Source organism: Miniopterus natalensis, chromosome 6 (genome assembly GCF_054644295.1).
Source record: "Miniopterus natalensis isolate mMinNat1 chromosome 6, mMinNat1.hap1, whole genome shotgun sequence".
Classification (NCBI taxonomy): domain Eukaryota; kingdom Metazoa; phylum Chordata; class Mammalia; order Chiroptera; family Miniopteridae; genus Miniopterus; species Miniopterus natalensis.
Genome location: NC_142086.1, coordinates 82480983 through 82602878, shown reverse-complemented (window position 1 = coordinate 82602878; position 121896 = coordinate 82480983). Strand labels below are relative to the sequence as shown.

Sequence of the window (121896 nt, the reverse complement as noted above, 5' to 3'; positions counted from 1 at the left end):
GGAGCCCCTCGAGAACTCGGCTGCGGCGCAGAGCCTACCGGGAGTAACGCTCTCCGGTCTCTCCCAATAGGAGCTCGGAGCGACCTCACCGCGTCCTCGGGGCCAATGAGAGCGAGCCTTCCGTGTTGCTGGGCGGGCCCGGGAATCCCAGCCCCTCCCGCGACCCTGTGCGCACGCGCGCTCCCCTCCCGCCCTTCCCGTCGCGCACGCGCGCTCCGTGTAGGGCCCTCCGAGCTGTCGGGGGCGCGCGGGGCGGCGGCGCTTGAGGAGCCGCCTGTGATCGTGCCCGCGCTCGCGCCGGTGCGGAGACGCTGGGGCCGCGCCCCTACCCTGCAGCCTCTGCTACCCGCCTGACCGATGCGCGTCGCTGGGCTGAGAAGAGCGACGTAGCCGCCGTCCGCGCAGCTTCTCGGACCCGGCCCCGACCTGACCCCGGACCCGTCAGGGCTCTAGCCGACCTGGCAGTCGCGGGGTGCGGCCGGAGAAAGCGAGGGGGCCATGGCCGACCGCGGGTGCCCGCTGCAGCCGGTGCCACTGCCCGCCGAGGTGCGGGAGAGCCTGGCCGAGCTGGAGCTGGAGCTGTCGGAAGGTGAGCAGCCCGGCCGCGGGGCTCCGCCCGGCTCTCATCCCGGACCCGGGACCCCCGCCATGCTTCTCACACCCGGGAACCCTGCCCCGCCCCTCACCCGGGACCCCGCACCCCTGTTCAGCCCCGCCCCTTACCCGGGCCCCCGGGGCCCCCGCCATGCTTCTCACACCCGGGACCTCCGCCTCGCCGGCCGTCACGGAGCTTGCCTGGTCCCTCACACCGGGCCCCTTGGACCCCCGTGCCCCTCCCGGCTTCTCGCAGTCGGAGCCCGGACTTTTGGTTGCCGGGCGGGTTGACTGGTGGGTTTGACCTCGGGCGCGTGAACCTGGACGGGAGTGACTGTTTTGTTTCAGCTTAGGCGGTGGCTGTCCCAGCCCGAGGCCGCAGGTCTGGCCTTCCCGATCGTGGCTCTACCCAGGCAGCTGCCGCCCACCTGGGTGCGGACCTGTGAGCCCATCTCCGCCGGTGTGCCTCAGTTTCCTCCCTTGTAAAACCTTGTTAAAACAGCATCTTCCCTTTCTGGAGGCACGTATAACGAGGTTGTTAGCCTCTTTACGGAATTTTTAAAAATTAAAAAAAAAAAAGTTCAATAAATGGTTCTTTGCTTGTTAGAAAATATTCGAGTGATTCCGCTTCAGTGGCGGTGGGTGGCATTACCCATCTGGAGGTTATTACTCCCCAAACCTGTGTCCTAATGTTCTGTTCGATGTCATTGCTCAAAGAGAAAGTCCTTGCGTAGCATCAAGAAAAGCATCTAATGTCTAACTTTGTTTTTGAAACTTAAATGCATTTTCAACTTTCAGAATTCATGTTTTCAAAGTCTTAATGTCCTTACTTTAGGCTTCAGGTTGATGTTTTGCAGTGTTTGGAGTAGTGAATTCTTACTACCATCTAATAAAATATGCACTGGCTTGTACTAACCCATTTAATCCTTGCCAAACTTAGGGAGGTAGTTTCTGTTGTTATCTTTGTTTCACAGATAATACAACATCTACTTGCAATTGTTTTGAATTCAACATGCAAATTTTTTTAAAGTTCTGAGATATTTGACACTTAAAAAAAAAAACACGAAATGCAATAAGAAATGGGTTGATTTTGAATTCTTGGTGATTAGATGCTCTTGCGAAGCCTGGAAAACTCCCAGTAGAAATGGTTCTGACTGGAACCACTGTCTTGAATTCGTTGTAGCTTTTCATCCAGGGAAAATCATGTCAGTGCAGTTTAAATTTTATGCATTTGAAATATGTTTTTGCTGATTGCTCCTAATTTCTGCACCAGAGTATTCGTTATCCCCTGAATTTATTTTTTCGTGGTTGTGTATTTGAGTAGTTTCTAGGAGTTGACAGTTAGGTAAGATTAGATCTTTCCTCAAAGAACTTCATAATTTGTATGACAGAACACACATAAAGTACTTTAGTGAAAGAAATGACTCTTGTCTATTGGATCTATTTATACTTCTGTCATTTCATACATATATGGAGGATTTACATTAAGCAAAGGATGTAATATTATATATAAGTGGAGAGGAACCTGGAAATGTAGCTTAAGCTGGGAAAGGAGGTGAGCAACATATCAAAGGGAAGGGACAGCAGAGTGAAGCTGCAGCCAACGGGACAGGAGCCCGGGCTTCTGTCCCAGCTCTTTGACTGGCCTGACACCTTTCTTTTGGCCCAAATAGGTCAGTGATTACTTGAGTACAGTCATGCTTGGCCATACTCCCAGGTGCTTCCACACCTTTGATGCTGGCTTCTTTAGTTTGTGTGTGATTGTTGTTGACATGGGGGCCTCCCTATTGTACTTAGAGATGCTTTGCGATAGGGACTGTGTCTTAGGCAGATTTTTGGCATCTTCACACAGTGTTTGGTAAGTGTCCCTGAATCTCGACTGAATTATAACATCTCTTAACGTGGATTTGATCAGCTGTAGAAGGAGGGGAACACCTGCCTTATTGATGTCCTACAGTTCTTGTGAAGATTTAGTCAGATAGTTTATGTGGAAGTACTTTGAAACTGGTAAGGTTTTATTTATATAATTAAAGGAAGGTATTATTAATGAAGCACAGTCCTAAAGCAACTAAAGTTAGTTTCGTTATCATTATTTTGATGTTTTGATCAAGTAGAAGTAAAAAGTAGGATTCACTTTGTCCTGTGCCCCCCCAATTTTGGGGGGAGACAAACTTGTAATTCAGAATAAAGTAATTCAAATAAGATGACTTCATAGTACTCACATTTGTCTGAATGAGACATTGCTTAAAAGTTAGAGTTGACACTGCTAGGTAGGTTGGAGAGAAGAGAATACTTAACAGACAAAACGCTGCCTACCTGGAAGCTGGTAGTGAGTGATAGGTACTGAACAATCTGGACAATCCTGCACAACTTCCCCTCAACCTATACACCAACAGTGACTAGTTGAAAGTATGCTCCTGCCTTAATTATAACTCATATGTGTCCTTGTTCTCCAATATCTTCACTGGGTTCTTGTCACCCACCGTTGTAATTGGGGAAGGTCCTGGTCCTAGAATGTACTGATTTCTACCCATAGGGCAGGTTTGCTGACTTTTTGTTATGCATACTAAAGAGGGAAATAAAGCACAGATGTGGTCTTACTCCCTAACCTTCCAAGAAGGGTGGTTCACCCTTCTTGATTTAGGGGTCTCCCTCAAATTAAGATGAGAATTAAGGGTGGAGCTGCACAGAACCCTTCTCTTCTCAGACCCCCCTCCCCCCCCATGAACACACTCAAGAATTCACACATGTAGCTCTTCAAAGCATATTAGAATGTCCTTGGATGAAAATGAGGTTATTAGAGGTATAACCTGACATTTTTAAAAAAAAAGAATTACCAAACACTGTGCTTTCCTATTATTGTATCAAATTACCTTAGATATACCACAACTGATTTTGGTACTATACAGTGTCTTGGGGCTATTGCTCCTGAACTGCTTTAAAAATGTGGACAATAGTGTAAGATTTGTTTTTTGTTTTAGTGGCCTGCTGTGGTTTAGAGAGGAAATCCCTACACAATAGGCTACATTTATCCCACTCCTGTTTCTTTATTCTGGTTAATAGATCTGTTCCCTAGCTTTAACTTTAGTTTTTTGTTTTCCTGCATTCTGATAATACAGGAGTCCCAGCCGTGATGGTGTCAAAGGAAATAGGGAAAAGCTCCGTGTGTGGGTGTAGAGGAAAGGACTTCTTTCACAAAGACTTTTTTTCCTATTTAAATGTTTTTACTTTCTAAAATTTGTGATATAATTATTAGTTTTCAAAATGACAGACTGATAACTGCCTTCACATCAATAAACTTCTGTTGTGCTTCCTAAATATTTTGTGGTAAATTAAAGTTCTCATTCATCTAAACTCTCATCTATGTCAAAGCCCAGCCCAAATGCCTTCTTATTTTGAGCCTTTCCTGATCATCTCTCATGTGGCTACTTTCTTGAAATTTCTCACCACACTGGCCCCCTCTTTTGGAGTTTTTGCCACTTTCTGTTTTTTGCATTTGTTATTTATATAGTATATTCATTCAGTAATGATTGCAAGCCTACTGGGTGCTAGGTAATGTTTTGTCCATCAAAGGTCTGGTTTAGATCTGTTACTCCATTGATCATAAGGCTTTACAAAATGTTGTATTAAAAAAGTAATTCAGATACACACTGCAGAGAAATGAAACAGTTCTAAGGAAAGATAGGGTCCAGTGGGTCTCTGTTCTACCCCTGGCTTCTCCGTAGAGGTGGCGGCTTCTGGTATTTATTTCTTGTGTTTCTTTGCAGAAGTAATCTGCCAGTGGTTCCCAAACTGTGGTTCATAGACTTCTGTGGGTCCCCGATACCTCTTCTGGGGCCTATGAGGGAAAACTATTTTCATAATAATTCTAAGATGTCATTTCTGTTTCTCCTGTGTTTATACTGATGGTGCAAAAGCAATGATGGGTAAAACTGCTGGTACCTTAGCATGAATTGAGGCAGGGGCCCCAATTGCATTCTTCACCACTTCACACTTGCAGTAAAAAAAGGGGGTAGTTTCACTTAAACATGTCCTACGTTGGTGAAGCAGTAAAAATTAATTTTTTAAAATTTTGGCCCTTGAGTACTCATCTCTCTAATCATCTGCATGAGGAAATAGGAGAATTCCTGCCACAAGTAGAGGTATAGGACCTCTGAGGAACAGCAAGTGTGCTGTTTGAGTTGAAAAGTGAACTAGTCACTTCTGTTGTGGAATGCCATTTTTAGTTGAAAAAATGAGTGGCAGACAAACTACAATTATTCATACTTGGGTATTTGGTGGACATTTTCTGGAAAATAAATGGAGAACAACTGTCAGAATTTATCGCCAATGATAATATTTGTGCTTTCAAGCAAAAATTTAAAAATTTAAAACTTTTATCTGCTACCATGAGCATGACAGCTTCCCAGTACTTACTGACTTTTTGATGCGATCAATGGCAATATTAATGAATGTGTTTTTTATATTATATAATGAAATGTGTCAGCATTTGAAAGATCTGCATAATTCTGTGAAGCACTATTTTCCAAATGATCAATGCATCATGTTACAAATTCTTACATGGGTAAAAAGATCCATTCAAAAGATAGACCAATGAATTGTAATGTAACAGTATGAAAAGTACATTGCTGTGGTTTTGGACTCTACCCTGCAGCTATTCTTTAAGAAACTACTACTTTGAAAAACAACAGACTACCACTTGCCTAATGTTGGTGCCATATCGAAGAAGAATGTCTGCAATGATCCGACATTGAAATACTCCTTTTCCAACACATGCCTCTGTGAGGCTGAATTTGCTTCATAAACTTTAACCAAAGCCACATATTGCAACAGATCAAATGCTGAAGCAGATAAGAGAATGTAATTATCTTCTGTGAAGCCAGATATCAACTCGACTTGTAAAAGTTAAACAATACTGTTGGGGGAAGCACGAACAGCACCAGGTGTTATACCTATGGAGTCAGACCGGACCTGAGTTCAGCAGCCTCTGTACTTGAGTTCTGGCTAGGAAAGAATGCAGAACCAAGACTCAAACTATAAGAGAACCCTTATTTGGAAAGTCACAGAAGTAAAAGTAATTCATAGAAGAAATGGGCTTAGGAAACAAGTTATAGTAAAAGAAGGGCCCTTAGAAGTGAGGAAGGTAAAGGTGACACACCTGGGGGGAGGGGGAAGGGGAATGGAAAGGCACCAGTGTGCTCTGGAGGGAGAGCAAAGGGTTTTAACGGTGGAAATTTTAGGGGAGGTTCCAGGGGAAGATCTTACTAGAATATTCATCAGCTTTCCAGGTGTTTCCACTGATTGGTCAGGGCCAGGGAGGGGGGTCATTATTCAGTACAGCTGGTCCTGAGGTCAGCCGTGGAGTGGTGTTGCATGTCTGGTTTTGCTGCTTTTCTGGGTCTGGAGCTGAAATGCAACTGAGGCCTAGATGTTATCTCTAGGGAGGAAAGGTCAAGGGGTCCAAACCCCATGATCAGCAATGTGCTAGGGGAGATAAGGTCACCCTGGGGACGAGGTCCCACCCTACAATTGTCCTTTGCTGGGCACCCAGGACTTTCTGCCCTGGTGACCTGTACCTGGCCCATCATCTTTGTTCTGCTCATGTCTGTCTAACTGCCTACCACATCCCCTCTTCAAGGATCTTGGTTCTGAATTCATTCAGAGAAAAGGGGCTCAGGGTCTCTTCTGTGCCTGCTTCCTGCTGAAGAGGGGCAAAGTTTTCCTTCAGAGCGAAGAGATCCTTGCTCTCTGTCAGAGGGACAGTGAGGCCCGGGCATGGAAGGAGGTGGTAATGGTGCCTGGAGGTGATATTCTCTGAGTACGAGTAGGGCTTGTAACCTGGTGGAGACAAATTGTGTTACAAATCTTAGTATTACTGAGGCAAAAGCTATAATGACAAGAATGGTCCAGTGGAAGGAAGAAATGTTTTGATTCTCACTGATTCCAAGTCAAAAGATAGGGAAAAAATGAAACATTAGTTTGGAGGCTATAGCTAAATATTTAAGAAAACTAGATAAATTCAGGATCCAGTTCAATTCATAGGTGAAAAATAAATCTTTGAAGACAATTAATTGAATTAAAGTCTAATATTCACAACTGTGTATTAAAGAATCTGCTGAAACAAAATTTTTCACTAAACAGGCCTGCATCCACCTAATAAAGAAATCGAATCAATAATTAATTACCTTTTAAAACAGAAAGCACCAGGCCCAGATGGATTCACAGGTTAAATCTACTAAGCGTTTAAGGAAGAAATTATACCAGTTCTCTACAGTCTCTTTCATAGGACAGAAGCAGAGGGAATGTCTTCTCACTCACTCTAAGGCCTGCATTCCCCTAATACCAAAATCAGACAAAGACATAAGAAAACTACAAGCCAATATCTCTCATGAACATAGATGCAGAAATCCTCAACAAAATACCAGAAATCAGATCCAACAATGTATAAAAAGAGTTATACATTATGACCAAGCGGGATAGATCCCAGGTATGCAAGTGTGGTTCACGTTTGCAAATCAGTTGGCATCTCTCACATCCGGCTAAAAATGAAAAATCACACGAACAGGTTAATAGATGTAAAAAAGCATTTGACAAAATCCCCCACCCATTTACGGTAAAAACGCAGCAAACTAGGAATTGATAAGAACTCCTCAACTTGATAAAGAATATCTACAAAAAATTCACACCATACTTAATGGTGAGAAACTCAAAGATTTCCCAGTAAGATCAGATATAAGGCAAGGATGTCTCCCTCACCTCTCCTTTTCAACATTGGAATGGGAGTTTTAGCTAATGAAATAAGAAAATAAAAGGTATATTAGATTGGGAAGGAGGAAATAAAACTGTCTTTGTTGGCAGATAACATGATCATATATGTAGAAAATCCTAAAGAACTGACCAAAAAATAAACAAAACCAAACTCCTGGAACTAATAATTATAGCAAGGTTGCAGGATACAAGGTTAAAGTACAAAAATCAATCACTTTTCTATTTACAATGAACAAGTAGAATTTGAAATAAAAAACATAATACTATTTGTTAGTACCCCCCCAAATTAAATACTTAGGTATAAATCAAACAAAATATGTATAAGATCCATATGAGGAAAACTACAAAACACTGATGAAAGAAATCAAAGAACTAAATAAATGTGGAGGTATTCTGTAGTCATGGATACGAAGACTAAATATTGTCAAGATGTTACTTCTTCCCAACTTTATAGATTTAATGCAATCCCAATCAAAATCTCAGCTAGTTATTTTGTGGATAGTTACAAACTGATTTTAAAATTTACTGGGAGAGGCAAAAGAAGCGGAATAGCCAATACAATATTGAAGAAGAAAAAGTTGGGGGACTGACACTATCCAACTTCAAGTCTTACTATAAAGTTATAGTAATCAAGACAACATGGCCCTGGACAGTGTGGCTCAGTTGGCTGGAGTGTCATCCAGTACACCAAAAGGTGGTGGGTTCAATTTCTGGTCAGAGCCCATACCCAAGTTTCAGGTTCAATCCCTGGGATCCCTGGTTGGCACACATGCGGGAGGTAACCCGTTGATGTTTCTCTCACATCAGTGATTCTCCCCCCCTTCTCCCTCTCTCTCCCCCTTCCTCTCACTAAATGTAAAAAAAAAGAAAAAAAAAGTTTATTCTTAAAAGAAAAAGAATATGTTATTGGCAAGAGAATAGATAGATGAGTGGGGCAGAATGAAGAACATAAACAGACCCACATAAATATAGTAACTAATCTTTAACAAAGGAGTAAAAGCAATACAGTGAAGCAAAGATGGTCTTTTCAACAAATGGGTGTTGGAACAACCGACATCTACATAAAAAAAAAAAATGACCTAGATACATACCTTGCACCCTTCACAAAAGTTAACTCAAAATGAATCGCAAGCCTAAAGGTAAAAAATCCTAGAAGGTAACATAGGAGAAAACCTATATGATGTTAGGTTTGGCGATGATTTTTTAGATACAACACTAAAGGCATGATCCATGAAAGAATTGATAAGTTGGACTTCGTTAAAATTAAAAACTTCTGCTCTGTGAAAGACAGTGTCAAGAGAATGAGAAGACAAGCCACTGACAAAATATTTGCAAAAGACACATCTGAAAAGGACTGTTACCCAAAATATAGAAAGAACTCTTAAAATTCCACAATAAGAAAACAACAACCTGATTAAAAAATGGGCCAAAGACCTTAACAGACACCTCACCAAAGAAGATATACAGATTTTCCATAAGCATATGAAAAGATTTTGTATATCATATATTATCAAGAAAATTAAAGTAACAGTGAGTTACCACTACTCACCTACTAGAATACTCAAAATCTAGAACACTGACAACACCAAATGTTTGCATGGATGTGGAGCAACAGGAATTCTTGAGTCGTTGTTGGGAAAGCAAAATGGTGCAGTCACATTGCAAGACAGTTTGGAGGTTTCTTATGAAACTAAACATACTCTTACCATTCAATCCAGCAGTCATGCTCCTTGGTATTTACCCAAAGGAGCTGAAAATGTGTGTCCACACAAAAACCTGTACACAGATGTTTATAGGACCTTTATTCAGAATTGCCAAAACTTTTAAGCTACCAAGAGGTCCTTCAGTAGTTGAGAAATAAATTGGTCCATTCATGCAACGGAATATTATTTAGCACTAAAAAGAATTGAATTATCAAAAGAACACATGGAAGAACCTCAAATACACATTACTAAATGAAAGAAGTCAATCTGAAAAGAAGTTTTTCCAACTATATGACCTGGAAAACCATGGATACTGTAAAAAAAAAAAATGGTTGCCAGGGATTGGAGCCTGTGGGAAGGGTTAAATAGGCAGAGCACAGAGGACTTGTAGCACAGTGAGATTCTGTGTGATATCATAATGATGGTTACATCTCATTATACATTTGTCTAAACCCATAGAATGTACATCAAGAGTGAACCGTATGGCCTGGCCACGCGTGGCTCAGCGGTTGAGCGTCGACCTAGGATCCAGGCGATCGGGGTTCGGTTCCCGGTCAGGGCACATGCCCAGGTTGTGGGCTCGATCAGTGACTCATCATTGATGTTTCTATCTATCTATCTCTCTCTCCCTCTCCTTTCCTCTCTCTGAAATCAATAAAGATATATTTAAAAAAAAAAGAAAGAAAAAAAAAGAGTGAACCGTATGGACTTTGGGTGATTATGATGTGTCAGTGTAGTTCATCAGTAGTAAAAATGTACCACTCTAGTGGGGAATGTTGATGATGGGGGAGACTACACATCTTTGGGGGTAGGGAATACATATGGGAACTCTCTGTACCTTGCCCTCAATTTTGCTGTGAATCTTAAACCTCTCTAAAAAAAAAATGAAGTCTTAATTTTAAAAAGTAAAATAAAGCAAAAGAAAAAAACACCTTCTGGAAAATCTATAAGCCCAGATGGTTTCACTGACAAATTTTATCAAACATTTTAAAAAGGAATAAAGCCAATTTTATATAGTCTTTCATATATATATTTTTAACTTTTAGATTAATTTTAGTCTCAAAGTTGCAAAAATAGTACATAGAATTCATTTAGTTTCTTGCAATAGCATCTTATATAACCATAGTACATTATCAAACCATCTTCCATTTTTATTAATTACAAAGGATTATATGCTTATTGTGCTAAAACGTTTAAAGAGTTTAAAAGTGTTTGAAGTAAAAAATGAAGTCTGTCTCACATCCACCCAAAGTCAGATAAATAAATCACTCTTTGGGATAACCTCTGTTAGTGATTTCCTTGGCATCCCTCCAGAATATTTTCTGCATACACAGAGATATACACACCTATATGTACGTAAATATAGTTTTGTTTATATTTACAAGTTAGATCATTTTGTATATGCATTGTTTTTCAACTTGCTGTTTTACTCAATAGGTTATCATAAATCCATGTGATACCCACATCCCTGCCACTCAATAATGGTATTTTTTTAGGGCCAACAGTATTCTGTAGTAATTGGGGATGGCAGCATCTTTACTTCTTCCTTTTTTTTTTGGTGGACAAAGGTTGTCTCCTATTATTTGCTATTATTTGCTATCACTGCCTTGTTTCTGTGACCTTGAGGAGTTCTTGAGTGCTTTCAAGAGTAGGTTTTTAGAAATGATGTTACTGAGTTAGGGACTTGGGTGATATTATAGTCGTCCCTTGGTATCTGTGGGGTACTGGTTCCAGGACCTTTGATATACCAAAATACACAGATGCTCAAGTCCCTTTTATAAAATGGTGCAGTATTTGCATATAATGTACACACATTCTCCTATATGCTTGCAATCATCTCTAGATTATGTATAATACCCAATACGATGTAAATGCTGTGTAAATACTTGTTACGTTGTATTGTTTAGGGAATAATGACAAGGTAAAAAAGTGTATATGTTCAATACAGATACAGCCATCATAGGCCTAACTACATAGCAGTGCACATTGGCAACCACATGACTTTTTTCTGAATATTTTCAATCAGCCGTTGCTTGGATCCGTGGCTGTGGAACCCATGAATATGGAAAGCTGACTTATATTTGGGATTTTGCATTTGTAATCCAGAGTGAGTTTGGTTTGTGACAGTGGAGGTCAACCTGAGCCACACATCGTACTCCTACCTAGAGCAGTGATTTTCAACTGTTTTCATCTCGTATCACACAAACTAATTACTAAAATCCTGCAGCACACCGAAAAATATGGTTTTGCCGATCTAACAAAAAAGGTATAATTTTTAAAAATATTTTTTAATTCATTTTTTAGAGAGAGAGAAAGGGATAGGGGGAGAGAGAGAAAAAAAACACTGAAGTAAAAGCAAAACATTGATTGGCTGCCTCCTGCACCCCGCCCCCCCTACTGGGGATCGAGCCAGCAACCTTTTGTGCATGCACAGGATGACGCCCAACCAACTGAGCCACACCGGCCAGGGCAAAAAGGTATAATTTTGATTCATTCATTTCAGATGTCTATTGTTGTGTTGGCTGTTGTCATTTTTTTATTTTGACAATCTAAGGGAAAAGAGGTAATGCCCCTGACTAAATAGGTATTGCACTTAAAAAAAATTCTTGCAGCACACCAGTTGAAAATTGCTGACCTAGAGGGCTAGTAAGAACACCTGCTATCCCTCAGACCACCAGAGACGCTAGTTGTGAGGATGGGCGCTGGCGTTTTTCCAAAGTCCCCCCAGGTGCCTGGGTGCTATGGCTATTATGTCAGGGTTACTCCAGTTTGGTGCAGTGTATTGGGGAGCTTGCCTCAGCTGTTTGTCTTTTTAGTGTTTACTGAACTTGAGGTCAGAAAACTTGGATTTAGGTCCCTTTTCTAATAGCTTATTAGTCATGTACCACTTAACAATGGGGACCCATTCTGATAAATGTGTTGTTAGATGATTTTGTCCTTTTGTGATCATCACATAGTACACTTACACATGCCTAGATGGTATACCCTACCACACCTAGGCTGTGTGGTACAGCTTGTTGCTCCTAGGCCATAGGCCTGTACAGCCTGTTACTATACAAAACATGAGATTAAATCAGACACGAGAGAAATGATGCAATTAAAAGATGGTAAATATGAGATGTATGAGACTGCTGCTGGTGTAACATTGCTACTGTTTTACAGCAGACTTTTTCTTTGTAACTAGAAGTAGTACACTCTTAATGATAAAAAGTATAGTATAGTAAACACATAAACCAGTAACATAGTTGTTTATTATCACATATTATGTACTGTACATAATTGTGTACACTGTACTTTTATAGGACTGGCAGTGCAGGTTTATTTACACACCAGCATCACCATAAACGCTTTGCCCTACAACGTTATGTCACTAGGCAATAGGAATCTTTCAGTTCCATTATAATCTTATGGGACTGCCATCCTGTGTTTTGTCCATCAGTGACTGAAACATCATTTTGCAGCTATGACTGTAGTCTTGTGTCTCGATTCTGTTTTGGAATTCTACTTTGCTCTTTGTGGGGATGTAAACTTTGCATTCAATGGCATATTGAGTTAGGGTCTAAGTTTATATGTGAAAATATAGTAACTGGTTACATATGAAAATGTGTAATTCACAAGTTTTTGACAAACAAGGTCATAGAACTACCACCATAATCAAAACAGCAGCTTCATTATCCCCCCCCAAATTCCCTAATCCCCCTTTGTAATCACCCTTTCCTTCACTCCCATCCCTTGGCAGCCACATTGTTCTCTGTCTTTATAGTTTTATCTTTTCCAGAATGTTATGTAAATGGCATTTTGAGCCTGGCTTCTTTCATTTAGCAATATACATATAAAAGCTATCTAAATTGTTCTATATATCAATAGTTTGTTCCTTTTTATTGTTGAATAGTATTTGTGCAGATGTGTCATAGTTTGTTTATCTAATCACCAGTTGGAGGACATTAGTGTTTCCAGTTTTTCTATTATGAATTAATCTTTAATTAAAGAATTTTAGAACTTTAGAAGAAATATAATTCTCTTTTATCATTTAGGTGACATCACGCAAAAAGGATATGAAAAGAAAAGGGCAAAGCTGCTTGCACGTTATATACCACTTATTCAAGGTAAGGTCAGCACACTCAAGTGTTTTGTAACAATTATATTGTCCCATAAAAGTTGATTTTAGAGCTAACATTGATATGTTTCCTATTTTTCCTGTGTTTCCTATTAAGAAGGACTGGGCACATAATGTGTCTAATTTTAAATAATAAAATCCAAAGGCATAGACTATAATTTACAGCTCTGGTTTGGTACAGATCTTACTTCTAAATAGAACTTATTTTAATGAATATAGAACATGATTATCTTTATTATTATAGTAAGGAACATTTTTTTACTTAAGTTTGAAACAAAGATTGTAAAGATGTAAGTTATTCTCAACTGAGATTGACCTGTAGAGTCAGCACATTCATCATTTCAACAGAATTTTGTGCCTGTGTGTGTGTGTAATTTAACAAGCTAAATGTGTGTAATTTAAAAGGCCAAAGAGTTCAAGATATGCTCAAAAAAGAAGAATGAGGTGGGAAGATTTTCCCTACCAGGGTATGAAGAATGAATGTCAAGCTGTCATCAGTAAAACAGCATGACTTGGCACAAGGGTGGACAGCTAGATGAGCAGAGCAGAACATGGAGCCCAGGCATAGATGTGAATGTGGTGGAAACCTGACTTATGGTAAAGACAGCATTGCAGGTCATGGTGCTGGCCCAGTTCCTTACCCACATGTGAGACATAACATTGGACACAAAAATCAGTTCTAGTGTATGATAGTCCTAAATATGAAATGCAAATACTATAGCACCTTTAGGAGGTTATATAGGAGCTAGGAAGGATTTCTTTAAGCCACTAAAGACACCAAAAAGCAGCAACCATGAAGGAAAAGATTAGTAAATTGGACTCTGTTAAAGCTAAGAATTTTATTTTATCAAAAGTTGCCATGAAGAGATTACAGACAAGCCATCGAGTGGGAGAAGAGAATTGTAACACAAATAATTAAAAGCAGCACCACCCAATAGAACTTTCTGGGGTAATGGAAGTGTTCTGAGGCTATAGTGTCCATTGTACTGAATACTAGCCACATAGAGCTTTGAGCACTTGAAATATGGCTAGTAGTGGGAGACTGAATTTTTTATTTAATTTTAATTAATTTAAAAAATAGCCAGAAAGTTCTCCAACATGATTAAAATAGGAAAAGCCCAGTTGAAAAATGGGCTGAAGACTTGAGTGAGCATTTCGTAAGAGGAAACCCTAATGGCCAGCAAGCAAACAAAAGGTCCTCAACCTTAGCAGTAATCAGAGAAATGCAGATTAAAGCTTAATCTACCTTGGATTGTAGTAAAGGATTCAGATGGTGGGGTATGAACAGCTGGTATTACCTGGTAAAGTTGAAGAGGTCATAGGTAATCAGCAGTTCTCCCTCAGGTACACAAGTGCCCTTGAGAAACTTCAGATGTTTGCACTTGTGTTTGCTTGTGCACAAGAGTGTGTATTGTATCCTTCAAATGCTAATAACGCGAACAGCAACCAACAGAATTCATATCGGGGAAAGCTGAAGACCTACATATATTAGCAAGGATGAAGCTCATAAACATACAGGAAGTGAAAGAAACAATTGCAAAGGAATATAAGCAGTATAAGTTAATAACATGCCAAACAGCACTATTTAGGAACCTTTATATAGTTGGTAAAGAAAGACAAAGAAGTGGTTTTATCTATGTATTTATTTATTTATTTATTTATTTATTTATTTATTTATTTATTTATTTATTTTCCTCACCTGAGGAGTGAGGATATTTTTTCCATTGATTTTTAGAGGGAGAGGGAGGAGGAGAGAGAAAGAAAGAGAAAATCTATGCAAAAGACACATAGATTTCCTGCCTCCGACACCCCTCCGCCCCTAACCTGGGCTGGGATCGAATCTACAACCCAGTTACATGCTCTTGACCGGGAATCAAACCTGAGACCCTCTGGTGCACAGGCTGATGCTCTAACCACTGAGCAACACCGGCCAGGGCACAAGGAAGTGGTTTTCATTGAAGCCAGCATGCTGTTTCATCATGGAGTGAGACTAGAGGGACCACAGGGGATGCTGAGGCACTTGAGTGTTTATTTCTTAACCAGTACCGTCGCTACATTGATTGTTCCCTTATAATAATTCTTAAACTGAAAACATGCTTTATGCCGCCTGTATCAGAGTGATATATTTACAGCCAACAAAAAAAGAATAGTGAGGAGCCTCTTTATGTTCTGACACTCATTCCTCCAGAATAAAACAAAAACAACTTCTGAGTGAAATCGGAATTTAAGGAAGTGATGGAAACATCTGACAGTCTATTTGCAAACATTGACAGCCGCCATCACTTTATGTGATCCCATACTGCAGCATTTCCATCCCATGCAGGGTGAGACAGGAGTGTTCGCTGTGCCCATTCTTAGGCCACTTTGTTTGGTGGCCACTGCCAGTATGGTGTGATGAGAAACAAAGCAGTATAAACATTTTCACTTACAAATGGTGTTATTTTATACCTTGAAAACCCAGGTGACTGCTTATTAACTATTAGCATTAGTAAGAGTTTTTGGTGCTATAAGATAAATATGCAAGAATCTATAGCTTTTCTCTGGCAGGATTTCTGTTAATGTAAAAACATTTATAATGGCAATAAACTTTTAATTGCTTATTAATACATTTAGTAAGGAAGCCCTAATCTATATTAGGGTCATAAAATTTATTTGAAAGAAATAACCAAAACCCTAAAATAGAAGAAATACTAATTTCCTAAGTGGAAAAACTTAATATTATAAAATGAGCAGTTTCAAAAGGTATGCGTGAACATAATATAGGCCAGTCTGAATGCCAGTGGTTGATTTTCCCCCCCCAAAACTGGGATTGGAAATAATAACCCATTTGAAGGAGGAAAGTTCTGAGAGTAGCCAGTACATTTTTGAGAAAGAATGCTAGTGAGAAAGAACTGGCCCTAAGATGATAAACCTGACTGTGTACACTTAGTAGTCACAACAAGGGGGTCTTGGTGTAGGGGGTAAAAGAAAATCAGTGGAAGAGAAAGGGGTCTAGCAGTGACTCAGGAGCATTGAAAGAGGGGAAGCAACAGGCTGGGATCCTTTTCCTCTCCACTGTTAGTGAACATAGACTTCAGAAGGATTACAGCTCTAAACATGTCTGTAATTATGAGATTCTATAAAATTCAGGAGAATATTTGAATGACCCTTGAGCAGAGGTTACAAGATAGGAGACCTAGAAGTTAGGAAGGAAAAGAAAAACTGGTATGATTGGTTCTCTAGAAATGAGAATTTTTCAGAATTCTCACCAGCCAGGCTGTGGCTCTGGGAAGTGCACTCAGTGCAGGGTAGTGTCCCCAGCAGACCAGGGCTTCCTGTAGTTCTTTTGGGGGGCTTATTAGCTAGGTGAAATGAATAGAAATTCAGACAAGAGGAAATACGGATGGGCAATAAACATTATGTTCAACTCCAGTAGTAGATAGGGAAATGCAAATTAAAGTGAACCGTTTTTCTCTTACCAGCTTGGCAAAATTCTAAAACTTTATAACATCCATTGCTGATAAAGATGTGGGGAAGTGGTACTTTCATACATTGCTTGTAAGAGTGTGAATTGCTGTAACCTTTTTGGAAAGTTACCTCTTGATATCTATTAAAATTAAAAATATGCTTACTCTTTTATCCAGTAATTTTACAGTGGGTTTTATGACTTTGTTGAATGAGTGAATCAATCTCAAAGAATCAGAGCACCCATATATTGGAATGTAAGTGAAGGGATGTTCATTTGCATGTACATCAGTTTGCAACATGCCTATTTATAATCCACAGTGCATAAGGTTCTGTGCATTCTCAACTCCATTATGAATGTAAAGTGGACTGGTGGAGAAAGAGAAGAAAGAGGCATAGATGATAACAATGACAACAGACCACAGTGCTCAGACTCAGGCCCAACTGCCTCAGCCCACAATACCTGCTCGCTGTCTCCACACTCAACACGCTTGTGGCTCTCCACATTCGTAGCCAGGCCCATAGCTCTCATGTCCACTGCCCCTGACTACACAGGCCCTCAGGACACAGGGCAATGAGTAAAGGAATGGGGTCACAAGATAAAAAGCGAGTAGCAATACTGATTAGTATTGCTATGGATGCATTTGTATATGTATGTATATATGTGTGCATGAATGGTCAAATTCTGAAGAGCTGAACATTGATTTCCAGAGGGGTTCCCATTCTCTAGTGCTAATAACTGACCACCCTAAAATGTAGCACTTAAAACAACAGTGACAGCCTCTTTCTGTTCACAAATCTGTAGTTTGGATGGGCTGGAAGGCAGCTGCACCCTGTCCACAGAGCCAGAGCCGGTGTCCTGGGGGGCTTCTCAGTCACAGCTGTGGTGTTAGTGCTGGGAGACTTAGGGAGCCAAGCACAGGGTTTCTGTGCTGCTTCTGCCCCCCTCTGTTCTCTCATCTGTGCTCTCAATGTGTTATCACTGAGAGGGCACATTGACACAGGTAGCAGTTATGTTGCCTTTCATGACTGGCCTCAAAAGTCATATAGCATCACTCCTGCTACACTGTGTCCGTTGAGCAATCACTGACTACCGGAGTCCAAGGCATGTGCCTCTTTTCTGGGAGCAGTAAGGACCAGAGGGGTCAGTGGGGCTGAAGTCATGCTGGCCATTTTTATGAGACATTTGAACCAAAGGCTAAATTTAGCTGATTATTTTAATGACTCACAACTGACAGTTTTGCTTTGTGCTGTTCTCAAATGTCGGCAAATGAGGACTCAGACAACACCAGGGGTTTTGTTTAATGACCCTGCACGCTTGTACCCCATTCCTTTACTCCTTGCCCTGTGTCCTGAGGGCCTGTGTAGTCAGGGGCAGTGGACATGAGAGCTATGGGCCTGGCTATGAATGTGGAGAGCCACAAGCGTGTTGAGTGTGGAGACAGCGAGCAGGTATTGTGGGCTGAGGCAGTTGGGCCTGAGTCTGAGCATTGTGGTCTGTTGTCATTGTTATCATCTATGCCTCTTTCTTCTCTTTCTCCACCAGTCCACTTCTTTTCTGCCTGTGTCTAAGGACAACTGATTACACCCTCATGATTGCTTAGTGGGCTGTTTCTCACTGAGTGTGCTGATACAATGGGCAGTGCCAGGAAAACTGACTCAGGAAATGTTTATGGTGTAGAAATACGCTTTCAAAGGACCTTCTGTAGAGAGTCTGCCTGAGCAGCTGCATGTGTGGTGCTTATGGGGCTCAGGATTGGGCTATGTGATGGTCACCTTTCTTGCGAATGGTGGATGATGACACAGGGCTGGGCTGGGAACTGTGGGGAGAGAGCTGGACGTGGACATTCATGGCTTCCCCTTGACCTCCCAACTTGGGTCTTCGGGGTGTGCAAGGTCCAGCACAGGGTGCGTGTGCTTAGATCATTGTTTTTGGTACAGTTCGTGTTGTTTAAAATGGATTTTTCCACAATTGGAAAAACAGATGGTTGACACAAGACATACCTATAAAATTGTGTTTCAGGAGTGGACCCATCCCTCCAAGTAGAGTCTAGGACCCCTGGGCCCTCACAAACCACGGCTGCGGCACCCAAGCAGCAGAAGCCGCGGCCCACCAACTCGCGGGATGAGCGCTTCCGGTCAGGTAAGGAACAGAGGCAAAAGTCTTTGGGTTATTTTTTTCTTGCTAAAAATGTCTGCTGAAGAAATTTTCACTTGAATGATAATTTACCACATCATATTTTTCTAGAAAAAAATTTAATCTTCATATAACCACAGTATGTTTTAGTGTAGACAGTAAGTAGTGTGAGTGCTTGCTTCTTAGGGGATGTTTATAAAACTTACACATTTAAAATAGTTCTTTAAACGTTTTGTCCATTTTTCTATTTAGAGCTTTGGGGTTGGTATTCATAGCTTTTGTATATATGGAGCAACTTTACTTACTGTATTTCTTTCTAATTTTGGAGATTTACTTCTACTTAGATTTCTGCCACTTTTCAGTGCTTTTATGAATATTTAAATTTGTCTCTGATATTTTATTGAGTTATCAGAATACCCATTGAAAACATTTATGTCTTCAATTATAGATTACATATCAGTAACTTTTGAGCACTCTGTTTCACCTGTTTAACATTTTCACCATGTGTGATTGTATATTTTCCTTATATTTAAACTCTTTTAATAAGCCTTTTTTATAAAGAAAAACTTTAAATAGAGATAAAGAAATATACATTTTGAAGGATAAAAATCATATGAATAGATACAGAAAAAAACTTGACGAAATCCAGCACCCATTTATGATAGAAAACTGTTAGCAAAGTGGGAATAGAGGGCACATACCTCAACATAATATTGAGGTACAAATTGGAGGAGATACAAATAAATGGAACCATATACAGTGTTCATATATGACAAACTCATAGTCAAAACTAAGTGTTTCCCTTAAGATCAGGAATAAGACAGGGATGTCCACTTTGACCACTCTTATTCAACATAGTTCTGAAAGTCCTAGCCACAGCAATCAGACAAGAAGAAGAAATAAAAGGCACCCAGATTGGAAAAGAATAAGTAAAACTGTCATTATTTGCAGATGACATGATACTGTATATAGAGAACCCTAAATATTTCACCTAAAAATTATTAGAACTAATCAATGAATTCAGTATAGTAGGATACAAAATAAATATCTAGAAATCAGTTGCATTTTTATATACTAAAAATGAACTATCAGAAAGGGGAAAAACAAAACCAAAAGCAGTCCCATTTACAACTGCATCAAAAAAATAAAATACCCAGGAATCAATTTAACCAAAGAGGTAAAGGGGGCTAAAATTATAAGATACTGAAAAAGAAATTGGAGGAGATACAAATAAATGGAACCATATACAGTGTTCATTGATAGGAAGAATTAACATCATTAAAATGTCTATACTACCCAAAGCAATCTATAGATTCAAAGCATTTCCTATCAAAATACAAATCGCGTATTTCACAGATTAGAACAAATAATTCAAAAATTTATATGGAACCACAGAAGACCTCGAATAGCCGCAGCAGTCTTGAGAAAAAAAGAACAGAGTTGGAGGTATCACACTACAGTAATATTGCATGTAAATTTTAATTGAAAAATAAAATTTAAGAATTTAAAAAAAAGAAATGGCCATTTTGTTTTAAGAATATCTAGAAAGAACATTAAGATTTTAAATGTTATATCAACAAGGATGTGTAATGAAGTGATTTCAGAAACTTTTGATCAGATAATTCCTTACCAATTTAATACACATTTAAAAGAACTTTGTCATACTGATAATTGTTTCTTTTCTGATGATATAAATAATACATGTAGTATAAAGTGTTACACCTATTGTAAGGACAATAGTAAAAGGCACCTTAAGTCTCTGAATCCCAAGACAACTGCTTTCAGCATTTCACTGAACACCATCTTCAGCCCTGGAGGCAGATACACGCATACACATGTATGCAGTCCATGAATGGGATCTCATGTAAAGGGTCTTCTTCCCCTTCCTGTCTTCCTGTGTGCCCCCATCCTCCCCACCATCCATTTCTATGTGACTGATGTTAATAAACTTTTCTGTCCTTGTGAACTTTATTCTAGTTCTGATTCTTTATTTACTGAATATAAGAACCTGTACTGTAAATATGGTTTGCTAATATTTTCTCCTAAGCTTTGTCTTGTCTTTGCATTCTCTTAAAGTGGCTTTTGAAGAGCACAAGGTTTTAATATTAATGAAGTTCAACTTATCAGTTATTTTAAGTGGATAGTGCTTTTGATCTTGTATCTAAGAAATCTTTGCGTAACCCAGGGTCATAAAGATTCTTATCTCTGTTTTCTTCTGGAAGTTTTATAATTTTAAGGTTTTACCTTTAGGCCTATGATCCATATTTTAGTTAATTTTCATATGAGTTCAAGGTATGGATCAAAGCTTATTTTTTGCATGTGGCTGTCCAGTTTGTAGAGCATACAGTTTGCTTCTTTGTCTAAAAGCAGTTACACATGCACGAGTGGCTCTCTTTCTGGACTCCTCTGTTCTGTGGATATATTCGTCTTTATGGAAAACCAAGCTCTCAATGATTGTAGCTTAATAATTATTGTTGCAATCAGTAGTGTTAGTTCTCCAAGTTTGTTCCTTTACATTGTTCCCATGTATGTAATGTGTCTTTCTTCCTCTGGATCTTTTAAGATTTTTCTCTTTATCACTGATTTTGAATGATTTGATTATGATGTGTCTTGGTGTAGTTTTCTTTATGTTTCTTGTGCTTTATTAAGCTTCCTATATCTGTTGGTTTATACCGCTATTGTGTTGATATTGTATAGATTTTTAGTTCTGGGTTGTTTTATCTGTTTTTGTTCATTTCTAAGACACTAATCAAGTTTAAAGTGTGTGCTTATAGTCACTGGTGTATCTATTGTAAGGGCTCCTGGATTTGTCTCTCCCTCAAGCACCTTCTTCCACAAGTGTTTAACTTCTATGTCTGGGAATATTTTTATTAGACCCCTGTGTTTCAATGATAATTTGGCTGGATGTAAAATTATAGGTTCAAAACATTTTCTTTGATACTTAGTTACCTTTTTGCAGCTGGTGGTTATTATTGAGTAGTGTCCCTCTATTTTTGATTCCTCATAGCAGTTTACTCTCTCTGGAAGCTTTTAGAATTGTCTTGTTGCCTTTGGTGTTTGTAAATTTTATGTTAATACATCTACGTGTGAATTTTTCATCTTTCTTGATTAGCACTTTATAAGCCATTTCATTGTAAGGTTTTTAAATGTTTTAAAAAACATCTTACTAGAGAAAAAATTTTAATGTATGAAAGTGGTCTCATGCACTTCTTTTTGTCCTTAGTATGTTTCTCTAGAGGAGCAGGTTAAAGTCATTTGGAGTAGTTTATACCAACTACTGGAGACACATTCAAGTTCATTTGTTTCATCTTATTTTCAACTTGGGGGATTTCTTTTTTATTTAGTTTTCATTTATAACTGTGAAAAATATTCACATGGTTCTGAAGTTAAATCTACAAAGGAATATTTAAAGAAATGTAGGACCAACATGTGGGACCCACGAGTAGGCACACTCATTGAACACCATGACACTTAATTTTGTTACTTCATAACCAATATTGTGTAAATATTTTACTGCTTTTTCTATGTAGATGTTCACACTGAAGCCGTGCAAGCAGCTTTGGCCAAATACAAAGAAAGAAAGGTGCCTCTGCCTTCGAAAAGACGCTCTGTTCTCGTGCATTCGTCTGTGGAAACCTGCACCCCACCAGGTACTGATAAAACTGGGTCAGGAATGGCCCACAGGTGTTTCACATCTTGGTGTCATAACTTTGTTTCCCATTGAGTTGGAATATCCTTCTGACCTGTAGTAAATAGTTGAAGAAATTGAGATTAAAAATGTTTGTATATGTGCAGTATTCCTTACCTGAAAATTTGTGGTGTACACAGTATGGCTCTTACCCAAACAGATAATTGCTTCCTACAGGACATTTTGTGTAGGTTTTAGTTTTTTTTACTAAGATGCTATTTATGTCTTTTAAGGAAGGGAAGAACCTAAAATGGATACTTAGTGGAATGCAAGGGTTTCCTGGATTAAAATTTTTTTAATTATTCACTTATTTACTGTGTTGTTACCAGGCCATAAATGGGAGAGTAGAAGACTGTCTAGAGGGTTTTTAAATTTTAATTTGTTGTTGTTTTGTTGTTATTACGATTAGAAATGAAACCTTTAAATGGAATTTCTCTGTGTCAGTGATGTGTGTTAAGCTTCCTATTAATCTATCCCACTGTGTTGGTTTAATGACTTCTGTTGCCTATCTTGTTATATAAGTCAAAAAACTAGCGACTGAGAGTCAAAAACCATATTCACAAGACATTTTAGTGGTTTTGGTAATGCTTTTGTTTTATATATCTTTATTGATTTCAGAGAGAGAGGAAAGGAGAGGGAGAGAGAGAGATAGAAACATTAATGATGAGAGAGTCATTGAGGATTGAGCCTGCAACCTGGGCACGTGCCCTGACCAGGAATCGAACCTCGATCTCCTGGATCCTGCTGAATCACGTCTGGCCGGGCGGTAATGCTTTCTTGATAAAAAAGAAAAGTTTTTATTGTTGAAAAAAAAATCTTAGAAATGGCTGTCAAATTCTGTTTCCTAAATATAATTATAGGTACTACCTGATTTTTTAAGAACTTTAAAATAATTGTGAAACCTATAATAAAATGCACAGTCATGTAGACTTGAATAGAACCTTAGTGACAGTTAATTTTATTGACTGAAGCAGTTGTCTTGGGGAAGGAATTCTTTCCAGAGCTCATTCCTGCTTCCCTTAAGGCTTAAGAGGATGCAGGTGAACAGGGTGAGGCCTGGAGACACAACCCGACATTCCCACAGCCCCAACTCTTCCTCGGGAAGTGAGCTCAACCTTCCCTGCAGGGTGTCCAACCATGTGAAGGTGACGTGGGGCTCAGAGTGGATGTTCCATAGCAACACTCAATGTTCACAGAGCATTTGACACTTGGAATCTCCTTTGATATTTGGGACCCCACCAAGGAATGTGCTGAAGCCATTTAGGAATTGGGCCTGTCTTCACTCCCAGTGTGTGGTGCCCCCAGACTAAGTCCTCTGGGGGAAGCTGGGGTTATGGAGCCAGTTTTCCCGGGTAGGGTCCTTTGGATCTTAGAGTTGGTTGATACAGGCCCTTGTAGATTGAGGGTGACCTTTGAGATGACCCCTTGGCCATGTGTGGGCGCAGCTGTATGGATATACAGAGCAGTGCAGCACAGGCTGGGAGGCCCAACTGCCAGTGTGTTAACCCGCCCTCCTTGGTGACCCATCCCTACATCATGCCTGTCATCGTTATTTTAACCACAGACACGTCCTCTGCCTCAGAAGATGAGGGCTCTTTACGGCGACCCGGGCGACTCACCTCCACTCCGCTCCAGAGCCATTCCAGCGTCGAGCCCTGGCTCGATCGGGTCATTCAGGGCTCGTCCACCTCATCCTCCGCATCTTCCACTTCATCCCACCCGGGAGGGAGACCCGCTGCCGCGCTCGCAGGCCCCACGGCCCACACCCTCATAGGTCAGTAACAGCTGCTGTGGCCCCTCTAGGAAAGGGGTGCCTCTATGCCCATCAAGACCCACCTCTTTTTTATCTGGAAAATGGCTTTTTGGTTACAAAAGTAGTTCTTGATGCTTCTGAGGTTTGGTGATCCCAGATGCTCTGGTATGTGAGCCTTCCCCCTGGACTGAGAGAAGTGTATTGTGTCTCATGATGTGTGCCTCCTCCTGCTTTGGAGGGTGGGCTGGCACAGGTGGCAGGTACAGAGTAGACAGTAAGTTAGATGTGACTGTGGTTGCTCCTGATGGTCACTCTTGGTCTGCAGCCTCAACATTGTCTCCACCTTTGCTCTTCGCTTGTGTGCACAGCTGGGGTCCATCAGTTGTCCAGGTTAAACAACCCCTCAACCTAAATAGGGATTTCAGTTAAAGCTAAGTCATAAAGATGCATAGAACTTTTCCAAATCATCCAATCTTTAAAAAGTATGATCGTAACCCCTCTGTTTTCTAGATGTGGAGGGAGGACAGGAAGTTAGGTTGAAAACCGACCTGAGATTGTGCAGCTGGCTTAACGTTGAAGCCAGGCTGACAGTTTTCTTGATTCCTTTTTATTTTCTTTGCTGTTGGTTGCTGTTCTGCTAACACTGAAACTGTGTACCCATGACAGGCTGGTGTTTTTGGTGGGGTCACAGTGGGTAGGTTCTGGGCTCAGGTGCTGAGCTTCTTCATGTAAAATCTTGGTCATTTGGCTGGACTGAGAGTAAATGGTTGGCTGGGCTGGGAGTAAATTGGATGTTTTAAGTGGCCAACAGCTTTAGTCTTACCGTCCTCTCTCGGCACAGCACTGAGGCTCTTCATTTTAAATTTGTTGCATCAGTGCATGAAGCAGGTTTCTGTTGAGCATGTGTCTTCTACTGCGATGTGAGTCTTAGATGAAAACTCACATCCCGTGCTCTACTTCCAGTGTACGGAGACCACGGGGTGGCAGGGCAGCTGTCAGGACTGTCAGGGCTGCCCCAGGGAGTGTGTTTCAGGAGAAAAGACCCCTTTGGAAAACAGCCCGCCCAGACTGTTTTGGTGGCTTTCCTGGCTGTCCTGCCAATGGCCAGTGGTTACTGTCCATTTTCCTCAAGGAGATTGACAGTGGATAGCTTGAAAAACAGTTTTTGTACTGATATATTGAAAAATTGCCCATAGGTCAGAATGTTTAACCAGACAGCCTTCAACTTTCCAGTGGTTGTGGGTCTTTTAACAAAGCACTTAACTGTAAGTGTGTTTGAGTGAGGTGTTTTCATTCTTGGAGAGGCTCTGACTGTGAAGATTCATGAGGTGGGTGCATCACCTCTCGATGAGCACTCCTGGCCTCTGCTGGTGTGGCTGAGCCTGTCTTTCTTCCACCCCACTCGCTTGAGCTGGCATACACAGTTATTAATTCTAGTAACTTCTAAAATTTTTAACTTGGACTCTGTTTGATACCATACTGTGATTATAACCTTCATATGCTAAATGTTTGCTAGATATAGTTGCTTGAATTTCTAAATGTGAAAATATTTAATTTCTCTTATTATAAAAATCATCCTTTGTTTTAGTGTCTAACACTAAAGAATTCTTCAATTTGGGTTAAGGAAAGAAATACAGAAAGAACAAGAATATTTAGGTAAAACTTTTGAGGTAGCATATGTTAGGTAAAGGTAATTTTAAAAATATATCATTTTTAATTTTGGATTAAGGAAATCAAATACATAAAACATTTGTACACAAATGTAAATACATATATTTAAAAGTAGTACTTTTAGTTATAGTAGTGAATTTTTATTTTTAATGTAGTTTGCTTTTATGCAACTATTTTAAAAAATGCTTTTAGTTAAGGTTACCATTTAATTTTTTTATATATATATCTCTACTGATTTCAGAGAGGGGAAGGGAGCGGGAGAGAGGTAAACAGCCATTGGCTGCCTCCTGCATGCCCCCTGCTGGGGATTGAGCCCACAATCCGGGCATGTGCCCTGACCCGGAATCAAACCACAATCTCCTGGATCCTAGGTCGATGATCAATCGCTGAGCCACGCCCAGTTGGGCCAGTTAAGATTAGCATTTATACTTTTTTCATGAATACTGTTAAAGTCATTTATTCTTTTTGCTAGATTTGGAAAGGTGGGGAGATTTCTTTTCAAACTGAAAGAACTTTATGATAGGCATACTTTAAATTGCTGGTTTTATCAACATCAAGCATTTTTAAAGGTTATGAAAACTAACTAAAGCTAGATTTTTTCCAAATGGCTGTGTAAATAGTGAGTTCGTATTTTGCTTCCATATAATTTCATCTTTCTACATATTTAAAATTTCTCTTCCTAGGTTATGAAATGATAGCTAAATGATCAGAATTTAAAATGTAAAATATTAGTGTGCCATTGTGATGGCAGGAGCATTCATTAGAAGATTAAACAGATTACAGGTTACCACTGACAGGCTAATATTGATCTTACAAGTAGACAAGTATTTGCTCTAGTGTCATGGGAGGGCACAATTTCTGGTAGTTGTGCAGACATGGTGCCTTTCCTAGTGGGAGACTTGACTGTTAACAATAATGCTGTAGCAACTTTCAGTCAGCCAGCATTCTGAACAGATCAATGTGCCATACAATGAAAATTCACCAAAATGTACATTGAGACAATGGGAGGGAGTGACTTTAAACATTTTCTGTAACTAGTTTGTTTGTAAATGAATACTTTTTGTTCTAAGACCTTGGTTGTAGTCTCTTAACAGAGATGTGTTGAACTGGCCATGAGGGTAGTTTTCATCTTTGTAGGTTTTTCTTTGAAGCTTGCGAAGGTCTTCTGTCTTCGGGACAGTTAACATACTCTTTGGGGGTGTGAGGGGTAGTCTATTTTTTTTATAATATAACAAAAAATGGTCCAATAACAATTGATTTAAAATTTGTTTCTGCTTCACTGAGGGAAATTTCTGAGTAAAACCTCATGTGAAAGGCGAGTCCACTTGCACCTGTGTCTGTGCTGTGGTTGGTGGTTCTAGTCTGGATCCCTTTGGGAACTGGACAGCCTTCATGCACACAGGTCTACATGCCATGTCTAGGAGCTGAGAGTTCACAGGGTCCCCATGTGCCTTGGTCGATCAAAAAACCAAAATTAATTGGAATACCATGCTCCTTGCTTGGAGCTCAGCTAGAGAATCATCAGTCAAATGGGGTTTAAACAGCAACTTATTGGTCTTTTGAATTAACAACACTCTTGTTTTGGGTTTGTTTTTCAAAAGCAGATCTGCACTCTGCCCCTCCTGATGTCACCACTGGCCTTGTGGAGTATTCGCACTGTGAGCGTCCACAGTCAGCCTCTATGAGAGGCGTCCCTCGGGGGTGCAGCGGGCGCCTCCTGGACACAGCAGGTGGTGAGCATGTCTTTCTTCCTCCTTTTGAGACGGCCGAGCACAGGTTCTTTTCAGGTACTAAACATCCCTTAGTGTACTCGCTATAGCAAACCTGAACCAGTCAGCAGTTATAACCCTTCAGACCATGTAAACTGAGACCAGTGTGTGCAGTGCATGTTATCACTTAAAGTACCATGTGCAGAAATGATCAAAAATATCTGCGGAATTGGTTCAGTAGACCAAGGAGAGTAGGGAGGAGAAAACCTCCAAATTTAAATTGGACGCAAAAGGAGTTTGGATCTACAATATTGTAGGAAAATGAGAAACATGGAAAGTTTTTATTTGGACATGGTGTGTTCAGCGGAGCAGGTCTTAGTGTGAGTGCAGCCACTCATGCAACACAGCAGTCCCTGCACTCACTGTCCTCTGCAGCCTGTGAAATGGGTACAGTAGCATTTACAGTTCCTGATGTATAGGCCTAGGGCTGTCAGTGCAGTTTCAGTGTCCTGCTTAATACCGTTTCCTTTTGAAACAGTTCTAATATATTTTATCAAAGTCATGTGAAGTTTTCTTTCCAATGTTCTGGATTTGAATTGCAAAAAACTCTAGAGGCTCTCAGATCTAAGTGTTGATTGTGTATTTTGATCTTTCTAACCAGTAGGTCAAATTTTGTCGAAGTCTTTTGGTTTCTTGTTCAAATGCAAAAGGAAAACACTGAGTCAACATGAAGCAGGCTTTCCATTGGTTAGACTTTTATTTGATTTATTACTCTTTATATTTAAAAAAAAATTAAGAGCTTAGTTGAGGTATAATTGACATGTAATCAACTGCACATATTTAAAGTGTGCAATTTTATAAGTTTTAACATATGCGTACAACCGTAAAACCATCCATACAATCAGACAGTGAACGTATCCAGCCCTCATAAAAGTTTTCTTGTGTCCCTTTGTCAGACCTCCTGCCACCCTTTTTTGGCTTCCCCTCAGGCAACCACTGATTTACTTCCTGGCACTGTGGTTAGTTTGCATTTTCTAGAGTTTTATGTAAATAGAATTATATAGTATTTCCTCTTTATTGTCTGGGTTCTGCCACTCTACATACTTATTTTGAGATTCACGGTCTTGCATGTATCAATAGTTCATTCCATTCATTGAGGAGTAGATTTTGTTCTATGTATGCACAACAGTTTGTTTATCTGTTTACCTATCACTATATTTTGGTTATTTCCAGTTTGGGGCTATTCCAAATAGAGCTCCTATGAATATTTTTATGCAGGTCTTTGTGTGGGTGTGTACTTTCATTCCTTTTGGTTCAATACCCTGGAGTGGAATAGCTGGATCATGTAGTAGGTCTTTGTTTAACTCTAAGAAATTGCTGCCTGGCCGGGCGTGGCTCAGCGGTTGAGCATTGACTTAGGATCCAGGCTATCGGGGTTCGATTATGGGTCAGGGCATATGCCTGGGTTGTGGGCTCGATCCCCAGTCGGGGGCGTGTAGGAGGCAGTTGATCAGTGACTCTCATCATTGATGTTTCTATCTCTCTCCCTCTCCTTTCCTCTCTCTGAAATCAATAAAGATATATTTAAAAAAAAAAAATGAAAAAAAAATTGCCACATTGATTCCCCAAGTGTCTGTACCATTTCCTATTCCCACCATTAGTGGTGAGAGTTCTGGTTCCTCCACATCCTTGCCAACAGTTGGTATTGTGGTTTTAAAATTTTAACCATCCTAATAGGTGTATAGAGGTGTCTCATAGTTTGAATTTGCATCTCTCTAGTGATTGATGGATGGTGTTGAGCATCTTCTCATGTGCTTATTTGCCATCTCTATATCTCTTCAGAAGAGTCTGTTAAAATATTTTACTTATTTTTTAAATGTGTTGTTTTTTTTTCTTGTTAAGATTTGAGAGTTCTTTTTGTATTCTAGATACAAGTTCTTTATCAGGTTTATAATTTGTATTTTCTCTCAGTCTGTGGCTTGTGTTTTCATTCTCTTAACTGGGCCTTTCAAAGAGTAGAATTTAAAATTTTGATGATGTCCAGTTTACTACATTTTTCTTTTATGGATCCTATTTTTGTGTCATACTTTTCTAACTCAAGGTCATAAAAGTTTTCTCCTATATTTTCTGCTAGAATTTTATAGCTTTGGCTATAAAATTTATGTTTAGGCGTATGATGCATTTGAGTTAATTTTAGCATAAGTGCAAGGTATGAATCAAACTTCATTCTTTTGTATATGGTTATCCAGCTGTTCCAGCATCATGTATTTTAAAGACCATTCTGTCCCCACCAAGTGTCTTTGGCATCTTTAATGAAAATCAGTAGACCATATACCAGAGGAATCTATTTCTGGGCTCTCTGTGCTATTCAGTTGCTATATTTGTCCATCCTTATATCAGTAGCAACTTGTCATGATTACTGTAGTTTTATAATAAATTTTGAAATCATGTAGTTTGTCTTCAACTTTGCTTTTCAACTTAAAATTTGCTTTGACTATTCCAGCTCCTTTGCATTGTAATATGTATTTTAAAATTAGTTTGTTAATTTTTACCAAAATTCCTGCCAGATTTTGATTGTTATTTTATTGACTCTCTAGACCAATTTGAAAAGAATTGGCATCTTAACAGTATTGTATACTACAGCTGATAAATATAGTATATTTTTCTATTTATTTAGTTGTTATAAAAAATTTTTAGCACTGTTTTATAGTGTTCAGGGCACAAATATTGCACATATTTTGTTAAAATTATCCCAAAATATATTATATTTTTGATGCTGTTGTAAATGGTATTCAGATATTTTTCCAACTGTTTGTTGCTATTCCATAGAAATACAGTTGATTTTTTTTTTAATATTGACCTTATATTAGTTCTAGTAGCTTTTTTGGCCGATTTCTTAAGTTTTACTGCATGCATACATGATTATATTGTCTATAAACACAGTTTTACCTTCCTTTCCAAATTATTTTCTTGTAGGAACATTTATATTTCTGACTGATTGCAGTGTCTAGGACTTCCAGTTTTGTCAATTAGAAATGTTGAGAGGGAGCATAATTTGCCTTATTTCCAATTGTTGGGGGAAAGCATTCACTCTTTTATTTTCAATTGTGATGTTATTTTTGAGTTTTTTAAGGATGCTCTTCATCAGGTTGAGGAAGTTCTCTTTTTTCCCAGTTTCCTGAAAATTTTTATCACAATTCTTGTTAAATGATTTTTTTGACCTGTCAAGCTCATCATACAGTTTTTCTTTTGTAGTTTGTTAAATACAGCTTAGGTGTGCAGTAGGCTGTACCATCTAGGTGTGTGTAGTGTAGTCTGTGATGTTTGCACAATGAAATCACCTGACTACACATTTCTCGGGATGGATCCCTGTTGGTCAGTAATGTGTGACTATAGTTTTGATATTTAGTTTTGACTCCAGACATGTTTTATTATAATCTTATACAGTCTACCTAAATTGAACTTGTATTGATTAGAGTTCAGTTATAATATATAATAAAAATCAAAGCACTGGTTCTCTGAAATAAAGTAGGCAATCACCATTCAATAAACACACTTGATTTATTTTGTATAAAAGGGTTAAGTTTACAACTAAACTTTTATTAAAAGTTGAGCATGAATAAGTACATCATTACACTTAGTATGAAGAAATATACATCTCTGCCACTATACAAGACAACTGTAATTAAAGAGTTCACAGGTTTCACCTTCTCTCTCTCTCTAGGTGTATATGTGTGTGTGTGTGTGTATATATATATATATATATATATATATACACACACACGCACAGGCACACGCACACACATACAGCATTTAGTAGGCTTTTGTCAAAAAGATAATTTCTGACCAGAAGACTTTATATAAGTAACTGAATACTGGATCCTTCTGGTATTCACACCCCACCTTTGAAAAAAGGCAAAGTCTGCTTAAATTGGGCAATTCCTTGTGATTTTAATGTTTTTGCTCCCCGTGATGGGAATAGTGTTTAAAGAAAACCTTCCAACTGCAGAAAGAGCATTAAAAGCCTATTTCATAAATAACTAATATCGCAGTCCAGGTCAGAAACACCTTGGGGAGTGTGATCTGATCCTTCTTAGTTTTGCTTCCATTTTTCAAAAAGGTCCATTCAACTTGTAGTGCTTGTGAAATAGTTGAAAAATAAGTTCCTGTGGATATATTGCTGTGCAAAGAAAAAAAAGTAATAAACACTATTTATTCATCCACAGAGTGCTTTGCTGTCATTTGACATGAACTCAGAAGGGAATTCAGAAGCCTGCAAAGACAAGATGCTGATGTCCCTGTTTATGGTGGTCAGCAGTGTCCTGGATGCCTGGCTCTGGCCGGGTCGCTGGTGGTGCAGGCTGACAATAGTGGGGTGGGAGCCCAGGGTGATCTGCTGGTCCAAGATATAGTCCATAATGTGCTGCAGGATTTCCATCTTGCTCACCTTCTTGTTCTGGGGGATGCTGGGCACCAGGTCCTTCAGCTTGGAGTAGTAATTATTCATGTTGTACGGCAAACTCATTGGATCGTCGACTAGGGTTTTGCTCCAGGAGATGCCCAGGTTGTGGTCCGAAAGGCTGTTTTTCCTTACAGACCTCACAGGACTGAAGGCTTTCATGTTGACCATGAGGAAGGGAGGAGAGACTGGAAGGGAACAGGCTGCCCTAGAGCTCAGGCCACTGCCTCCTGTGGAGCTTCCGGCACTTGGGACCAGGCTCGACTTAAGACGTAGTTTTGAAATTTAGAAGTTTGTAAATGTTCTACATATTTAAAACATAAACTTAAAGTATGGAATGAAGGAGGGAAATCCTAAAATTGAAGTCAAGTGGAAATAAATGAACATGATTATATTTCCAAGAAATACCATAGTCACACTCAAGGTAATCATGGAGAGAGAGCTAATATAGGGAAGTTGTGAACACAATATTGGACGAAGTTGGATGAGAAGCACAGCAAATAAGGCTTGAACTCTTGTTAATAGGTTGTTTTCTTAGTGCTGTGCGTGAAGTAATTTGGAAATTATTCTGTACACTTGATAGTATTGAGCAAAGGTGTTGATGTTGTTGGGAGCAGGGTTCTCACTGTGGAAGAGGGACATCCAAATATGAGTTATAAAAGGCAAGAGAGAACCCTGTGGGGAAGATTGGGATTTGAGGTATTGGTATGGACTTGATTTCTAAGAAGATATGAGTCTGTGTCATTTTATGCTTTTCTGAATACACATGTATATTGTCTGTGTAGGTGCGCATGTATATCTATGAATATATGAGTGTATATATACAGTGTACTTTTTAGCTGCATCTGTTGAAAGAAGCAAGGACACTGCAGTAGCAGTGAGCACACCTGGTGACCAGATTTTGGTCTTGACTCCACTTCCCACTGAGGAGAGCTACACCTGCTTGGAGAAATGTGTGATTCCAGGGCAGAGCAGGGGAGTATAAACAACAGAAACATCTCATGATGGAAAGTAAGGAAGTGCTTAAAGAATGGGGAGGCATGCCACAAATCAACTTGCACAGGCTAAATCTGGGACAATTTGTGCATCAGATAGAACCATGATGATTTATAACAATTGAGAAAATAGCCATCCATGAGTCCTTCCTGATTATAGACAGACTGTTGGATAGTTGATAGATGACAGACAGACAGATGATAGATGACAGACAGATAGGATGCCACGTATTGACTACTCTGACTAAATGAGGTGCTAAAGTTGCAAAATAACTTTGCAACCATTGCAGTAAAAATTGCTTCTGGCAAGAATGATATATGGCTGTGAAATGCAGGGAGAAAGTTTGATGAGGGTCGGGATATACGTTTGCTCTCTCTCTCTTTTTAAAATATATCTTTATTGATTTCAGAGAGAGAAAGGGAGAGGGAGAGAGAGAGAGAGAGAAACATCAATGATGAGAGTCATTGAACAACTGCCTCCTGCAGGCCCCCGACTGGGGGTCAAGCCTGCAACTCAGGCATGTGCCCTGACTGGGAATTGAACCACGATCTCCTGGATCCTAGGTCAGTGCTCAACCGCTGAGCCACTCCCAGCTGGGCATACATTTGCTCTTGAAGTGTCTCTGCACAATGCTTAGTTGCACAGGAAACAACAGTAATGATGTAGTGGAGAAGCCATGCAGCACTTTGGGTGATGAAATCAGCATCCCTACGAGGGTAGATGGGTCTCTCATGTATCTGAAGGTGATATCATGTAGCATTTCAGCCAGGAATGCAGCACCTGAGTTGAATCATGAAAAACATAAAACTCAAATGGAGGTATGTTCTACTTAAGGAAAAGAAAGAACTGTACTCTTTCTTTAATTTTTTTAAACATATTTTTATTGATTTCAGAGAGAGGAAGGGAGAGGGAGAGAGAGAGATAGAAACATCAATGATGAGAGAGTCATTGATCAGCTGCAGCTTGCAACCTGGGCATGTGCCCCGACCAGGAATCGAACCCTGATCACCTGGACCCTAGGTTGATGCTCAACCACTCAGCCATGCCCGGCCGGGCAAGAACTGTACTCTTTCAAAATGTCAGTGTTATAAAGGACAAAAAAAATCCAGATTAGAGGAGACTAAAGAGATGTGACAAATAAATACATTTCTTGGTTCTAGTCTGGCTTCGGTGTTGGAGAAGGGAACATGCTGTAGAAAGACACTGCGGTATCAGCTGCCACACTTGCAGTAGGAGGGTGAGGTGTGCTGGAGCTTGGGTCCTGCTTACTCCTACTCTCAGCTGTCTTTGCATGTTAGTTTTCCTTAGAGCACTCATTGCCACGTCAGGTGTTCTTGTTTATTCGTAGGACACATGTCTTTGCTTGTTTTCATCCAGCAAATGGTGAGCTGATTGAGGGCAGACTGTTATTTATCTCTTTGTTGACGTTACATCTCCCAGAACAGCATTTCTTAATTATTATTGAGGACACTAAAGAGCTTTTAGTTTATGTGGATTGTAGCTCTTGATATTTACCATATTAGAAGTTAAAACTAAAGATTTAAAAAAATATGTATTCATTAAAAAAAAATAAACTCATTAGAGCTTAACACAAATAGCTCATATTTATGAAAAAATTTATAAAATGAAAATTTAGGGGGAAGAATGGGCTTGTTTTGTATTGTTGCCAGTCGGTCTCCTGGCTGGCATAATATTAGCATCTGGTTCTGTGTCTTGTCCCCATTCAGTCTGTTGTGCTATGACATGATATGTGGCCTCTGAGAAACTCCACTATGCTCTTCTGAGAGGAGGAGAGTGAAAAGGGAAATGATATCTTCATATGACTAGGAAAGGACAGTTGGCCCATGAACAACACTGGTGCCGACCCCCACACAGCAGAAAATCAGCGTATAACTTGACCCCCTAAAAACTTAGTTGTCCCTAGGTACTTACAGGGGATTGGTTCCAGAACCTTCCACAAATACCAAAATCCACAATACTCAAGTTCCCCATATAAAGTGGCATAGATCAAATCACAGAGTCAGCCCTTTGCATCCTCAGACTCCCAGCCACAGATCGAAAACAGTACAGGTATTTATTTTTAAAAATTTGCATATAAGTGGATTCGCGCAGTTTAAATCCATGTTGTTCAAGGGTCACCTGTAGTTTGACCTCATGAACCTCCTGAAAGCATCTCAGGCACCGCCAGGGGTCCCTGGACCACTTTGAAAACCACTAGCTTAGAGCAAGTTCTAGTTCCTAAAAGGCGTTCAGTAAGTATTTGTTAATGAATTAATAAATTCCAAAATGGCTGTCTGATGGGGCCAGTGCCTTTTATTCATGTAGTTGGTCACTGGACCTCATTTCCATGTCCTGCTTTCCGGAGAATGTGGCATGTTCTAGCCTCAGCACTCCTCTTCCCATGACAGGTGTGCCTGTAAACAGCAGAGTGTCCTCCAAAATCCAGCAACTTCTGAACACCCTGAAGAGGCCAAAGCGCCCTCCACTGAAGGAATTCTTCGTGGATGATGTCGAGGAGCTGTTGGAAGGTGAGCACCCTCAGACTTGGGCTCATGTGTGTGAATAGGGTGACCATTACATCTGGAGATACAGGCAGATGTACATCCTATGTGGGTTATTACTGTGACATTATAGCACAGTAAAGTGATATTCTCTCTGTAGGGAGCCTCTGTAGTCACCGTGTATGACGGTGAATTAGGTGTCACATGTGACTGCTAGCTTTATTTGAACAGGTGGAAAATGCATTGCTTATAGTTAAGACACTTAACATTTCTTTATGCCTCTGGTCCAGTGGTTAGTACTTCATAAGAATACTCTTAAGATTTCATTTTACTTCCATTATTTAAATTTTAATTTAAACTTTAAATCTGAAATATTCCTCTTCCCATGGTTTTAAAGTATTATATCTTCAGCATAATTTTGGCTCCTTTTCAGAATTTTAGCCTCTTATTTAATGAGTGAGATATATATTTAGAAGAAAGTATATATATATATTAGTTACCAAGAAATAGAAGTATAAATTTCTAGATAAGGAACAGAAATAAAACCCATACAACATATAAGCATGTGAATGTGTTAGAGCCACGGGGGCACATGGCCAGCCCCTCAGCTCCTCACACCTTTTCTGTGCATTGTCACCGCCCCATGGAGGACCAACTCTGGGTGTTTCCTTCATACTTGAGGATTAGACACTGCTTTTAGGGCATTGTTTCCTTTTTTTAATCAGATAATGCATTTCAAATTAAAAGCTCAATTGTATGAATGCTTTTTAGGGCAGTCTTCTTACACTTGGGCAAATTTTGGTTATATATCCAAAAACTTAGTTGTTCCTAGGTGCAACTAAGGGACAACTTATTTTTTCTTTCAACATGGTGATGGTGGTTTTGAGTGCCCAAAGCAAAGTGGTGATTCTACTCACTTTCATTCTTTATAAGCAGGGACTAGTGCCTGCTTCTCAGGTGCTGTCACAGTTGGCCATTCCCGGTGAAAGCCTGGCCATCATTGCCACCACCCTGGGGATTGTCATGTGGTGTTATGGTTACCAGGCTCCACTATTATCCATGATTCAATCGTCATCTGTCCTTTGGTCAGTTGGTCTATGACTATTTTAATGATAAGGAAATCTAACCTTTTTATAATTGATATATTTAAAAAACAATATTATGAAATATAAACGCTTAAAAATAGAATGTGTGCATGATACTATGAAATGTTGATTTTAAAATTTCAATTTTGCTTTTAGTTCAGCAACCAGATCCAAATCAGCCAAAGCCTGAGGGAAGCCAGATGGTAGTGCTGAAAGGGGAACCTCTGGCCGTGGGGACTCCCTTGCCACCATCACTGCTGGCTGCCTTGCAGCGGTGGGGCACAATGCAGCCCAAAGCCCCCTGTCTAACCGCCCTGGACACAACTGGGAAGGCCATCTACACCCTAACCTATGGCAAGTGTCAACAGAAGGCAGTTGGGCTCTGGTTTAACTGTAAAATGCTACTTGTGTCATACTTACAACATAGACATACGCTTGATCAACATGATAGAACAAATTTGCTGAGAAACTAACAACTGTCTAATAAATAGAACATCGCCTCACTCCAGGTGGCCCTCCCAGACCACTGCCTCTTCCTCCCAATAGAGGGGACCATTCACTGACTGATGGTGACCAGCCACTGCTTTGGTTTCAAGTGTTCGCATGTATATATGTATTTCTGAACAATGGAGTTTAGTTTTGTCTAATTTTGAATTTTGTTTAAATGAATCATACAGTATGTATTTTTTGTGTTTGGCATCTTTTGGTTTCATATGGTGTTTTTATGTAATACAGATCATAAGCACGTAACCTGATGCATCATCACAGAGTAAATATACTCAGCACTCAGCTGAGAAGCATTTCCAGGTTCCCAGGTTCCGTGTGTCCCCTCCAGCACTCGTCCTCTCACAGACAGAGGCAGACTGTTGTGCTGACTGCTAACACCTCTGGCTTTACCTGCCTTTGAGTTTTATGTAGATGGGATTACATGAAAGGTGTTCTGGGTGTGCACTCTTTTTGCTCAGCGTTGTTTGTGAGACTCATCCATGATGTGTGTGAAGTGTAATAGTTTGTTCTTATTCATGGATTTTATTCTGTGACTGTGCCAAAACTTGTTTATGCACTCTGCAGTAGATGGACATTTGGGTTGTTTCCACTTGAGGTTATTGTGTATAGTACTGTTATGAACATTCTCCTGTGGGTCTGTTGGTAAACATGTGGAGGTTGGAGCTTGTGCTGGTGTAAACGCAGAGGTAGCATTGTCTAGCTCTAGGTCTTTCTGCCAGGTAGCTTGCCAAGTGGTGGCGGCAGTCTTCACTCCCACCAGCAGTGTGTGCAGTGCCAGGTACTCCACATCCTTTCCAACACTTGACATTATTTATTTCATTTTAGCCTTTCTTGTAAGTGTGTTGTGGTATCAAATTATGGTGCTAATTGCATTTCCCTGTTGACCAATGGTGCTTTCACATGCTTATTGGCTATTTGAATATTCTCTTTTATGAACCATCCAAATCTTTGGCTCATTTTTCTATTCAGTTGCTAATGTTTTCTTCTTTATCCGTTTTAGATACACATCTTTTTAGATTCATGTTTTGCTTAAATCTTCCACTCTTTGTATTGCCTTTCAACACTTTTAATTGTGGTTTTAGGTAAATGAGAAGTACTAACCTAATGAAGCCTAATTTACCTATTTTTTTCCTTTATCATAGTGCTTTTTTTCCTATTTAGGAAGTCTTTGCCAAATCTAAGGTCACAAAGATATTTTCCTACTTTTGCTTCTACAAACTTGTTTTACTTTTTACATTTAGGTATTAAAATACATCTGCAATTTAAAAAAAATATATATATCTTTATTGATTTCAGAGGGAGGAAAGGAGAGGGAGAGAGAGAGAGATAGAAACATCAATGATGAGGGAGTCATTGATTGGCTGCCTCCTGCACACCCTCAACTGGGGGATCAAGCCAGCAACCCGGGCATGTGCCCTGACCGGGAATCGAATCCTGATCGCTTGGATCCTAGGTCGACGCTCAACCGCTGAGCCACATCCGGCCGGGCTCTGCAATTTAATTTATGTGTGTTGTGAGATGGGAGCCATTTTCTTTCCTTTTGAATATCTGTGATCCATTGTTATTTATTGGAAAGCCATTTCTTTCTCCGAGGTATTGCTTTGTTGTGTATCTGGTGGAAAATGCACCTGTGGCTGCGTTTCTGGACTCTGTTCTGTTTAGTCACTGTGCTGTCTGTCTGCACCCCCGGAATCATTATAGTTTTATGAGTCTCAGTGTCTGGCGCAGAAGCCCATTAGCTCTGTGATTGTTCCTTAAGATTTCCTTGACTGTTCTTGGCCCTTTGCATTCCAAGTAAACTTCAGAATCATTGCTTTGAATAGTTTGAGGAGTAGAAACACCTTTCCATTGTTGAATCTTCCAGCACAGAGATATAATAGATCTGTCCTTACATTCATATCCTTTCCACCCTCTGCCAATAATATTTTATAATCTTCTATGGGGAAAATTTGCATGTTTTTTGTAACACTTATTCTTAGGTATTTAGCATGTTTATTTTAATCAACTGCCTCCTGCGCGCCCTGACTGGGGATTGAGCCTGCAACTCAGGCATGTGCCCTGACCGGGAATCGAACCCCGATTGCCTGGATCCTAGGTCAACGCTCAACCGCTGAGCCATGCCCGGCTGGGCAAGAAGGATTTTTAAAATAATTTAAAATAAAATCCTGATGCTTGTTAAATTTATTTTTTTCACCTTCTGTTAATGTGCCAAATTATGTTGATTTTTCTATTAAACCTCTTTGCATTCTTGGGATAAAACTAACTTGGTTTTGACGCATTGTTCTTTTTATATTATAGCTGGATTCAGTTTGGAAATCTTTATGAATTACATTTATTAACATCTTGAATTGACCATTTATATAGACAGAAGCAACAACAGTGGTTTTTGAGTTGAATATTTTTTTATTTCTAGTGTCCCACAATTCACTTATTTCACAATGTTGCGCTTGAGCAGTATTATTTGCAATGAAATTTGAGCATTTATTTAGAGGACATGGCTTCTCAGACTGCATGGGGTTGTGTCACAGGAATTTGAGAGGGACTGAATTAGGATGTTGGTGTTACTTTTTAGGTACACTGAATAGGGTAAATGTTAAGGTTGCCACGGGTGTTGGGGATGGACTCAGGTTTTTCTGTCTTCCTACTCCATTATCATCCGTGTCTCTGCTATGTCCCCATACACTTTCAATCCTCTTTTCTTTTCCTTAATCTCATCTATCATCTTCTTCAAAGAAGCTCTTCTTTGCTGAGCATTCATTAGGGCTGGGTGCTGAATATAGAGACTGTGTGCCAGGAGAGGAAGTGTGTTGAGCAGGACCTCATACGGTTGAAGGCTGGATCCTGAGGGTCCAGATGCACTCCTCCAGCAGCTGGTGGCTCTGGGCAGTTACTTAACATCTCCCTGTCTTGTCTTGCGTGGAGATAAAGATATGACCTACCTCATGAATTGTTGTAAAAGTTACATGAATTATAAGGGATGTAACTGAGACAAAGTTAATGAGATGAAAATGCATTCACAATTCAATGTTGGTTGAAAAAAGCAGGGTGGAGTATGATCTCATTTCTTGAAAATTCCACGTACATGTATATATATGTGTGTGTGTGTGTGCATATGTATATGTATATATATGTATATGTGTGTTATATATACACATATATAACAAAGAATGCTGACTTTTTTCTACTGGCTTTTCTATATTCTAAATTTTCTATAATAAAATCCTGTATTATTTTTGTGTTAAGAAACATACACCTATAAATTGTTTTTAAGAAAAACTATGATGTTTATTACAGCATTGTGCTTGGAAACTACCTGACTTTTCAGTAAATGAGAAATAGTACATTGTGGGGTATTATGATTATTTTATTAAAATGTTAATTATTAGTTTCTTAAATTTTACATTGCTTAGTATTTTTATTTCATTTTAGGCAAACTTTGGAGTCGGAGTTTAAAACTAGCTTATACTCTTCTTAATAAACTGACTAGTAAGAATGAACCACTACTTAAACCTGGAGACAGAGTAAGTAACTAGAATGTAACTTTATTGGAGTGAGCAAAAACAGAGACTCCAGAAATGTTGCATTGAAATCAGTATTCTATCAGCTGGTTAGACTTATACTGTTAATACAAGGGATTTAAAGTCAGCATGAAAAAATATTAAATATGGGAAAAGTTCGTGATGATGTAGATAAAATGTCTTTTTTATTCTTATTGCCTGTCCACTGATTCTTCAACTTCTTTTCTCTTTGACTTCATATATGTTGATTTTAATAAAAATATTAATATCAGACATGAATAGATGTTAAATATCCAAAGCTTAAGTTTTATGAGGAAACAACCTTACTTTGAAATTCTGTGTGCTTCCATATTCCATGTGGCCAGGCCACCCCCTCTTGCCTGCCAGCCCCAATAGCATGCAAAGGAGGCTGGAGGCTTAGTTCCTTGCCCCACACTTCCTCAAATAGTTGGCAGTAGACACATGAGGCTATTTAAATTAACCAAAATTAAATAAAATGAAAAATTTAGTTCCCTAGTCACATGAGCCACATTTCAAGGGCTCAGAAGGCAATGTGGCTAACGGCTACCATATTCTATTGCTCAGAAATAGAACATTTTCATCACTGTAGAAAGTTTTATTGGACAGCATTGCTCTTGGCAAACTGAACCAGACTTGAGGAACCCAGGTATACCAGAAGGTCCAGGATGGAAAACTGGAGAACATGGTAAAAATCAACATACTTACCAGTGAAATCCCCTAGTGAGAAAGGTGACCTAGGGTCAGATCACCCAACAATGAAACTCTAAGTTGATGAGCTGACAGAGTTTTAAGCAACTCTTAGCCTCATTTTTTAAAATATAAAAACCAGATGCCAAGTACATTTAAGGTGGGAAACTTTAATGTGAAAGAAGATAGCCAAAGGGCAAAGAAATTAAAGAAAAAGGAAAGGGGAAGGGAGTAGGAGGAAGAGGAAACAAACTTGGAGGAAAGCTAGATACAGAAAACAAATGATCAGAAAATATTCCTAGAGTCTATGATAAAGAAAAATAAATCGGGAAAAATATGCTAGTAGGAAAGACCAAGAGACGGTTGGTAGGAAGGAAAAATAGTGCAAAAATTAGAATTGATCAAGAAGGCCCAACATCTAACAGCAGTTCCAGAAAGAGAAAGAGAATAGAACATTTTCAGTGATGATGATAATTTAAGACGATGTTCTGGAGCTGGAGAGCAAATGCTTCAAAGTGACAGGACCTGCAGTGAACACAGTAGCCCCACAAATGCATGTGAGCACATAACCATGTTACTGCGAAAGACCGGGATACAGAGTCTACAGGGAAAGCAGAATATATACAGGGGGTCAGCAGTCATACTGGACGAGACCAGTGTGACACTTCAGAAGTTTAGAGGGAATCTGATTTTAACCTATAGTTCTATTCTTAGATATTCAACAAATGTGAGGATGGGGTAACCATTTTCAGACATGCAGGACTCAAAAAAATTGGACTCCCAAGCACTCAGTCTTGGGAAGTTCCTAAAGGATGTGCTTTAGCCGAATGAGTGAGTGGGGCCCAAACAGGAGAGCCACAGGGCAGTCCCCCAGGAGCAGCTTAGCCAGGAGTAGGAGGATCTGGCCCAGGGTAGGTGTGGGGCAGGTCCCCAACTGGCCAAACTTCTGAGTTTACCTGACTGGTTGGTTATTTGGAAAATACTACTGATAGATATTTATATATGCGGTGGGGCATTTAGAACACATTGGCCAGTGCATACGTAAAGAGTAGAGCCAGTAGGAATGCTGGTAGCTGTCACCATCAGAAAGAAAGGAGATGTGTACCTGGCTGTGAACGTGCAAACAGTACAAGAGTGATACTTTATAATGTGTTGTGCTTTAGAGTGAGTCTGAAAGAATCCCTGATTTGTGTTGTGATTTAAAATAAGTCTAAGAATCACTAATTTATTTTTCTTAAAGAAAATTCTTGCAAGGACAAAGATACTTTCTTGACTTGCTAGAGAATCCACTTGATGAATTATGAAAAGGTTGACAAGATCACAGTGAGTTCATTATCAGAGATGAGTAGCAAATTCATCCTCTTGTGATAATACACTTGGTAAAAGCAAACAGACTCAACTCTTTTATAACAGATTCTCTGAAAACATACTTTCTATACCAAACGTCTAGTCACAAGGCTATAAGTCACAGTTCTGGAACAGTCCCTTTTAACATCAGCTTTAGAAGAAGACCTTTGCCCATTTCAACAAACTAACTTGCTGGAAACTTGATTAAGTTTACAGAATAAATATAGATAAAGCTTAAATTTTACCTTACACAGTGGACAGTTATTAGTTATATATTGTTTCTTGTTCAGAGGCCTGTGTTAAAAATCTACTGAAATAATATTTTCACTCACCACTATGGTTTCAAGCACACTTATTACACTACTCTAGGCCATCTAATTTCATAAATAGCTTTTCATGTAACCAGATTATTATAAGAAATGGAAATTGGGGTGAAAGAGGAGGGCTAAATATTTATCTCCAATAATAGGAAATAAAATTAGTACCTAAATATTTTCAAAAGATAAAACAACAGTGTAAGCAAAATATTTGAAAATAGAGTAAATAGCAAAGGAACATGTGAAATATTTTAAAAGTGGTTGTATTGGAGGATGGGGAAGAGCAGAGCATGGGCGGTATTGTTTTTCATTAGTACTTTTTGGGTCATTTTAAATTCTGTATTTAAAAATTTTTGATAAAAATAAAAATGTAAGCTAGATAAAATAGAATATATAATTTAAATAGTAGCAGGTGAGAGGAGGAACTCAGAGGGAGGGAGCAGCTTGTAGGAGGTCTCAACTGAGGAGTAGTACCCACAACCTTTCCCTGTGAATACACTTAAGTTGTTTTTGTTTTGTTTTTTAAAATATATCTTTATTGATTTCAGAGAGAAGAAAGGAGAGGGAGAGAGAGAGATAGAAACATCAATGATGAGAGAGTCATTGATCGGCTGCCTCCTGCACGCCCCTGACTAGGGACTGAGTCCGCAACACGGGCATGTGCCCTGGCCGGGAATCAAACCCCGATCGCCTAGATCCTAGGTCTACGCTCAACCACTGAGCCATGCCTGGCTGGGCTACACTTAAGTTTTGAGTGGAGATCTGTTCAACTAAAACTTTGGTGTTAGAATTTTTTCTTTTGGAAGATATTTTAGATATAACTTGATTTCTCATTTTTTGTGTTGATACAAGTGTTTTTCACTTGGGCTAATTGATGGTGGTGACAGTCCAGTCCTGAGTTGCTGCTGTCCAGATAGATGGTCAGAGTGGATGGGAGCTGTATCCAGATCCCACACCAGAGCTGTGCCAGACTGGACTGTCTTTAAATCCAGAAATATAAACTTATGTTGTTGTATGTGGAGTAAAGACCTCAACCTAAAAACGATTTATTAAAAGTTACATGGTTGAGGAAATTTAAGGACTAAGAATTAACTCCCAGATTATAAAATAATCTAAAATGTCTCAATTCCATCTAATCAGCTGATACTCTGAGATGGAGTCCTTTTCCATTCAATTCCATGGTGGTTCTTTGTGCTGCTGTAGGTGGCGCTGGTGTTTCCGAACAGTGACCCTGTGATGTTCATGGTTGCCTTTTATGGATGTCTCCTGGCAGAGCTGGTTCCTGTCCCCATAGAAGTGCCGTTAACAAGAAAGGTAGCAAACTTGGCCTGGACCATGGGTTCAGGTTCTATGACGTTTTATTCTGAAGTTGACACATCAGTTCTGGGAGCAGTCAGTAGATGCAATTTTGTTTACAAATATATATATATATTTTTTAATGTATCTTGTTGGTGAGAAGGAACACTTAGAACAGCTGTAGATGGAGCTATTATATCACCTGTTTGAAATGATGAGTATTTTTTCCTCTGATAAATAGAATTTGGAGTTTGATAACACTTTGTTAAACTTGTTCTCAAAACCATATGTTTATTGATAATAAGTTTCATTTCTTGATAAATCATTACACTGTACAGTGATTTATTACAGCTCACCTCTCAGTGATGATTTTAAATATGTGGGATGGAAATGTTCTTGTGTTTCTGTTTGCTTACACAGCAGGCAGTTTTTGTTACTGACAGATGATTGCTGTGGGGGTTCTGATGGTCTAGGTAGCTGTTTTATTTTACATACAAATGTCAGTAACCTGACTGTTGAAAAAATTCTCATTTTAGGAGTAGACTAAGCATGTATTTTAGAAAATCAGAGTTTTCTAATGTATCCCAGTACTCAGGCAGTTGCTGACATGAAAATTGTCAGCAACAAATATTCAAGAATCTCAATAGTAAAGTTTGCAAGTAAAACCAGTACATTTCCATAGATAATAAGCAATGACAGATATTTGAATACAGGGGGTTCTTAGGAAAAACCTAGAGATTTGTCAAACTTACAAGAAGAAAATGATAACATTTCACTGAGGGACATATGTAAAAGAGGACTTGACTAAAAGGAAATGTGCATTTCTGTGCGGAAATAATTGGTTTTGTTAAGGTCAGGCCTCCTCAGGTTAACCTTAAATTTCAAGCACAAATCAAGTGGAAATTTCAATGCTATTATTTTTGGAGTTTATTAAAATGCTGCTAAACATCATTTGCAAGAAAACAACTTGAGAAATTAGCCCATTATTTGAACTTTATATTTCACTGTAAAAAATACATCTTTTAAGTTTAAAAACAATTGTATTTTATTTTCACAAAAATACAGTACAGTATAATATATAGCAATATGTAAGAATACAGTATAGTATATAGCAGTGATTTTAAACCTTTTTTGTCTCGTGGCACACAAACTAATTACTAAAAATCATATAAACAATTAGTTTAATTACTAAAATATAAAAAAATACTATTTTTTGCTTATCTGAGAAAAAATTGGTATAGTTTTGATTCAGTCACACCATATGGGTATTGTTGTATTGGTTGTTGTCATTTTCTTTTTGACAATCTAAGGCAAGAGAGGTCAGTGCCCCTAACTAAATAGTCAGGTATTTTATGTTTTAAAATATCTGGTGGCACACCAATTGAAAATCGCTGGTATATAGAATTCAACTGTTCTAGAAGTTTTCCCAGGGGGGTGGGGTGGAAAAAAGTGCTCTACTTTCTTCTGTGCGTGGGCCTGCATGGGAAAGGTCCTGTGCTCCTAACTCCCACCTCACTCTGTCTTGTGCAGGATGCTGGCAGCCAGCAGATTGGGTTTCTGCTGGGCAGCTGTGGTGTTGCCCTGGCCCTGACCACAGATGCTTGTCAGAAAGGCCTGCCCAAGGCACAGACTGGAGAGGTGGCAACTTTTAAAGGTGAGCCCCTAAGGGGAAGGGGAGTCAGTGTTCTGTGTTAAACTGTGTCCTCTAGTAGTTTTTCAGCAGTTAAACTTACAAAGGCTAAAGGGCCTTCAACAAAAGTAAAGTCCTTGATTGAATCTCACTTCTTACCTGGCTCACCCTGCTGTTTAATATGAATTGAGTAAGAATTAAAGGAGACTGAGACGTCTGTTCCTCGGGCACTTAGGAGCTAGAGCTGCATCTTTAATGGCTAAGCCTGAAGTGTGGAGAGCAGAGACCCTCTGACACTCTCCTGTGCCATGTACCCTGGCTGTACCCTCACAGGTTGGCCCCCCCTCACCTGGCTGGTAATTGATGGGAAGCATCTGACTAAGCCCCCCAAGGACTGGCACCCGTTGGCCCAGGACGAAGGAGCCGGGACCGCCTACATTGAGGTGATGACTTCTAAAGCAGGCACCTTGGATTAGGTCTTGTTTTCACATGAGTATGAGCTGCTGAGTTTTTTTAGTTTACAGTCTAAAACTTATGTTTTATCTTCACCCCATTGAAGTGTCATATGGAAACTTTCTCAGATCCTTTTAGTTTCACTGTTACCTAATCTCCCCTCACTGGCTACCCTGGGGGTGCGGACAGTTATGAGGGAGCCTGCATGCACTGTTGCCCTCAGCACCTGCCTAGGGTAAATCCTAACTTCATCCAAGGGTATTACCTCAAGGGTCAGGGCGTAAAGTGCTCTCCAGTCTAATGGGCTGGTTAATGAAGGAGAGAGAGCTGACAGCTTCTCTCTAAAATCCGTCATCCTCCATTCCCTCTGTCGTGGCCTCCAGAAACATCACATAATGGATATTTTTCTTGAAATCTTTCAGTATAAAACCAGCAAAGAAGGCAGCACGGTGGGGATCACAGTGTCCCACTCATCCCTGCTGGCGCAGTGCCGGGCTCTGACCCAGGCGTGTGGCTACTTGGAAGGTAAGGGCATGTGGGGCGGCTCTTCCAGCCGTGCACGAGGTACCTGGGATCTGAAGCTGTGGGTATCAGATCCAGTTCTGAGCAGGACCTACCCTCCAATCTGGGTCGTTCCGGGTGCCAAATGCTTGGGGTTCTCCTCGTGCTGGATGAGTGGGCCCTTTACAGTAAACTCACGTGTATGTTGATTTTCTGGAGTGTGAAGTCCATATCTCACCAGTTCATCAATGCCCAGTTGGCTGGTTCAACTTGCAACAGAGCTGAGGGGCAGTGAATTGACATTTAAAAAGTATGGAACACTGTGTTATTGGGAGTCACTTTCTATTGCTGTTTAATATGCCTGTGGATTGGCCTTAAGCTGTCCTGCATACAGATATACAGTTGGAATCTTATGGTCATAGGTTGTCTCTTGGTAGTGCCACATATACTGTTAAATATCAGAAATTTAACTTAGAGAACTATTATTCCAAAAAATATTAAAATGTATACACGGAAGGTTTTTTTGCATTGCAGTACTTGAACAAAACTAAAAATAAATTGAGTGGTATGTTTAAATATCTAAGATATGGGTGCTTAAATGCAAGGGGTAGTAGAGGGCTGAAGACTTCAGTAGAGATTTGGAAGAGGATTTTAGATATGTTTAAGGGCCTGGATAATTTTTTAAAAATTAGACCTATCAATCAAGTCTTCTTCAGACCCAGCGGTGACCTTACATATGTCACCTATAATTGGCTCCTCAGCTGATCAGGGAGCCTGTACAGCATGCTTATTCAGAACTCAACAGCATCCTGGCACACAGACCCAACTCCCAGTATTCACCTGGGGTGTTTCTCCTGTGGGGCGCACTAGGGCTTGCTGTAGCTTCGGTGAGGGACCAGATTTGCTTGTAGCCCCAGGCTCTGTCCCCTGCCCTCTGTGAGGTCTGGAGCCAGGTCCCTCAGAGGATGCGGCCAGACGCTCTGAGTACAAGGCTGTGCTGGGAAGCCTGGGGACTCCTGTTTGCTCCTGCTTCCTAATATCTACCAGTCATACCCTCTAGAAGAGAAAATGGGCAGGGGAGAATGAGCACCTTTCTGAAGGTTTAAGGGTACATTATGGTGGTTTAAATATGAAATGATGGAAGGTCAGCATGTGCAGTTTCCAGGCTTGTTAGTGTTTGTCACCAGCATGTGACATTTTTTGAAGATGCAGGATAATGGCCTTGGGTGTGAGAAATGGAGGAACTGGATGTAAAGTTGAGAAGTAAGAGCACCCATGACAGTCATCATCCACATTCTAACTGAAATGTTGACAGCCTCACTCAGTCTCTTAATTAGAGACTGGTCCTTTGTTTTCAGATTGGTGATCAGCATAGTTCTCTGTTGTAATCCAAAATTGTATGACTGACTTTATGTTTTTTCGGTAATTTGAATAGGTAACTGAGATGATTGGTTAATTAGTGCATGGTATTTGGAAATGCTGTATGTTTCCTAAAACTCTTATATGTCAATGATGTGCTCATCTCAGAGTTTCTCTAAAAATGCACGTGACTTGTGAAGAGGTTCACTCAGCAGTTTAACCATCTTTGTCCACTTTCAGCTGAAACACTAACAAATGTGCTGGATTTCAAAAGGGATGCTGGTCTGTGGCATGGAGTGTTAACAGTGAGTGTTGATGCTAAATGATTTAATTTTGGAACGAGAGATTTCTAATGTTTCATATCAATACATGACACCAGACCCTACTTTCTAGGTGATGTAATTAATCCTTAGTTCTGCTGATACACCTGACCAGTATATCTGAACTGAAATAGTGTTGTGAGCACTTGTTGTTACCTTTGCCGCTTTCGGCATGGTTTAGTGCTCTGCTGTCTGGAGGAGGAGTGAGGCCTGCCCTGAGCACCCGTGTCTTTCACAGAGTGTTATGAACAAGATGCATGTGATCAGCATCCCGTATGCACTGATGAAGGTGAACCCGCTCTCCTGGATTCAGAAAGTGTGTTTGTATAAAGGTAAGGGAATTAGCATCAATTCTTGATTCATCCTTCATTAAAGAAGTCTGTTTGAATTAATCTTAGGTGAGTAAGGAAAAAATAAAGCCAACATTTAGAGCTGCAGATGTGGGCCTGACTGCCAGCATGTAACATGACCAGGTCTTAGACTCATCTGTGGTGGTCCTGAATCACCAGTGCTGGCTGCAAGCTGTCGTGACCTGCGTGTGCAAGACCTTCCCTGTATGTGCAAGGCCTGGGTGTGCAACCGCAGGCAGAGAACTGTGGTTGCACACTGTTCAGTGACAGCTCTTTTCTGCAAGGACCATAACCCCCTAATTTTATTCTCTTAAAATTTTCCTTACAGTTACATCAATTCTGAGTAGTTGAGATGGTTTTAATTTGAAGCTAGGATTTTTCAAGCCACCAGCAGCAAAGCTGTTTATTCAGATGAAGCTGCCTATGAGCAATGGGGCTGCCTGTGGGGCCTTGCCCCATCCTCTACCTTCAGTCAGTCACCCCTGCAGTCCAGGCATCTCTGTGGCTCTGCTCTGGCAGAGCTTGAGGGCACCTTCACTAGCCTCTGAGCCTGGGCCTACGGTCTTTGGTCACACTGACTAATCCTGGGTACCCTGTTTACTGGTCTACCTGTGCTGACAGTACTGCGAGTTACTGAGTGTGGACATGAGACGTGTGCTCTGACTGGGTATCATCAGGGCAGCCTCGAGGGGGTAGTTGTCTCTATTCATCCTTTTTACTGAGGAAGATTGAAGCCTAGTTTCAGGGTTGGTGGTTGCTGCCCACTAGTATGGCCAGGATTGAGGGCTGAATCTGTCTGCTTATACCCCTTGTATCCTTGAGGCTTCTGCTGGCCGCACAGCTGCATGAGTTAGCAGCTTGGGGAGGGTTGGATGAGACAGAAGAGGCAGATGTGGAAAGAGCAAGATAGAGCTTCTAAGAGAAAATCAAAATTGAACATGGATCTGAGTTTATGTTATCTAAACCAAACCTCAAAGTTGATTTTAAGTAAAACGGGTTACAGTGGGCTAAGCTATGAATGAGACATGGCTGCAGAGAACGTGTGGCCTAAAACACAGAATGTGTGTCTGTGCTCCTGCATGTGCACTGCACCGGGCAGCAAGCACTGCATATGGGTCTGTATGATGTGGGGATGCCACCTTCACATCTGTGTCCCACTACAGCCCAGACAGCGCTGGTAAAATCCCGTGATATGCACTGGTCTCTCCTGGCTCAGCGAGGTCAGCGGGATGTCAGCCTCAGCTCACTGCGCATGCTGATTGTGGCCGACGGCGCTAACCCATGTGAGTAAGCCCCTGACCAGGGCTGGGCCCATGTTGTCCCCAGAACAGTAAAAGTGAGTGTCTTGTAATGGTCTCTAACATGTTACCACTTGCTGGTGACCCATTGGTATATCTCATGCATGTTTTTTGGCTTCTAACTCCTATTGATTTGAAAAGGCATCATGTTTCTATGGAAACAGCCCACTCTCTCCCCATGAGGCTTTGGCTTTCTGTGTTGTGACAGCATCTTACATTATGGTGGTTTAAATATGAAATGATGGAAGGTCAACGTGAGCAGCCTGCAGGCTTATTGCCACAGTGTTTGTCCCCCAGAGCTTGTCTGCCCAGCATTTTGGCCGGGAGCCCCACCCATCAGCCTTGAAGTTACTCTCATGTCTCATTCTGTTTCACGCAGGGTCCATATCTTCCTGTGATGCCTTCCTCAATGTCTTCCAGTCCAGAGGTCTGAGGCCTGAGGTCATCTGTCCTTGCGCATGTTCTTCTGAGGCACTAACGGTTGCCATCCGCAGGTAACTTAATTACTTGTTCTGTCTTGTAGAGACTTAATTCTTACCCTTACTCCTGAATTACCTGCAGTACCAAATGCTTTTAATTTGTTCTGAACAGTAGCCATCATGAAGCAGTGCCCCATCCTGTACCAGTTTCACAAGCTGTTTGCACATTAATGGACGCCCCAGTACCATCCTGGGCTAGAGGTGTGCCCATGGTCCATTTTTCCTGCCTGGGTCATCTGTTGCCTGCCCTGTGGCTCTTGTTGTTAGCTGCCCTGCTGCCATCCTGGAGTAGAGGGCAGTGTTCTCACAGTTGAGGGCATCTTCAACTCCATTGTTAGAAAATTAGTGTCAGTTGTGGTCCTGCATCATTCATGTTCATATGTCCATAAATAGTGTGTGCTTTTATGTGCAAGCATTAAGCAATCCTAAAATGTTAGAAACAACTTAGCATTAAAAATAACATCTTTATCCTTTACAAACTATGAAGTATTTTTTATTCCTTTGTTCTACAGTAATTTCTTTTGCTTGTCTGCGTAGTTTTTTCTTACTGGGAAAAATACTTTTGTTTCTCAGTGTTGCATTTACCAATGCTGCTTGACAAACTTGGTGGGACAGTTATCATATCTCTCGTGCTTGCTATGGTCAGGACTTTGGTGCTGCCTTGCAGTTGGATGCTCTCTAGACTGGACTAGGATTGGGGGAGCTGTAGACATGACTTCGTGTGTGGAGTCTCAGGGCCTCTCCTGCTGGTCCCTGGAGCCGACTGCTCTGGGCTTCCTCACCTTATGTCATTCTGCTTACCTGGCTGCCCAGGGCTCCCAGTGAGTCTCTGAAGACAAGCAGGTGGAAACTGAGTTACCTTTTATGACCTCCCTTGGAAGTCACTTTGCATCACTTCCACCATCATCACAGGCCCACCAGATGAAGGGAGTGTTGAGGTCCCACTGCAGAGGAGAGCGTGGGGTGGAAGGGTGGTGGCATCTTCACAAATGCAGTCTGCCACACTTCAGTCCTACAGCCAGTGTTCTCACAGATGCAGAGCAGGGCCCGGGGCGCAGCAGCATCATCCTGCAGGCAAGGTGGGCCACAGGTCTCATCTCCCAAGAACTCTATACTTTGTCAGTTAATCTAGTTTTGTTTTCTAGGCCACCTGACCTGGGAGGACCTCCTCCAAGAAAAGCTGTGCTCTCAATGAACGGCCTTAGTTATGGTGTGATCAGAGTTGATACTGAAGAAAAGTTGTCAGTCCTTACTGTTCAGGACGTTGGTCAAGTGATGCCTGGAGGTAAGGGGTGCACTTGCAATTAACATGATGAAAAGTCATACCAGCCCCAGGCTTTGTAGGAGTGATCTGGAAGCACACAAGTAAAAGATTTCTTAAAAGGGTTTTTCCATGTAAATTGGGATTTTAATTTATAACATTTTTTCAGTTTTTTTGCTTCCTTTTGTATTTTTAAGTTGAGCTAAAATACAGAGATGTGTTTATGGTCTGTGAACCTGACTTCTAGTTTCAGTATTTGGGGTAATGGTGACAGTAGCTCACACTGCTGCACCAGGCACAGTCTTCATACTTTACACATATCAAGGCATAAATCCCATGGCGCCCATGATGTCCGAATAACTTGATAATTAAATTATTTTAGTAAATCGTGAAAGTACAGGTATGTTAGGAGTAAGACCTTAAATTGAGGTTCACAGAAATTCCTGTGGGCTCCAGAAATGCCATGTGAGTCATCCTGCACATCGGGTCCCATGGGCCTATCTCATGAGTTGTTGGAGCTTCCCTGTCATCCCCATGGCAGTACAGTGACGAGAGGGTAATGGAGCCATCTTCCTGCTGTTCTGCAGGCAAGGCCACATGGAGATGCTGGTGCAAAGTTTCATGTGGAAAAGTATGAGCAGGGCCAGGCCCAGGAGGCCCCCAGTAACAGTTGTGAGTGGGGGAATGCTCTGAGGTCACCCCTCATTGTAGCAACCGTGCAACTTCTTTAGTTCCCCTCCTCTTCATGCTGACCCATCTGTGATTCATGGGCAGCTATCTGACCCACCCTGGTGACTTCTAGAGGCAGGCTTCCACCTCTCAGTTACCTTTATCCCAGTGCTGCTGTGTCTGGGTTCAAGGTTTCAGGGTCTGCAGGCTGTCCAGTGTCCTGGCCCTTTTGTTTTCAGGTCTGCCTCCACAGGTGGCACAGGACATGTGCTGCTGGGGCTTGGTGCCCAGGTGCTCCAGAGGGAGAATCCATAGCAAGGATGTCTGACCCTGCATGTGTGGAGAAGTTGGGACTCTTAAGAACAAGAATGGAAGTTCAAATTTTATTTCTAGCTACACTTTAGCAATATGAAATGTATTCTTTCCATAATTTTACTATAAATATGGATTCATTGGTCCTGTAGTAACTTGAACATGAGGATGAAACATTTTATAAAGAGCAAAGATCAGGAGTTTCACTTATTTTTAGTGGTTATGAGGAGAGCATAGTAACTCTTTAAAAGACTGGTAGAATATAATCTTTGGTTTTTCTGAATGAAAAAATAAGGGACTTTCATAGTAGTGCTCATTTTTTACTAGTAAAACATGGACCAGGATGGACTGTGTGTGCATGGTTTCACCTAGTTTGTGTGAGTGTGCATGGTACTACCCTAGGTGAGTGTGTGTGCACAGTGCTCCCCTAGGTGGGGTCTGTTAGCCAGAACAGTTGAAGACTGGCTTGGTGAGGGCTGGTAGTGTTTGCTTTTAGCAGATGTACAACCTCCACCGTGTTAATCTTACTGGGTTTGCATTGACCATGATATGAAGTGGATTTTGTTCTTTTGTGCCTTTTTGTGATTTAAATTGGTGTGGCTCTCATCATGTGAGTGTCTGTGTGTGAGCTGAGGGCCACCTGCCCAGTGAGATACATGAATGCAGCCTCCTTTAGTGAATGTCCCCAATCTTCTCTCTGCTGAGGCTTTGACTGATTTATGCACAAACGGAATTAAGCGACTGTTGCCCTCCTGTAACTTTACCTTGCTCACATCTTTGGAGATGAGAATACATTGGAAAAAAACTCAATAAGGGGCAAAGGAAGGAAAAGGCCCAGGTGACTGCAGGCTATTTAATTCATACTGAGTGACCAAGTTCTGTTTGATGGACCATTGCATGATCTCGTGTGCGTTCTGCTCTGTTTTTGGAGGCTGTTTCTGGATGTTTGCTCTGTGGCAGGGCTGGGGGTGCCCAGGACCACAGTGACCACACAGGCAAGGTCCCGAGGGACAGACAGTAGGCAGGAGCATCAGGTAGGAGTGCTGCTTAGTGAAAATAGAACAGGGGTGATTGGGCTGTGGGAGGGGCCACACCGAGACCTGCATGACAGGAAGGGCCCCGGTACAAGTGGGGTCCGTCAGGCTCTGGAGCAGAAGCCAGCCTCAGAGCAAACATTCAAGATGGTTGCCTATTGGCAGCCAGGTCAGCGGACATCTCATGTGGGTGCAGGAGAGTCATGCAGAGCCTGTGTGTCTGCTTATCACAGGGAGGACGTGCTAAACGTTCCATCACCTCACCTTAGTGTATATCAGATATAAAGACACGAGCAAACGGAGTGTGTACGATACACATCAGAAAGCTCATTGTAAGAACATACTATACATGTAATTATTTTGTTTCCGTAACTACAGATATGGCAGCAAATAGATCCTTGAGGATGATCCACATCAATGTATTTATGCTTTCGAGGTTTTTTTTCTCTTTTTAGCTAATGTATGTGTTGTGAAGGTAGATGGTGCCCCGTATCTTTGTAAAACCGATGAGGTTGGAGAAATATGTGTTGACTCCAGTGCTACAGGCACGGCGTACTACGGACTACTTGGGATCACAAAGAACGTCTTTGAGGTTTGTGCTTTATGTTGAAGTTAAGTCTCGAGAGCTTCCATGGGGCACAGTGGGTGGTGGGCCAGCCTCCTTGACTCTTGCTCTGCTGGGTCAGCTCTGAGTCAGGCTGCCCTTGCAGCCCAAAATGTCACTGGGAGTTTGGATTGCCCAGGAAAGCCAGTGCTCTGTGTACTGGAGTTCTTGGGGTTTGGGAGAGCCCAGGGAGTGCCCACTTTTCTGGGCCAGGCACTGGGAGCACAGGGATGAAGGGATAAAGCAGGAACACAAGCCTGTGGAGGCCACACTGTGCATGGGGACCCGAGGAGGGCCTCATCAGTCAGCAGAGACTCCAGCCCTGGGGTAGCCTCTTCCCCTCCGGAAACATGGGTGACAGCCCTCCTGAGGAACCACACCCTGGCTGTCAGGGAGTGCGAGTGCTGAGCTCTCCCACCTGCCTGCTGACTCTTGGTTGATTGGTTGATTATCTGTGGACCACAGCTTGACTGTTCCCCTCTCTACTCTGTGCAGACTATCCCGGTCACTGCAGGGGGAACACCCGTCTCCAACAGGCCTTTCACCAGGACTGGGCTGCTGGGCTTCATTGGTCCTGTGAGTAGTCCCATCACCAGAACCTGGGTCCCCCATATTGTCACCATTCAGGAGGGTATGCTGCCAGTATGTAGTGGGCATCTAGAGGCCAGGATGCTATGCCACACCCCACAGCATACAGGACAGTGCCCACCAGAGTACTGTCAGCCCAAAACATCACTGGTGCCAAGTTTAGGAACCCTGCCCATTGTCCTGTAGCACTCAAGAGTTCTTTACAAACTTCACCTACAGCTGTATTCGTACCTCTGACCTTTCTCATGCCAACTCCCTCCCTGGGTGCCCTCCCCCTCCCAGCCCACTGGGCTGTAGTGCTCCTTTGTCCCACAGTTGCTCTGCCCCAAGTTTTGCCTATCACTGTGTGCGTGCTCATGGGGCTCCCATCTCCTTGTAGCAAGGCCTGACCCACAGGACCTGCCTGTGTGTCCTGAGTCCTGACCAGCTTCCTTGCCTTCAGGATAACTTGGTCTTTGTCGTGGGCAAGCTGGATGGGCTGATGGTGGTCGGAGTTCGCAGACACAATGCAGATGACATCGTGGCCACAGCACTGGCTGTGGAGCCTATGAAGTTTGTCTACAGAGGCAGGTGATGCGCTGCGGGTCCCTGTGCTATGGCTTTAGGACCTTTCTCCACTTGAGATTGGAGAAGCCTGTTTGCAGTGGAAGGAAAGTCCAGTGATTTGAACAAACCAACCTAAAAATTCCTGTTCATCTTAGAGAAACCTCACAAAGAAAAGGATGGCACTTGCAGCAAGGACAGCAGAGTTAGTGTCCTTGTGTCCCCAGAGCTCATGCAGTCCTTTAAGACAATGTGATCTGAATGTATAACTGGGCACAGGGACCAGCACCAATACCACAGAGGGAGCCTTGTGCATGACCTCACAGATGTAGATTGAAACATCCAGTACCATGTTCTCTGCAACCAGCAGAGGCCAATTATTTTTCTCCTAAGGTTTAGCAAGACATGCAGAGACCCTGCCTTGTTCCTGGGTTAGAATCAGTCCAACTTTCTGAATGTGTTAGGCAACACTTTAAAGAATCTCATCTCCATTGAGCAAATGAATGGACCTCTTGCCTAGGTCCCAGTGGCTGGGGGCAAGGAAGGGAAACCCCTGTCCAGCTCCTGAGCTCTTTGTCCTGGGGGAAGCAGCTCAGCTGGCTGCATTTTAAAATTTTATTCTCAGGAAGTGCTTTTATTGCTCATACTAGGGTGCCTGTGAGCCTGGCCAGATCCTGCCTTTGAATATACCTTAAAGAAATCATTAGGGAATCCTGCCAAATGGTGAGTCAGCATGGGCTGCTGACCTTCCCCTAGGAGAGGATGATGGGTGTGGGATAACTGCTCAGGAGAGACCAGCAGGGCAGTTCTGTAGGTGCATGCAGTCTAGAGTGTCCCAGGACATCACTACCTGTCCTCACAGTAGAAACCAGGGACACTGTTGGTACAGGTGTCCATGGGGTAATATCAGGGCAGCCCATACTTCTGGGGTGGATTACAGAGACTGCCTCCTTGCATGGCCACCAGAACCTGATGGTACCTAGAAGTAAAGGTCGTCTTCTGAGCAGCTACCTGATGATGTGATACCAGCCTGGGGTGTGGGGCAATTGCTCTGCAAGTGGACAGCATAACCTGCCTGTCCCCATCAGGGAACAGCTTGAGGATCACAACCATCTTTAAATAGAACTATAATTGATTGAGTGTGTGCCACTGGGATATTAATAACATGAAATGAAATTAAGAAACCATAACAATTGTTTACACAAAGAACACAATAGATGGAATAAATAGTAGGATAGATGTAGCTGGAGAAAGAATTGATAAGTTGGAAAGTCAGATTAAGGAACTACTCTAGAGGTAAAGAAATAGTAAGTTTTAAAGAAAAATTAAAAGAGATGGGGAGAGAAGAAGGGCTGGCAATCCAGATATCAGACTTGGGAGAGAAGGAGGGAGTGTGTGCAAAACGGGAAGGTGGAGTTCTCTCAACTTGAGAAGGGTCCACATGGCTGATATGTTTTTTTTTATTGATTTCAGAGAGATAAACATCAAGTATGAGTCATTGATTGGCTGTCTCCGGCACGCCCCCTACTGGGGATCAAGCCTGCAACACAGGCATGTGCCCTGACCAGGAATTGAATGTGATCTCCTGGTTCATGGGTTGACACTCAGCCACTGAGCCATGCCTGTTTTTAAGTTTTTAAAAGGAACTTTTAACTTAGAGTGTATTTATCCAAATTGTCACTTAATTGTGCAGTTGGAATGAAAATATTCATGGGTTTATAAATTTCAGAAGTTTGGTTACCAAAAGATCCTTTTTGTGAAAATACTTACAAATGAGGTACTAAGAAACAAATTCAGGAAATGCTACAAGATATATGAAAGTAAGGAACATTTGCCCTGGCCAGTGTGCTCAGTTGGTTGGAGCGTTGTCCCATACACCAAAAGGTGGCAGGTTTGATTCCTGGTGAGGGCATATGCCCAGGTTGCATGTTTGATCCCTGGTCTGGGAGAGTGCAGGAGGCAACCAATCGATGTTTCTCACATTGGTGTTTCCCCCCCCCTTTTCTCTCTCTAAAATCAATAAAAATAAAAAGTGAGGAAAATTTAACACTGGGTAAAGTTTGTTGTATAAAAGAGTATATGTGTGTGTGTGTGCACACACACGTGCACACATGCATACCAGCCAAAGGAGTTGTCCATAAAGGCCCAGAATTAGATGGTTTGATGGGGGGACCAGCATCTTGTCTTATAGGAAAAAGGTATATCATCTCAAGTCTAAAAGAAGAAAAAGGTGACACAGAGAAAACATGTTGAAATTCTTCAAGTAAGAGGAGAAACAAGTCCAGTAAACACAAGCATATTAATTCAGTGAGAGACAGATTTAATCAGTTGAATGAAAATATAACTCATAGAACTTCTAGACAAAGATTTTTTGCACAAAGAAATGTATTACATTATTAACATTACAATTGAGGAAAAATTTAAACTGTGTACTGGTGGTTTTTCTTGAATGAGTCCTCTCTGTTTTAGTGAGTTTTCAGTCATATTTGAGGAGATTAGTGACTGATTACTTTTTAAATTCTCAACAAGGAGATTAGAGACTGGTTACTTTTTAAAGCCCACTGTTTGACTCTAAGCACCAAGTGAGAAGAGGTGTCTGCGAGAAGAGATATCTGCATCTCCCCTGGCGTCCTTTGCTGGGTGGTCATTTCTGTCTGTCCTCCCCCAGGATTGCTGTGTTCTCCGTGACAGTGCTGCATGATGACCGAATCGTGCTGGTGGCTGAGCAGCGGCCGGACGCCTCTGAGGAGGACAGCTTCCAGTGGATGAGCCGTGTGCTGCAGGTGGGTGTGGGGGCACACTCCTCCTGCCTCTCTGTTGGTGTGTGGTTCCGGTGAGTCCACCTGTCCCAGCACTCCCCATTTCATTCCTTCAGAGCAGGCGGTGAGTCCCTGCTCCTGCATGGTGTTTGAAATACCTTCGCCTTTGTGGAGCCGTGCTGAGCAGACCAGATGTCCATTCGTCCCACCCCTACTCATGGGGATGATTTGTTGAGACTCATGGCTTCCAGAACCCCTTCCTCACCCTGTGCTACCCACACACAGTAGGCACTAAATAAAGATGTGATTTGTGAGGAGGAGGAAACAGCATTTGAGACTATGTAATCTATAGCAAGGGTTACTGTGTCCTTGTTATCTAATAGCAGCCCCATAAAGCTGCTGTCAACTAGAATGGTTTTAAATGAAAATACCGCCTACCCCCAGGGAAGACTGAAAAATGAGCACTTGTCCACCTCTGTACTAGTTATTTTACAACATTTTATTATGAAAATTTTCAAACATACACAGCAAAGTTGAAAGAATTATACCATGAATTTCTAATACCCAGTCTCTAGATTCTATAGTGGTTGCAGGTTGTGACTAACAGTAGTGACACTTGCTTATATCATGCCTGTCCCTCTGCCTGCTCCTCTGGCATGCTGTATTGTCACTTATTACAGCTCCCCTCCCCTCTACATTTGCACATTCATATCTTTTTTTTTCTTTCAAATCAATAATTATAAATTTAGTTAATTTCCTTACATGTTTTACATTGTATGTTTAAACTTATATATTGAATTTTTTAAAATTTATTTTTATTGTTGAAAATATTACAGATGTCTCCTTTTTTCCCCCCATTGACCCCCTCCCCCCTGCTCCTACTCCCTCCCCAGGCCTTCATTGTCTGTCCATGGGTTTTGCATATATGCATATACATTTTCAGAGGGAAGAAGGGGCACATTCATATCTTTGAAATTTGAACTGGAGTTCAACATACTCTTTGGGAGAAGGGAGTAGAATTTACATTCAGTAAATGATGCACAAACCTTAAATGGACCATTCAGTGAGGGTTTTTTAGTCCACTTTATTGAATGTAATTTACATATAGGGTAGGGCAAAAGGAGGTTTACAGTTGTTTGAATGGAAAATAATACAATAATTAATAAATAATACAAAAATAAACTGTTTTGAGTACTCACAACTGTAAATCTACTTTTGCCACACCCTGTATAGAATGAGCCCATTTAAAAATTTTTTATTCATTGATTTTTAGAGAGAGGATGGGAGGGAGAGAGAGAGAAACATTGATTGGTTGTTCCACTTATTTATACATCCATTAGTTGATTGTTGTTATGTGCTCTGACCAGAGATTGAACCTGAAACCTTGGCATATCGGCATGACGCTCTAACTGAGCTACCTGGCCAGGGCCAGAATAAGCCCATTTTTAAATTGCAGGTTGATGACTTCTGTCAAATATGTGCACCCAGGTGACTGCTACTCCATGATAATTAAGATACAGAACACTTCCATTGCTCCGGCAGGTTCTTCATGTCCCTCTGCAGTTAGTCCCCAGCCCTCACCTCCACCCTGACTGCCCAACCCAGAGAACCACCAGTCTCTGTCACTGCAGATGAACTTTTCCTTCCTGCTGTAGACGTGCTCTGTAATTAGGATCACATGGGGTTGCTCCTCGGTCTGTCTCTTCCCTCAGCATAATGTTTCAGAGATTCCGTGTGTTGTAGCGATCAGTTTATTCTTTTTTATTGCTGAGGTGTGTTCCTTCTTATGTTCACATCATCATAGACATTTGGGCTACTTTTTGGCTGTTATGAATAAAGCTGCTTTGGATAATAGTGTACAAATCTTTGGGTGAATTTCAGTTCTGGCCGTTCTTTAGAGATGCTCTCTGGTGACCCAACACCTCCAGGCCTGTTGTGTACAGTTGCATGTAGCCCCACAGCCACCTAAGAAAGGAAACTTGTATGAAAGCAGGTGTAGTCCAAAGGACACTGTCCACATATCAGGGGGCCCTGAGCTTCAGAGTAATTCACAACATTTATTTTTAATAAAAGTTTTAGTGTTTTATTATGGGATATTTCTAATACACCAAACATAAAAAGAAGAGTATAACAACCCTCCATGTTCTTATCATCCTGCATCAACAATTGTCAATCCAGGTCCCATCTGTCCCCCGCCTCCCACCCTCTTCCTCCCTCAGGAGTGTTTCGAAGCAGATCCCAGACTTCACATCATTTTATCTGTAAAGATTTTTGTATTTGTTTCTTTAAAAATAAATCATTATTACATTTTAAAAATTAGCATTTAAAAAAATTTTGTTGAGGTATGTTTGACATAAAACATTAGCCCGAAGTAGACAACATAATGGTTTGATATTTGTCCATATTGTGAAATGACCACCACAGTAAGTCTAGTTGGCATCACCACACAGTTACAGAATTTTTTGTGTGATGAGAACTTTTAAGATCTATTCTCTTAAGCAACTTTCACATACACAGTACATTATTATTAACTGTAGTCACCATGCTGTACATTATATCCCAGGACTTACTCTGTAACTGGAAAAGTCTGTTCCTTTTGACACACTTCATCCATTTCACTCACCCCCCACCTCCTGCCTTTGCCAGCCACCAGTCTGTTCTCTGTATCTGTGAGCTTGGTTTATTTTTATTTTTGTTTCAGATTCTGCATATAAGTGAGATTACACAGTAATCGATCTCACTTGTCTTTCTCCGTCTGACTTCCTCCACCTGACTTGTTTCTCTGAGCATGTTGCCCTCCAGGTCCATCCATTCGTGCTGCTGCAAACGGCAGGGCTTTATCCTTTTTATGCTGAGTAATATTCCCTTGCATATATATTCTGCATTGTCTCCCTGTCTTTTTTAGTCCTCACCTGAGGATATTTTTTCCCATTGCTTTTCAGAGAGAGTGGAAGGGAGGGAGGGACAGAAGGGGAGAGAGATGTGAGAGAGGCACATTCATTGGTTGCCTCCTGCACGTGCCCCAGTTGGGCTGGAGCTCAAACCTGCAACCCAGGTATGTACCCTTGACTGGGAATCAAACCCATGACCCTTTGTTGTGAGGGCCAACGCTTTAACCACTGAGACATGCCGGCTAGTGCTAAGTCTTTTTTAATATATAGACTCCTCCTCTGTAATCATTTTCTTGCAATTTGTTTATTGACAGAAAACCAGGTTGTGTGTCCAGTATGTTTGGCTAGCCTGAATTCTGATGACTGTGCCTCTGTGGTAACATTTAATGTACTCCTCTGTCCCATTGTTCTTGCATGTTGGTATTAGATGTAGAGTTTTGACCAGGCTCAGGCTTGGATTTCTGACGATGATCCTTTGTAGAAGGTGGTACATGATGCCTGGTTGTTAGCACTCCTATACCCAGTGATGTGTTAGGACTTTATAGTGGTGCTTCTTTGATGCTGTCATTCCTTTTTCATCGTTCACTGGAGCACCTTTAGAAGTTTCTTCTACAAAGAGTGCTGTACTATTGAATCCCCTGGGGACTTGGAGGGTGGGTCATGTAGGAAAACAAGGTCAGGGATTGATTTCAGAGTAATGAGCTAGTTTTCTAGAATCCTCTAAAAGTGCCTGCTGGGTTTTGTTTTGTTTATTTGTTTCATTGTGAACTAGTGGATTTAAACATACTGGATGTGTTGCAGATTATTATAGTTATTTTTCAGTGGCCAAATGGAGCCTCTTCAGGTTGGCTTGTGAGGCCTTTTGTAACACCCCTGATTCTTGAGGCCATAGCAGAGAATAGAAAGCTCAGCTGCCTGGGGAAGCGGCACCTTTTCTATCCTAGACCTGTCAGTGCTGGGGCCTCAGCTGCTTCCAGGAGAAATGGAATTTAGGACCACCATCTGGGCACTTGATGTTGCTGGCTTAGTCACTGTTTCTGGGTTTTTTTCAATAAGAGTAGGAAATGATGTCTTTTTGCAAGATTACCTACATTATGAGTTTATGTTGCTAGTTTTAACTCAAATTCAAGACCACAGGATTTTTACTTAACTCATTGATCTCCTTTCTCCCATACTGAATGACTCCAGCAGAATCTCTCCTTTACCTCAAGCCACTCCACACACCCTACAATCACAGAACAGCAGTCTGTGCATTGCCTCTAAAACTGAGATTTCTGAGAGCAGCTGAAGATGTTTTTTCAATTCTTTTTGCCCACAGGGTATATCCCACTAGGGTGGACTAATCAAATCACTGTGTTTAAAGTGACTTTAAATAGACTCTCTCTGTGGGACTGTGCCACCAACCTGATTCCAGTTTGGTTGAGGTCATTTGTTTTATTTTACTTTCAGTTAGGGATTGCTTTTAAATATTTTAAGTTTTGTATGTAAAATATATATGTGATTCCAAAGTCAAATCTGAAAGCAAAGTATATTCAGAGGAGTCCAGCTTCTGCCCCTGCTTGGTCACTCCTCCCACAGGAGAACATTTAACACGTCTTTTATGGGTTTTCTAACTTTCCATTTTTTTATGGAAGCGGTTACAGGTTTAAGAACATGTGTATACAGACACTGTATGTGTGTGTACGTGCACATGTGTGTGTTAAATGATAGAAAGTGTACACATGTCCATCTTGTTTTCTCATTTAACAAAATGTCCTGAGGTCATCTCTCTCCTTGACCTTTGGGTTGTAGTGTCCTCACCCAGCCTTCATCTTCCCAGCAGTCTTCAGCTGGTGAGCATGTGCTCCAACATTGCTAGGCCGTATGTTGGGTCTCAGAAGTCCCTCCTGTCCTGTCCTGTCCTGTGTCTTCCCTTCCAGGCCATTGACAGCATCCACCAGGTGGGCGTGTACTGTCTGGCTCTGGTTCCTGCCAATACCTTGCCCAAGGCTCCTCTTGGAGGGGTTCACGTCTCTGAAGCCAAGCAGCGCTTTCTGGAGGGGATGCTGCACCCGTGCAATGTGCTAATGTGTCCACACACCTGTGTCACCAACCTTCCCAAACCTCGCCAGAAACAGCCAGGTTAGTTGTGCATAGCAGTCTTAAAATGGGTGGCAGCCACAATCGTAGTTAAATGGTACAACCCAGTTAGGGTTAAGAGCCAGAGCAATTGGCACACCACACCAGTCACCAGCTCCTCCCCCTTTGGAACTGAGCCATGTAGGAGAGAATTTTACCACGTTACCAGTATGGTGGCTTCCAGCTGCCTGTTAGAACCCATCTCAGTGGCTCAATTCAAGCCTGGCATCTTAGCTTTGGACAGTGAGGCAGTCACTCCCGGGAAGTAGAAATGCTGCTGAAGAGCAGACTTGGAACTCCAGGGCTTAAAGAGCTTATTTCGGCCGCTGCAGTGTTCATGGCAGGCAGCCACGCCAAGGCCATGGTAGGGCCAGAGTATGTGTGCTTCTTCTCTCAGCCTTGTGACCCGCTATAGCCACAGGTTGATGGGACCTGGGAAGTCTCAACAAATGGTCAATTTTCCTTCCCTGGATTAACCCTTATATACAGTGTTTCACTCTTTTGGTTCTGTGAAGTTTTAGTAGATGCTGGCTTTTCTTTTTATTATTATTGGACACTAAAATATTATGAACTAAAATACATTTAATCAGGAAGCTTTAATTGCCTGTTTTATACATAAAATACAGTAAAACAATGAAATATATTACAAGTTTAGCTGTGGCTGAAGTCAAATCATGTCCCCCAGATAGGTGCAATATGGTAAATTCCTCAATCTGGCATTGCTTATATTTAAGAGATTCTCTTTGTCACTTAGCATAAACCTTGTAGCTGGTTTCCTGAACATCTGTATCATAGTAAAGAGTTGAATACCTAATTCAAATAAACAGTGTTATATGTCAGTAGAAGTCATCAGCTTGTCATTCAGCATCCTCCCATTTTCTAGAGGTTGGACCGGCCTCCATGATTGTTGGGAATCTGGTTGCTGGGAAAAGAATTGCACAGGCCTCTGGGCGGGAGCTGGCTCACCTGGAGGACAGTGACCAGGCCAGAAAGGTAACAGCCAGTGCCTGGGAGGGCGAGGAGGGCACCTCTCGCATGAAGCTGCGGAGGATTGAGTTGGCCTCTTTGCACAGTTCCTGTTCCTGCCCGATGTGCTGCAGTGGCGAGCCCACACCACTCCTGACCACCCGCTGTTTCTGCTGCTGAATGCCAAGGTGAGGCCAACCCAGCTGCCCTGTGGGGGCCAGTGGACCATGCACAGTGTATACCGGGGTACCTGAGGAGCAAACCCTCTGCTCTCCAGTTCAGTGTGACTCAATGATGGCTTTCTAGGGCACAGTGACGAGCACTGCAACCTGTGTCCAGCTGCACAGAAAGGCTGAAAGGGTGGCTGCTGCTCTGACGGAGAAGGCAAGACTGAGCATTGGGGACCATGTGGCTTTGGTCTACCCCCCAGGTAAGCACAACAAGACATCCTAGAACTCACCTGGGTCCCTCCTCCGTACATACCCATATCCCTTGAGTCTGCTCTCATGGGACAGTCCCAGTGGTGCTGGTGTCACAGTCACCATGGACTGTTGCAGGGACTCTGGTAGGCTCCTGGGCTGTAGTCCTGCACCACTGCAACCACACAGTCCAGCTTCTGAGACTTAACCTTGGGTCTTAGTAGTTACACTTAGCTTCCTTACATGTCTGTACCCCTTGTCAATAGTTGTAATCTACTGTGGTTAGACTCAAGATTTTTTTTAGTAGTGTAGCCTTTATTATCCTTTCACCTTTTCACCTGGCTGTTCTTTCCCTGCCTCTCCCCTACATTTTATTATTATAAAGCTAATACCCTTGTCACCACCAGCCAGGTCAAGAAATAGATCTTTGCCGCAAGTCCCTTTGCCTTCCTGTCCCGGCCACAGCTTCCTCCATCCTCCCCAAAGCAGCCTGTACTGACTCCTGCGTTGTCATTCACTCCATTTCTTTATAGTTTGATCCGTAGACATACTTGCTGTTTTTGCCTAGGTACCTAAAGGGAATTTTTCCTTTTATTAAAGGAAAAAGACTACAGGATATAGTCTTTTTAAAAAAAATATGTCTTTATTGATTTCAGAGAGAGGAAGGGAGAGGGAGAGAGAGAGAGAAACATCAGTGATGAGAGAGTCATTGATCATGCATGCCTCCTGCATGCCCCCTGCTGGGGATCGAGCCTGCAGCTTGGGCATGTGCCCTGATTGGGAATCGAACTTCGATCTCCTGGATCATAGGTGGATACTCAACCGCTGAGCCATGCCGGCTGGGCAGGATATACTCTTGATATTAGTTGTTATGGGTCAATATTCTCTTGTATAAGGAAGGTATTTTTAAATAGGCAGCTTCAAATTTTTTTTAATTTCAAGGAAGTTTTCTAGAATCACGTATTTTTCTACTTGTTCTCTTCCCTTGCTTTGATCTTCTGTTCTCTGTTCACGTGCTAGATCTTGGCCTTCATTAGTTTTCATTTTCTGTTGAGATGTTTCTGTTTCTTACTGAATTTCTTTGAGTTTTAACAGTTCCCTCCCTTCCTCTGTTACTGAGACTTTGTCTGTTGTCTTTGTTTGCTCTTGTGCTCCTACTTTTATCTTCATTTTTTGAAATGATTTTTATAATTTCTAGTTCTTTCCTCATTTCTGATTTTTCAAATAATTCTGATTTCTGTTATTTCTTGTGTCATCTTCTTAATGTATTTTAGCACATTTAAAAATAGATGATTACAGTTTTTATCTGCTGTCTATATAACTTTGTGGAAATGTGACCTCATATGGTGGGCAGCTTTCCAAGGTCTCGTGACTCCACTCCCCAAACTTATTGCTGCCTGTCCCCTTCTCTCCTTGACCTTTGTCTTGTCTCTACACTCTGAATAGGTCCTCCCCTTCTAGCAGTGTCTCTGCCTTGGGGGGCCCTGCCTGCTGTTGGGTTGAATTGCAGGGACAGCAGGAGCTATGCTAGCTCACAAAACGAGTTCCTGCTGATACCTCTTTGTGTTCGGTTTGGTGATGTGTTTGTGGCACGTTTGCAGGGTGACCATGCTGGGTGTGAGAACGCTTACATGTGTGTTGGAACTGCTGTGTGCCAGTCCTCAGTGTGGCTCTCACTTAATCCTCCCAGCCGCCTACAGGCACAGAGCAGATGGGTGGTCCAGATGCAACAGTGCTGGTGGGACCAGCCTAGCCCAGTGGGTGGGCTCAGGCCCCTACTAATTATCATGCTGAGCTGCCCCTGACCCCAGTGGTCACATTCCTAGTTATTGGTGGAGCCTTGGGATTTGTAATCTGGTGAAATCCATGAACTGGGTTAAATGTGGCTTATTTATCTTGACTCTGGAATTGAAACAGCGTGAGACTCTGATGTCTTGTAGCCTGTCAGGTGGGGCCTTCTCTGACTTGAGGGCAGCATCTAGAAAGGCCTCTAGGGTGTGGGGACACAGGTGTTCTCAAGTTGGACTGAGTTCAAGAAGAGAAAATCAAATGTGGTACGATTCCCCACAAATGTTAAAGGTGGGGAATTTTTTAAAAAAATTTTTATTATTTTTTTAAATATATCTTTATTGATTTCAGAGAGAGGAAGGGAGAGGGAGAGAGAGATAGAAACATCAATGATGAGAGAGCCATTGATTGGCTGCAGCCCGCAACCCGGACATGTGCCCTGAGCGGGAATCGAACCCCGATCTCCTGGATCCTAGGTCGATGCTCAACCGCTGAGCCACGCCCGGCTGGGAAATTGTGGGGAATTTTAAACATACCGAAAAGATGAAGGAACAGTGTGGTGGTTCTGTTACATCATGTGGTTGGGAATGAGGCGGGACATCATGGCCTGTCCCCAGGGGTGTGGGCCTCCCTGCAGATGTGCATCAAGGAGGTACAGGGGTCCACATGTGCTGCCCCAGCTCCTTCTTATGTCTCCTTGTGGACAGCTTGGCCCTCAAAGGTCCTTGCTGTCCTCGCTTACAGTGATGATGGTCAGAGCTCTCCGTTCTACTAGGCCCAGGCTGCACCCACACTCCTCCCTGGCCTGCAGGATCTGTGGGGAGTCTACTTGCAGTAGGGATAGACTGTCCCTCCCTAACAGTGCTGTGTTCGATAAATGTTTCACTATTGGGGTAGTAGCAATTTTACCAGGTAAAGCAGATTGCATCCCTGTGTCTTTTTCACCATTCTGTGGCCGTAGACAACAATGAACTGCAGTCAACTCCACACTGACCCTTTGACTACATGTTTCCCCAGGGGTGGACCTCATTGCTGCCTTCTACGGCTGCCTCTACTGTGGCTGTGTGCCTGTCACTGTGCGGCCCCCGCATCCCCAGAACCTTGCCACCACTCTTCCCACTGTCAAGATGATTGTGGAGGTGAGTGTGTGCAGTGGCCCCACAGGGAAGACCTCACTGTGGGTCTGAGTGCTGGTCGGACCAAGAGTCTCCTCTCCTCCCAGCATCTGGTTATCTTTTCAGGGCCCCACACAGGGATTTGCTCCTAGACATCATGTCTCACTTGCACCTTTGATCCCTGTGCTCTGCAGGTCAGCAAGTCTGCATGTGTCCTCACTACACAGGCCATCATGCGACTGCTTAAGTCCAAAGAGGCAGCAGCCACTGTAGATGTCAGGACCTGGCCCATCATTCTAGATACAGGTACGTGTCCTCAGCACCGTTGGCGTGCACGCAGGAGGGACAAACCCTCTTTCCTTTCGTTGTTGCAGGGATTGCATTGTTGCCACCAAAAATAAGTTAGGTAAAAGCAGCTGAAGTAAATGGTGAGGAAGCTGTTAAAAGCCTGGTGGCTGGTTTCCAGCGGCCCGTGTTTACCCACTAGAGCTGGACACAGGACAGAGGCATAAATGAAGCCCAGCTGCCATCACGGCAGGGTCTCTACCCCCAGGGGGAAGTGAAGATCCTTGCTCAAGGCCTATGCACCTGTGGCCCACAGCTCATGCTACTGCCTCTCATGCCTACACAGCAGTTGACAGTTGTGGGGACATGGACAGTCCTGCAGTGTGTGTGCACGCACATGCATGCACCAATGCACACCCATCCCTCATCCCTGTCATTGGTGAATGCTATCTCCATGAAATGCTTGTGGGACAACTGAGAAGGGCTGAAAACCCCTGTCCCCCTGCCTTGGCCCATCAGGTCAGCCAAGGGCTTAGAGTGTCGCCTCTGTACCTCATCAAGACACCCCAAATGAGCAGCACCACACAGGCTCCTTTGGTGACTTGAGGTACATAGCCACATGAGTGCCAGGCAATGAGCAGACAGGAGTCCTTCTTACTGCATCACATTTGTCTGCCTTTTTGTTCCAGGGTGTCACCTATGACAGGAGGTCAGGGACTGTGTTGTCTCTGGCCACCTGCCTAACACCTATTGACAGGCATGGGAATGAGTCCAAGGCACTCACACTGGCCAGAGTTTTTGTTGATCCTGGCTCACCCCAGGTTCTGTGAACTGTGCACTCCTCTGGCCTCACCGGTGACCAGAGGACTCCCTTGCTGCTCTCATGGCCCATCTCCTCCCCTCCACATCCACTTCACCCACTGACCCTGTCCCATACCATCAGCACTATCATTGTGATGCTTCCTTGAGGGTTGAAATAAACTTTCCCACTCACATACACAGTCTGCTTTCCTGTAGCCCGACATTTGTTCTGAGTGTGCTCTCTAGGACTCCCTGGTGGAAATGGTGTCTCATTCTTGTGAGAGCCTGAAGAGTGTTAATAGATGTATCCGTTAACAGATGACATACCGAAAAAGAAGGTGGCTCATGTGTTCAGGCCTCCCTCCCCGGACGTGCTGGCATATCTGGACTTCAGCGTGTCTACTACGGGGATCTTAGCAGGTGTGAAGGTGGGTCCTTTGATTTTGATTTTTCTCCTTCTGCTTCAGCCTCAACACAGGGGTGGGTGGAAAGGGTGTTGGGTGTGGGTGTGTACAGGCCCTTCCTCTCACCCAGAGCTGGAAGCAACAGCGTTGTTCCTTAAAGTGTGTGTTTAATACCAGTAAACTCTGAAGTTGAGTTAACCTGAGAGTAATGACATATTTTGATGTTTTATGGCAATGTTTGACCTTTTTGGATTTATGGCTGACTTGCCTTGAGGAGCAGCTGGCTTTGATGAGTCCATATCCTTACCAGGAGCCAGGCGCTTCATTAAAATTCTGTATTATCCTGAAATCTCATGTAGAAGATTTTTAATGTGTCAGTTCTTGGGTATTGTTTGGTTTATGTGGGCTTGTAAGCCAGTCGTCCTTTAAGGAAGTAAATGTGTGTGGCCACGGTGGACGGCAGGCACTGTTGTTAATCCTGTTCTTCCTGCACATCACTGAACAGACCTTGTATTTTACCCCCTAAGATGTCACATGCAGCCACAAGTGCCTTGTGCCGCTCCATAAAGCTGCAGTGTGAGCTGTATCCCTCGAGGCAGATCGCCATCTGCCTTGACCCCTACTGTGGCCTTGGCTTCGCCCTGTGGTGTCTTTGCAGGTGAGTGTGCAGGTAGAGTATGCAGGTGAGTGGAGGTAAAGACTGTAGGTGAGTGTTCAGGTAGAGTGTCTAGGTGATTGCGCAGGTAGAGTATACAAGTAAGTGAACAAGTAAGTGGAGGTAAAGAATACAGGTGAGTGTGCAGGTTAGTGCGGGTAGAGTGTACGGATGAGTGTACAGGTGCATGCAGGAAGAATGTGCCAGCCCAGCCGGGCATGGCTCAGTGGTTGGGCATGGACCTCGGATCCAAGAGATCGCAATTCAATTCTCAGTCAGGTCATGTGCCCGGGTTGCAGGCTCCATCCCCAGTTGGGGGCGTGCAGGAGGCAGCCGATCAATGACTCTCTCATCATTGATGTTCTCTCTCTCTCTCCTTCCCCCTTCCTCTCTCTGAAATCAATAAAGATATATTTAAAAAAAAAAAGAATGTGCCAGTAAGTTTGCAGGTAGAGTATGCAGGTGAGTGGAGGAAGAGTGTGCAGGTAGAGTGTATAGGTGAGTGTGGGAAGAGTGTGCAGGTGAATGGAGGTAGAGTGTGCAGGTGAGTTCAGGTACCCCTGCTGCTGCACCCACATGCTTGGTTGGACTTGCATGTAGTTCTTTAGAACTTTAACATTCTAAGATCCATTTTTGAGGCCATGAAGTCAAAGATACACATGTGAGTGGGTTTGTTTGGGGTGGGTTGGGTTTGAGTCTTGGTCTGAAATTGAGTAACAAAATAAAAATACATTTTTGTTAAATACAAACATTATCCATTACTATTAGTTGGGAAGAGACTACTTAATTCCATCAAACCCTAGGAAGTAGTGACAAGTCTTTAGAATCAGAACACCAAGTCCCCAGCCAGCAGACCCTGTCCCTAACTGTGACTCTGGATCCTTATGAAGTACTGGAGGGAAACCACGACCCCCTGTGCATTGCCCCCTGTTCTGTCCTTGAAAAAGGATAGAGGTAGCCACCCCAGACCCATTGGGCAAGGCACCTGGGGTGTGCAGATGACGTACCTGGGCAGAGCACCTATAGCTGACTTGACCCTTCATGGCCCCACAGTGTCTACTCCGGACACCAGTCCGTGCTGGTGCCCCCACTGGAGCTGGAGAGCAATGTCTCCCTGTGGCTGTCAGCCGTGAGCCAGTACAAGGCTCGTGTCACCTTCTGCTCCTACTCGGTGATGGAGATGTGCACCAAGGGCTTGGGCACGCAGACAGGTGTCCTCCGGGTGAGTGTGTCTATCCAGGCTTGCTTGCATCCTATTGTCCTGCTTCCCTTCTCAGGAAGTGCCCAAACCAGGAATTCCTAGGTTGGCTCTAAACTAGGCCACTGGAACCTAAAAAAAGACTCCCAACACAGCTCCAACTAGTTTATGGAAACAGAAAACCCTTACCAGGCACTGAGTCATGCTGGCTTTATATCCCTTCTTCCCGGTGCCCATCCTGCTGGGAACTCCTCATTCACCCCACACCACACCTCTGCAGAAGGTGGTTGCTCCCTTCATTTGCATACTCATCTGGCAGGAGATAAGAGAGTGGGGTGGACAGGTATGTGGGACTAGCTTGGGGCAGGTAAATGGTGGGTGGTGTGGGGAAGCATGCGGATGGGGCAGGTCTGACACTAGCTCTGGCTGCATCTTGGAGGCTTCAGGGTCCCTAAAGACCTGGGGCAGGAGCTGGGAGAGCCCTGTGGAGCTATGGCCAGATGAGCAGCAGGGTTGGTGTGGATGTGGAGTAGATGGGTACCCTCTAGCACTTCCATACTTAGAATTTTGTAGAATGAGACCATGGCAGAGGAGGTGGGGTATATGTTCAGGTCACACATGGGTCCCCTCAGAAGCTTCCTAAAACAGTGCTCAGGGCCTGTCTCACCCTGCTTCTTCCCACAGATGAAGGGAGTGAACCTATCCTGTGTGCGCACATGCATGGTGGTCGCTGAGGAGCGACCCCGGATTGCGCTCACACAGTCTTTCTCCAAGCTGTTCAAGGACCTGGGCCTGCCTGCACGTGCCGTGAGCACCACGTTTGGGTGCAGGGTCAACGTGGCCATCTGCCTCCAGGTAAGGTGGCCGGCTGGGCACCCAAGACAGACAGTTTTTGAATCCTTGCTGTTTGTTGTTGTGCCCGCTACGTCCATTTCTCATTCTCTGAGCCTTTGATGTTTCATTTCCAGATATGGAGAGCTACGAGGGTTCTATTTTAAAATATATTCTCTTCTCTTCATGAACAAGGCTTATTTGGAAAAAACAAATTGTTTTTGAACAGTGGCTATTTCTTACCGGGAAGAATCTAAGTTGGATAAAATATGCAGTTAATTTTTTAAAGCAATAATAAACATTGTTTTAAGACGTCTAGCAACTTTTAATTGAAACATTAATTAATGTGATAATTGGTATTGGCTGTAACTCATATTTGAAACATTAAGGTATTTTACTTGTTAAGGTATTTTACTTGTTTCCTTCATGTTAAGGAAACATGAAGTTTCAGAAATTGAACAGCTAACTGCAGTGCTGTTTATACTGCTTCTTCAGGTGACTCCGATTATTTTCCAGATTTTGTAATAGTATATGAATTTCACTTATTTCTAAAAATATATTAAATGCCTGCTCACCCACACAGACAAGACTTCTTGGAGGAAAAAGCAGCATCTGAACCAGAGCAGGGCCCTGGGGTGGAGCTGTTTCTGGGGCCTTGGCTCAGCTTGGCCCTCATCCCAGAGCACTCCTGTATTGGGCCAGCCGTGGACCATCTTCCTTTTCCCCAGCATTTATGCTGATGTCCTCTCAATCATGAAAAGACTGTGCTGACCACCCCAAGCCTCAGACCCTTGCCATGTGGCAAGAGGAGGTGGGCTGAGATGCCCTCCTCACACCCTTCCTGTTGTAGAAAGTAGGGCTGAGCATCAGGCTGCTGGTATGTGGTCAGTGGCTGTATGTGAAGGTGTGCCCTCCTTACTCGAATTTGAAGGTTATCTGCTCTATTTGTTGGCATATGGGATGCCATGTGTGACTGTGGAAATCTTAATGAGGTAATCACATTTGCCCTTTGAGATGCAGTGACGCATTTTGCTGTCTTTACTATGTGTTTCTCACGTGGCCTGTTGCTTTCTGTTTGTCTCCTGTGGCCGTCTCCTCCTGTCTCACTCTGCTGGCCTCCTTTGCTTCTGTCAGCCCAACAGGCTGGGAAAGCTGGCTGAGCAGGTACGACCTTGACCTTGACCTTGAGGTGCCTCTGTGCTTCCCCCATGAGTTCATGTGGCCTTCTCCTCAACTCCAGACAAACACGTTTCTTTTGCTCTCTGACTTGCTCACAGTGAATATTATTTTACATATTATAAAATCTCCTGTGTAATAAAATTTAAGAGGACAACTGTTTTCAAAAGAATTTAACATTCATAGCATTGCCTCTGGAGGAAAGGGCTGTTGAATCTCAATGAAGCAGTTTTTGTTATGTTGTCTGGGATCTTCAGAGAGTGATGTTAAGCAGAGTGTCCATTTAACTTGATGCTCCTTATCTAATAAAATGGAACATAACATCCTCCACTCAGGGTCCAAGTGTTAGAGGTGAGGAAAGGAGAACATTACTCTGTTGACACTGATTGAGCCTTTGCTGTGCTCAGCCCTCAGTAGAATTAGGTCAGCTGGAGAGAGGCCAGGCCTGACCGATGGCTGGGTGCAATGCCCCCAAATTTTGTTGTGGTGTTTTTTCCATAACGTAGAGACCAGATGTGAGAACTGAAATGTAAAATTGTACAGTTTGGCATGTACATTCAGTGTTACTAGTGTTTCACTTGGTGTTATCAAGCCGTGTAGATGTTTGGCTAGAAGGCATCAGTGTCCCTGGGCAGACTCACTGCTGGAGCAGAGCTGCTGCCTTCCTGGCGGCGGGGAGGAGCTGTTAGATGGCTGTGCTGTGTGGATGTAGACATGCTGCTCTCCTTCCAGGGCACGGCGGGCCCGGACCCCACAACGGTCTACGTGGACATGAGGGCGCTGCGCCACGACAGGTAATAGCCGTCAACACCACTGGTGAAGTTGTGCAGCTGGGTCTGCCCTGACTGGACCTCCTGGCACCTGGATGCTAGCAGACAGCTGGCTAAGCTCTACTGGGGGAGATTGGGTATCCCTCTGTGTGTTCCCCTGTGTCTTCGAAGCTTAGTCAGTATCCCTTTATCTTTCATTCCCATGACCAGGAAGAGCAATAGGAGGGAACAAACATTTGACATTTAGATTTTTATGGGGTTGAGAACAAGCAAATCAACTAGCGTTAAGAACTTTTTTTACACGATACCATTTCAAGGCAGGACTTAGTTTTTACATCAGTAAACGTGTGCTGGGGGCCACAGTGTGTGCCTGTGGGTCCAGGTCACTCCCAGCTTTGAAGCTCAGATCCTGATCTGGGCCTTCAAAAGTGGCCACTCTATAGCTCAGGGTAGACAGGTTACTGTGGACAGGCCAGCTGGTTGGGATGGCCCCAGAGAAACCTAGAACAAGCTCCTACCCTGAGCTGTGCCAGGTGAACCAGACAAGTAGGGGGTGTGTCCCCTGTGGCCCCTGAAGTCACCACTCCAAGGTCACAGTAAGATCATGTGAAAGGCTAAAATCTTGGCTGTTGTCAATAGACTGACCATCATAGTGATAATTTCTGATTATCTTATGAGTTGCCTTTTTAGAGATTGTTACCTGTGCAGCAAATTTGATTCTGAAATTCTTCCCTTATTAATTTTTAGGGTACGTTTGGTAGAACGGGGTTCTCCGCACAGTCTGCCGTTGACCGAGTCTGGAAAGGTAGTGGAAGCTGCAGTTCTCCTGATGAATGCAGATGGCTGTGGTTGGGTTGGGCTCGGCTGATGTAGGAGGCCTTCTCCTCGCTGCAAACACATGCAAGGACTAGGTTAAGTCTTAAGTACACATCTGAGCACAGAACCAAGAAAGGACTTCAGGTGCAGAAACATGGAAAGATCTCCCACTGCTGGGGCACAAGGTTGCAGGGCCCCTCTGGTCAGGGCCCAGTGTCTTCACACAGTCTTGGAGCAAGGGCCAGCACAGCCACACAGCTCAGCCCCTGGCCCAGGTGACAGCTGGGAAGTGGTTCCCACCAGGGCTTTGGACATCAGGTTGCAATTTGCTGTTGAAGTCAGTCCAGGCCTGGTGAGGCACTGGGAGCCCACACTGGTTGGGAGGGGTGAGGGTAGGAGGGGTGAGACCACCTGAGGGTGCCCAGGTTAAAACTCTGAGTACTGTGAGATGGGTGAGCAGCCACAGAGCCAGGAGAACAGGCATCCTCAGAACCAGGGGATGTTTGAAGGAAGAAAGAAAGCCCACCTGGCCTGATGAGACTTTGTGATGATGTTGTGACTTAGCAGTTGCCCTGTGCCACAGCCAGGAGACAGCAGGATAGCTGGCAGGGCTGTATTCCCAGCATGGCCAGGAACAGACAGCCCTGAGCCCACACAGCCTAGAGGGCCACCTGACTGCTCACACACTCCCGTGGCCTTAGCTGCCTTTAGGGAGGCAGCGAGGTTCCCCAAAAGGAGCTCATGTGCATGTACTAGGGAAGAGGAGGAGCAACCACAGGTACCCGGGGCAGAGGGCTCAGCTGGTCAAACGTCCTGGGGAGGGAGCATGGTCACAGGGAGATGAACATAGCTGGGGCTGAGCTGGGGGAAGAAGAGGAGGAGTGAGTGAACTCACATACCAGGTGCAGGGCTGTGGAAGCACACCTCCCACGTGCCTGTCTTTAGCGTCACTTGGAGGAGGCCAGCTGAAAGGTGAATATGGGGGATGACCTCCCCTTTTTGAGCACATTGCTGGAATGCATGCTTAGTGAACAGCTTTGCTTATCCTCTTTGTATACTTAGCATATTTTCCCTCTGTTATTCTCAAAACAATTCTTTTTTGCCTTTCATATTTTATTGTTTATGGTAGTTCTGTCATTGTTTTAATCACCCCTCCCTCTTCTGATGGACTTTTTTCCTTCCTATTTTGCTGTTACAATGACTTGTATCTGATAGATTTGTGTTGTGGAAAGAGCTCTGGCTTCCGGGTTCAGGTGGGTCCCATGGAGAGAGGTCAGAGGCTCCTGCAGTGTCCAGGAAACAGGACTGTCCCACAGGGCGGCATATGACAAGGGTACAATGACAGTAGCAGGAGAGGAAGGCCTGGCACTGACTGTGGACAACAGCCTACACTGACACCCTTCCTGTGACCCCTCATTCCTTTCCAAATGCCTAAAGGACCTCACTGACATCTCCCATTTTATACATGAGGAAACTGAGGACATAGAACAGGTGACCGTGCCTGGAGCAGCCCAGTGAGGTCTCCCCAGGACTGGGTGTGGGGGTTGGGGGATTCCCTGACCTGAGGCACCCTATCCTGGAATGTTTTCCATGTCTCCTGGATAAAAGCTGAAGTATCCATTTGTCTGAACTGACACAAAGCAGGTGACCAGTGGTTGGACTGAGTCATGGGCAGAAAGGGCTCTTCAAGGTTAGAGTCCCAGCCCAGAACTAGGAGGCTTGCTAAAGCCCATGGACAGAGCCCTTGCGTGGCTGAGTTGGGGCTCTGCTAAGTGGTGGGGCTGTATGGCCTTCTGCACTGTGTGCCCCCACAAGAGGCAGGCGGCCCTCGAGTGGCCTTACTGAAAGATCCCAGGTAGAACAGATGCTTATGTAGACTCTCTCTGTCCCTCATGATAGTCAAAATAGGATTCTCTTATGAACTGGGATAATTTTTCTAAGATTCACATATATTTTTATCTACTGAAGTCTGTTATTTCTGTTAAAATTCAAATTCAAGTTGGCTTTAAATTTCCAGATCACTCACATGTGCATATCATGTTGTTTGGATCAGCTTCTGGGGGCTGTAGTTTTTAATGTCATTGAATCAGGAGTCTCGTGTTGTCTTTGACATGGACATGGTTCTCCTTCCAGATCCTCCCTGGAGTGAAAGTCATCATTGCGCACACTGAGACCAAAGGGCCTCTTGGAGACTCGCACCTGGGAGAGGTGAGGCTGAGGGGTTGGGTTCTGGAGCCATATGCACCTCAGGAGCTGCTCCCCCCCTTCCCCTTCCTTCCCCAGATTTGGGAATTCTAAACCCTTGGGTTCACACATGCTTTTGGGAATCTGCCAAGCTATTTGGTCCTTTCCCTCCAGGCACATTTGTGTTCCTGTACCCTGTACCTGGGTCACATGGGATGAGGCCCCACTCTGGGTTCCTTACCAGCAGAAGGAAACCTGAGTTTTGTAGGCACTGGGAAGCCCTAGGAGCCACACAGGAACTTGCAGTATGTTTTAAAAAACAGTTCCTGTACTAAGCCAGGAGCCACAGCCCTGAGGGGAGGGGCTGGCACGGGACAGACATGGAGGTAGGAGGTGGGCATCCTCTACTCCTGAGAACACATGCCTGGGATTGTGCAGGAATCATTGTGTTGATAAACCTGCATTTATTACACATGCAATAAGTTGGGACAGGTGAGACTTACTACCAGAGGCCAGGATGGCAGGGAGAGCACAGATCACAGCCTGAGTGCCCAGGTTGGTCCTATTATGGTGGGAACATGAGAACAGTCTTGTGCTTCCAGTTACAGGCTCTAGGGACATGCTGTGGAACCAGTGTTCTGGCATCAGATGGGCACAAGAACCCTCGGGGTCCTGGTAGATGGCACTCAGAGGTAGTCATACAGACACTGCCCAGTCTCAGTCTAACTGGGATAAGGGTGTGAGTGAGCCTGGGGGTCTCCCAAGGGTTGCTCAGTGTCCTAATGGGAAGATGCGCCCATCCCAAGGCTGGGTGGGGTCAGTGTGGGGCCTCCCTTTTCACCAGCTGGACCCAGGCCTGTTAGGGCAACATTGTGACCCCAAGATGGACACGGAGGGTCTGTTCTAGGCCTGGACCCCACCGCTTGTGGCAGAGGGCCCTGTCTCTTCTTAGGATGCTGCCTTATGGGAATATCTAGAGCCAGGTGCTTGATCTGGGGAGCCAGCTGTGGTCCTGGATGGGCCCTGTATTTAGAAGGACACCCTGAGGGGCCCCGTGATACTGGGTACTGCTAGTACATGTGCATCCAACGAAGGTGCATGGATGTATATAAACTCACACATATGTGGGTAAGTCTGGTGCAGGGCTTGCCTACTCAGTGAGCCTCACTCCATTACTTGTCCCTGTGTGGACTTGTACATCACTCCCAGTCCTTATTGACAACAGTAGTTTGATGTGCAGGAGCGGGAGTCACCCCTGTGGTCTCATCCACATCACAGAGTCCTGGAGAGGCACACTCCATTTGAAGGAGAGAAGTTACTTGTTTGCTGTACATACCTGTAACATTAACTTAGTTCACAGGATAAGAGACACTGAAAATGCCCCTGCCTTTGGCAGTATTTTCTTAAGTTCTCTTGGCAAGTGGATGTCTCATGACAGAATCAGTGCTCAGCTCATTCTTGTTCTCTGGGCCCCACAGATCTGGGTTAGCAGCCCCCACAATGCCACAGGCTACTACACTGTCCATGGGGAGGAAGCTCTTCACGCTGATCACTTCAGTGCCCGTTTGAGCTTTGGAGACACCCAGACCATTTGGGCAAGGACTGGCTACTTGGGCTTCCTTCGGAGAACTGAGCTCACCGATGCCAGTGGAGGTGAGGGGTTATAGTGACCCCCTGTCAGTGCTGTTGTGGGTGGGTGGCTCTGTCCACAGCCCACAGGGTCTGCTGCTGCAGCTCGTGGGCCCAACAGGCATATGTAGCATCTCAGGGATTCCTGCTGACTCACTGCACCCCTTGTAAGGAGCTTGTGTCTTTGGGTGTGGGGTGAAGGATGTGCTTTGGCAGTGGTGTTCTCTGAAAATTACTACTTTTCCCTTTTTGGCTGTCCCTCACTATCCTTGGACCCTTGCCCTCTCTGCTGAGGATGTGGGCAGTATTAGTGTCCTGTCAGGTCCTCCTCAGGCAGAACCACCTGCATGTTTCACTAGCTGTGGGTGGTACCCTCCCCACACATGACTTCTCAAAGTTGCAAAGTCCCTTAGGTCACAGCAGTCTGGCTAGATCAAGTCAGAACTTTTGGTAGCCCCTGTAAATGCTGTTTTGTTTCCAGAAATAATAAAATGCTGTTTTAAAATATATATTCACACATTGACGTAACTCTTCGGAATCGAGAGGATGGACATACGTTCATCAGCCTCTGCTGCAGGTCTCGCCCATTAGGAGGCTCGGTTTTCAAGTGATGTTGTAATAGCCAGCTCCCTGTCCCAGAGAACCCGACTGAGGTTGACACAGACACGCGCAGGGTGCCCAGATTGCACTGTGCCTTTCTGAGGTGTGTAAACTGTGCCCTCCACAGAGCGACATGATGCACTGTATGTGGTTGGGTCTCTGGATGAAACACTGGAGCTGAGAGGCATGCGATACCATCCCATTGACATCGAGACGTCTGTGATCCGAGCACACAGGAGCATTGCCGAGTGGTAAGAGCCCTGAGGAAGGCGAGTACCACTCAGCCCCTCCCCTGGGGCAGAGCCAGGGACTGCGGGCCATCTGCCTGGTCACCTTGGTTCCAGCAGACCCTGTCTACCAGGCACATGCTGGCAAAGCCAGCCTCTCCAGGAGCTGACCCCCGGTCTCTCCAGATGTGCTCTTGGAAACACGTACCAGAGACGCCTTGTGGCCATTTGTTTGGTTTTGCTTGGTTTTCCTCTTTTCATAATCAGTTTTAAACCAAGAATCTGTCCCCAAATGCACAGGCAATACATGACCTCTCCACAGTTGTCCTGAAGCGTTTCTGCGTTTTGTGGTGATCCTCACCCAAGGACATTTTTTCTATTGATTTTTAGAATGGAAGGGAGAGAGGGAGGGGGAGGCACGGAAAGAGAGAGGAGAAAGAGAAACATTGATGTGAAAGAGACATCGATTGGTTGCCTGCTGCACATGCTTCACCCAGGGTCGGGATCAAACCTGCAACCCAGGTATGCCCTTGACCAGGCCCTTGACTGGGAATCCAACTGGTGACCCTTTGGTGCATGGGACGATGCTCTAACCACTGAGCAGCGCTGGCCAGGGCTGTTTCTGCTTTTAATGTGTATTTTCTCATTTAAATGGTTGTGACTCAGTTTCTTCACTTTGTAGGGAGCTTGCATTGGGGCAGGTTCAACTTTCAACATCAAATAATGAATGCTCTTGATTTTTAGCAAGAGCTAAACTTTAATTAGGATAGTCCTAGGAAGCACATTTAGCCGAACCTTTCAGTTGTGAGCATTGTTCAGCAGCAGTGCAGTGTCAATAAATATATTTGTCTTTTCACTCTGCTCTGTTTGGCACCATTTTCCATGTATTTGTCGGCCCTCAGAAGCTGATATCCATGCCCTGTGATGCCATCTGTCTTCTCCCTGCAGTGCTGTGTTCACCTGGACCAACCTGCTGGTTGTAGTGGTGGAGCTGGACGGGCTGGAGCAGGATGCACTGGACCTGGTGGCCCTGGTGACGAATGTGGTGCTGGAGGAGCATCACCTGATCGTGGGTGTGGTGGTCATTGTAGACCCAGGTGTGATCCCCATCAACTCTCGGGGTGAGAAGCAACGCATGCACTTGCGTGATGGCTTCCTGGCTGACCAGCTGGACCCAATCTACGTTGCCTACAACATGTGAGCACCACTCACCAGCCCCAGGGTTCTGACTGACGTGACCCAGGCTTCCAGGAGTCGGAACCAAGTGAAGGTGTTGGACACATCAAGACACTGCAGTGTGTCTGTAGCTACTAGGAGAAAGGACTGTAGTCTTCAGGGAATACTGTACCCCTTGCCCTACTTTTACAGATTTGTCTGAAAGTTTCCCAAATCTCATTTGAGAAGCCACTTCCTGAATTATTTGAAGAAATATTTTAATCTTCAAGGACATTTACAAAAACTTTAAAGTCAGTATTTTAACAGGGTGACTGGGAAATGAAAGGCCTAGCATGTATACCATGAGGAACTGCAGGTGTGCAATTTGTTCTCTACTGTATTGCAAGTTTGCACTTTTTACCCTAAAAATATAGTTCTTGATTTTTAAAATTCAATTATTTATTCCCACTTCAGATAACAAGTTCATATGTAGAATTTAAGCTAGAAAGAACTTGAGGCCCCAGTACAGCTGATTGACTTTCATTTCACAGGGAGAAAGAGCCCAAAAGACTGATGGAAAGGGCAGCAAGTCTTGCCTGCTTGCCCCTCCTACTCTTGGACCCCAGATCAGGCACTCCAGTCACAGGGTGCTTCCTCTCTTCCAGTTTCGTTATTGGAACAGGTGTGCCCGATTGTCTGCACACTTTGTCACTAATACTCAATAAGTGCCATTTGGGGCTCTCAAGGTAGATGCTTTGTTTTGGAAAGATAAACCAATATTTAGTTTTAAACCACTTTCCTAGGTGTGTAACTTAATGCTGTTTTAGTTGAATGCTTGTTGTCATAACATCACAATATAAATTCTTCTCAATACATGGAAGTGTATTCCAACAGATTTGGAAGCATTGGTGACAGCGTCTGAGGTCTCCATGCCCTCAGTGTTGTACGCAGTGCAGTTGCACTGTGGGGACAGCCTTACCCCACATAGAAGGTGGGCATGGTCCCCCTTGCCCTGGCTTTCACATTTTGAGCTGTATGCCTATAAAATTTGTCCAGACCATATTCAGTTATTACTGAACTGAGCGATCTAATGTCATAGTAAACCTAAGTCAAAGAGAATACAAAATTCTTTAGAGACTTCATAGAATTTGAAGTGAAGCTCAAATCTAAGACACAGAGTATTTTTATATAGCTAATAAAGAGTATGTTACGAAGGTGTTGGATTTGGGGGGGAACTGTGGATAGGAAAGTTTATGGATCATGCATGCTTCATAGAAACAACCAGGTTTTTCTGGAATTAGCCTGAATCTGTGCCTAATAAAGCTGTTCTTGATTCTCTACCATTTTAAATTCTCCACAAATAGGTCTGGCTAACTAGGCTGCTTCTCACATCTTACTCTTATTTGGCTACTTATAGCAGGTGCATTGTAGCTGTTTGCCTGTGGTGGTGGACTGCAGTTAGTATGTTACAACATACTGGAATTGTAATAACCTATTGTAATTATGTACATAATCTGTGTAACTTATTGTTTGACATACAGATAACAGATATTCCTTATAATAGAATGGCCGGCAGGGGAAAGAACTACCTAACCCTAATCTTAATGTTGTAGTTTTGTAGCAAATATTGTAAAATTTTTGTATTGAAAGGCCAGTGGCACTAAGACAAGGTGTCTTGTAAATTAAGACTTTAAGAAGCACATTAAAATGTTTTAAGATTACTCTCTGGGAATTCTGTATATCACACTAAAATTTTTTTATATCATGTTAATAAAAGTTATTGACTTTGTAATTCTGCATTTTGAAATGTGTGAAAAGGTTTTTAAAATTACCCCCAATAGGATGTATTTTATTATGCATTCCTTTTTTCTGAATATAAAAGCATTTATGCTTACAGCATAAATGTATAAAGCACATTAAAGTGTAAAGAAGAAAATCTATAATCCTACTTCTGAGTAATGTAGCAGCATTAGTATTTGACCTAAATCCTTTCAGGGATTAATTTTTTTCCTTTTAAAATTTTTTACAAAATTAGGATCATATACTTTTATAATGAGCTTTTGTATTTAATAAATTAGACTTTTTAATCTGTTACATATATTCTACGTTTTAATGACTGTATCATACAGGTTTGTCATGACTAAAGGTAGCTTTTGCTCAGTTGTTGTCCATCATAGTTCTTTCAACAGTGCTGCAGTGAACCTCCCCACAGACGTGTGTGCACTTCTGCAGTCACAATTACTACCTCAGGCTTAGCTCCCACAGGTATGTGGGTGTTCCACAGTTCATGCCAGGTTTGAAGCTTTGGGTGCCCATTGCCCTGGTTTCCCTGCATCCAGCTCTCCTTTCACTTTAATGAGGGAACCTATTTACATGAGTCTGTGAAATGTTTAGGAAGGGCTTGTGAAAGTGAGAAATTGAGGGGTTATTATTCGTTCTAAGTGCCAACTAAGTATAGGGTATCCTGTTCCCCAGACTCTCCAAGAGACTGAAAAGGCCAAATGTCATGAATGTTCATTACAGATAACCACTTAAAAGCAAAAGCTGAAACAGGACCATGAGGAACCAGATGAAGCTTTGAGGGGAAGAGGGTGTGCAGATGCATTGTTACTCATTGCCACTCCCAGCAGCAGTGAACTGGACTTCAGGTGGGTACACCCAGATGCTGCAGTAGGCTCCCCTATGGGCTGTTGCACGCTGATAGAGTGGAACACAAGTTCAAAGATAAGCAATGTTTAGCATTTACTTTACATTAAAAAGTAGGGAAAGATCAGCTTCTGTCGTGACAGCCCTGAGAAGCTCTATGGGCACGCTAGCCAATATAATCGGCGAAAATTATTGTTAGAAGCTCTCAGGCTCATGGAGCTCACAGTGAATACAAACTCCCCACAAGAGACACATCCTGAGAAGGGCCCCAAGTGGCCTGAAGGAAAGCTCACTTCTCTTGGTGGCTGCCAGGGACAGGGTCTGCTTAGGACAGGACCAATCCCGGGACGAGGATCTTGAATTGTGACAGAGAGCCAGCTGGTAGAGGCCCCTGGGAGTTACCCCAGGGCCAGAGAAGGCAAGGAGGGCAGGTGGAACCCTGGCCTGCCCAACCTCAATCCCCCTTTCCCCACTGTCCCCCTGGGGCAGGGCCAGGGTGAAGGTGGGAGCATGGCCCAGGGCTCAGGAATCCAGGGCCTTCCTGAAGGGGAACATGTGTTCCCCTCCGATGATCCTGAAATGAAAATGCCTCTTCTCAGTGGCAGGAAAGTCTGGCAATTGTGTTGCCCAGACTTGGGGCAGGGACAGCAGTGCATGCTGGGATGGTCCACATGATTGAGGGTTGAGGCTGGGTCCCTGCAGGTCCCAGACGGTTGGACAGCACTTGTCAGTGCAGGGCCAACAAATGGGGTCCTCTGCTCCACCTTTGTCTCTGTCCTGAGAGCCTCAATGCTGCTGTCAGGGACATTCTCTGGGCTACTTGTGGCCCAGTCTTGTGGATTCAAGTGATAAACTGATGGGACACAGGGAATTGTTTGGCTAAACTGGGTCTTGATGGGAAAGGCAGAGTGGGACAATGGGGGTCATTTTAAATGCAGTTCCCTTGACAGGGACCTTATTCTCCCTGGGGATGCCTGAGGCAGCGCCCAGTGGGCTGTGTGTGGGGACCATCACCACCCATTCATGGAACCAGACAGGGTCTCTTGTTGAGAGCAGGTGCCTCTCAGTTGAGGACTGGTCAGAGGAGAGGATGTTTTACACCCTGGAGCTCACCACAGTTTGTGCAAGGAAGCCCCCAGGAGTACCTGAGGATGACTGTGCAGTGCTGAGGAAGACTCTCTCCCTGGGGTAAAGGCACATCCCCTGGACCTGGGGTCAGAAGGCAAACAGCAGCTGCCCTAGGCAGACTCCCTGGGGGGCCGGTACACTCCAGTTCTTTCCTGTGGTTAGGAAGCAGGCTGGACACCTGGGAACTGAGTCATTTTGGAATTCTTGCGATCAACGGGGACAAGGGAGGTACCAGGAAGGACCTATTCAATTTCTGGCAAAGCAGCAGGGCTGTCCTCTGGTGATGAATGGAGGTGTAGAGATGCGGCCTGAAAGCAAGCTGGACAGGTACAGACACCTCACGCTGCAGCCCAGAGCCAACCCGCCCCCCGCCTTCCCCTCACTGCTTCCCCTCCGTGCACAGGGCTGTGCCCACCCCGAGCCTCCCAAGCCTGCTCCCCGTCCTGTGTTCCGCACCCCGGCGTGCCGCCTACGACCGGGAGCATAATCTGCGGGGCCCAATGCAATGAAAACGCCAGGTCCCTTGTCCATAAATTACCAACAAATTCCGCACAGCAACAGCAGTGTTGGCCTGAGCGTGGGCCCGCGGTCTCCCCAGGCGGGCCCGTCTGAAGTGCGGACAGCGCCCCGGGCGGGCGCCGACTCACCCCGGCGTCCTGAACACCCCCGGCCGGCCCCGCCTCTCCCCCCGCCGGTCTCTCAAGCGATGCCCCGCTGTGGCGGCCTCTGCTCCCGCCCCCCTGCTGGAAAGCCGAGGAGCGCCCCTCCCCGGGGATAAGGCCAAGCTCCTCTGGCCCCTTACCCTCAGCCCTCCAAGCCCAGGGCACCCTCACTCCCTGCTCTGCCCCAGCACCCCCACCCCGCTCCCCGCCTGCGTCCTGTGCGCACCGCGGAGCGCATCTCCCCAGCAACAGCCGCAGGGGTCGCGTTTCCCCTGGAGTGTTGGCGCTGCTGCACCTGTTCGGCCAGGAGCTGTCTGGGGGGCCCGACAGGTCACCCCCGCGCGCCTGCCGTGCAGGGGTCTCCTCGGAGGGGCAGTTCACCCAGTCCAGCCCCTAGGGGCTTCTGAAACGACAAACAGCACCCAGCCTTCTCTATTGGGCCTGCGGCCAGGACCGAGGACCCAGCAGGGACCACCGACCCCTCGGGCGCAAAGCCTCCAAAACAGAGACGACGCCGCAGGCGCCGGCCGGGAGGGGGCGGGACGGCAGCGGAGCAAGACCCGGAGACCTCAACTCGGTGCCTGCCCCCGCGCGCCGGCCCACCCCTTCCGGTTGAGCAGGACCAATCGCAGCTCCCTTTCGTCGCGATTGGTCCAGGGAAGCCCACGTGACGCCAACCTCTGCGAGGAAAGGCCGTCCCACCCCTTGACGTCCCGCCCCGCCCGCCCTGCGCGCTCCGCGTCTCCACCCAGCCCCTAGCTACCTGCCCGCAGCCAATGTGGCCCCCGCCCGGCTTTCGGTCCCCACCTCCGCACCCTTCCTGGCCTCGTTCAGTGCGGTAGCTGCGGCCGTGAGGAAAGCCGGGCTCCTCTACTTGACTGCTCTTCCCAGTTTTGCAGGTATTTCGCTTTTATTTCATGCTTAACGGCTACGGATTCCTGTCACTGTTCTTTATTTAATGCAAACGCCAGCGACCCATTGTTTTATGAAGTGCGTGTCTTTACATACAACAAAACAGGGAAAGAGGTGGATAAGACTCATTTGAGTTTTCCTGGAAGTGATTTTTAATGTTTGTAATTTGGTTATTTGAAACTTGATTTATCTGGATTCGTGGATGCAGCAGCCTAAATTCCAGCTTTACAAGTACACCGACTTTACTAACAGCACTAACGAGTCAGGAATGACAGTCGCCAGCAGAGCAGACGCAGCGGCAGTCACCCATCCTCTCAGGGACGCGAGCGGAGGCTGGAGAAACTAAGGGACCGGCGGCGCGCTCGTCTGCAGGGAGCCGCCCCGAGCCTGGCCCTGAACCTGACCCCCTGCAGCGCGCCCCGCAGCCCCGGCCAAGCGGGAGCCCGGCCGGAGAATTCCACCGAATGTAGAATTTTGATTCTCCAAAATTTTATTAGAGTTAAAGTTTTAGTACTGGTTGGTTCATGAGACACATTTTTTTCCAGTTAGAACTGTTAGCATTAGATAAACATCTACTCAGTAATCACAGCTCATGATAAAAGGGATCTAAATAAGACCATGCTCTAAGGGCTGGTGGGACAGCACTGTCACACCATCTAACTACTTTAGGTTCCATTTGCACTGATGATGAACAAATTTTAAGAAATGCAGCGTTTTCAAAGGGTGCGCAGAGCTTTGTAGTTCCAAATGTAGTGGAGACTTAAGGAAACCACAAATGCCCAGAGTCCTTTTTGGTAGTCAGTTTTGTTTTTTCAGGGTTAGGATTCTGCACAGCCATGGCAGCCAGGATAGCACAGGTTTTGTGACTGAGGATTTGACTTTCCTACATGGTATTACCAGGAGTCCCTGGGACCAGTCAGCTAGCACATATGCCTAATATAGCAGAAGTAATGATAGGGGCCATTAAAAACAGTCCTTGGCAAGAGGTTTTCAATATTTCATTCACAAAGCAAATCAAGCTTCCTAATTGCTACAACACGGCTGGAAAGCTCAGCTCCTACTAGCCTGCAAGCCCTTGCTCTCTGCTTCCTTGTGTGACCTTCATCTCTGTTACAGGAACAGCTTGGCTGCTTTCTCTAGTTCACTCGTGTTCAAAGAACTCGTGGCAGGCAGTGGTAACCATGGCGATGAAGGCCACAAATTCCTGGAAGTCACATTCGCCATCACCATCGTTGTCCAGTGTTTCCATGACTTTGTCCACAACCTCCTGCTCTTTGATTTCCTAAGAGAGAACAGTCACCCAGCTTGTTTTTAAATGAAACTTAAGGCCATCAAAACATGGTTAAAAGTTGGCTGGCTTAAAAAATCTGTATCAGAAACAACCTAAGATATAAAATACCAAATACCAGAAAGATTTCTCCTGTGACCAGGGAACTGTTGGCCGGGGGTCTGTGCGTTCTCTACCTTACTTTAGGTCCAGTGAGACCTGGGCTACTTGTAAAGATGCTGGAACAACCAAAATCTGAAAACCTGCAGGTTGTATATTTAAAATACCCAGAAAAGAAGAATAGCATCTTGATCAGCCAGAGCATATAACAGCAAATGTCTTGAAAGAAAAAATGAACTTTCGGCCCCTCTAAATTTTTCAGTTTCTGAGTGTGAAAGTTCCTACAGTGAAGGTGTCCATGGATTTTTATGTTTGGAAAGGTTTTTTTGTTGTCGTGGAAGTAACTCTTGGGTGCATGCCTAAATTTTTTAAATGTGTGTTTTTTGCCACTTGAGTTGCTTTCTGGGTGTCATGGAACTTTTCCTGATAGTTCTGCCCAACACAGACGCCAAGCAATAGTGTTGCAGTCTCTGGGGAACAAACACTGTGCGGGGCCATAAATGTGGTGGAAAGAATGTGGCATCGAGCACTGAAGAAAAGCATCAGTACAGGCTGTTCAGAATAACTGCCCCTAGTGCAGCAGAGCTCGGCCTGAAGGAGTGAGGTGTAATGTTCAGTGGCTGCCTGCAGCCTAAAACATGTAAAAGACTGAGATTCCAATGGTGGTTGGGCGGGACGTATAAGCAGTGTGTTATATCAATTGTGTTACAGGTTTTCCTCCAAACCGAAATTACTTTAATAAAACTAGGCTAACAAACGTTCATGGTACCTTGGTATACTTACTTTGAATTACTTATTTTTTATAAATTGTGGTTACCACGTTAAGCTTTTTCTATATTTTAAAATCAATAATAGCAGTTACTGGTTATTGAGCTTTCACTATACGTTAAGCACTTGACCAACACTGTCAACAATCCTTTTTACAGAAGAAACTGGGACTTTGTTAAGTTAGAATGTGGAAGTGGTGGGACTGGATAATTGAACATGTGAGTGAGGCAGCTGCCACTTGGACTCGAATGCCTGAGAAACCAGTCCCAGAATCAGACTAGGAGATGCCTCCCCGGCCCCGCCTCAAGCCTGCAGGTCACTTTCTCTGCTCTGGTAGTGCCATTCACAGCATTGGAGTGTTTGGGTGGGGGTGAGCAGGAGAACCCCAGCCAGTTGCAGGCAATGGGTGCTGCCCTGTTTGAATCTGGGATTCACCCTGCGCTGAGAGGCTCAGCTGGCTGGGAGGGTGGCTCCCCTTCACCATCACCATGCCCCAGGGCCCTGCCCTGGTGCTCTGGTATCTTCCCTGGAATTAGCTCCTGGTCAGACATCAGTGCACTGGTTCATTGGCTGGCCTTCTCCCCAGTATGTGATCAATCACTTCAGTGACCTTGGTTCTGGGCACTAAGGGAAGGTCAGGTGCCAGGTAGATTGCAGTTCATTGCCTTCAGGGCACAAGACTAGTGTGTAGTAGTGACGAGGGGTGGCTGATCCAAGAGGCAGGAGCTGGTGGGTAGGAAAGTGAGTCCTCGATGAGGTGTCTGGACATCCTTTTACCACAGGCCAGAGTGGGACCTGCATGGGGAAGGAGGGCTCATCAGGAGCCCTTGTACCACTTCCTAAGTTAGGGTCCTAAATGAAGATGGCTCCTTTCCAACATCTCATATTCCATGAAGCCCCCTGGAAGGCCCCCAGGCCTCCAATGAGTGCAGCGCCCTCATGCCCTTAGGTACATTGTGGCCCTTCATTGATGTGCCAGCCTGGGTGCCTTAGAAGCAGAGGCCATGGTCTCGGGCCTGTGTCTCTCCCAGTATTGAATGTAATGAGTGGTCAATAAATGTTTGCTCAGTAAATAGCATCTTTATCACCATGGTGGATGCTAAACATCTAGCTAAAGCTAAAATAGTCCTTTTCCTCCAAACAAAAACCTATCTTTACCGTATTTTTTATATGCACCATGGTCCATGATAAGTCATGGGTCTATTTTCTATCCATTTTGCCATCATTGCCGTAAGTCCTGATTTTTCAGAGAAACTTCAGCATTATTTGGAATATGTACTTGTGCCTTTGAGACAGCAGTTTTTCCTTGATGTTTCTACTATACACAAAACAAATGAAAATGAAGACAGTGGCGCTCAGCTAAGCTAGCCTCCATAATGATGGTCAGCCATGCAAACAAGTTTTCAGAAGCACCCAGGGGCCCTGAAACAGACCTGGAATCACCTTCATGGCCGCTCAGAAGAGAAAGTGCGCAGGTGGTTTTATAAGTGGAGAGGAGAATGCATAAACTGTCGATTTTAAAAAGACTCACCTCTAAAAAATGGGAAAGTTCATTGTTGATGAGCTCCTTGAGTTCGGATTTCTTTAGCTTGTGCTTGTCGCCCTCCCTTCCAGAATATTGATGGAAAACGTCAATGAGGGCCACCACCGCCTTCTCCAGCTCGGACATCCTAGGGGTCCACAGAAGAAAGATGCCTGCTCATGCTTCTTGCCTTGCTTTACATGGAATAGTTAACATGTTACCTATATAGACTTCGACTCAGAGGAGGGGGCTGGGCCAGCCTTGGTGCATCTCTCATGTCAAGCTTGGAACAGGGCATTCTGTGAACTCGCTTTGTTGTCACTGGCCTCCCATCTACCATTTAGATACACTCACCCCTCCGTGCCTCCCTTCTCTGTTCCTGTCAGCACCTTGACTAGTTCCCAGGCCCTCTGGTTTCTGGTTGGGTTTGGCCAATGGGAAACTTCAGCAAAACTATGACGGCAGCCCCAGCTGGTGTGGCTCAGTTGGTTGGACATTGTCCTGTGCACCAAAAGGTTGCTAGTTTGATTCCCGGTCAGGGCACATGCCTGGGTTGCAGCTTGATTCCCGGTAGGGGGTGTGTAGGAGGCAGCTGATCAATATTTCCCTCTCACATCGGTGTTTCTCTCTCTCTCTCTCTCCCTCTCTCCCTCGCCCTCTCTCTTCCTCTATCTCTAAAAGTCAATAAAAAAGTCTTTAGCCCGGCCGGTGTGGCTCAGCAGTTGAACAACCTATGATCCAGGAGATTGAGGTTCAGTTCCCGATTGGGGCACATGCCTCTGTTGCAGCTGGATCCCCAGTAGGGGGCGTGCAGGAGGCAGGCGATCAACGACTCTCTCATCATTGATGTTTCTATCTCTCTCTCTGCCTCCCCCTTCCTCTCTCTGAAATCAATAAAGACATATTTTTAAAAATCTTTAAAAAAATATATATGAAGGCAGAGCAGTGAGGGAGTTCTGGGATTGATCCCTGCCTCCTCCCTTGGGCCACCCTCTGCCCTGGCAGGGCTCCAAGTCAGTGACAGTGCAGGTGAGCAGAGCAGTGGCTGCAAGCTGTTAGAATTAATCAGAAAGAACTAAGGTGACTAGGAGCCAAATGAGGGTACACACATGGATAGTATTCTTATATTCTGTCAATAAACAATTGGAAAACAGGAGGAGAATCCCGTTTATTACATATTACTAAAAATAAGTTGAGCATGAAAAGTGCAGGTCCTTCCAAAAGATTTTAAGAATCATAAGATGTAGGAATTTTCTTTTCTTTGAATATTATAAATTTAACTCATTTTTTGACAAAAAAATCCTTACTGGGAAAAATAAATATGGTAGAATTCCCACAATTTTTTTTGGTAAAGAAGGTCAATGAAATGTTCTTGACCTACCAGAAACAAAAATGTATGATCAGGTTATACAGTGAAGCTGGGTCTGCTACAGGAACAGACAAGTGCAGCAGGAGCCATCGCCAGGTGTTTATTCAGTATCCATGGAGGGGCTGCCTCCAGTGAATGGGGGAAATGTCACTTATTCACTAATAAGTGTTTCTCTGCAGTTGTCAAAGTAAGAAACTTTCTGCTTCCCTCAACACACACCTCATGCTGTGGCCTGTAAACTGAACAAAAAACTGTTTGATCCTGGGGATTAGGCATATTTTACAAAGGACAGGTTTTCAATTGTTTCATAAAACTGAGACACTCAGCCAGAGAAATTTACCAATTTTTGACCTTGAATTCTTACCATTAAAGAATCTTAGCACTTTCATAGTTAAAAATAAATTCAAGAAGTACATCTAATTGTTGAAAAATCATTCCCGTGTCGAATATGTCATGTTTTAAAAATAACCTGGAATAAAATATTTAAATTTTTATTTATTTCTGATTTCCCAAGGGAAAGACAATTGAGGATTTTTGTCTTGACCTGACCTTTGCTAAAGCCACACTGTTAATTATCAGTATACTTTGTTTTGCTCTTAAGTCCCTAATAATCGGATCTATCATATGTAAATAGAACAATTCAGATGGATTCAAATCTTTAACATTTCCTACTTTCTTATCCTTTGCACTCAAATTTCAATTATTTTTTTTTAAAGAAACAAAACAAGCCTCAGTTGGTTAGATTGTTGCCCTGATACACCAAGGTTGCGGGTTTGATCCCCAGTCAGGACACGTACAAGAGTCAACCAGTGAATGCATAAATGATGGAACAACAAATCTCTCTCTTCTCAGTGATTAAAAAAAAGGGAGAAACAAAACCAAACCACCGAAAAACTTTTACATCATCCTGATGCTTCTCAGAGTCCATGGTGTTTTGGGGAAGAGGAAGGTAAATTATTTTTGTGTGTGAAGTATGACTAGTGGGATTTTTTTAAAAGGAAAAGCATAAAAATAAACTTCCTATGTTTTAAAACTCCATAAAATGTGATTTTCTTTACAACCATACTACAAGTTAATTAAAAAATTTTTCATGTTAAATTCTCCCCTTTGACTAAGAAACAAATGATGGATTAAAGCTTACCTTTTAAGAGAAATGAAAAGCAAATACCCTTGTTTCTTTTTCACTTCATTCTGTGAGTGTTATTCCTGCGTCAATTAGCCTCTTACTCCCTTGTTAATCTTTTTACGTCGAAAACGAGAACTTTTGGGCTTTAACTCCTTAAAAGGAGTTATGATCGCATGTGATTTGAGGGTCCCCTTTAAGGTAGGGGCCCTACCTACCTGAGAAGTTATAGACTGATGAAAGTTAAACCCAGCATAAACCCCGATTCCTTTGACTCAATTTATAATTCACTTGTAAAGACCTCTTAGTTTTTATGGGGTTTCTGAGTGGGGTCCAGAGGACCCTGACATTTCCCTCTGAAGGAAACGAAGCAGCCCCGTGCCCAGGCCAGGGCAGGAGCTAGGAGGAGAGAAGACATTCAATATTCAAGGGAAGAATCAATATTTGTGGCGCTTCTGGGGAAATGTCAGCGAGCCCCTCTCAGCCCCAGACCTGACATCTCTCTGATTTATGGTAATAAAAACACAGGCAAAATGAACCTCTAGCTGTCCAGGGTTAAGGCAGTCATGTCCACACACAGTTGTAAGATTCACACTTTTGAAATGCAGCAATTATCCTAAAGGGGCTTTTGAAACTACCACCCAGTTCTCCAACCCGCCTTCTGCCCCCTCCCCGCCCCCACCACACAGCAGGCTCTCCCCCTCACGTTGTGATCTTGGTCGCTCTTCGTGGTCACCTCCTGACTGCAGCGTCCTGAGTGGCAGGAGTGGTGGGCAGGGGCAGCCTTTTATTCGCTCCTCTGGGCGTGGGCCCCTTGTGCAGTCCCACTGCAGGCCCAGGCAGCCAATGGGGGCTGAGAGCAGCGTGGGGGTGGCTGAGGCGGCCAGGCCTGCACACAGGGCAGCATTGACCAAGCTGCCACCCGGGGACTGCACTTGGGCCAAGGAAGAAAACGGCCTGTGGGGCAGGAAGTGGGGAGTCAGCTTTTTGTGCTATTTTAAATTTATCCATGAATATTAATGTTCTTCTGAAAGCAAGGTTGGGGGTAGGGGGAGGAGAGAGATGGATTAATTGATTCAAACAACGCAAATGTTCAGCCAAGAACGCGAAGTGTCCAAGTGCAGGCTGGCCCATGCTGTTTTCCAGTGGAGAGGCCCCTGAGCTCTCTCCTGCCTCCAGCTCCCCCATCTGGCCCCCACCAGCAGGCAGGATGCCTCATGGACATCTGTACCCTGAGCTAAGTGCTGCCTCAAGAAGCCACTGAGCCCAGCACCTGCAGGGACTGAAATGTTTGGCAAAGTAGATCCTTGATGTGTTTAGGGGAAAATCCTTGTTTAATATGGTTGAGGGCACATGCCAGGCACACCCCAAGGCCTCCTCCTTCACCCCAGGGTGAATGGTTGCAGATTTCCAGAGCTGAACAGTGCCTAGACTTGTCCTGTCCAAGTACTCTGTTCTGCAAAGGTACAGATTCTGTGCCTCCCTGAGACTGAGGCCCCACAGCCGGCCATAGGGAAGCCAGGCCTAGCCTCCCCTCCACCCATCTTCAGTGGCACCCTACCTGAGACGTTTCTAAGCACAAACCCCATAGGCAGGCATTCTTTTACACGATAATTGAAAAAGCATTGGCTCCAAAGTCATCAAAAGATGCCTAAACCAGAATCAGGGTCCTTCTGACTCAGGTTCGCAGTGGCCACGGAAGGATCCAATGCACAAAGATGTCTGTGGACACGGTTGTCTTGTTATCTGTTTTACCAGAAGCTTCTTGTCTAATCAACATCCAGAAGTGTGGCCTGGAAATAGGGCTATGAGCTTTGGGACCTGAGTTGTCCCAGCCTGGACCTCCCAGCCTGTTTCTTATAAGCAGCTGACTGTGGAAGAAAAACGTGAGCCTGGTTTACGGGTGGGTCTGCCGGACACGCTGGTACTACCCTGAAGTGGACAGATGCAGCACTATGGCCCCACTCAAGGGGATGCTGCAAACAGTGGTAAAGGGAAGGCCTCTCAGGGTCTGAACTTTGAGCAGCACATTGGCTTGTCCACTATGTCTGGAGTAAGAAGTGGCTGGTGTATGTGTGTGTATTAATTCAGGGGAGGCTCCTAATATTTGATCAGCAACTTGGGAGGAACAGGATTGGAAACTTGGCTCTGGAAGAGGCATGTGGATGGACCTCTGAATGAGCACAGTCTGAATACATTTGTGTTCCTAGTGAATGCCCATCAACAGGCACACACTGCAGAAGAGGCTCTGAATTATAACCTGGAAAGTGATTGACCCTGTGGGTGTCAGAGCTGGACAGTGCCCTAGACATGTCTTATCCAAGTGCTCTGTTCAGCCAGCTCTGCCTGCCTCCACTCCAGGGGTTGCCCAGTATGTCCATGAGTGAAGTGACCAAGTGGCAGGCTTGGATGTGTGCATGTCCTCATCATCATGGCCTTCCTCTCACCAAAGCTGACCAGGCTACTGCTGCTGCTGGGTGCCCGAGCTGCCAACAGCCAAGAACAGCGTTGAGTCCTGTGGTGACCAGCCATACGCCTGGTGGATTACTTTGGATTTCTTCCATCACAGAAGGGGCAGAGAGATATGTCTTCACTGAATAGACATATATTCTGGGTGCGGATTGGACTTCCATTTCTGTCCTGCTTCTGTGAGCACCAACATCCATGACCTCACTAAAGCCGTATCCACTGTAATGGCCTTCTGGACAACATTGCATGTAATCAAGGAACTCATTTCAAGCCAAGGAAATGCATGAAATACTTTCATGACCAGTGGTAAAGGTAAAAAACAAGAACAATAAAAAAGAAATACAGCAAAACTATTGAAGACTCAGGTCCTTCAGAAATGAAGGTTTGGGCCACTCTACCCACCAAGGAACCCAGAGCAGGTTCTAGCTGGGGGCAGAGGAGCTGTTGGATGGAAAGTTGAGGAAGGAAGCCATGCATGATGTTACCTACAACCTCACTACCATTTATATAAATGAGGACTGTAGCAGCTTTGCGTATATTTTTGCTTGTTACATGCGTTTGTTTACTAAACATTTTCTTCTCTCCTCACCAACTTTTATTTTATAAACAAGTTGTTGGAGGTTAGCATTTCAGTTTAATCTTTAGGTGACTGAATTTTCAGTGGAAGCATAACTGAATCTGAGGATTAAGTATAGCGATGTGTACCATGACTGTTGGGTCTGTGCATCTTCTCATTTGGAGAAGAACAGCTTCACTTTTCCCAAAGATGGCTTTTTTAAAAAAATATCTTTATTGATTTCAGAGAGAGGAAGGGAGAAGGGGAGAGAGAGAAACACCAATGATGAGAGAGTTGCCATTGATCAGCTGCCTCCTGCACGCCCCTGACTGGGGATTGAGCCCGCAACCATGCATGTATCCTAGGTTGATGCTCAACTGCTGAGCCACACCCGGCCGGGCTACCTATGTCTTTTTAGGGAGAAATAAAGAATTATTTAGTCACTGTAAGGGAGTACAAATGTGTGTAGAATGTTGCTGATGGACACTGAGTAGCCAAAGGGTGGACTTTGCTGCTGTGGCTTTATTGCCTCTCAGGTCCGATTCTCTGCTTCAGCACCTGCATGGTGGCATGCATGGACTAGACTCTAATGTGACTCCTTACAGTGAGCGTGATGTGAAGTTTTGTAGTGAGAGCTTTAGAAGAGGTAGGGGCTTCCTTCCATGTTTTGCTTTGCCTCACTCCTTCACAGTCCTTTGCAGCATCTGGTGGTGCTCTGCCCCAACCACATGTCCAGTGAGGGCAGCCCTTGGTGACCCTGCAGCCTGGCCTGGACCCAGTGGCCATTTCACCCTGATTCTCCTGACATGGACACAGCACACTCCAGAACTGGCATTCACATCAGCTCCCCACTTTCTCTACGTGGCCACCCACCAGCCTCAGTGTGCTATGCCTTGGAGGTTGTTTCTTATGACCTTCCTGGTTGGTCACTGCAAAGTCCAGGCTTGACACCCCAGCCTGTGCACCCACTCCTTACCTGGGCTTACCTGGGCTCTGTATGGCTGTGTCAAGAACTGCGAAGGGCTGCACTGTTACCTGATGCAAGCTAACCAGTTGGCATATTCTTGTTTCGCAGATGCTGCAGAAGGCACGAGGTTCCTGGGTCAGAGTTTACTTGCAGAGGAGCCAGTGGCTAGAACTCCATGCTCGCTTGGTTCCCCCAGTCCGCGGCTGTGAGGCGAAGGGCCTGGGTGAGGGTGTGCACCCGCAGGGCACGTGTTCTGGGAGGGCACACTGAGCTGGGGTCTTGCTGCCTCCACATGAGCCCGCCCTTTGTCCGCCTCCTTCAAGGCTCTTTCCTGCAACAGCCCTGGGCAGTGGCCTGGGTAAAGCGTGGCAAGGGCCTTGCGTGCTTGGCATGCTTGGCAGTACCATGCAGGACACTCAGGGCCATGGGGGTTTCCTGTCCCAGCAGGTGTTCCTGCTGCCCCCCTGCCTGTGGACCAGCTCTGGCAGCAAACTTCTCCAATGTGGTATGAACCCCAGGGTTGGGAAGGGGTCCCCCTGCTAAGTCTGTTCTTCCTTGGTTTTCTCCCTCAGCCATAGGCTGCCCTTTGGATTTCTCTGTGCAGTTACTGTCCTGTCACAGTTTCATAATTCTTCATGTTTATTTTATTTATTTATTTTAATCTTCACTTGAGGATATTTTTTCCATTGCTTTTCCGAGAGAGTGGAAGGGGGAGAGAGAGACACACACAGACATCAGTTGGACTGGGTCCAGGGACGAACCTGCAACTGAGGTATGTGCCCTTGGCAGGGATTGAACCCGGGACCCTTCAGTCCACAGGCCGATGCTCTAACCACTAAGCCAAACCAGCCAGGGTAAAACTTGCCCTGTTTAAATTGCTATGTGGTTTCTGTCTCTTGATTGGACCCAGACTGATACATTAGGCAACAAGAAAAATAAAAAGGTTTATTAATTTGTTACTACTCTTTTGTTAGTCTAAAATGATTTTGAAATAAAATCTTTAAAAATATGCTATATGGAAAAAGTAAACTTAGAAGGAACAAAATGGAGAACAGTAGCACTGATACCTGAAGTCAACAGGTATTTTTTGAATGTATAAAATCCCCAAACTGATATACTATGATCTGTTCCTTTGGTTTTTTGTTTATTTTTACCAACAGAACACTCCCAACACCAAATGTGTGTTTTTTTCCTCAGATCCACCATCTCCTACACCAGCAGGGTGTCCTACAATTCAATACAGTTCTGACACCATCTACCTGGAGTTAATGCAGACCCCGCAGATTAGGGGCTCAGTCCCATAAGACTGCCCCCATAAATTGCAAGTCTTGGCCACATGTACTTCTGGCTGATTGCCTATAAATTGGGGCTCCCATGACCACCTCCTTAGGTTCAATAACTTGCTAGAACAGCTCACAGAACTCAGGAAAGCAGTTTATTTACAGTTGTTTATTATAAAGGCTATAACTTGGAAACAAGCAAATGGAAAAGATGTGTAGGGTGTGGTTCCCGGGAAGGGGTGGTGGAGCGTTGTACCCTCCGGGTGCACCACTCTCCCAGCACTGCCACCATGTGTTCACCAACCTGGACGTTCTCTGAACCCCTTCCTTTTGGGGTTTTATGGAGATTCCATTACATAGGCATGATTGATTAAATCACTGGCCATTGGTGAGTAACTCAGCCCTGAATTTGGGGGTGGGGCTGAAAGGTCCAACCTTCTGATGCAGGTTTGGTTTTACCGGTGACCAGACCCCATCCTGAAGCTCTGTAGGAGTCCACAGAGTCACCTCATTAGCATAATCTCAAATGTGGTTGAAAGGGGCTTATTGGGAATAGCAGAAGATGCTCCTCTCACCCCATCACCCAGGGAATTCCAGGGTTTGAAAGCATTGTGCCGGGAAACAGGATGAAGACCAAATATGTATTTATTATTACACTACCACATGATGTAACATGACATTGTAAATGTACACAGCCCACCTAGAAAAGGCATATGAACTGTTGCCCAAACAAGCTTAGGGAGACAGAACCAACAGAGGATGGTTGCTGGATAGCGATCACTACCTGGCTATGTGTGACCTTGGAAGAAAGGTGTCTACTGTGGGGGACACTGGACTGACTCTTCTGGCTTTGCAATCCCTTGTAGCCAAGAGCTATCTGCTTGGTTGGTGTTCGTGGTGCTGTTGAAAAACGCCAAGCAATTCCACCTGCAAAACGGGATAACTGGCAGGAGATGATGGAGGCTCAGACCCTCCCACCTCTAGGCCACAGTCGCTGTCAACGCCAAAGGCACCTCATGTGGTCTAATGGTAAAGGTCTACTGAGGGGTTGGCTCTCCGAGCGGGCTAGGGGTGGGGGTCAGCACTGGTCGTGGTAGGGATGGGGTGCCTTTCCAGGCAGGAGTGCTTTCTTCATCCAGGCAGTGGGCACAAAGCTTCTGCCAAGGTCTTCTCCCGTCACTTAAAGGCTCCTTCTCCCTTCAGCCACCCTTCATCTGCTCAGCAAACCTATGGCACCATTTAATTCAGTTAGCAGACCTAAGCCTTGCTGCGGCTTGGAGGCAGGAGGAGTCATTCTGGCTCGAGTTTTCCAGGAGGAAAGGCTGTGGGCAGCAACACTGTTCTCTTGCACAAAGGACTGCCATGCGCCACCAAGCTGCTCACGAGGTTGGTTACAGTGACCCATACCCACTGGGAGAAAAGGACGCCTGTGTTCTAAAGGGACGTGGGAGAAGGGACAAAGGCTTCTGTTGTAGTAATTGCAAGTATGGAGGTGATGAGAATTAATTATCTTTCCTGTTCTAAAGAAGGCTGCTACCAGCTGCAGGCGGCCAGGAGTGAGGGCTTGTGGCTAGAGTTGTGGGGCTGGGTTCAAATCCTGCCTCTGTGGAGAGACCTTCAGCAAATGACTTAACCTTTCTCAGCCTCAGTGAAAGCGGAAAAGTGTTACCCCTCAGAGGATTGTTGGTGGAGAAAATGAAATTTTGCACACGCGCACGCACATGTCTCGAGTATAGTGTGAAGTGCCTAATTCACTCGATTAGTGGTCATTATCATCATAAAAGGTATATTCTTGTCTATCAAAAGAACATGGACCTGTCAGGTGAACTCCTGGTACAGAAGGCAGACAAAGCAAAGCAAAAACAGGACAGATTTTTTTCTGAGCCAGCATATGAGGGTCCAAAAGTGCAGAATGAACTCACTGGCTAACTTAGAACATTTTGAGTCCAGGAGGCCCCCAATTTGGCCAACTGTGATAGCGTATCTGTATTTCGTGAGTATCATGTTTTATTATTTTTATACCACATCAAATTCCATGAATCCATTTGGTTTCTAACCAGTCGTTAAAAAAATCGCTGCTCCCTTCCAGATGGGCAGCCCAGCGTGAGCAGAGCTGTCGGGGTTTGCTTTGGATCCATGGCAACGTCAGGGCCAGTGCAAAACAGCAGGGCTTTTGTTTTTGTTTTTTGTTGTTCAAGTTTTTCTTTTTTTGTAAATTTTGAGAAGGAGCTGGAGCTGGGAGCACAGTGAGCACGCTTCCCTCAGCCTTGCTGTGTGTGTGTGAGGTTTTTTGCCCAGGGAACTGGGTCTCCTCTTGGTGAGAGGAAGTGCTGAGTCGTTGCCAGGGAAAGGAAACTTGCTTTTTCCCCTTTGGTGGAACTCTCTGCTGCACAAATTTATTTGCCTGGAATAGTATAATTAATCTATCATTGGTTTGGAGTATATTTCTTTATCGGCTTATTAAGCGAGATTTTCCTGTATGCCATTGGCTTGTGAGATATAATTCCTGTAGTGAACTTACGTTAAATAAATGATTGGCAAAGACACTCTCAGTCTCTGAGCATAATTTTGCCACCAACAAACACCTATAAAATGACTAGAAGTGGTGAAAGTGGATGCATATGCCTTGTTTCTAATAATAACTTTCAATATAACGTATGATTTTAGTGATGGGTTTTTTGATAGATGCCTTTTGAGAGTTGTCAAATCCTTTTTCTTATTGAAATGATTGTATAATTTTTCTCCTCTGTTCTGTTAATGTGGAGAATTACATTAATTTTCAAGCGTTAGTCCAAGTTTGCATTACTGGATAAACTCCACTTGGCCATAATGTATTATCCTCAGTATATATTGTTGGGCTTGATTTGCTAATGTTTGGTAAAGGTTTTTGCATCTGTTTTTATGAGGGATATTAGTACTTTTTTCCCTGTACGTCAGGTATTTGTATTGGAATTATGTTTGCCTAATAAAACACTGGGAAGTGTCTATCCCATATTTTCTTAAAATTTTGTTTAATATTGGTGTTATTTCTTCCTTATACATTTGATGGAATTCACCAGTGAAACAATTTGGGGCTGGACTTTTCTTTGTGGGAAGGTTTTTTAAATAGTACATTAAATGATGTAAATATATATATATTATATAAACCACACTTGGACATGGTATGTAATCACTTTATATGTCATTGGATTGTTTTTGCTAACATTTTATAGCAGTGGTAACCTGGCCACATAGAACCAGTTAGGAAGTATTTCACTTTTCTCTCTTTTCTGGAAGAATTTATGTAACATTGGTATTATTTTCTCCTTCTATGTTTGGAAGCATTTACTAGTGATACCATCTGGGCCTGGAGTATTCTTCCTAAGAAGGCTTTAAATTATGAAGTCAATTCCTTTAACAGATATAGAACTATACAGGTTTTCTAAATATCCTTGTTCAGTTTTGGTAATTTGTTTTTTTCAAGAAATTTGTGGAATTTAACTTGTTAAATTTTTTCAAAAGTTTTGTAATATGTTCATCATCTTTAAAAAATTTATAGACTCTGTGGTGAATTCTTCCATTCCTCATACTGGGACTCTGTGTTCCTGTTCCTTTCACACGTTACCGTGAAGTTTACCATCGTAACCGCCTGTGAGCGCAGGCGATGCACTGAACACATGCCCGCCGCCCGCCGCGCCCCCTCCCCGCTGGCGAGGCCGAGGCCCCGCTCCCGCCGCCCCCCGCTCCCGCCGCGCCCCCTCCCCGCCGGCGAGGCCGAGGCCCCGCTCCCGCCGCCCCCCGCTCCCGCCGCGCTCCCTCCCCGCAGGCGAGGCCGAGGCCCCGCTCCCGCCGCCCGCCGCGCCCCCTCCCCGCTGGCGAGGCCGAGGCCCAGGCCCCGCTCCCGCCGCCCGCCGCCGCCCCCGCGCCGCCCCCGCACCGCCTCCTGCTCCCGCCCCCCCCGCGCCCCCTCCCCGCTGGCGAGGCTGAGGCCCCGCCCCCCGCGCCGCCCCCCGCTCCCGCCGCCGCGCGCTCTACCGCCGCCGGCTCCCTTTAACCTCAACTTCCTTGTGGCGAAATGGAAACGTAATCACTCTGCTCCCATTCGTCGAGTGGAAAGAATGACAAGTGAGTCACACTTCACATCGCAGGTGAGAGTAACTGAATTACTCCAGGAAAAGCAGAGGGCGGGCTCTGGGTCCCGAACCCGTTGCCGTTTCTGCCGCCCTTGAACAGGTCTCCGCCCTGCGGCCAACGCGGTCCGCTGGCCCGCACCCCGTCCCGCGGTCGGGCAGGCAGCTCCGGCGCTTCGGCTCCGCCCAGACGCGAGGCTGGACCTCTCACCAGGGGCGCAGCCCCGGCTTCGCGCCACGCCGGGAGGCACGCCACATGAAGTGCGCCTGCGTAGGGCGCTGGGCCCCTGGGCACGGCCTTCTCTCGACGGGCCTGAGCGCACCGCGCCTGCGCGGGCCGAGTCGTACTTTGACTCCACTTCGCCGACCGGGGGCGCGTTCGGAATGCGCATTCGCGGGGCGGGCCTTCTCCGCTGACGACTTGCGCGCATCGCGCCTGCGCGGGCTGAGGGCGGTGGCTCCGGCTGCTGCTCGGCGCCGTCCGCCCCTCTGTGCTGGCGGTGTGGACGCGACTCAGCGGAGAGACGCGGCTGAGGTAGGTTTCCCCGAGGCAGCTCCGGCCGCGGGACCGCGCGTAGGCAGGACGGGCCAAGTGACAGGTCTTCGCTTGGTGTGTGCGTGGCCAGTGGACTGAGGCCTCCGCCCCACGTTGAGACCACCCGGCTCCTTCCCCGCCTCTCTGCTTCGTGCCGTGGCTGCCGCTTCCGAGCTCGGCGCCCCGCCCCTTCCAGGGCCCCGCCCTCTCCAACCACGCCCTTTCCCCTCCAGCCACGCCCCTCGCGGGCACGCCCATTTCCCTACGGTCTGCGCCCCCTTGTCGTCCTCTGCCCGCAGTGAGGCGACGTCACACTTTCTTCCCTGCTTTCCCCCACCTGCTGCACCCATGCGCCGCCCCACCCATCCACTCCCTCCACCTGCCACACATCCTCTCGTGCCCCTCGCGATCCCGGGGCCACTCATCGCACAGCCCACGGAGCCTGCGCCCCTGTGCAGGCCTGGGCATCACCTGGCCCCACCCCGCCTTGGAGCTCCACGTCCATCAGCCCGGCCTCGCCCAGGCGCCGCCCCATCAACTCGCCCCGCCCAGGCCCTGATCCACCCTGGTCCCAAAGCAGTGTTTTCCAATGAAAATGTAACGTATGTGTATTAGCATTTGTAATGATAAATGTCACAAAAATAATTATTAGGTCTTGATTGATAAATGAAGCACGTATTTTAAACAGAACTGAATTGAAAAGAAAACACACATTCATCTTGGAGTCTAATACAGATTACTGTCACTGGAAAAATAAGACTTGAGCATGAGAAGGAAAAGCCGTTGGAAGATGCAGACCTTGGTTCATGTTAGTGGAAATACTTTAAAGCCTCAGGTAGGGAAGTTTAATTGGAATTAAAACTAACAGGATTCCAAGAAAAGATTTTCCAGTGCTGTGCTTTAAGTCAACCCAGTGATCTGACGGAAACTTAACAGGCTTCATTTGCCAATGACTGAGACGAACACCTTGCAGACTGGTGAAGAAAACACACACTTCTTTGAAGTTCATACATTTTCGCTGCTTTCAGATGTTTTTGTAAAGAATTGCATTTATAAATTTTATTTCTATTCCATTCTTTACATATATAAGTTTTATTTCCATTTAGTAGAGGACCTTTCCCTGGACCTTAGAAGCAAAGTGAACTTAATTATTATGCGATGTAACAAATCATTTTCTCATTCTCTCTCTTTTAATGTAGAAATGGAGAGGAAAATGAAACATTAAAAGTGGCAGCTATGCGGCAGATCCTAAAAGAACCATGGCAACATCAGGTGATTGCCCCGGAAGTGAATCTCAGGTAATTTCAGTTCTGGTCTGTAAGAGTCTATACTTAAAGACCGTCAACATTACAGAGAGCTGAGATCAGCCCAGAGTGATGGCGTTTTCCTTAGACTGAGGAAGGTGGCTCCCAATCATGGCATGCTTAAATACAGGAAATTCAGTGTTTGTAAGGATTACAGATGACATTCTGAACTTGGCATTGTAAACATTTCCCAAGAACCTGAGGTTTAATTTTGGTACCTGTGTTGGTGAAACAAGCACATTTTCTTAGTTATTTAATAGAGTCTCAGGTAGCCCAACTGGTATGGCTCAGTTTGTTGAGCATCTCAGTTGGTCAGGGTGGTTCATTTACCTCATAGACACTAAAAGTGCCTCTTGTTTCTTTGTTTGATGTTCTCTTGAGGTTGCAAATCATTTTGTACTAGGGATAAGAAGTACAGGCGGAGTGCAGGTGAGCCCCCTTAATTCTGCTAGTGAGGATGACCCAGTTGTTTGTATGATAAAAACTTGAATGTTCATGAAACCACCCTAATTAACCCGGAGCCACAAAAATAAATAAATAAATAAATAAATAAATAAATAAAGGCCCCATAATCATTTTTTCTTCTCTCCTTGGCTTTGAGCAGGAGGGAGAAGAACCTGTGGAACACTGTGAAGAGCACCTCCCGGAGGTTATACACCCTGAGGAGTTCGTGGCCATTGCAGACTATTCTGCTACCGATGAGACACAGGTAGCCGTGTGCATCAGGTCCATATTCTGTGGATTCCAGCATGCTCAGAATTAGGTGAAGTTTTCCAGAAGCCATTCCAAAGTTAAAGAAGTATTCAGATGTTTAGAGCCACATGAGGCCTGTGAGTGGCTGATCCTTCCCTTGCCAGCCTAACAAATTGTGATCCCAAGCCTGATGTGACAGATACCTGGGTGAGGAATGGGGGAGGAAGCACTTGTTCCAGTTTCTACTTGGCAATCTTGATTAAGAACTTATTCTCATTACTAAAAAGTAAGGCTATAAATAAAAATATCTGCTTGAATTGGACTTTCTTTACTCTGTAACAGGAATTTCTTAGCCTAAGCCTCCAGTCACTGAATCGGCTACCACATAGTTGAGTTACGGTGGAGAGGCTGTTGAGAATTTCTGTCCTAAGCCATTTGAAAATGTTTAATCTTTAAAAAAAAAAATCAATTAAGCTGTGATTTTCTTTCGTGTAGATGTTCCACAAAAACCTCTAAATCCTGGTATCATTTCCATAAATTGTCACTTGGTATAATTACCCATTGACTTCTTTTTGAAATTGCTGTGATTTGGGCCCCAGTGATCGGGGATTTATCACAGAGCCACAGTTGAAATGACAACTACAACTTTTTCTTAAATTTTCACTTCTATATATGTGTTTACAGCTCAGTTTTCTAAGAGGGGAGAAAATTCTCATCCTGAGACAAACTACTGCTGACTGGTGGTGGGGCGAGCGCGCCGGTTATTGTGGGTACATACCAGCGAACCACCTTGGGAAGGACCTGGAGGAGTGTGACCCTGAGGACACATGGCAGGATGAGGAGTACTTCGGCAGCTACGGAACTCTGGTATTGCTTTCAGATTCCCTGTTCAGCTTGCCAGGTGGTGGTTTCTTCTCTCTAGTTTTAGGTTCTAACTTTTCAAAATAACTTCTGGGCTTCTACTCACTGTAGAAACAGGACTTATTAGGCCACACCCTCTGATTTGGGGCTACTAAGCTCTGTTGTAGTGTGAAAGCGGCCCCCAAGACATAAAGAGGCATGGCTGTATTCTAAGAAAACTTTATGACACTGAAATTAGAATTTCATATAATTTTTATGTGTCATATTCTTCCTTTGATTTTTAAAAACCAATTAAAAATGGAAAAGCCATCCTTAGCTTGCAGGTCATACAGAAGCAGGTGGTGGGCTAGATTGGCCCATGGACTGTAGTGTAGTTGACCCCTGGTTTAGGGATATTATCTGAGCAATGAGATTATGAACTTTTCTCAGTATTTTAAAAAAAAGTTATACATTTAAAAAGAAAATACAAAAAAGACACAGCAACAATAATACGATCTCTAAATAACTAACTTATTAGTTTGTTTTTTTTCAATGTGGATAAAGATCCATAATCCTATGGTCCAGACAACCCCATTTATATTTTAAAACTAGATAAAAACAGATACTTGCAGAATGAATGTTACAAACCGAATGTGGAGTGAAAGAAGCAAGACATCAAAGAATAACTAACATTTGATTCAGTTATATAAAGTGAAAAGGTATTGTTTGTGATGGGTGTATACAAGTGGCGAAACTCTGAAGGAGATCAGGGGCCCAGTTCCTCTGAGGATCCAGAGTGTGTGTTCTCACTCCCGCCCCAGAGAGGTCACTGTGCCTTGAGGTTCCTTTCAGCAGCACTGGTTATGCTTGCACCAGGTCTAAGCTACAATGGTTTTAGTTTTTCAAATTGTAGAAAAGGAGTATTCAGCACCCACTGTTCTCACCTCGCTCTTTGCATGTACCTGTGCTATTTTGAAGGTCTGTTCTTTCCATCAGCTGCAGAGTATTGTGTTCCTTATAAAAAAACCGAGTTGGTGGACTGTGCTTGTTTAATGGCTCTTTGTCATGACAAGCAATATTGTGATGGATGTCCTCCTACATGAATCCTGCTAAACTTTTGCTAGAATTTCCATTGGGTAGATTTGTAGGGTGTGTGTATGTGTTTTTTACTTTGGTGGATCTTGCCAGTTTGCCCTCCCAAAAGATTTGCTGATTGTACACCCACTAGTGGTGTGTGGGAGCTTATTTCACCACTGCAAAGCATCAAAGGGAAACAATTTTCTGTCTTAAAGGTAAAATACAGTATCTCTGATTTCCATTTTTAAAAGTGAGAATGATCATCTTTTATATTTTATCAGCCTTTTGTATTTCTTCCTTTTTGGGGAAACTTTCATACAATTTTCCCATTTTTCTTCTGATTTCTGTTGATTTAAATGTTAAACAAGCAGTTTAGACTATATTTATGATATCTATTAAACTTATCACTTGCCACTCTTTTTTCCCCATGAAACTTTTTATCTTTATATTGTCTAATTTGTCTTTCTTTTCTTTGTGGCTTCTGGGTTTTAAAGACCTCCTTCACTGCAAGATTATAAATATAAATGTATAACAAGCTTTTGTTTAGAACTTTTGTGATTCCATTTTTTACAACAAAATAGTTAAGTCAATCTGGAATTCACCTGCTGTAAAGAATAAGGTAAAATTCCGACTTGATTTCCCCACAAATATCTAGCTGTTCCAGCATTGGTTACTGAACTTTCTTTTCTGCTGACATAGAAATGCGCGTTTATCATACGTTAAATTTCTAGGATCTGTTTCTGGAATCTTCTGTTTCATTGATCTGTTTATTTCTTCTGCAGTTCCAGAGGCTTTTCATTATTGTAGCTTTTTAACTTTTGGGGGAGCTAGGCCTTGAGCATCTCTTTTTTTAGCATTATCATTGCTAGCTTTGTCTGTTTTTCAGAAACTAATTTTATTATCATTTGTTGTGTTCCCTCCTCCCCATGCCAAATTATTTGGCATTTTAATTGGTATTGGATGAAAGTGTACATTAATTTAGGGAGAAGTGACATGTTTGTAATATCACACTGACTCTCTCCATTTCTGAAGCCTGCTTTATGTCTCTCTGATTTTTTTGTTTTTTTTAAACGTGTCTTTATTGATTTCAGAGAGAGGAAAGGAGGGGGAGAGAGAGAGACAGAAACATCAATGATGAGAGAGTCATTGATCGGCTGCCTAGCCCGCAACCCTGGGTATGTGCCCTGACTGGGAATCGAACCCCGATCTCTGGGATCCTAGGTCAGTGCTCAACTGCTGAGCCACGCCTGGCCAGGCTATGTCTCTCTGAGTTTTAAGGTTTTGATCATACAAGGTTGTGTACCTTTCTTGTTAAACCTGTTCCTAGTTTGGGTAAGTTGTTTGATAATGTTGTTCAGGTCCATGTCTGCACTGATTTTCTGTCCACTTCTATAAATTACTGAAAGAAGCGTGTCTCTGACCATCATTGTGAATTTGTCTATTTCTTGTTGCATCTGGTTGGTTTTTGCTTTGTGTATTTTGAAGCTCTGTTATTAGGAACAAAAGTTCCTGGGAACATTCTTTGCCCTGAATGTATTTTTTCTGGTTGTAATGCTGCCACCCCAGTTTCCTTCCCCTGGCCTCAGCATGCCCCCATATCCTCGCTCTGACTTTCTATTGAGGTGATTGCTGCAGGCAGGATAGCTGGGTCTTGACTCCACTGGTGGAGTCCCTTTTTTCCCCAGTCAACATTGTTTTTGTGAGGAGCCAACATGGCCTTGTGAAGGCCCATTCAGACCCCCAGTTTATGCTAACACAGTCTGGGTCGCCTGGCTGTGTGTCTCCCTCTGAGTGATGCTGCTTATAGGCTAGGCTTTCTGCAGCTTGTGACCTGAGCAGTAGGGCATGGGGGATGTGGCTATGGGTACAGCTTTACCAGCAGTCAGGGCTCTGACTGACATCTGGCTTCATGAACCATCTAAAGGAGCCTTTCTCTGCCTCTCTGGGCATTGGCCCAATTCCCTTGGGGTATGTCCTTGGGTTTCAGATTTTGGACATGGCTGGGGGCCTTGAGCTGAACCTCCAAGGTAGGTGGGGTTGTCACCTCCCTCCAGAGCTACAGTTTTTACACTCAAGCAAATGAGGAACAGATTTATGTGTGAGAGTGACTTTTGGGCCCTTTGTGAAGAGGATTTTAGGGTGGGGCCCTGTGTGCCTCCTCTGGGATCTCTCCTGATGGCTTGTCTTTGCCCTCTCTTGGGTAACACTCAGCCAGGTTGTGCCTGGTTGGTATGTGGCAGTTCCTTCTGTCTCAGGTGGGAATAGGGATCAGGAGGGTGAAGTCTCCACCGCCTCCTAGTGGTCCACACTTGCTTCTCTGCTCACCTGGCTCACTGGGAGGTGCAAGGAGAAGCTGCAGGCACCTTACCAAGGCCAAAGGATTCCAGAAACTTCCAGTTATTCCTTCACTGTCTATTTTTTATTTATCTGTTGGCACATTTTGGTCTTTTGACTGCTCATGTTTTATGTTTGGGGTCGAAAGAGTCAACGTAGGCCCCCATCTTCCACCTTAAAGCACAGCTTGCCGTAGCTCTAATTATAGGCAATGACTTAATATGCTTCTCCTATAGAAACTTCACTTGGAGATGCTAACAGACCAGCCACGAACAACTAAATACCACCACGTGATCCTGCAGAACAGGGAGTCTCTCAAAGACAAAGTGATTCTGGATGTCGGCTGTGGGACCGGGATCATCAGCCTCTTCTGTGCACATTACGCACAGCCCAAAGCGGTGAGAATGAAGTGGCCATCCCTTTAGGAGCTTCAGAGCTACATCTCAGTGACATGTCCTTTGTGTACGAGGCATCGTGTTGACAAAGCGGGCAGCATGTCCTTGAAGGCTGAGTTGGTCAGAGGTTGTGGCATTGGTTAACGAGCCACAAACAGCACAGAGTGGGATAGGACAGGTAGAAAATATCCCAGCGAGCTGCATGTGGTGGTAGTTTTTGTGAAATGTTTATTTCCATTTAATATAGAAACATGCATCCCATGTGTATAGGTCACCGTCCAAGTGTCGTGCCTGTCCCAAGAAGTGACTGCCTGGCAGCGACAGAACAGACCTCACTCTCTTTAAAGCACACCTGGGCTGTGCAGAGTTGCAGCACCTTGGCAGCCCCAAACCAGGCAGATAGTTCCTAGTTTACAGGTGAGGCTGCAGTGCAGGGACCACCTGAGTTCAGATCCTGTTGGAACCAGGACATAGTGCTCAGGATCGTCCGCTGAGAACCTGGGTTTGAAATTATGTCAGAAGCCGCTGGTATTCTGGAAGTTGGACTGTTCCAAGGACCTTCTGCGTCAGCGGTTAGGGATTGTTGCTGGGTGCTGGCCTTACCGAGGAGGCCCTAGGGCCGGGCGGGCGAGAGGCCCCATGTGGGTGCAGAGGCTTCTGGCCACCTGCAGCCCCAGGTCTGTTTTAGGCAGAAGGTGGAGTTAGGATTAGGTGCAGCTCCTTTCCAGGGCTCCCTCTGGTACAGGCAGCACACTGGCCCTTCCGCTGGCAGCATACCGCCTCCTGCTGTTCCTGCCATTTGCCATGTTGTCTGATGCTGGTTCTGACTCAGTCGAGGTGGTGACAGGCTGCTGTGCACTGATGGTCCTTCTGCCACATGCAGGTGTACGCGGTGGAGGCCAGCGAGATGGCCCAGCACACGGGGCAGCTGGTCATGCAGAATGGCTTCGCCGACATCATCACCGTGTTCCAGCAGAAGGTCGAGGACGTGGTGCTGCCGGAGAAGGTGGACGTGCTGGTGTCCGAGTGGATGGGGACCTGCCTGCTGGTAAGGGTGGGAAGTGGCTGGTCTGGTCTCTGGAATCTTCACAAATCATAATTAATTTTGACTTTTTCCCTAAGGTCAGGTGCAGTTTATTTTTTTATGTGAACATTGGCCCAATGTCTTATTTTTAACTGATTAAAAAAATGCCTTTATAAGAATCTGGATCTCTTTCATGAGTGATTTACATAAACATAAAACATAAAACAATTGTTAAAAAAATTATCTGATGTTAGGATAGGAAGGTTTTTCTAAGAACAAAGCCCATTAAGAAACTATAAAATAAAATATTTGACCAAAGATGTATGCTTTGTACGTAACCAACCTATAGATTATTAAAAGGTAAGTGAAACTGTAAAGATTTGCAGCTTATATCACAAAGGACTAATATCCTGTTTCATAAAGAGCTCCAATAAGGCAGTAAGAAAAGCATAAGATAGGTAACTCCAGGAAGGTGGGCAAGGGGCATGAAAAGGCACAAGACCAGACACATGAACATTGTTTAATGTCACTAATAATCAAAGAGGTAACTTAAAGATTTTTGAGATATCAAATTGGCTGAGAAATCATCAAATATCTGATGATACTGTGTCATTGAGGTTTTGGGGAAACTGTCATACTCTGTTTGACGGTGTAGACTGATACCGTTTTTTGAAGGAAAATGGCGGGATATATCAAGAAGCATTACAAATATTTAAATGAAATTATCCTAAGGAAATAACCAGATTTTTATGTAAATTTATGCTAAAAAAATGTACATGGCAACACCACTTAAAATGGAAGAAAATTGGAAAAAGTACAAATAACTGCGGCATTCCATATAAGAGAGTACTCTATGGCCATTACATTTATGTTTTAGAAAGATTCTTAATAAACTTAGAGAAAAGTTAGTGACAGTTTGTTGATTTAAAAAAAAAAAAAAAAAAGCACAAAAAATAATTGCAGTATGATTGCAATTTTATTTTATTATTATTTTTTTAAAAAATATATCTTTATTGATTTCGGAGAGAGGAAAGGAGAGGGAGAGAGAGAGATAGAAGCATCGATGAGAGAGTCATTGATCGAGCCCGCAACCCGGGCATGTGCCCTGACCGGGAATCGAACCCCGATCGCCTGGATCCTAGGTTGACGCTCAACCGCTGAGCCACGCCGGCCAGGCGCATGATTGCAATTTTATTTTTAAAATCGTGTGTAGCAGTGACCCAGCTTCAGTTGCAGGTGAGATGGAGCGAGCACATCGCACCCTGTCTCTCCCCCTGAGTACAGCTGCTGGTCAGGACAGGGTGCAGGGAGAAGCTACTTGAGAACTGTGAAAAATGCCTTTTTTAGCAGGTAGGTTGGGAAAGACCAGAATTTGAAGTACCGCTGACCTGGTCTTGAGTTTATCATTGTTCCTTCTCTGGTTCTATCTGCATACATAACTTCAGTAAGTTAGCAGGAAAGGACTGTTGACCCTAAAAATAAAAGTCAGTTATTTAGCAAAAGTTGACTTATTCAGGAATGGCAAAGAATTGAAATTTGGGACAAGCAAGCTATAGCAAAGCCATAGGCAAGTCCAACAGAGGAGACTTTATGGAGGGAAAGGAGGAAGTTGGGAGGACTGGATTTACTGTGTGACAGTTTAAGAATAAAATTAAAAATTACACATATAATTTTCACATTTGTGTATGTGTGTGTGTTTGAAGAAAAATCCTTGAAGAAAATTTTCAAGCAGTAACAATGGTTCCTTCTGGGTGCTGGGTTTATTCGTAATTTTTATTTTTATTTGTGCTTTTCTGAGTTTTCTAAATTTTCCCATACTGAACATGTATGACTTCTACAGTAAACCTGCCTGAGGTTAAGAAAAACGGAACCCTCTGTGGCTTCCCATTGGCCACAGGATGAAGGGCCTCCAGCTTCCTCCTCACTCCCTGGCACACACTCTGGTTCAAACACAAAGCTGGGTTCTCAGTTGTTGGTGACACATGCTACCTGTGTCTGGGGGCATTCTGAGGGGACACGAGGTGGCGTTTGGCTGCTCCTCTGACTTAAGTGCCACATGAGTCTCTGTGGCACTCCTGCTTTGACCTTTTATGTTTTTAAGCAGTGATTTCAGTCAACTTAAAGGGTTGTGAATATTCTGACAATACCCCAGACCAAATTGATTTCATTGGACAGTTAAAACCCTTTCAAAACTTCGGGGCTTTTAAAATGTAGTAGTAACTACTGAGTGGCTGAGGTGGGATGAGAGTGAAGATCTATCCTAACCTTTAGCCATACCCAGCTTTGAATTCTAACACAGAGTGATGTGATAGGAAGTGGCCGTTAATGTGTGGGTATAAGAGAAATCCTCTGAGACCTGCTGGCTGGGCAGGGCTCATCCTGGCTGGTAACACTCTTGAGGGTGAAACTTGTGAAGATCCCAGACCATCCAAATGCAGCAGGGAGGTCTGTGCAGACACTGGCCTCAGGCGCCGTGTCTCCCATGGGTTTGTCCCTCTCGTGCAGTTTGAGTTTATGATTGAGTCCATCCTGTACGCCCGGGACGCGTGGCTGAAGGAGGACGGGATCATCTGGCCGACCACGGCCGCACTGCACCTCGTCCCCTGCAGTGCCGACAAAGATTACCGCAGCAAGGTTCTCTTCTGGGACAACGCCTACGAGTTCAACCTCAGCGCGCTCAAGTGAGTGTCCATGGCTCAGGCCCGCACAGGCATCCTGGGTCCTTCCACAGTGTGAGCTGCAGGCGTTTCTAGGGCAGAATAATGTATGCTGTTGTAGAACTTGCCATGAAACTATCTAAATTTGCTCACGTGCCTAAGAGTTTTGCATGTTGCCTTTCATGCCTTTAAACTGATAACAGCTGTGATGGGAATTGAACTGTCTTTTGCATTCTAAGGCCCCAAATATAATGGGGAAAATAAGGCCACACTTACAGATGAGGCCTTTATAAGTGTGTGGGCCATTCCAACAAATGTATATTCCCACGGAGAGCTATAAATTCAAATAAGGATCAGAAAATGTATTAGTAAAGTCATTCCTGGAGTTCTGCAGAGAAAGAAATGCTTCAAAATAGTTGATTTCCTGGTTTTTAACAGATGATACACTTGTACAGTTGAGCTTTAGGCTTGATTTCCTGATAAGGTCTTCATATTTCTATGCTGCCTCCTCTGAGAATGGGGGCCACATAAGCTGGCTGCTTCTCCTGAGAGTGCCATGGGAATTAGGCAGGAGAAACCCAGTATCAGGCCCGGAAATTAAGGAAGGGCTCCCCTTTGTCAGAAGCTGCAAGAAACTTCCACTCGTAGCAAGGACCAGGTGAACCTGGATGCCTGCTAGACATCCAGATGGGGGGTAGACAGCAAGACGGGCCTCTGGGCCTTTTGGTTTATTATAAGAGAAAAGTGTCAACCAAAGGTTACTGCTGCCAATTCAGCACCAACAGGAGTGCGCTACAGGAAAGACTTCATTGAGTGAAACAGCTCCTGTTGCAGCTCAGTTTGCAAACCTGGGAAGGCAGCCATGGTGCTCTCCTGAGACAGAGGGGAGGCTGGCTTATACAGAGAGGTTTCTGCCCCCGTCCCTGATTGGTTTATTTTCATGTAAACGAGGAATCCTAATTTGTACAGCTTGATTGGTCCAAATAGCACTGTTCTAATTGGTCAGCTTCATGAATTCTGATTGGTGAGCAAAGATGCAAATGAGGATATAGCTGCACATCTCATTGGATGGGCAGGCCTTCAGCCCACAGGCCTTCAGCCCACTGGTTGAATTGGATACCAGGAGCTCTCTTATAAGGGAGGAGAGGCGGTCAGCCTGCTGCTCCTCCCTGAAATGCGCTGTGTCTGAGAGGCCCCTGGCAAACAATGACTGCTAGACTCTGGTTCTGTATTGGAGCCCAGTTTACCACAGGGAGTCCTTGGCAGGTATATTCTTCTCAGGGTCAATAATAGTAATGCAGAGGTATGAAATCTTCCCAAGTTAACCCTGAATCATTGTACTCTCAACCCAGATCCCAGAGGGAGTGGAGAGGGAAGGTCCTGACAGCTGTTCTGTAGTTCATCTAGGAAAAAATGGGTAGGAAGGGCTGGGCAGGTTATGAAAAGAGGCATGAGGAGGTTCTTATTCTCCTCAGGTATTAACGTCTATGATAGGGTCAGGTTAATTAAAGCAGTTTGGTCCTGCACCCAGAAAGGACAGATGAGCAGAACAAATCAGGACAGGAAGGTCCAGCAGAACTGGAGTCTGTGGGAGAGGTGGGGCGTGAGGGCTGAGGCAGGCAATTATCCTGGGACAATTGATTTGCTCCTTGGAGAAAGTTTTTTTCTTCTCTCACACCACATATTAAAACAATTCCATGTGGATTTTTAAGAGTTTTGTGTTAATATGCTATATTTTCTAAATTCCTTTTAAGTGCATAATTATTTTTATCATAAGAAAAAAATATGAAAATGTGTACATATAGTGGAATCTTTATTAAAATGGTTACCTTTATTTGCTATTTCAGAAGTTACTGCTGTGCTTAATTTTTGCAACATTTCTGTAGTAAATAACTGATTACTTTCGGGCAAGCACAGGGGCAGCCTGTGAAATGGAGTATTAGACGGGATGGCCTGCAAAGGGGGGGTGCAGAGGCCCAGCTGTGTCTCCTGAGTTAGGCCCAAGTGGGTGCCTTCAGTCCTGCTGATTCCTTGCATTTATTACAGAGTAACCTAGAACAGGAATATCTTTTTTATTTGCTGTGTAATAGAAGATCCATGAAAATTATTTTATAATAAGGTAGATTCTAAAACTGAAGAAAACACACTGCAGCCCTGTATATTCTGGGTGTTCGGTGAAGGTTGGTTTCCCTATGTTCTGACCTTATGAAAAGAAGGGAAGAGAAGATGAGGGAAGGGGGTGAGGAGGGGGAGGGGGGAGGGCCAGGGCCAGGGCTAGGGCCGTGTTGTCTGACAGGCTGCCTGTCGCCCAGGCCGGCCTGCGGCCTGCAGGGCTGTTGGAGGGAAGACCCAGAGTTGGGCTCCCAGGGCCACAGACAGAGGTTTAGAATTCCTGATAATACAGAGGAGAAAGCATGCCCTGTTGTCACACCTGTGTCAGAGCCTAAGCTGTTGGTGATGACTGAGTAATTATTCTGACCTTTTTCCCAGATCTTTAGCAATTAAGGAGTTTTTTTCAAAGCCCAAGTATAACCACATTTTGAAACCAGAAGACTGTCTTTCTGAGCCGTGCACTATATTACAGCTGGACATGAGGACAGTGCAGATCGCTGATCTGGAGGTGAGGCTATATAGTCGGTGTGCACATGTGTGAAACTTATGCAAATAAACAGATTCATACACTTCCTGGTATTGATTTTCCCAGTCTTTTTTCTTATGTTCTATTCTGATTTTCTTTTATATTTTTCCATTTTTTTTTCTAGTTAACCTCTTTAACATCTCCCATTATTTTTAATATTATCAGCATCTCCAGATTCAAATAAATTATATCCAATTTCATGATGGAATTTGAATTACAATTTTTTTCTAAGTTTTTTTAGCTACCTTTTACAAAATTCTTAGTTATTTCTTTTACTTACCCTCTCTTGCCACAAGGGGGAGTGTGTGGGTTCAGGAACCTCTGGGGGAGCCAATGTTTGAAAACCCCCAACTGGGACTTTGATGGGCAAAATAGTGTGGGAATTGAAGTTTTGAGGCTTTAGCTAGTTTCAGCTACAATTGTAGCAACCCAGTCTTGAACTTTCTATGCAAAGAACTGAGAAGAGACAGTATTCATAATTTGGGGGCAGAAAATTAGGCAAACAAGGCCCAGACTGCTTGAAACCTTTCTTGATTGTCTGCTATATTTGAATTCACAATGCCAAGTGTTAATATTTACTTTCCCTAGGAGGAAATTCTATATGGATTTCAATATGTTCAGCTAAACTAGCAAGTTGTAGGTTTGTTTCATAGTTGCTGAGGTAGGTGGTACAGATCTTGGTTCTGGGCAGTGTTGTAGGGTTTGTGAAATGTGCCCAAGCAGAGGAAGTGGCTGAGCCTCGCTCAGACAGAGCCTGAGGTAGCCTGTGTCACATGCCTGTGCATCCGTTTCCATTTTCTTTTCTTTTTTTTTTTTTTTTTGCTTAAACATAGACAATGAAAGGCGACCTGTGCTTTGATATCAAGAAAGCTGGCACTCTGCATGGATTTACGGCCTGGTTCAGTGTCCGCTTTCAGAACCTAGAGGAGGAGGAGCCGCAGCTGGTGCTGAGCACGGGACCGTTCCACCCGTGAGTTTCTGCTCCTCCCGCGGGTACACGGGTGGCTCTCCGTGGAGTGTATAAGGGTTTGCCTTCAAGTTTTAGGCATGACAAAAAGCATGACCGAGTCATGAATTTAAAGATCTAGTAATTTTGAAAGTTGACTTAAAATCTCTCCAGACCAGCTGACCCCTGGGCTGGGAGCTGAGGTGTGGAGCTAGGTGTGCAGGCGGGTGGGCGCCGGGGCCCAGGCTGTGTGGCGGTGAGTTGGGGTCTAGTGCCCCAACTTGTCCCTGCTCTGGGCTTGCTCAGACTGCTCCTGGACCCCCTAGATAAACAAACCGGGGCTTCGGGATGAGCAGACTCTGACTTCTCTCAGTTGCCCTAAACGCTGCTACAGCTTCTCACAGTTAGCAGCACTCCAGGGGCTTTAACTCAGATTTTCTTATGGAAGGCAGATGTTTCTTGAGACACACGTTCTGTGCAAGAGTTTTGTGGCTGCACGCTCGTGCCCACGCCGGGAGCTGATGTCTGCTCACGGTGCTGACCCAGCAGCCCGTGCAAATTCTGCTTTTGTGGGCGACTTTCAGTAACTGCCCTAGACACTCCCCTCAGGCACAGGGGTCAGTCAGAAGTGAGCAAGGCACCAGGGAGGGGTGTCGTTGTGGTATTTGGGCCTGAAGGACCCCGGCTGGCATTCTGTGAAAGGAGGGTGAGGCTAAGAGCTGCTTGTCTAAAGCGTCCTTTGGAGGTTGCAGGGCGGGGACTGCAGCCAGTCCTTGCCGCACCCACTGCGCAGATGTGAGCGCTCACCTCTGAACCAATGGTGAGCGGTGTGTGCCTGGGCCCTTCTCCACCTGAGTGTCTGAGGGGGTTTAACTACACACAGGTGTACGAGGAGGAGGGCGAGGCGGCCAGCGCCTCAGCTGAGCATGACCATGAGGCCACACTGGGTGCTGGGGTACATGTCCGGGGCCAGAGCCTACAGAACTTAAAGGGTCCCAGAGTGTTACTGTTTCCCCCAGGTGTCAGAGTTGTCTCTTACACATAAAACGTAACTTTCACAGAAATAACATATTTTGGACAGTTTCATCAGTGTGCATTTTTTCTTAACTGCAGAAACTGGAACTGCAGGCATCAGTGGCTTAGAGAAGGAGCTGGGTGGTTTGGGGTGGATGCCTGCTGTGCCCAGATGTGGAGGCTGGGTTGACCCTTTGAGGGGCCGGGGAACAGGCATCACATGGGAACCCTGTGTCTGACCATGTGCCTGAGCACCCCAGTGTCCCCTGGGCCATCAGGGTGAGCCCCCTTGCCTCTCCCGGAACCTGAGCAGTGTCCAGGTGCTGTGTCCTCACTGGGCTGTGTCTGTCCTGCAGTAACCCTGAATAGTTGGGCCCAGGGAGGGAGCTCCAGTAATGCCACCCCTGTGTCTTGTAGCACCACCCACTGGAAGCAGGTGCTGTTTATGATGGATGAGCCCGTCCCCGTCTACGCAGGGGATGTGCTCACAGGCTCGATTGTGCTGCAGAGAAACCCAGTGTGGAGGAGGCACATGTCTGTCGCTCTGAGCTGGTCTGTCACTTCCAGACAGGACCCCACGTCGCAGAGAGTAAGATATTTAGCTATAAAGTCATGTGCTGTGGTGCTGGGCTGGGGGATGGGTCTGTGGTGATCACAGTGGTGGGTGCTCATCCCTGCCCTGGCCTGACACCATGGCCATGCCTTGTCTGCATCGTTTTTCTAACCCTCATGATGGGAAGTGGCTGCTGTTATTTCCAGAACAGGAAACGTAGATGCAGGGAGGTAAGTGGTTTGCTCTGTGACACAGCTAGTCAGTGAGAGGAGACCCAGACCAGGCCGGGGGCCATCCCTTTTGTATCGATTTCTCTCGGTGGAGAGAAATGGCCGAGGGCTGAGCCACCATGTAGCCTGGCACACTCCTGGTGCCCACAGGCCATGGGTGTGCAGCTGTTCAGTGTGAAGGGCATGTTCTGACCAGGTGGTGGTTTGAGAACTGAGGAGCCGTTGCTCCCACAGGTGAAACAGTGCAGCTGGTGGGGCCTTAGGCTTCAGAAGCCACTGGAAAATGGATTCTCTTCTTCAGACTCAGGGTTAATGTAGGAAGGAAAAGAAAATCATCAAATGATTTTCCATTATTTTTGATACCTGTTTGGTGCTTGGCTTTACGGTAATTTTATGTTAAAAGTTTGTCATTTAAAAAATTTTAGCACCTGATTGCCGTTCTCTTGTCCAATATTAAATTATTAGTAGGAAATACTGTGTGTTAATCAAACGTTAACAATTTATTATTTGAGTGATTTGTTTTCTTTATCTTTCCTAGGTTGGAGAAAAAGTCTTTCCAATCTGGAGATGACAGTTGAAGTTCTGTTTGGGAAGCAGTGTGAGCTTGTTGGAGGAATGCACATGAACGAAGGAGATCACACCTGATGTGAATACTCATTAATTACTGTGAAAGCCTGCGGACGCTCACTCTGCTTGGCAGGTGGTACCAACCTTCTCTGTGGTCTCCACAGACAAACACGCTCAGCTGCCCTCGCCACTGTCACTGCCTGTGTCTGTCCTCTAGAAGTAGGCTGTGTTTCCAGGTGTCCACCAATGGTGTCCACAGTTGCCCCCCTGTGGGTAGGCTGGGGGCACAGTGTTCCTAAGCTAGGTCTAGTTCTACACTCATAGGACACACGCGTCAACCTTGTACTCCTGTGAAAGTGACTGTTCGTGCATCATGTGTTAATGGTGTCCTTCCTGCCCTCAGTTCATCCACTCAACACGCAGAATGTGGGGTTGCACAGAGCCGTGCAGGACCTCGAGGTGGCAATGCATGCGTTGGATCTCTGCATGAGATAGTACCTTGTAGAGATGTCTTCCAAATAAATCATGTGTTGGCACATAGTACATCTCAATAAATATTTTTAAATAAATGAATGGTCCATGTAGGTCCTGCTTCTGTGCATGTACATTATTTGTACAAGCATGGGATCATACTAGGAACATTGTGTTATAACCTTTTCATCTAATATTAGGATGAAACTTCCATGCTAGTAGGTGCACATCCATATTTGTGTGTGTGTGTTGTTTGGATTTTTAGTTAATTTTTTATTGAAATATAAAATATATACCCCAGGCTGCACAAGTCATGAAATTTCACAATGTAGACACACGTAGCCAGTACTTAGGTCAAGACGCTTTCACACATGATGCCCCCAAGTGCCCCTTCCACTCAGTACCAACTCCCCAGAGTTATGCCTGACTTCTGACACTATAGATTACTTTTACCCAGTTTTGGACATTTTGTGAGTGGAATTATGCAGTGTATATTTGTTATAGACTGAATGTGTCCTAAAATTTGTAATTTGAATCCTAGCCCCAAATGTGATATTATTTGGAGGCGGGGGCCATTGGGAGGTGACTGGGTCATGAGAGTATTCTCTCTCATATAGGATTAGTGCCCTCATGAAGGACACCCCAGAGAGTGCCTTGTCCCTTCATCATGTGAGGACACCCTGAGAAAGTTGTCGTCTATGAACCAGGAAGCTGGCTCTCACCAAAGCCCAAAAGGGTCAATTTCTTGGTGTTGGACTTCCAGCCTCCAGAGCTGTGAGAAATAAATGTCTTTTGTGTAAGCGACCCCTTCTGGCATTCTGGTATGGCAGCTGGATGGTCTAAGACTTCTTTTGTGTCTGCCTTCTCTAGTTCACATTATGTTTGTGAGAATTGTCTATGAGTTGTGTGCAGTGTGGTTGCCTTCTCGTTGCTATGTAGTATTTTACTGTATGGACGTACCACAACTTCTGTGTCTTATTCCACTCTTGGTGGGCAGCTGGGTTGTTTCCAGTTCCCAGCTATTATGTTTGGTGCAAATGTAAACATTTCTGTGTGGGTTTTGGTGCATGCTTCTGCTGAGTATACACCAAGGAGCTCAGCTTTGCTAGAAATGGACAGTTTTTCAGAGTCAAAGAACCTCATGTCTCTGTGCTCCGTGGCCTCATCAACACCGACTGTTGTGTGTTTTCCTTTCACTTGTTCTGGTGTGTGTGTGTGTGTGAAGGTAATTGCATTTCCCTGATGGCTAATGCAGTTTCATGTGTTCACTGGCCATTGGCTATCCTACTTTAAAGTGCTTGTTCAAGACTTTTGCCCTTTTTACTATTAGGGTTGTTTTTCCCCCAATTAATTTTTCAGGGGTTCTTGATATACTCTGACTAGGAGCCCTTTATCATATATTTATCTTGTGACTGTCTTCTACTCTGTGGCTTGTTTTTCACTTTCTTTAGAGTATTTTGATAAACGGAAGTTCTTCAGTATTTTTTGTGTCCTGTTTAAGAAATCTTTGCCTATTCCGAGATCACGAAGATATTCTGTATTCTCTGTTACAGCCTGCACTGTCTTAGCCTTTGCACTCAGACCAGCATTCCACCTGGAGTTGACTTCTGTCATCGGTGTGAGGGAGGGGTAGGATTTATTTTCCTCCGTGAGGCAGACGCTTGGATTGTTTGATTCCCGACCTCTTTCCTTTTCTATTACATGCATCAAAAACCGAAATTTCCTCTCGAACTGCTTTAGCTGCAACAACATTATTTTGATATATTTTTGAAACCATGCAGTTTACAACATTTAAAAAATTCTGTTATGATTTCTTCTGCTTTACTATGGGCTGTTCAGAGGTGTGTGGCTTAATTTCAAAAGGTGGGATGTTTTAGTTAACTTTTCTTACCGATCTCTTGCTTAATTTCACTAGGGTCAGAGAGCAAACGGTGATTTCAATCCCTTGAAACTGTTGACTCCTGTTTTATAACTCAGTATATCAGTTGTAGTCATACGCACTTGAAAACTGTGTGTGTCCTACTGCTGTTGAGTGCGAAGCTCTAAATATGTCATGTTCCTCAAGTTTGTTAATTGTGGGTTCTCAGTCACCCTGGGCCCTGGTTGCCGCCCCACGCACGTCAGGGCGAGCCCCTGGGTGATGATGCAGTGGGACTGGCCGCAGCGGGAACAGCAGGGGGCGCTGGACTGTACCCTCGGCCCGCCAGCCCCTTGGTGAGTGTCCCCAACACTGAGGCCGCTCTGGCCCATCCTCATCACTGTGGGGAGAGGTCGCATCAGAGCCCCGCCACACGCAAGCCCGCCCTCCCTCAAGCCCTTTGGAGTCCAGGGACACGCGAGCATTTTCCCCAGTTCCCATGGGGGCCCCACTCTGCGCACATGATTCTCTGCGCAGTGTATCATGTCCGCGAGGTGAATGAACAGGTAGTCCCATCCCTTCCTGCACAGTTCGCTCTCTGGGTAACCCAGGACCACCTTGCCTGTGGAGACACCCACATCCTTACCTTACCACCTCACAGTAAGGATCAGAGTCAGGCGCCACCCCATGGTGGGGCAGCCCTTTTAGCCGTGTACCCACCCATCAGATCACATGCTGACCCAGGGCCGAGGAGCGATCTTCCTGTGGACACTCCTGCAGAGCAGGGCTGGGGCAGGGCCTTGAAGAGAGAGGCCTCCGCACTGAGAAGAGGGCAGTGCCCTCTCAGATACTCTTGCCACACATGTCCCAAATCCTGTGGGAAGCCCACGCCCAGTTTCTGTGCTGGAGAGCAGGGGTCTGTACGAAAACTGCATGCGGAAGGAAAACTACATGTGGAAGAACAGGAGGAGTTTTTGTTAAGTTCTGGTGGCTGTCATCAAAGGGCTTTGTAACTCCCCAGTGTGCTAAGGACTGGTGTTTTGGATAAGAGAGAAAACTTGCAAGTCACAGTACTAACGATATGTTGGGCCACATGGTCTTGAACCAGGGCTTTCTAGAATGTATTCTAAAAGGCACTGGTATTGTGGCATGTTAACTGATGTTTCCCCAACAAAGGTTCAGTGGTCTAATAACTGGGAACAATCGCGTCAAACCTAGTTAATAAGATTTCTTCACAGTGGGACTTGTAGGTTCATTTTGATCTGTTAGTGGACGTCTCTGAGAGAGAGAGACAAGTATTTCCCAGGATCTGCTGTCTGCATCACACTCTAACCCAAGCCCCATATTCCCACATGG

The 121896-nt window shown here is 44.2% G+C and overlaps 3 protein-coding genes, 1 long non-coding RNA gene and 1 pseudogene across 7 annotated transcripts; 3 read left to right on the top strand and 2 right to left on the bottom strand.

Moving 5' to 3' along the window:
• Positions 1-281: 281 nt before the first annotated feature.
• On the top strand, positions 282-82298 carry DIP2A (DIP2 acetate--CoA ligase A). Of its 3 annotated transcripts, XM_016211859.2 has the most exons (39): positions 282-589; positions 13100-13171; positions 18650-18769; positions 22294-22413; positions 24016-24225; positions 27480-27608; positions 35448-35567; positions 36782-36979; positions 40562-40653; positions 44226-44336; positions 45849-45972; positions 46282-46391; positions 46824-46926; positions 48502-48566; positions 48820-48913; positions 50095-50214; positions 50609-50723; positions 51854-51993; positions 54440-54576; positions 55084-55164; positions 55619-55746; positions 58388-58502; positions 63289-63490; positions 64371-64480; positions 64561-64641; positions 64760-64883; positions 67678-67799; positions 67970-68081; positions 69180-69289; positions 69793-69923; positions 70974-71142; positions 71803-71973; positions 73084-73113; positions 73858-73919; positions 74643-74700; positions 76845-76919; positions 78374-78548; positions 79252-79375; positions 80300-82298. In XM_016211859.2, exons 1-39 carry the CDS (start codon positions 499-501, stop codon positions 80550-80552), a joined length of 4704 nt encoding a protein of 1567 aa, XP_016067345.1. In that variant the 5' UTR covers positions 282-498; the 3' UTR covers positions 80553-82298. The 3 variants fall into 3 exon arrangements, with proteins under 3 accessions (XP_016067345.1, XP_016067348.1, XP_087674512.1); XM_016211862.2 differs by lacking the exon at positions 73084-73113; XM_087818386.1 differs by lacking the exons at positions 27480-27608; positions 73084-73113 and having other exon boundaries at positions 283-589.
• On the bottom strand, positions 31801-32205 carry LOC107536225 (DNA-binding protein inhibitor ID-2 pseudogene; annotated as a pseudogene).
• A 3414-nt stretch (positions 82299-85712) lies between the features above and the next one.
• Positions 85713-100300, top strand: LOC107536222 (uncharacterized). Its single transcript, XR_015714695.1, has 3 exons — positions 85713-85841; positions 96124-96238; positions 97213-100300. It is a non-coding gene; the product is annotated as an uncharacterized LOC107536222 (long non-coding RNA).
• Positions 86345-92754, bottom strand: S100B (S100 calcium binding protein B). Its single transcript, XM_016211857.2, has 3 exons — positions 92730-92754; positions 89541-89679; positions 86345-87136 (listed from the first exon to the last, which is right to left on the bottom strand). Exons 2-3 carry the CDS (start codon positions 89676-89678, stop codon positions 86996-86998), a joined length of 279 nt encoding a protein of 92 aa, XP_016067343.1. The 5' UTR covers position 89679; positions 92730-92754; the 3' UTR covers positions 86345-86995.
• A 1318-nt stretch (positions 100301-101618) lies between the features above and the next one.
• Positions 101619-118780, top strand: PRMT2 (protein arginine methyltransferase 2). 2 transcript variants are annotated; one of them, XM_016211856.2, is made up of 11 exons: positions 101619-101939; positions 103139-103237; positions 103848-103952; positions 104621-104803; positions 108424-108585; positions 109466-109630; positions 112112-112287; positions 114754-114883; positions 115735-115871; positions 117279-117450; positions 118183-118780. In XM_016211856.2, the coding sequence occupies exons 2-11, from the start codon at positions 103199-103201 to the stop codon at positions 118213-118215; spliced, it is 1302 nt and encodes a 433-aa protein (XP_016067342.2). In that variant the 5' UTR covers positions 101619-101939; positions 103139-103198; the 3' UTR covers positions 118216-118780. The 2 variants fall into 2 exon arrangements, with proteins under 2 accessions (XP_016067342.2, XP_087674510.1); XM_087818384.1 differs by lacking the exon at positions 117279-117450 and having other exon boundaries at positions 101633-101939.
• Positions 118781-121896: the final 3116 nt, after the last annotated feature.

What these genes read in the sequence shown, in the direction of transcription:
- PRMT2 (XM_016211856.2), top strand. Translation starts at nt 103,199, where the DNA reads ATGGCAACATCAGGTGATTGCCCCGGAAGTGAATCTCAG. An exon ending in CTGCTACCGATGAGACACAG is followed by an intron (nt 103,953 to 104,620) that starts GTAGCCGTGTGC and finishes ATGTGTTTACAG; the next exon opens with CTCAGTTTTCTAAGAGGGGA. An exon ending in AGCACGGGACCGTTCCACCC is followed by an intron (nt 115,872 to 117,278) that starts GTGAGTTTCTGC and finishes TGTGTCTTGTAG; the next exon opens with CACCACCCACTGGAAGCAGG.
- DIP2A (XM_016211859.2), top strand. Translation starts at nt 499, where the DNA reads ATGGCCGACCGCGGGTGCCCGCTGCAGCCGGTGCCACTGCCCGCCGAG. An exon ending in TGTCGAGGAGCTGTTGGAAG is followed by an intron (nt 35,568 to 36,781) that starts GTGAGCACCCTC and finishes TTTTGCTTTTAG; the next exon opens with TTCAGCAACCAGATCCAAAT. An exon ending in CGCAGACAGGTGTCCTCCGG is followed by an intron (nt 71,143 to 71,802) that starts GTGAGTGTGTCT and finishes TTCTTCCCACAG; the next exon opens with ATGAAGGGAGTGAACCTATC.
- S100B (XM_016211857.2), bottom strand. Translation starts at nt 89,678, where the DNA reads ATGTCCGAGCTGGAGAAGGCGGTGGTGGCCCTCATTGACGTTTTCCAT. An exon ending in AACTTTCCCATTTTTTAGAG is followed by an intron (nt 87,137 to 89,540) that starts GTGAGTCTTTTT and finishes GTTCTCTCTTAG; the next exon opens with GAAATCAAAGAGCAGGAGGT.